Raw genomic sequence first — 131108 nt, 5'->3', positions numbered from 1 at the left:
TTGACTTGTTTGACCACCAAACACACACAACCACACACACGCAGATCTTTTCCTTCCTATAACTGGGTGGCCCTGCTTCCAAATGCTGCATCTCAGTTTAGTGCGGGCAGGTAGTGTAGGAGGCTTGTTTGCTTTTGGGCTGCGCTGCGGTCTGGAGGCATTTTCAAAGAGCTTTCAATGAAGTGAGCCTTTCTTCTGTGTGGTGAGGTTACATCTTCACCTTGATGTCTTTTTTTTTTCTTCTTCCCACCAGCGCTGCCCCACATGACAGCACACCTACTTCGCTAAAAATCAGACTCCAGCACAGGGCTCCCTGATCCCTCCGTCATTCTATTGAATAATTTGCCGCCTCCTGACAAAAAAGAAACCGCAGTGATTCATTCCACCCACAGTACTTACAAGTGGATGACTTACTCATGACATTTTTTTCCTCCCTAGAACATTACAGTAGCCATCATAAGATCACTTTTCTCCACTTCTACAAATCAAGAAAGTTATGGACAGCTAAGCCATGCCACGTCAACTACCCTCATTTTGTCTTGTCTCTTCATGTGCTAGACAGTGCTTCTATTCATAAGTATGAAGGGGAAAAAAAAAGCAGAACTAGGGCAAATTCATCTGAATTTGGAGGTTGTCATCTCATTGTTCTATCAACACAGACATTCTGAGAATAACTGTACCTGTGATCAAAGCTTGTCAAAGCAGTAATTATCTCCTCCTCTCAGGGTTTCCAGTAGTGATTGTGCTGAAACAAACCTGTCCATATTTCATCTGCAGTCTTTACGAATTCCTTTTCTGCGGAGCCCCGATAAAGATGCTCTCCGCAACCCCCCCCCCTCCCCCCTCCTCTCCCCCAGGAGGATGACAGATAAATGAGACTGGCGTTCCTGAAGATTACTTCTGCAGAAGTTATCCTGCTCTGCCGTATCAGACCGAATACGCTTCTGTTTGTGGTGTTATACGTTTAAAAAAACTCTGCAGCAAAATAAAGAAGTCTGAATTATCATTTTTCAGTGAGGTTAATTCTTGGTCTCAGTCTGAGACCGATAGGATTTTGTTATCAGTACTAAAAAATAGAGTCCAAGTTTCTTTTCTTTATGACTTTTGATGTTCTGAGATCTCAACAGCCACATTTGTAGTCGACTCAATACAGGACTAAGTGGTACACCATCATGCCTGGCTGAGCATAAGCTGGCAAACAAGAGCCGCACTGTAATTCACGGACTCCTTCGATAAGGGCTTTGTGCGTCTCTGTTACAAGTAAAACTCAGATCAGTGACCCCATTGTCTGTCTGCGAATGTATTGGGCCTGAAAGAAATCCTGTGGTGTTACAAGCTTCTTTCAGCTGCTTTTCCAAAAACAAGGCCTTCAGCCACTGAGGCTCAATCTGTCAGGAATTTACAGGTTTGCTCAGGGAACAGTTTCCCCTTTTCCGGCCTTTGTAGCTTGCTGTAAAGTATCCCTTGTAGCTGTACAGTCACATAATGCAGCAGTGTCCACTGCTGTTGTTAAGCACATTAGTCATAATTTTGCTGCTGATAAGAACAGACATATACTGCTAAAAGATAAACTACCTAAATATTTTAAAACCAAGCAATTACTCTTTTATACAGCAGTATTATAGATACAGATGATACACTGGTACTCAGGAGTGTAAATAGGTAATACTGTGCTGAGGGGAGACTGGAACGTGTTTTGGGAATCGACTTTCTAGACTCTGACCTGGGGCAAAAACAAAACAAATGAAGTGAACAATGCTTACCTACCTCATGGGAAGTTCAATGATTCAGACTTCCTTTAAGTTTCCTGGGCAGGATGATGCAATTTATTTTCACCTTCCGTATACTGTATGAAGGGTCACTGTCTGTTTGCAGAGCCATTACTTTTTGATGTCTTTGTAATTTTGTCCTCTGCACACACACAGGTGAGTTAAACCTTTTCTGCTTCCAAGTGAATTTCTTGGCCTGCTTCCAGCTTGTTTTTAGGGATGGTGGGTCAGTCAGATCACAGTTTATGAAATATATATCTCTACAGCTATTAGATTGGCTGCATGAAATATTGCATGATCACATTCATTGTTCACATTTGAGGGGGCATAATGACATCACACCGCCATGAGGTTGACATTTGTAATTCGTAGTGGACTGTCCTGGATTGCCATGATACAGCCGTCCACCACATCAAATTGAAAAAGTTTGGTGTTGCCTCAAATGTAATCAGAATTATTATTATTTTTTACAACTTTGTGATTTAATCAAAGGACTGCAGAGCTAATGTGCTAATACCTTTCTTTGTATTTAATGCGCACCAGCTAAATGTTAGCATACTAACCTGCAAAATTGAGATGCTGAACATGGTAAACATCAAACCTCCATGCTGGCTAAATGCTAAATGTCAGCATGCTGCCACAAGCTTTTAGCTTATGACAAATGCACTCCAATAAAGCCTTGACTTTGAACTGATTGAATACACTTGAGTGTTGATAAATCTGTACGTGAGCTCAGAATATTAAAACTAAGATTAAAATGGTACTGTATCTGTGAGAAAACAGCCTTGTAAGTTTGGGTCAACATGTGTTTTTATGCATTTCCAAACAGAAAACATCACTCCACCACAGCTCTAAAATTGCGTCATTTCCACCACCAAAATTAAACACTGGAGCATGCTGGGAGAGACTGTATCCACTTTGAGGATCTGGGCCATGAGAACAGTCTGAGTCAGTGTGTGACATGGGGGAATGGATGTTTTCAGCCAGGTGGTGTGTTTGTGTTTGCAGAAGTCTTGGGGTGGTGGACCTGTCGAAACACCAAACCCTCTGTTCCATTAAAGTCTGATCTGTACTGACTACAGGCTCATACTAATTTGTATTTTAGCCTGACCTGCTGGAAGCTGCTTATTGTTAGTTCCAATAAATGTTTTAATGTGGACGAGAGATGCTGCAGGCCTGCCACACTAATTACAATCGCCATGTTTGCCAATTTATGCAATGAGAACAAAGTTCCAGCGATCTCTTTGCAGTGAACAGTGAGAGGAGAGCAGCAAGTTGCTGTTGGTTCACGTGCTGCACACACTCTTTTGCAGAGGATAAATGTGGAAAAGCCTTATTTAAACCTGGCTGCGGATGAGAGTGATTATTTCTAGATTTGTGAGATACAGCACTACGGGGAGATCTCAGTGGGGCCTACCCATAACAGATTCACTTTATCATCCAGAACACGAGAGCAATCTATAGAATGGATGGTGCTGTGATGATGATGATGCATGCAGAGCTGCTTGGAAGCAAAATGTTCTCATAATTTGTTGGTGACATTTTAGTAAAAAAAAACTGACATGATGTTAGATGTAGTCAAATGTAATTAGACAACCCAACATCACACCAAAGTGTGTAATACGCCCATTGGCCCCCGAGGGGATATCATGGTAGTTTCACGTTTTACCTTACCTAGGAATAAAAAGTAAAGAGCCTTATGTTTAGGCACCTAAAACCACATTGTTAGGTTGAATGGTAAATGGTCTGCACTTATATAACATTTCATCACCATGGTGTTCTCAAAGCGCTTTACATTTTGCCTCCCCTGTACCTACTTGTACACACATTCACACACTAATGGCAGCACAGTTGCCATTCAAGGGTCTGCCATTTGGGATCAGCTTGGGCTTCAGTGTTTTTGTTTTTTTTTTTTTTTTTTTTTTTTTTTTTTTTTTTTTTTTTTTTTTTTTTTTTTTTTTTTTTTTTTTTTTTTTTTTTTTTTTTTTTTTTTTTTTTTTTTTTTTTTTTTTTTTTTTTTTTTTTTTTTTTTTTTTTTTTTTTTTTTTTTTTTTTTTTTTTTTTTTTTTTTTTTTTTTTTTTTTTTTTTTTTTTTTTTTTTTTTTTTTTTTTTTTTTTTTTTTGTATCATTAAACCACCAAACCCGCTGTACCATCTGAGCCACAGGTTTAGGGAAATTGTGTCACAGTTGAAAAAGGGTTCAGTTTTGGTACTAAAACTACTTGGTTAGGGTGAGGAAAAAAACATTTTACTTGAGTAATATTACATAAGCCACATCAGTTACAGTTTTAACTTATTTACATTACTTAAAAACCCACTATTTCCTCCCTAGGTGGACTTCACGGTGCCTTGTACTTGATCACATTATCTCCATCACATGACCTTCTTCAACCCTGGTCATACATGCGTGTACTTTTCACATCTAGGTGAAGCAAAACGTGACACTGACACGGTATTCAGGTGTATTACACACCTTGTTGTAATACCAGACTGAACTAGAACATCTGTAAGATATTTATAGTATGACAGGAAAGACAACAGCATTGAGTTAGAAAATGATCAAAGGACATAGTCATGAGGAAAGTCCACTATAGAGGCAGAGCAGGCTAATGCTACAGTCCTTTAACTCCTCGGATTTTAAACAACTGTGTGTTCAGTGCACACGGCGTTGCCACATTCACTATATTGTGCGAAACGGCATTGTGATGAAGATGAATGAAAAGTTTTATTCTGCTCCTTGAACAATAGCTCCTGCTGCTGTTTGACATTTGGCAGAATGAGCAGCTTTTCAATATGGATTATTCATCAGCGGTTTGATCCTCCACTCAAATGTCACCACAACAATGCCTGTAACTTGGCAGCAGCGTCTGTCTTTCTGCAGCTCTGCGGGGTAAGGAATTGGCAATAATTACCACATCTAATGTGCCCTTCAGACAGGTTCATACTTCAAGCACTTTTGCTTTTTAAACCATTATTACCATTTTATTGAGAAATAAAATCTTGGCTCGTCACATCACTGCAATATTGGGTTCTATGTCTGACTTATGATGTCCTCTAAATAAGTTGTAAAGATGCCGGATGCAGGAAATGTGCAAACTGCTGTTGTATAACATGGTGCCTCATGGTCCTGTGAAAGCTTTTAATTTGCTTCACTTGCACTGAAAAAGCGGTACCATTTCCTGTTGGGGTCTGTCTTTGTGCTGTGAAGACAAAATATGACCTGATGACAGACAATGTAATTTTCTTTCTGTTAAAATGTGTATTCGTTTCTGTTGGTCACTTGATGTAGCACAATAGGCTACAAACACAACACTGACATCAACTAGTAAAATTGATTTACCGAGGCTATTCACACATTCAGCAAACACAGAGTAACATGACAATTCATTTGAACATGTGTTTTTTGCCCCATCTGAGTCCAATATTCACACATTATAACTGTTCTGAGGTCCAACTCAACATCTGGCTGTTCAGGTGCAAAATGTCCCCAGAATGTTTACTAGTTCTTAACTGTCTTTAATTAAGAACATTTATTAGGTTTATTGGTACTTTCTCATGGATATCAATCGCTCTGAAGCTTATAGCAGTGAGACTGAACCAAAATGGTAAAGTTGTTGATGCAAAACCAAAACAATGACCTTAAAGATGCTAAAAGGTTCTGTGTAGCTGAGGGTAACCGCAGAGTCAGAGGCTCATTCTTTTTTTGATTGATTTTGATTGCTTTCTAGTAATAATTTCTTACCACCATGCATTGTTGAGGCTGCAGCTGACTACTAGACTGCCTGTTGAATTTGATCATGCCACTGCATTGGCGACAGAGTCTGCCTCTTTCACTCCAATGGGTACAACCCACAGCTACGATTCTAGTTCTGTAAATTATTTATTGATGAAATGAGAAGCACCATATTGAAATATTTCTACATTATATAAAACATTCAAGAACCAAATTATCTTCAGTTTAGGGTGGTAATGACTATTTTAATTGTTGCTTTGTCTAATATTTTCCTAAATACCAGATTATTTTGACTTTAAGAATCAGAAAATAGTAAGAAATTACCCAAACAATATGCCCCAAACTTGACATCTTCAAATTGCTTGTCTAAATCAGCAGTAATTTATTTGTTTATTGAACACATGCTTTGTTAATAGAGGTTGGTGACTGTTACATAACAATTGACACTATTCAAAACAGCCTTCTAATTAAAAGCATCAGTTTGATCGCGTGGGCGGTGTATTAGAAAAAGACAGATACTGTTATAGCACCCTTAACTTCTCTCTAAATTTCCTGTTGTAATGTATGGAATGAGTAAACAGAGCACCAGGGCACGCTCTTATTGGGTCCAGCTGTGCTTGTACAGAGGTTGCTGCATTCAGCTGGCCCCAATTCCCCAAGGCATGAGAGTAAAACAAAAGAGTCTGTGTTTATCAGACAAAAGTTTCCATCACTAGAGCATGACTTGAAAGGATGCACGTGCTGTGTGCCAAGTTTGTATTTTGAGGCTTGTTATAAAAATAGAAGAGAATAACCTAAAACCTTCCGCTCAGGTCTTTTGATATTTTTACGAATCTCCAAAATTACAGCCACATACAATGGAATAAATCACCACAATTCTTGGACTGCACACAGCCAAGTGTTGCACATAAATAATGTGAGTGCTCTATTGACCAAAAATTATTCATATGGATATAGGGACGCTAGTTGACGTTGACACTGTCTGCAGGAAAATCACTCAATTTCCTGCAGACACTGAACTTCTAATATCCACTGTAATGTCAGGGTATACAGCTGACTTCTATTACCCACCCCTGGTCTGGAGTGAAAACAGCCCCAGCGCCTATCCACACCTGAAAATGGTTATAGTCAGGATCCAGGATAGCAGTCATATGTGATGAGTGGAAGAAGATCAACTCATAAAATATAGAAAATTGCCTCTGGATCTCAAGGACAAAAAAAACAACAACAAAAAAAAGAAAATACACTTTAATTTCTTTTTCCACCAGAGCTCATTCAGGGTTTCCATGAAACAAGCTTTTAGCCACTGCTGAGAATGAAGGAAAGTCTTTGCTTGGATTGGAAGGAAACTCTTGTTGAACTGCTGTTGGGTAGGAAATCAGTGATCAAAATTGCAGCACACTTGCTCTTGGGCTCAATGTTCCATAGGTCAACGTTAAAAGGGCTCTCCAACCTTTTCATGTCAAAGACCACCAGCGCGTCTCTGACCACAAAACCGCCAATGTGTCCCGAGGAACTGAATCTGGAACTTTAAATAACAATTACATAACTTTTTACAGCCTACGTCACATGAAAGCTTTTACTGGCCACTTCTCTTTTAAGGAAGAGTCTGATGAAATCCTTTGTTCTTTTTACTGTCAACACATATCATGAAAAGATTAAAACCAATTACTGATTAATCTGAATAACAATTTTTGTCTCTGATAAATCTTGTCCAAAATAATAATTAAATTTTTTTTTTATAAAATCATTGAGCCATATTGTTGCAGTGGGTGACATGTTCCTGCATTTTCATGGACCTGGACACTGTAATTTATTTCAACTTAGCCCATATACACCATTCTGCTGCTGTAAACACTCCATTACACAACAGATGTGTATTAATCCACAGCTAGAAATGGACCCCAATAAATTAACTTCAAATTTATTTGAACCCAAAAACCATGATCATTTCCGAAACCTAACCAAGTAGCTTTGGTGCCTGAACCTAATGCACCTTTGCATATTTCTGAGACACCAAAGGGCTTTTCTTGGCCAATCACAAGACGTCGACGCAGGTCAAGAGAAAAGAATAGGCAGAGGAAAACACAGGCAATTTGTGAGTCATTATTATAAACCTAGTACTTTTTGTTGTTGACCAATGTAGCTATTACACCTGTACACTGGGTTGTCAGTAAGAATACATGGGTTTGGGGCGGAGTGCCATGTAGGCAGTCAGGAAGTACTGAGACAGTAAAGAAACACATGGTTTTGGTTGTTGACAATAAGTAACATATAAGGTTATGTCAGCATTTTCCGTGTGAAAGAATTTAGAAACATGAAAGGAGTTTGACACTTTGGGAAATACAACTACAAATAATTAGCTTTCTTGATGAGAGGACGTGTCTGAATGGTAACGTAAAGCAACCACCAGCGATTAGCTTCGCTGAGCCCAAAGACTGGAAACCATCTTTGGCTCTGTTTAAAGATCCAAAATAAAGCTTTAAAGTTCACTAATAAAGACACTGTGTTTTGTTTATGCTGCACATTGAACTGTAAACAACAAGTTGAGATAAGACATTAGGAAGATTTGTTACTTTTGAACAGAGATAGGCTACGTACCCTGGTTGCATTCTTTATTACATTACATTACATTTCATTTAGCTGATGCTTTTATCCAAAGCGACTTACAATAAGTGCATTTCAACCATGAGGGTTCAAAACCCAGAACAACAGGAATCAAGAAAAGACCATTTCTTCAAGAAATCCAAACTACAAAGTGCTATCAGTACTTTATGTTAAACTAAGCTAACCAGTGACCAGCTTCTTCTTCTTCTCATCTAACTCTTGGCAAGAAAGCAAACAATTTCCCCCGGCATGCCCTCAAGAACACTTGGCAGTCCCTGGGCCACAGTTTGAGAACCACTTCCACAGGCTGCTGCAATAATCATTCCAAACCCCATGAAACGTAACACTCCAGATCGGAGAGCTTCCTCGGGGCTCCTCCACGGGTTGCGGGGACATTGTCCTTCTTGTCTGTGAACTACAAGCTCACATCTGACGTTGCTCAGACAGGTACATGGGAAGTGCTCTTTTAAGGTGGCGAGCTCCCTTCCTTCCTGGTCATGAGAGGACGAACAGTGAAGGGGCTCTGTGTGAGGAGGAGGGATCCAGTTGCAGGCAGCTGAATCGTTGCTCTGTTGGGTCTCCCCTGGACACTGTCATAGCGTGTTTGTTGAAGGCGGGTCAACGAGGACTTTCTTTGGCAGAGGAATTTCACAGCGCACGACAGCGCGCACACACACACACACACACACACACACACACACACACACACACACACACACACACACACACACACACACACACACACACACACACACACACACACTGGGACCCAGATCCCTGCTTCTCTGGTGAGAACGGAAGTGAATGTTGGTGAAGCAGGAGGTGAAGAAAGACTGTCACACAAAGCTGGTCTTTAAATTTATTTGACTTGATTAAATGAAGCGGTTGTTTGTTTTAAATATGTCCCATCATATTTGCTGTAGTTTGATGGAACCTGACACAGACAGAGTGGTTGTGAAGTATAAACAGAAGGAGTGTTTACACTGCAAATTTTAAACTGTCTAATAGATTAGACTGTAACAGTTCAGAAATATATTTCAGAAAGCACAAGTTTGTTGGAGGTGATTACACAAAGGTTCTTTATTGTTACTGGGCCTTACCTACACTCATTTTAAGGAAGACAAATTCTAGAAATATCACGATTATGCGCTGTGTTTTTTTTTGTTTTTTTGGTTCCAACAATTTGTTGGTTCAGTTTCAGGTTTTTGTGACATGACATGCAGTTTTCACTTGAGTCTGACTGATGAAATGATTCATTGATAAGGATATCACAGACTGTGTAGTGTTGGTGCACATGACTGCAGATAACTAACAAGAAATCACAGGATTTGAATGTCAAAGACATAGCGGTAATGTGAGTGTTACCAACACCATTTGTCCACAAGAGAGCGCTAACCAATTTGACAAAACAATCTTAACTCAAGGTCCAATTACTTGAATTCATATTTAAAAAAATTAACTGAACAACGTATTGTTTAAATTGAGTATCAATATCAGCAAACAGCACAGAAAATATTCAGTATCAGTAGGACTGTGTATCATGGTATTATAAAATGTTGATAGGAGCTTTTTCAAAGTTAAAATTAATTATACTGTATTGTTTTGGGGTCACAGTGTACTCTAATTTTATGAACGACCAGATTTAGAGTTAATTTAAAGTAGGCTACATTATGTTACCACATCACAGAACTATTCGCAGTAGACCATGCTGTTTTGCAAACATTTGATGAAATAATAAAAACACATCGGCCTCAAAGACAATGACCTATGGTACTTTGATTTTTTAATTTTATACACTTTATTAATCCCCGAGGGGAAATTTCTTCACTACAGCAGGGGGGCTCTCAGGGGGGAGATGCTGCAGCAGGCTGCCACTAGCGCAGCGCCAGGTAACCTGACCTGAGGTGCATGTTTTTGGATGGGAGGAAGCCGGAGAACCCGGAGAGAACCCACGCAAGCACAGGGAGAACATGCAAACTCCGCACAGAAAGGCCCAGGACCGGATTCGAACCCGGAACCTTTTTTTTGCTGTGAGGTGACAGTGCTAACCACTGCACCACCGTGCCCCCTTTATTACTTGCTTAAACATTACTCAATTGTCCATTTTTGCTGAGCTAAGCAGTGCTGCATCAGCACATCCTGCTGGTATGTGGTTATATCATCTATTGATTGGCCTGATATGTTCCTTGAATTGACCACAAAGTGATCTTTACAGTAAACATTAACAATTTTTTTTAAAGAATGTGAAACAGATTATGCATAAAGCTGAATCAGTTCAAATCAATTCTGTCATATTTTAGGAAATAATGAAACATTTACAAACTAACAAACAAGAACGTTTTACAGGTTTGTTTTAGGTGTCTGGTCTAAAATTGCTGCAGGAGGTTGAAGGAAGGATGGGATGGGGGGGGGGGGTAACTAATCAGCTGCCCCTGAAATCTTGGCTGCGGCCCTGCAAATGCTCCTAATGGAACAAGCTGCTGATCTTTTCTAACAATCACATGAAACCTACAGAATTTCTTTCACTGTCTGACCAGCAACACGCTCAGCATAATCATGTTTCACATACAATCTGAGAGGGTCCTTTCTGAAAAGACACACCTTCCGTACAGCTGAAGGAGCGCCGCACCGCCGCAGCTCCGAACTCGTTCCCCTGGATGTCAGCTGAGGGCGACAGAGGGAGGTGTGTCCCCCTCTTTCCTGGTTCTCAAGATTTCCCTCAGTCCACAATAAACTTTCATTTTGGAAAGTCGACACATACACACACACACACACACAACCGCGCGGGAGTCATCCTGTCCTGCAACGGTCTCTTTGGAAAAAAAAAGAAAAGAAAGCTGGACAACGTTTCATTTGATATTTATTGTTTTTTTTAGTTTTCTTTTTTTAGAAAACGCGCAAACGGAAGACGGAAAAAATATAGGAAGCGCACAGGTGGAGCTCTCCGGAGCGTCCTTTAAAAAAAACAAAAAAAACAACACAATTGGTGGTCATCTTCTGGAAGGAGACTACAGAGAGAAGAAGTGACAAGACAATGACAGAAAGCAGTATTTACACCGCTGGTTAAGATCGCATTGTTTGATTGTTTTTTTTGCTTGTTTCTTCTTTTTGCTGTTTTGCGCGTTCACTTCCTCGCGCGAACAATCAAGGAACACCTGGGATGGAAACAAGTTGCTCTGATCCTCTGGACTGTAGTAAAAACTCCCAAGGAAGAATGAAGTAACCGCTATGGAGCCGGACAATGCCCCGTACTCCAAACTCAAAAGCACTGGAGTCGGGGGGTAAGTCGATCGATTTTTTTTTTTTTTTAAATCCTAAAACAAGAGCTTTTTCTTTCACGGTTTCTGTGAGTTATTACTCCTTAATGTGCGCGCGAGCGTAGCCTGCGTCTGAATTAGTGTCTATTTGACAAAACATTGTTTAGTCGCTGGTAGCATCGATACAAGTAGTACTATTTTTCCACTTGTTAAAGGGTTTGTTGACGTTTCCACAGAAATAACAACAAAGTTGGAAGTTGTGTTTGAAAAAGCGAGCAGATAATGGAACAGGTGGTGTAGTACTTTTTAATAGGTTGCAGATTAAGCGTATGGAAAGCGTTTCCTCTGCTCTTCACACAGTTCGGTGAAAGCTGGTCTGCTGTGCTGTTCATGAAGTTGTGTCTGTGTAGCTTGTATCATAATGAGCTGCCAAACTATCTGGGACTGGTTTGAGGGAGATGTATGAGAGGAGGAGGCAGTCCTCCCCTCCTCCTCCTCCTTTTCTGACCTCCCTGCTCTGCATCTTCAATCAGCTGGTTGGTCCATGTTCCAATGGGAGGACATCTAAAAGTCACGATGTTGCATCATAAAATCCTTCTGGACTCTTGAGAGACTTGGTCACAAACTGCACTCCCATATTTTTGGTTTCAGTTTAATGTGACAGCAGTGTGACCGAAAGCAAAGGGAGGAAGACTTTTTTGTTGTTGTTGTTGAAAACCTTCAACCAACACTCGGTGTGCCAGTGGTTGACCAGTGCTTCTCTGTGGCTCTGTGGAAAACCACAAATGCAAAAGATTTCCTGCAACTGCTCTCATTACGCCACTTGTCACTGAGCGTGCGCCACTTAAAACAGCACTGCAGTTTCATGTACTGCATTTAACTAAACCATTAGCTGTGATGTGTGAAAACCCAGCATTATCCTGGCGATAGTTTGGATTCACACTCATCTGAGGCAATTTAACACCTTTAGGTCCATATCAGCTCCATGTGTGAGTAATCAACAGCCCCTTTTATCAATTTCTAAAGATATAAATGTCACGAAAAAGTGGGCAATTTGCTGCCTGACGTGGGATAATAAATGCCAGTTTTCATGTGAAAACAGCCTTGATCTAATTCCAGTTGAAGGATTAGATGGTCTTTTGTGTGTCGAGAAAACCTTTTAGATCAATGAAACTCACAAACACAGAAAAGTGCATAGCGAGGCTTTTTGTATCAGATAAAAGTTCAGATGTCAGAGATAAAATGCAGCACATGAAATTAGTTTTTTTTTTTTTTTTTTTTTTTTCAAACTGTCTACGATATATATATATATGTCACTTGGAATCGTAGGTTTTAAGTTAATGCAGTGTTTTTTTTAAGTTTGGCAGCCTTGTGGGAGCGCTCACCGATCCCTCCTGAGCAGGAGCTTATCTGGTCAGGCAGCAAGATAAGACAAAGCTTGTCTTGAAACAGATGTTAGACTCTCTGAACGATCAGCAGCAGCAGGTCTGATTACTGTGATGGATATACAGGAGTTTGAAAATGTCAATTTCATCATTACATCGTGTAACTTTCACTTGTGATATGTTCTGCAACTTATAATGAGATGTTGCTATATTTACTCACTTGATTTATGGGTTGATTAAAAAAAAAATCAGTCCCACTTACTTGTCACAGCTTTAGAAATGCAAACGTTATCTTTCTTTTCTTTGTTTCAAACCAGGATGTTTCTGATCAGATTACGAAAATTAGGGCCCTGGTTACCTTGGATAAGAATATATCACTGCTTTTGGCATTTTCTTGAGCGCAAACAATTAAACATACCCCAACAAAGTTTTCCAAAGTTTGTGGAAGATTTAGGTGCACACATTTGGTGGGTGGTTTGGGGCAAAATGTTGTATTTCATAGTAAAAATATGCAATTTCAAAAACTGGAAAAGCTTGAACAGATTATAAATTAACAACAGCCAAAAAAGCTTCGAGAAAAAAAAACTTGCTGAAGAAGTCCACTGGGCAACAACTACAACATAAGATCTGGGATCTTAGATATTTAGTTAATTATGATGCTTTCCACAATAATTTTGCATTAATTTGGCTTAAGCGATGCTGGAAACTGCTTGTGTGCTGCACCTAAACCTTATAATGGTATGGATAACCTTGTGTGAGAGATTCAGGAATTGTACATTATAAAGATTACGTGCACCTTGACTATCTGCCAAATTCTCTTTTCCCACCTTTTTGTCTTTCTTTTTAGGAGAGTTCTGATTGTTTGGACTATACTTTGCTGGACCTGCTCACTAAGGCTTGCACAAGCACAAGGTAAGCAACTTAAAGGACAGAGAGGGGTTTGAATGTCCATTTTCTTTTTCATGCAAACACATTGTTTAGCAGGTATCACAAAGTGCATCACAAAAAGTGCAGGAAAGTGGAAGTTGAAATTGATGTCTTGGAGGTTACAGTCACAGTCTCAGGTGTCTCTATCATAGTGAGACTATTTAAATACAGAAGGTAAGGTTAGGATTATGTGAACCTAGAATGGATGAAGAAAGTTGAAGTATCCTGTCCCTATTATGCACATACTAGTCCAAGTTATCTCATGTTTATGTATGAGCAAGGCGATCAGCATCCAGCCTGGTCTGCTGGACATTTTTCAGCAGTGCAGTTTGATTTATTAAGTCCAAAACTTTGATTCAGTATGTTTACTATTCCTTGGAAAAAATACCAAGCTGTGATTGCAGACGGGCTGTTCTTTTCCCCCCATTTCCCCTCAAAGTGATTGTTGTGTGCTGAACACTGGATAAGTAGGAAAGTGCAGGTGTCCTTTCAGATTACAGCTTCACATTCATTGCATAGTTCTTGAGAATAAGACGAGAATCTGGAGGAAGTCGAGCATCACATTCAGTTTTCACTGTGTCCCATACTGTCAGAACAAACAAAAACAGCACTACTCTCATTGAACACATATTTTTCAGACATTTATTTTGTTTAAATACATCTTTATTTCATTGGAAATGACCTGCTGCACCTTTCAAAGGATGGAGCAGTTCAGTTCTTGTGTCTCTAAGCCTCTACAAGCCTCATAACTGTCTCTGGTGTCTTAATAAAGGTGTTACATGACCTGTCAGCCGCTCTTCTTAAAGCCTTCCTTGCTCATTTTCTTACTCTGACTCACACTCAGCTGTTACAGCTGATGTCTGTTGCAGTCAGCTCTTTAGATGCAACATACAGCCCCTTATGAGCATGTTGCCTGATTTAGCTGTCAATCAAAATCTGCCAGATGTTCAGTTCAATCAGAACACTTCTCAGTTTCATGCCTTTTGATAAAGTAAGCCGCTTTGCTCTGATAACATTTCCTGGCAATTTCTTTGTGATTGTGCCTTCATCAGATGATATTCTCTTCCTGTGATTACTACTGCGTGTCTGGAGACGCAGATTTTTATATGTGAGGATGTGTTAATTTACAGACTCTCAGATCCTAACAACACTTCAAATTTGTGTTTTGCTTTGACAGGTTTCACTATAGGAGTAGTTTTGCTCGCACATAAACCTGCAGACTGTTCTGGATCATTTGTAAAATATAACTGTTTTGTCAACTCTTAAGTAGAGTGGAAGCCATGCATATAGAGAGTGACTGTGCAATCACAGGCTGCTGTATCGTTTGCTTGCATAATGTTGGTTTCACTCCAGTGTATTAAGAACCCCGCAGGTTTGTTGTACTTCTGCCTTTTCTTTGCATTCATCAGAATTCTGATTCTACATTTTGATATCAGACAGCAGAAGAAATCTTGACTGTGAGTGTGCACAAGCCTAAGTTAAGTCTTGTTGCACATTTCCCACAGCTACACACACATAAATAGCCTCCTCATTTCCTCAGAAGGGTTCCTGATCGAGGTCCACCACAGTACAGTATCCCCTCGAGTAGAGTCTGTCACTTTAGATGTAATACCAACCATCGTCCAGATGACGGCTCATCTGTCAATGCCAGAAATTGAACTGGCCCCTCTGGGGTTACGGGCTGAGCCCCCACTTCTACCTCCACCTTGAAGCCATTTAGGCAAGAAGCAAACCATTTGAATAATACTGATGGTTAGTAATTCCTAACAAAAGACATGCATTCTGGGAATACACTTGTTAATATTAGAAGCTGTGATGTAAGATGGTGTAATACAAATTGAACTGAGACAACTGTTCCAGACCTCTGGTAATATCTGCTGGCCAGTAGAGGCCTTAATGTGCTGAGTTGGAGCCAACAATTTACTCCCTGTTTCCTAAAAACAGCTTTTTTCTTGAGACATCCTCATCTTTCTGTAAACACAGTAGTTCATCTGGTCTTATCTAGTCTTTAAACTATCCATTTGTCTCTACCTGTCTCTAAGATTTTTAGTGTGGAGCAGCTGCAGGAAGCAGCTGAGTCCTCATTGACAGCAAACTAATAGAGGAGATGTGTTGGCTCGAGCTGATGCCTGCTTTCTGAGAAAGGTTTTGTTGTCTGATATACTTGTTTTTTAGCAGTGCTTGTCTCCAGGATTGGTTAGACCCAGTTCCTTGTTATTTTTTTCCAGCTCATCAGGAGGTCACAAAAAGCCTCAGGCAGCTCTTCTACCCGCTTAGATTTAACGCCCTGAAAGTACATCGCACAATGAAAGAACAATTTTGCTTTCCTCATACCGTATTAACAATTCATATCAGTGCTGTATTAGAAATTTGACTGAAGACGGTCTTTGTTCTTGTTGCACTTTCTGTTTGATGTTCCTTTTCCATGTGTGAGTTTTTCAGTCGGGCTAACCTCCCGCTGCCTGCACACACTGAGCAGGGCTTCCCTTCTCCTCATAACAGGACTTGTCTACACTTGCTTCTCTTCCTGCTGAGCCAGAACTTATCATCCAGTAGTTTATTTCAGTCTTGCTCACATTTGTTTTGCATTAGTCTGGAAAAGGATGAATATTTAAAATGTATATGTAAGCTTTCAGTCTTCACTCTGCACGTATCGAGAGGATTAACGCAGCGTGTTTAGGATGTGCTGATTGGTTTGAGATGATAAATTCTTCTTTATTTTCCAACCTGGCTAATCTAAACAACAAAAAACATTTGTTTGACATTACTGATAACTTGCACCACTGCCTAACAATAGATAATAGTATGACAGTGGGAACATTTCCAGTCTGTTTTGATGCTGGAACCAAAAACTGAATTAAACTTTCTAACAGAACTGAGTATTGTTCTTCTGGAGGTAAAATCCAGGTTGAAATAACTTTGGAGCTTGTTTCAGTGGTTCTTGGTTTTTGGGGTTGAGACCCACAAGTTTAGATTTCAGGGTCATCAAATACAATTTTAGGACTTGAGGTTAAGATGCTTTTGTCTTTTTTACTTCTTGTGAAATAGGACAAAAATAATGTCAGCTCAGCAAAACAACATGCTTTTTGTTATTCTTTTTCTAATGTAATAAGTGGTCACCTATGGAAATAGGAATCTCTGTGACAGAAGTTAAAAAGGCTGAGAGACAGTTTTGATTCAAGAATGTGCTTTTATTGTAAAGAATTCTCTTGAAATAAAGTCTTGCTATACTTAAATGTGGATTTAATTAAACTCTGACACTAAAGTGTGGATGCAATTAGGAGCAATATACAGTGCACACAGCACCATCATGTGTGAATGTTACCCACATTTTCCTCCAATGAGATGCGAGTAGCAGTTAAAAGCTGCAGAAAATGCTGCAGTATGTTTTCATGAGCTCTGTCAGAGAGATCATCTTTAATCAGCAGACATTACTAGATAAAGTGAGAGTCTCTGCCGCCACAGTAATACACCTCTTAAAACCTCACCGCTGTCCTTTCCAGGGACTTGTTTGGCTGTGTTTCCTGAGATTGTTCTAATTAAGACTGATGTAATGACTTCATCATTTGCTGCAATCCCCACAAGAAAATGTTGATGCGTGACCCTACATTGGAAATGTTATGCAGTCTTATTAAATTGCAGTCTTATTAAATTGCGTTTTGCTGCAGGTTTTCCATCTGTCTAACATTTTGAACTCCCAGCATTGCTTCACACATCTGAAATTATCACTTATGTTGCTGCACATATTTTGATGTAGATCAGTGCACTTGTGTGGCCTTTCTTACACAAATTGATATTATATCTTCCTCTAAATTGCTTAATTGCACAAATAAATTGAGTTGCATCACACTTTTTCAGTTTTGATGTTATATCTCATAATAGTTATTTTTATTCCCTTTTGTAAATTCCTTTTTTTATTCTTCACTTAACAAAAAACATTAAAAAAAAATTATGCTGGGTTAAGACAAGTTCTCTTCTGTTATATAAGCTTAGAAATGGTGAAATCCTAAAAGAAAATAGATGCATTAAGTGTCTCTCTCTCCTGTTTCTTTGAAGATGTGGATGTTCTGCAGCAGCTCGGACTCTACGGGCGAAGGGCAGGCGGGTTGTCAATGTCAGGCGCTCGATCCGCGCATAATGGCATCATCCCCTTCAAGTCTGGCGTTATCCTCACCCCGAGGGCTCGTATCCAGGTGCCGCTGCGCACTGTTATACCTGCTGCCTACAACACCAGCGATCTCTCCCTGATCCTCAGCCTGTCTGTTCATCGCATCAACAGCGCTTTCTTCTTCTCAATTCTGTCTAAGAAGAGGAAAGTGCAGCTCGGAGTGCAGTTTGTACCGGGGAAGGTCGTCGTACACGTGGGGCAGAGGAGCTCTGTGAGTTTAGACTATGATGTCTATGATGGCCAGTGGCATAGTCTGGCTTTGGATATTCGAGGCCATCAAGTTTTCTTACACACGTCTTGTGGTGAGAAAAGCGTACATGCAGATTTGCATGCCAAAAAGGAGGAAGTCCTGGATCCAGAAGGCTCTTTCCTGCTTGGCAAAATGAACCACAACTCGGTGCCATTTGAAGGTGCCATCTGTCAGTTTGACATTTATCCCTCTGCCGAGGCAGCTCATAACTATTGTGATTACATTAAGAAACACTGCAGAGAAGCCGACACGTATCGGCCCGTGTTTCCACCCCTGCTACCTCTATTTTCCACAGACCCAAACATTACTGTCACTCACATTACTCCACTGTCACTGACGGAGATATCCAGAAAGGCTCAAACACCTACTTTGGCCTTGACAGGGGGAAAAACCAGGACTACAATCCTTGTTGCAACTGACCGCTCGGTGATGCTGAACAAAACCTCTTTGTATCAGGCTGTGAGCAGTCCACAACCTGGTGCTGTGACCGTCTCTCCACCGGTTCATCCGAGGTTGGAAAGCCCGTCTAAAATTCCAACTCAAACTGTTACTCCGTCCCTTCGGCTCGGTAATACTCCACCAAACCAAAAACCAAATTCACAGGCCAGGGTGAGCACAAAGTTGTGGGATACTTACTCTCCAGAACCTTCTGGGAAAAGTATGCATTTACCTGTTTCAACCGGACCATCAGAGATGGAGCCAAACCTCCAGACCACCGCTGCCTCCACACTGGGGGCTCCTTCAAACGCCTACTCTCCCTATAAAAAGCAGCTAACCACAGTAGCTCTAAAGAAACCTGAGCCAAAAGTGACCAGTGTGCAGGATGTCAGACCCACCTCGCTCATTCCAGTCACTCCAGCTGCAACAGATGGCTTCCAAACATTCGACCTGGAGCCGACCCAGTTCTCACTGCTCGCTGGACCACCTGGACAAAAAGGAGAACCAGGACCGCCGGTGAGTGTGGCTCCACACAAACACAACCTGTACCTGAAATCCATGAATGAGTACACGCATCTTTGCATGTGTTCAAAGAAGTGTTTGTTATATGATTGGTTTACAGTATGGTGTTGTGGTTGTGTTGTTTACAGTATTTCATGGATGAAATGACATTTCAGTTGTTATAGATACAGTCTTTAACTGTGGTCTCTATACTGTTCTGCTTCTCTGAAATCTTCTCTGATTTGACGGTAGAAGTGTATTTTTTGTTAATAATTAGGATTGTTCTTAATTTCTACAATCCCTTTCAATAGCTCATTTCCTGACATGCATGACATATTTGCACACAGTGTTGACGCTTTTCAACCCACACCACATAGGTGCTGGTTGTTGTGTAATTTTCATCTTGGCAGCAGTGGTGGAAGTCCTCAGGTTCATAGCTGGCCAGTCACTATTTGTCTTAGTGGAGATGCTGGCTATGAGGTGTAAGATTCCTCAGAGGGAGTGTGACTGCTCAGAGAATAGATACTTTTAAAGTTGGGTCAAAGGTAAAAAGGGATAAAGCACTTGTACACAATCAACCATGAGAGTAAACATCTAAACGCCCCTGCAATAAGAATGCAGTGCTTCATCCTCCTTTATTGAGCGCCACAGATTGTCCTCGAGGACATGTTGGCATCATGCACAGGGATTGGAAATGCAAAATATGACTTTTCTGTCTTTCCTTTCTTTACAGTTTCATAGAGAAAGGGGCAAATTCAAATTCATAATTCATTAAAACATTGAGCTTGTGACATCAGGATGTTGATGGTAGTTTGTGTGCTGCTTACTAAAATTCTTCGATGTTAAAATGCTGTTTACATGAATGAAGAGACATGTGAACAATCTTGGACATAAACGATTTCGCCTCTGCATTCTTAAACCAGTGTTGACTGTGGACTGTATAGATTCATATTGACCACGTGCTCCTGTCAGACTGCTCCTTTTGTGAACACAAACGGGTTACCCACTTTTTCCATTGTTAAAAGGACTTGTGTGTCTTGTGTAAGGTCATGTTTGACCAGAAACAGTGTTTGAAGTGAAGCTTTCCTGCTCTGGCAGTGAGGGGAAACCACAGCTGTGAGCCCTTGAGGCCGCTGAGAGAGAAGTAACCAATGACTGCGGAGGCGTGTGGAAGGAAGGTGTCCTTACGGAGGGTTTACATCGTTGGGTTTCTTGCTAATGTTTTAGCCTGAACAGATTGTGTGCTGGTTATATGATCTACATTTGATGTAACATTTTGTCTACTGAGTGATTTCCCAGTATTTCATATATATAGTTCCCCCCCCCCCCCCCCGGGGGATTAAGGTTGATGTTAGTGGGCTGTTTTCGAAGGTTTCACTTGCTCACAAAAGAAGGATTGTTTTTAGGAGTAAAGTTGACAAACTATACTTCAAATTTGAAAGACAAAGTGTTAGCTCTATGATGGACAACATAAGTCTACATTCTGATGAAGTGATGCTAGTTATTGAGGTATGGTCGTCAGTGGAGGATTAGAGGCTCTGAGTCTGAGCTTTTGGTACATTAGAATGCTTCTGATATATTCACATGTATCAGAGGAATATCTTAATTATGGTGAAGAATAAATACCACAAGGAATGCCAATATTATAGTAAGACTTTGTGATTTATTCGGACAAACTCCTTCCTCATGTTACCTTAACTTAAGATGATTTCAATACTGGGGTCTACAGGTTTTAATTTGGCTAAAATAGTACCAGCATTGATCCACTACTCTGATTAGAAAATGGGACATTGTTTTGCACTAATGTAAATATTTACTTTTCTCTGTTGAGAGTGATGTTCTGAAATGTGCAGCAGTGTTTGTTACCTTGAAAGTTGTTCACTGGGATTTGACCTCATTGTTATACTCAGAAATAATTTGATTTTCTATCTTGTTTACTGCTGACCAAGAAAAACAAGTTTTACAAGATGAAGTAGAAAAATTCTTCTTTCTGAATTGAATATTTTTAAGTCAAGTTAAGGGTTGAACTTAAGTCATGTATCATTTTTATTTGTATAAGACATGAGCTTGTGCTGAGCTGAGCTCTGACTCCTGCTCAGACTACTTACCATGTGTGGACAGCCGGATGGTTAAAGTCTAAAGACTAAAAGTTGCAGAAAGCCTTTTGGCTTTTCAAAGTGTATGCTGACTGAAAGAGTATAATTATAGCTCGTGGCCCCGTCCGAGCCAGACAGAAGTGCTCTATACATCTGACATTATTGCAGTAGCCCAATCTCAGCTGGATTGCCTCGAGCTGTTTTTTAGGCCCATTTTCCTTTTCCTCTTGGAATTTATTGAGCTGTGGAAAAATAAGTAACAACCTGCACATTGCAAGCAAACTCGGGTTCCTCAGATTGACCCCTCATTAAATCTGACCTTTCAGAGCTTTGCTAATCCATGGATGAAATTGTTTTAAAGCCAGCTGATGCTTATAATTAATATGATTGGCTGTGGCTGGATCCAGTGCCGACCTCCCTGCCAGTACAATGAGTCAGATTTACAGTCTTTGCACTGTGGTGATTTCTGGGCTGAAATAATATTGGCTGCAGAGGGAGAGGGCTGCATTAGCTTCTAACAAGGCATCCTCATGCCTGCCAACATCCCACTGATTGAGAGTTTAGCAACTTTCAGCTAACTTTACCCAATGTGTTGTCAGGAAACAGAAAGCTGTTTTTACTGATTTGAATATCCAGCTTCAATGACTTTTATGGGATTTTTCTTAAATGTTTTTTTTTTTTTATTTCTTTCGTATTTAAGACGGTTCACAACTCCCTTAAAATGACACGACAATAGTCACCCTTATTCTCTCTTTCATATTTATAGGTCTGCTTCTCTCTGCCCCTGACATCTTTTATCTTTTCATTTCAGGGCCTTCAAGGACCCCCAGGATTGCCAGGAAAGCCAGGCAAGCGGGGCCCACGGGTAAGCATGGCCCACTGACATCGTTCCCCATTTACCTCCCCACACGTCCTCTTTTCATCCATTTCTCTTTGCCACTTCTCCTACAGTATCTTCCATGTTTATTACACTCTAATCTCTACGATGCCTTTATTAAAGGGCGATAACACCATCAGCTGTACACTGATGTCGCAGACCTTTGAGTGTTTTGATCAAGCATTCTGTGACATCTTAGGATCACAGAGCATTATTCAGCCAGGCGTTAGATTGCTTTGGCTCTGGGTTTGTTCAAGCTGTGCTGCTCTGCTGCCAAGGTCCATTTGTAAATCTGGAGAGCAAACAGCCATAATCTACGAATCTGTGGGTTGCCAATATGAAATTAATTGAACACATAAGGAAGGCGTTAGATGGACATGGAGGAAAAATAAGGTTATTGCGAGTGTATACAGTAGATATATGTTTTCAGAACAAGTACTTTATATCCCAAACATAAACTGTGCTTGTACTTGAATTGGGCCCAAGTCCTATGGTAACGTCAGTGAATACTTCCAGTGTATAGGATTTCTAATGTGAGTCCTTTGGTGCATGTCTCTCATGTCGGGGCTCAATGGAGGTCTACAACTGATGGGACCAAACATAGGAGGTGCAGATGTTGTTTTAAGGTCCTTGTTTTCAGAAGAAACATAAGAAGAGAGAAAACACTGGGACAGGATTGGTCCCAAGAGATGGTTTAGTATTCTGATTTCTTTCTGAGACACTGTCACTGATGGTTGTGTATGTATGTAGTAAACTATTTGTTCACCTCCCATGTATGATGATGAATGAAGCAGAAGCTCAACCTGACATTTCAGCGGTGAGACACCAGTTTTGGTTTCTCTTTCGCAGAGCTACAGCTGAGTTTGGAGCACTTGTGCGACTGAGAGCTTGTGTGTGAGCTACCTGCTGCAGCCCGTGAGACTGCGCCCTGCAGTTGGGCCTCATGGGTGGGTTGTGGGAACCCAATCTCTTTAAACAAGGAATAAAGAGGGCTTTGTCCCCATCTTATTAAAGGCATTTAAAACCCTGTCTGGAGCTCAGTGGCTCTATCCAGTTGTACACCAACCTCTATAGAGTTCATTCATCATCAAGCTCTTGAGACCCGACTGCAGGCCACAGCGACTCAGAGTGCAGTTCAGGTTTTTTACTGACTGTTTTCATTAACTGTCAGACTTTTCCTGGATAGTTCACATGATTAGAAGGAAATACCTTGCAGCTACACACATGATCTGCAGAGAGCTCACAAGTGGACTCTGGTATAGCAAAGCCTGAACAAACATTTGGATTAGAAGTGACAGTCACTTGATTTTATATTTGTGGTGACATAGTTGTATATTTTTGCCGCAATTTGTGTCCACTTGTCAAAAAAGTCATGTTGAAACTATGTTGGACAATAAACTGGTATTGCATCCTGTAACTCTGATATACCAACAGTCATTCTCACAACATTGTCGCAATATTGAGGTATTTGATCAAAAATATTATGATATTTGATTTTGTATTGCCCAGCCCATGGTGAAACTTGAAGTAGTTTCATATATAAAACAATATTTATTAGAACACTGACTGACTTAAAGTGGGAACAAGTCCAAGTGTGACTTGCATGTGGTTGAATTCACACTCTGGAATACAGAATTCAGTTATAGCTGCATGTTTGATTTTAAAACAGCCCCACAAGATGTAGTAATCTTTGGAGTTTAAATTCAAAAGGCTAATCTTACTGATTTTTGACACAATTTTCTAGATTTACTGTAAAGAAAGGTACAAATAAAGGAAATGCCGTTTATTTTTCAAGACAGTATATAGGAACCCGGTTACCTTTATGAAGTTAAAAGGCCTCAAGAAGTTGAGGATATGTGTGATGAATCGATTCTCTTCAGCATTTCTTGATGTTCGGTGGGCAATTTCAATCTTAAGCAACTCGTTCATTTCACCTTCTCCTTTCGTGTCAGATGAAATGTTGCAGGGAGACACTAAATGAAACAAACAGCTATTGCTGAAAATTAAACATTGATTTGTCAACATGTAGATATTGTTACTCATCAGAAAAAACTGTATAGCAGCTGACACGACACAGCACTTTGTGTTTACCTCTCTGACAGCGAGGTGTCACGTCTGGCTGTCTCACCGCTGCTAGCGCCGAGCAGCATCTCTCACACGAGAGCCTCCATGTTCCTCGACGTGGCCGTAAGCCCGGCGGAGTGCTGGAGTTCACACGGCCCTGGGGGGAGGGGGGGGCTTGAGAGCAGATCAAAGACGGCTTTGTGCAGAGAAATGGACCTGCCAGTGTGCTGTCACTATGTGATGCTTGGTTTCTGTGAATTTCAAAAACATTTACATAATTGCTTAAAGAACGCTTGACACTATATGATGTGAAAGAAGGACACGATGGAGACTCAACCAATGGAAGCTCTGTTTTACCACTGATTGATTGTTGCAGAAAACCCAACTGATTTATGTAGGTCGTGAAATTTAGATTATTCTGAAATGAACCACATGTGTAGGCATGAATAAACAGTCTCTTAGAGGCTAAATTAAATTTCTCTGTCATTATTAGTTACACAGATGTGTGCCACTACTGCTTGTACTGCAGCTAATAGGGAACACATTGAGAGTTGAAGTTAAGCAGGGAGCTCACAAAACAGACCAGCAACAGTCAGAAATAAATTGACCCTGAGCATCAACAGCAAAACTGAGCATATGCTGCTCAATCTTCCATCTATTACTCGACTATTAACTCCATTGTACTATAACCAATACATTTGCTACTCTTAGAATTTGCTGCATCTACCTACCACACATCATCACTGGTGTAAAGGAGGTGATGTATTTTATCTTCCCAGCTCCAGCAACAGTAGTTTATGAAATAAAAGAGCATTACCCTTCAAATACATAAATGTGACTTATGGACAGAAACCCCAAAGAAAAAGGACTTTGTACTAAATCAATAAGAAAATGAAATCAGCTAATCATTTAAGCCATTTATCAAAAACAAATCTGATAGATCTTATAGAAGCAATTAGCACTTAGTTAGCACCAAAGTTCTTGGCTCTTAGTAAAATACGAGTCCTTTAAAATGCATTATATTGCAGCAGACCTTGTGTTTCCATGCGTGCTGTCCAGAGAAGGTGTCAGCAGGTCTGCTCCAGGTTAATGGCCTATAAAAACAGTAGCACTCCACGCGTCACTCCTGTAAAAGTTATTGGCCCACATCGTAAAAACCTGGTCACAGCTCTCGCACACAGGTGTCCTTCATCTGCAGGCCTTTGTGTGTGTGTGTGTGTGTGTGTGTGTGTGTGTGTGTGTGTGTGTGTGTGTGTGTGTGTGTGTGTGTGTGTGTGTGTGTGTGTGTGTGTGTGTGTGTGTGTGTGTGTGTGTGTGTGTGTGTGTGTTTCAGTATCTGCTTAACGTTCATCTGCTTGTTTGTGTTTATCTGCTGGTGGTCTGTACTTGTCAGGCAAAGAGGATCTTCATTCTTCCTCTCACCAACGTGAAGATAGATGGGCGCAGTGACTCATTCTTCCCATTATTCTTGTCCCTGCTGGGATATCACCCACCCACCTTGTCATCAGCACCGTGCCTCCTTACCTTATGTACTGCACAAATGCAATTTGTAATACTCTGTCCCGACCTCCTTATTCCTCCATTTCTCCTCCTCCCTTTGCTTCCTATCTGGAGATAATGGCTTCCATACGTTTTAATATCGAGTGAGTGAAAGGGGGAACGGTCTGAATAGAGAAGGAGGAGGAAATCTGTAGATGAGCTTCTGTTAAGTGTCTCCATATGTCCAGCAGCGAGCGCCTTCAAGGAGAGAGTTCTGGCCAGTTTGAGGAGAGTGGAACTGCCTGTGCTGTTGGACTCCTTTCCACTGTGTGATAATACCGCACAGATAAATAACAGAGACCGGCTGGATCACACAACTGTACACTTACACCTCTTGGCCCCCGTCTATTTTACTTAGAGTAATCCTATCCCCCACTTTCACCGCCAGCTCGGGGGAAAAAGGTCTCTCTTTACAACCCGTGGAAAGTCTGAAGTCAAAAGAACGGGTCGAAGATACAGTAGCTTCCTGTTCAGGCCATCTGAACATGTTTCAGTGCTTTCAATTTTGCTGGAGAAGATTTTCCGTGCTCAGCATTTCATCCCCACGCCACATAGGTGTGCAATTGAACTGAAGACTCTTGACTTGGATGCCTCAGGAAGTTGTGGCTTTAATTTTCCAAACAATTCTTCTCTGCAGACTGCTTGAATTTATGTTCCCTTCCACCCGAAAAAAATTGATTTTGTCTCACCCTGCTCCATGTGCGTCTACCCACCTGGTCCGGCTCACAGGAGATGGTCCATTTTCATAAAATATTTGGCACAGATAGCTCAATGAATCACACTGAAGTGCGTTATATTTCACAGATACCTACAGTTTGTAGCACAAAGCGATTGAGGAAGATGATGTGATGGACGAGTGTCCTTCACTTTGTGGCACCCCAGAAAGCAGTAAAAAAGTCTTAAGGATGAAGAAAATCACATCCATATGTCATAACTTGGACAGGCAGATACACGAGGCCGACAGGAGGCACAGTACGTCTCACAGAGCACCTATACACAAACACAGGGGGACCTCGAGGCGCTGCTGACCTGTCCCATAACAGAGGGTGAAATGATTGAGGCGTGCATACATCTGTGAATACTTCACATACAGCACTAACTCCCCCTTTCTTCTGCTCAGATGAAGGTCTGCTTGATGACACACACGATCACCTTTACTCTGTATCTTCCTTAATTATGTCTGTCTCTGTTTTCAGGGTCCTCCTGGCCCACATGGAAATCCTGGTCGTCCTGGAACGCCTGGAGGGAAGGTACGGCAGGATTCAATAATGTTATCTCGAATGGCATTGATCTGTTTTTAGGGAGGAGCATACTTGTAGTATGCAATGCTTTAAAAAGATCTGTAATCTTTTCTTGATTTTGTAAATCAAAGAGTTCATTGAACAATTTGGTTTCAGATCTCAAAACTAAAATTCAAACAGTCCTGGAATCTATCATCCCTTTCAAATTGAATGATTAACATGAGCAGTCGTCACTATGTAATAATAATTTAGATTTTATGGCTAAGGCTGGCAGTGTGTTATATCAAATCAAATAAATAAAAAAAGTATTGTCTGTGCAGCTAACGACTGATACATCTCATTTCTCTGTACAAGAGACCGCCATTGTTTTCCAAAAACTAATAAAAACACTTGACTGAGGCACACTGTTTCATTGGGTGTCATGTTCCTTCCTTGAGCCCTTTTTAGTTTATTTGAAGTTGATCCAACTGGCACTCTCACCGACTGTTACCTTACTTACTCAATAACACACCAAATGTGTATTAGTCTCTGGCTGAAAATAGTCCCTAAAACATTTACAATCTACCTCTGTTGGAGTTTGCTTGCTAAAAACGACAATGCATAGCTGTTTGGTAATTGACCTATGAATATGAATAAACTATGCACTTGTGAAATAGAAACCAATACACTTGAGACGCTCCAAAGTATTATTTATTTCAAAGAATGGGACAATCAGAAAGATCCTGGATAATTCCAGGCTTATCCTTCAAAGTTTGCGAATATTGTTTTTCATTAAATTTCTATAACCGACCAGATGGGTCTTTACTTTCAGTTAATGTCAGCTGACAATCACAAAAATGGATCTCTTCAGGTGTACAATACTGTGCAAAAGATGTCGGCACGAAGCCAAAAATATTTCCATATAAAGTTATTATTATCAATTAGCTTAAAAAAAAGTACAAATAAAAAATCATCTATATTTGAAGCGACCTTGTTTTGCCTTTTAAACTCGCCCCAATTCATGACTGTGTTTGTTGTGAAGCTGCACAATGAACTTGGCGCTGATCAAATACCTCTTTGATGGTATTCCTTGATGTATTAGAATGAAAACATCTGAAGTGATTAAAACATATGAAAAGGTCTTGATCAATTCGAAGGATTTGATGACATTGTAATTGTGTTTTAGATAAATGTCTAAGGTGAAGCAAAAGTGCTCCGATTCCCGGTGAAGCAGTAGATATGGGAGGTTTTTAATTTGAACCCTTCGGGGACGCAAACAGTTTGTTCAGATGATGTAAATAAAATGTACGTGATGCATGCAAACATCATATTCCCTCATGCTAAACAATCTCTATTTAAAAAAAGCGAGTATTACTTGTGTTTTTTTTTCTTAATCATTCAGTGTTTGTTTGTGACTTCACCTTTTTTTTGGCATGTCTGAGGTCACATCATCTTGGCTTCTCCCCACCTCTTAGAAAGCCATTTGTTTCCCTTCATGAGACAACAGCAGGTTTAAGTTGTTCTGTCTCACTAATTTGCATGTGCTTGACATCATTCAGTGCTCCAGCTGATTTGAGTTGTCAACAAAGAGGGTTGCTTAGCTCCATAATTTGTCAATCTGATATCACAAAGGGGGTCTCCATGTTTGACTTTGTTGGAATAAAACAGAAAATTGCTCGTATTTTATGCCTGTAACGAATCCATTTCAAAGCATTGAATTTCCGCATTTTCCACACTGTCTCCAAACATTAAAAAAACATAATTGATACCATGCTTTGGCCCGCTTTAGCCAGGGAAAAACCATAACTCTTATTCTCTACATGTGTGTTAGCTGGAGCCTCGGTGAAAACCTGGGCCGGCTTAGTTTGACCCATTTGCACACAAACCTCAAACAGCAGACTGTCTGTCTGACAGTTCTCCGCTTTCACAAAAATGAAGCAATCGGCTGAAAACAGACTGTGTTTATCTGCATGTAGAGAGGACAATATTAGACGAGATGATGTTCAGTCAGCTACTGCTGTAAGTAGCATACAATACGACTTCAAATGAAATGAATGAATGCATTAAGTTTCCCATTAATCAGTGGAAGGTAGAAGTGCTTATTAAGACTTGACGTTTCAGAAGAAATTACCCAATTTATCTTAAGAGCCGTAGATTAGCTAGTTGTGGTGAAAAGCTTAAGACAGTAAAAAGACACCGTGTTCGCAAATGTACTGCTTGTTGCTTTTGGCTGGAGGAGCCCTCCTGGCACTGTAAAGAAATCAGTCTGGAGAAAGTTCCCACAAAAGCTTGCTCAATGCCAAGTTGTAGCTGTCACGAACATGCAGGTTTAAATGCGCTGTAGATGGCGAGTTTTGTGTTACTTGCACCAAAAGCCGAGTCAAATAAAATGCATTCTTTTGATGTGTTTCCATCGATGCTGAACTGCTAATGTGCTGTTGCTATTCACAGTGAGAGGTTTGGAAAAACTGACCCCCAAAACTCCTTTAGAAGCTCTTGTACAGGCTTTAGCTGCAGGATTGCATTGAAGTGCTTCACAATACAGGATGATTTGTAACCTCAGCCAAACTTCAATTTATCAAAGAAATGTGTCAGAGTTGATAACAGCTGTTGTTTTTATTCATATACTGGTGTCTTTATACGATAAGCACTGACACCGGAAATGATCTATTACTCTTTGGATCTCTTGCATTATAATTGCGCAGACTACCGGGCCTGTCTTTTACAAGTTAGATTGGACAGTGAATGCTGACCCAGAGTTTACAGACGCGACTCCCACTGCCCAAAAAGGGAGAAGAATGTACACGGTCACTCCCCATCACGTCTCGCTGGCTTGGTGTAAACCGAGTCACAGGAGAGCATAAATGGACTGCACGGTTGTGTAAATACAACCACTCGACTCACCAATAAAAACGATGAACTCATTAATCTCTGATAATGTAAATGTACCATAAACTGCGAGCTCCTCTGCCTCGTGAAATGGGAATGCTGCAGGAAACGCTGCTGTAGACTCCAACGTGTGTTGTGCGTGCTGGAGGGAAAGTTTCTCTTATAGCCTAAAGAAGAATATGCTTTTTATTTTTATGTTCCAGGGACAAAAAGGAGATCCCGGACTGTCCCCTGGTCAAGCCCCGAAAGGACTGAAAGTATGCATAATATATCATCTTTCCTTCCATAAAACTTGATTACTAACAGACACACTCACGTAAATATGTTGGTACTTTGAATGTGACCTAATTTGTCATTTCAGGGAGAGCGTGGTGTCGTGGGACCTCCTGGACTGCCTGGACAAGATGGACGAAAGGTAAGAAAAAAAAAAAAGCTCACAAACGGAAACTGTTTGTTTGTTAGTGTGTAAATCAACTAGGAAGTAGCAGACGCACTCTGTCCTATATGTGTGACGGCTCACGTTGTGAGAGTGGCGTCTGCTCTTTTTCCATCCTCGCACCGTTTTCAGACACATAATGAACGAGTGACTGGAGCGGTGGAGTTCAGGTTATTGAGGATCAGTAATTCTAATGTACGCTCGACCCTATTAACGGCCTTTGAAGGCCGAATCTGTCAAATCGCACTGTTTAGAGCGCCGAGCCAAACATGAATGTTTACGCTCTTGTTTGGAAAGCAGCCTAACACAATGCAGGCGTCAGGGAGCACACCTGTGTTCTGGCTCCCCTGTGAGTGGGAATAGTAAAGGTTTGAATATCAGGGCTGTTCAATCATCCGAATCACAGGCCTCGATTGCATTGAAGGCATTTATGGGAAAACAAAAGTTACTGGGTGAGAAGGTTTACGTGCTTTCCTCAAACGTTATGTTCTTCCCTGGTTGGAGAGCAGTTCTTGTTAAAAGTAGAACAGGTTCTGAATGTGGGTTACTTCTGAGATCTGGTCCTCCTCATGATCTACGCTATTTGACTTTCTGTGCATGCTTGTGTGCCGGGTTATCCTGACAGAGAGTGATGGTTAGCAGCAGACGGTTTTCTCCCTGGCCTGGTGCATTTCAGCCTTGGCCTTTTCCCAAGCCCCTCGCAGTAATACGCAGTAATTACACATCTCAAGTGGCCCAGAGCCTGTTGAGATTTCCTTCTATGCATAGTGTGAAAATCAGATCGTAAACTGTCACTGACTCACTTGGTTTTACATGTAGTTTGTTTAAACTGAAGAGTTTTTCATGACTGCAGTACTTTTTAATCAATATGTTTATCCTTTATTCATGTGCAGAATGAACTATTATGAAACAAAACAACAAAAGACCAAAAGCAGGAATGTTGCAGGCTATCTCCCTGACTTCTTTTCCATGTCTGCTGCTCTCAGTAAGCCCATTAATTCCTACTGAATATGCAAATCTTTAAACGTAATCTTTTCTTTTTTTTTTTAAAGCACAGTTATTTCCTTCTAACAGCTCGGCACAATATTTGTTACCCAAACAAGAGTAAAAGCTACATTTGTTTGTATATATTTTAGTTTATGTATTATTTTGCAGATGAATACACATTTGGTGCATTAGTGAAAATGTACTGCAGCATTATGATGACGGATTAAGACTTGTACGACGATCAGTTTATTGTTGGATTTAGTATTTTTCATGGGATTTGTTGAGAATAAAGAAAACTCACCAGCCTCGCCATTTAATCCTGGTTTGAGACTCTCTACTGTGCCACTGTTGATTAGTGTGGCAGGTTGTGTCTGCCACAATTTCACAGTGTTTTCATTCCTAAGATCGGACCTAGCCGATAGAAGATTGCTTGCTGTCTGAAGCAGTGGCCGTTTCCACCAAACAGCAGGCCTCACAAACTCTTCACCATTCTTACTAACAGTTATGTCCTCCTCTACCTCATCATCGGGGAGGGTGTCAGTGTGCATTTCATTTCCATTTACAACAGATTCCCTTTTTTAGCTGGGGAATAAACCTTGGAAACAATTTTTAAAACATTGTCAGACACAAAAACTCTCCTGAAACCCGAATGTACGAAATTCAAAAAGGCTTATGAGATTTTCATACAGGCGGACCCACCCTACTTGCATAGTGGCTGGCAATCTCTGTGATATAAATGAGGAATTAATATGGTGTTCAGATAGTTTGAAATGTTTGCAGGGCGGCTTATGGAAGAAGTTTCTTTTAAATTACACTTGACAGTTTGTGATCACACTCCTGCTTTTGGGGGCTGCTGTCAGGAAGTTAGAAAGAAGCAAAAACTGTGCTTCAGTACAGTAAAAGTTCACAGTAAGGTCAGGATGAGGATGCTGCAGTCATGCTAATTAGAAGATGATTCATGTACAATGTGAGACAACCTTTGTAAGCAACTTTATTTCTCACTGAGACGCGTGTACACACTCGCACACACCCATGTCCTCATTTGGGACAGTTTGAGTGCATAATGCCTTGGCAGGAGCTCCAGCAGTTAGTTATGTAATCAGACTGCGCTTACTGTGGAAAAACCATCTGGCCTATTCAAGGTTCCTTATTTTAGTGTGAGGAGGACTCCAACTTAAAAAATCAAGACAACTTCTCGTCTCATGACTCATGGAACAAGGACTCGTGGGAAAAATTGGATCATTTTCCTGCTGATTTATGGTAATTGTGGATCTTTACAGAGGTGAAGCGGTTGTAATGGATCCCTTTTTCTTGTTCTTCTGATCAGCCCAGGTGGGATTGTGTTTCCCTCTGTTGCGAGTCTGTGTTCATATTAACAGACTCGTGTCTGCGCAAGTAACTGCTGACAGCCATACAAAGTATTAAAATGCAGTTTGTGTCCAGTTAATAAAAAACAGGGCAATCAGCATGGCTCTGCTGAAAGCCACCAGACATCTCATTATTTGCAGCTGTTCTTGACTCTCTCTAGATTAAATTTTTTTTTAATCATATTCTGGCACTGGAGGCCAAAACTCTTTCTAGCACACTTGTAATGAAATTACACTGAAATTCCATCACCTGCAACGGATGAAGCGAGAGGCTCGTTCTCTTGTCAGTCTAACCAGCCAGTAAAACTATGACCTGCCGCAGCTTGATGGACCCTTTTCGCTGAGTTTTCTGCCCGGTCGCTGGCTTCCTGCCAAAAAAAAGCCTTTCCTCACTGTGGGAAATGTGTAAAGATGTAATGGGAAGGTTGCTTGGGAGTCAGTCAGCGGTCTGCACTGTAAAGTTAGAAGGGAGTCGTGTGTGTGTGTGTGTGTGTGTGTGTGTGTGTGTGTGTGTGTGTGTGTGTGTGTGTGTGTGTGTGTGTGTGTGTGTGTGTGTGTGTGTGTGTGTGTGTGTGTGTGTGTGTGTGTCATACTGAAACACTGTGGGGAGTATCGGTAATTCTGGACCAGTGGGCCTTCCACACAGCCAGCTCTGATCATGGCACACTGGAATAACACTCAACTTTTTATTAGGTGTGCAGTCCTCCAGATTTTCCCTTCCTACTCTTTAACTTCATACAATAACACTCTGGTTCCTTTATTTGCTGAGTCTGATTTGTCCATGAAAGAAGTGTGAGGCTTGCCAGGGAAGTTTTTGTGTTATAATGAAAATAAAAATCTGTGGAAAGAACAATGTATTTTAATTTTAAGTACAGTGTGCATCTTTAAGCAGGGGAGACACCACTGCTGCTCCACTCTGCCTGTTGGCTGCAGGGTTGATCTGGTGTTAGTTACACTAATTAAAACTGATGGGGAACTAATGGAGAATGTGATCCTTTGCCATCTTTGTGTCAAACAATGGATTTACAGAACTGTTGAAGTTGCCCACATTTTTTTTTTTTTTTTTTTTGGTCCATATCCGGTACACATGAAGATACACAAGCACACACACTTCTTTTTCCTATTTTTGGCTTGACTTCAACATCGACACCGGTCCTATGAACACAAATAACTGTCAGAGTGAGTGATCAAGTTACACCATATTTTCCTGTATTTATTTTAAATCAAGAGCCATCGTTTCACCTGACATGCCGTCTGACATTTCGTACACAATCTAGTCATGTACTAGGATCTGATGAAGTCTTGTTACTGTACTCAGCTCGACAGGCTGTGCTGGAGCACCCAGATACATTCTATTGTCCTTTCGTGGCAGCAATTCTGTGCCTCCCCCAGGAGAAAAATCTACTACAAAAAAATACTAACAACTATTTCCAACTTGCAGCAAAATGTTGCCTGTGTGCAGATAAATAGACAAATAATCAGGAAGTTGACGGAGCCAGAATATAGCTGAGTCGGAGAGATTTACTGTGGCCAGTGGACGGCATCTGGCTTCAATCTGTGACCAAATGCTGCAGGAGATGAGACAGAAAATGAATCTTAACAAATAGTTGCCTTTCAGTGTGTTTCTTTCTTTCTTATTGGACTCAGGATCCAGCTCTGACTATTAGTAAAAGATTAGCTTATGAATGTTTTTCATCTCTGAGGTTTATCTGCCTGTTAATGGGTCTGTTTTTGCATTATGATGACATCACAGACTTCAGTCTCAGTTCATTTAGTTGTGATATATTGTCTGAAATGCTCCACTTACATGTTGTTAAAGTACTTTCTCTTTTGAGATGATGCACCGGACTGATATTGGCCTTTTTATCAATACGCATTGTGAGCACGCCAGTAAGATCCAGGCCTGTCAGTCTCACTCTGCTTCAGCCCCTGACTCCTGCCTGACCGACCAGTGGGCCCATCAATATTAACTCACATTGTGAAGCTAAACCATTTTCAAACCCACAAAACTTCATTTTCACTTCTAATCAAGAGTCCAAAGTTTCCAAAACCCCCAAACATGCCGGGCTCCATTACAGTAAAACGTGTGTTAAATGATTCACAAGACATTGTCTACACAATATTCCCACCTTGAAATCATAGTGTAGGTTTGAATATTTTATGGATTGGAAACACCAGACAGCTTCAGTGGTCTTTTGAAAAACACATATACACAACTGCATGGTGTTTTATATTGTAACACAGTTTGTAATATTTTATTTTCAAACTTTGAAATAAAAGGGAAATATTAGAGGAGGAACAGTTTTTTTTTTATTTTATTTTTTTATTGACTTTCTTACAAAAAGTTAAATTGATACCACTCTCTACTGTATTTCCATTAAATATGAACCTACAATCCAAGAGGTGGTTATCATAGTTTAGCATAACAGTTTGCAGACTTTGTGAGAAGGGAAGCTCCTGCTGTAGTTTCTTATTTAACGGACAGACTTCACAGTAACAATATGCAATAATTAAAATGTCAAACTCTTCCTTTGAGGGGAATTTAAAGTGAACATTTTAGATGTAAGGAGAGGCTTTGGCATCCCTTTTTCCACCTGAAAATAAAACTGAATATCAGCACAAAGAAGAGGCCAATCACGGTATTAAAATTAGTCCAATCCTGTTACAATTTCTAATATTGTGTTCGATTTTCCTTTATGACTGTCTGTTAGTCTTGCATAAACTCAGTGACGTTGCTTCTCATCAGTTCTACCAAATGTGTTTTGAATCCTCATGTACAGTGGCTGCAGGTTTGAGTCTGCTTTGTCTGGATCTCTTGATAGTGACTTGTTTACAATGATACTATTTTTTTCCAGCCCTCTGCCTGTAGTTTACTCGTTCTGCTGTTGACAGTCCAAGACAGCTGGTAGCTAATGACTTCACACTTGAGAGGGTAGACTTGTTCTTCCTTAGAGATCACTTCACATGACTCTATCTGCACTACTGTGGGCCTTGATTGTGAAAAGATTAATACATTTTGTAAGCAGCTGGCATGTTCATTTGAGATCACAAGGCATGAAGGTGACCGTTAATTACCCTTTTGGGTTTCACGTGCTGCTGCCTAATTGGATTACTGGTTTAATTAGTGCAAGATGCTTCTGAATTATATTGTCAGAGTGCAGTGGTGGAAGAGATCAGACAAACACAAAACCAAGCAGCTGTGCTGCAGCAATAAATAAAAATGGCATTGTTCTTGCGTAGAAATCGGAAAGACGCGCTTTATTCAGAGTTAACCAGCCAGCCCTGCTGATAAGTGTTTTATTAGTTTCACAGCTATTAAGTTTGCTTTTGCTGTGGAGTCTTTTAAAGCCTTCCAAGTTTTTATTAAGTTATTTTATTGAATTTTTTTTTTTATAAAGAAACAAAATCAAGTCCTCTCAGACAGAAGCAGTTGGAAAATCCTTCAGCATAATTTCAGCCCCCTGTAGTGTCGACTAATATGAACACAAGGTGATAAATTCTTGAGCAACAAAAATGTAATTGAATTTGACCAATGACCATTAATATTTTCTATCCAAGAGCAGCATAATCTTTCTCCAAAGTGCATCCTTTATCACTGTACTTCCCTGTTGTTCTGTGATGAGAATGGATATAAGATATGCAACAGTGTTTTCACTTAGACTTGTCGTTGGAGATGCAAAAATCTGAACTCCTTGTTTGTCTATCAACAGGGACAGAAAGGACATCCTGGTCCTGCTGGTCTCCCAGGTGAACCTGTGAGTACTTTTTGTTTTACCACAAGCATGGCTACAGTGTGATGTACAATACTGAGAAAAGTTTGAGGCACTTATGACATTGTGATCAGAGGAAAAGACAGGAGATACTGAGACAGCCTAAATCCACAGAAGAACTCTGGCAAGCCCTGAAGAACAACAACCTCCCTGCCAAATATCTTGAAAACTGTGTATCCAGAGAACTGGAGCTGGTTTCACCAAATATTGATTTCATGTGTTTGTTTTTTTTTGTTTTTTTTTTTTAGTGTTTACTGCATTTTGTATGAAATTTAGTTGATAACTTAAAAAACATTGATTCATTCATTTCTTTGAGCTCACTCACTTTACTGTTTGTGCTGATAACATTTACACAATGCTGTATATCAAACATTTCCTCTACTGTGTGATATGAAATATAATCTTTTCTCCGTGTCTTTTGAAGTGTTACCATGCTAATTGAATCCAATGCATTCTGTTTGTCTGTCTGATGGCTGCACTGTTTTAGCTGTATGTCAGTGTATGTTTACTTGTCAAATGGAAGAGCTAAATGTCTACACACAGTTCCTGTAAGCTTCCAGCACGTCTTTCCATTTATAGTTACAAAACACCAGAGAGGAAGGGAGTGACGGAGAGAAAACATTATCAAAGAGACTTTGGGCTGTTAAAAAGTAGCAGCGGTGGTGTCTCGACTCTTAGGGAGTAGAGACACTAGTCGTTCTTCTTCATCTTGGCGGGAAACAATAAGACATATTTGGCAGAGGTACAAGTGGGTTAAATAGTTTGGAACACCCCTAGGTCATTCCTCTTCCTCCTCCTCTCCCTCCTTCCTGAGTTCAAATCCCGTCTAATATCTCTTAGAAGAATGTGCCGTGTCACGGTGAAGGGGGAAAAAAAAAGAAGCTTCTAGTAATCTCTAAAGAGAATGCACTAAAATGTTCAACATGCAGATGTGTTTAAACTGTGATGTTTTTGGCAAATAGTATTTATGTGAGACCTTTTGCTTTAGTTAGTGCAGTTTATTTGGTTCTTTTCTGGTCTATTAAAGATACCAGGTGACATCTTTTGCTAAGAACATATTATTTCAAAATTAGTGCAGACACTCCTGATTAACTGTTAATATGAAGGAATTGAGGAGTTCTTACAAACATATTCACTTTTTTTTTTTTATTTTATTTTATTTTTTTTTTACTAAAAGGCATTGTGGGTATCAGGCTAGCGGTCTATCTCTGCTTTTGCTGGCGCTTGCCATGTGTTTGACATTTTACTGTCCCCAACTGTAGTTCAGTGGAATCGCATAGCTTTCATAAACTTTGCATTTAAAACCTTAACTGCTGTTAGTAGAAATGTGTATAGCAGCACTTGTGTGCATTTCCCTTGTTGGGCTTATTTTGCAATCATAACCTTTTGTTGTACAATATTTCTCACTTCTACTCCGTGCCCTGTTTATTAGCTGCAGCAGTACAGTCTAGTGCAATCCAATACAACTGCTCAGCTTTAAGGTTCCCTTTTATGATATCTGTAATTTTATGCTGACACTGCCATTAACTTTTAATGAGTCCGTAAAGGGATTTTAATGGACTGCATTATATTATTCTGCATGTGGGATACTGTTTCAGGAATATTGTAGGTCAATGGACAACCTCATTTAACGGTCATCTCATTAAGCCCGGTGTCACGCCAAAGCATGTAGTACTCCCATTAGTCCACTAAAGGATACTGTGTCAGTGCCTCGTGTACGCACATGCACGTACAATGTGGGTCAACGAAGGAGGTCATGTGACTAAGGTCATTTTGACATTTGTATTTCAAAAGTGGTGGTTGGATGATTAAAACCCAGGACTTTCACCCAGTAGATCGCGGTTTGAGTTTGAAGAAGTGATGTGAAGTAGTTTTTGTGCTAAAACTAGCACTACGTGGTTTTTGTGACTAAACCTAAGCGACCTTACTTTTCACATCTAGGCGAGCCAGTATGTGACACTGACTCAATATACTATACTTGGATACAGTACTGAGTTAATTGACATTCGCCAAGAACAGAACAATAACAGCCCCATAACGATAGATAGCAGCACTGCATTAGAATGTACAGGCTGTGTACCTAATAAATGGGCCCCCAACACTGTATATTGCCATCATACCTATTGCTTCTATTACTACTACAACTAATGCAGCTGCTACTATGACTACTGTTTTTCTGATTCATGATCATTTGTAATGATCTATTATTACTTTGGTCTTGCTTAACATATTAATTATCTGGCTTTCCCAGGAAACTGAAAGAACAGAGACATAACTGTTGCCAATGTGCAATGAACATGGTTGGCTTCAAGTATACTGCATGAACAGCCTGTAATTTCTTGCATGCTTTCACTAACTAATCCTGCTTTACTCTTCCCATACATGTAGAATTAAACATTCCTCTCGGAGGGATGCATTTGGTTTGGTTTTAACCACAAGGAGGGAATGACTCATGCAGTAAACTGTGCATTGATGAGGATAAATATACGAAGGCAAAACTGTTCTCCCAGTAGTCTTAACAGCATGTGGCTCAACCGCATTATTACAGCACTTACTGTTGGATTAATTGAATAGTTTGAGTGGCGATGTCTGCAGTGGCGCCTCTTTCGTAAGGTTCCACTGACTCAACCGAACAAAAGGTCTTTATTGAAAAGATTGAAATTCTTCTGTAGAAGTAATTGACAGTTGCTGCATAAAAACACTACTCGCTCTCGGTTTTGATTACTGTCTTCCTATTACTGTAATCAGGGAGGCTACAACAGAAACCATGTGTGAATATAAGAAGAGGATTTTTTTTCCCTGAAGAATATTGCGTCCTTCCTCCATCTTTCAGTCCTCTCTTCTCCCCTTTTTCCCACCTTTAGTCTCCAGCCCTCCTTTCCTGTTGATTTCTGTGCTGTCTTTGTCTCCACAGGGTGAACGGGGAGATGATGGAAGCCCGGGGGCCAAAGGCTATCCTGGCAGGCAGGTGCAGTAAATCTAGTGTTGCGGTGCTGATTGAGCAGGGACACACACACACACACACACACACACACACACACACACACACACACACACACACACACACACACACACACACACACACACACACACACACACACACACACACACACACACACACACACACAATAGATAAAGCAATAAATAGGAGCTGAGACATCATCGCTATTGTGAACCGAGCTTTTTTTTAAATGTTGGGGGGATTTGGGCCATTTTTAATAAATCAAATTTCCTCTAGTAATTTGTATTTACTGACACAATGATGGCTATTATAGAAACTATAGTGGACTACTGAATTCATCTGTGTTCTGAAGCCAGGAAATAATTCAGTTTAAAGATATTGGATGCTGGTAAACAAACAAAGAAATCTCAGCCACTGGCATCAGCCTAAAAAAAACAACTTAATTTGCTAAATCCAAATAAAAAGTTAGTAGCGGCTGAATGAAGGGGAAAAAGCCCCATAAAAAGGGTTGAATGTCACCTCTGGTGGAATTTCAATGATGGATGCCCCTCGTATAGCGAGGAAATACAATGTCAAAAGGTTTCCATAGTAAACACTACCCCGAAGAAAGAAAAGGTAATAAAAGTGTGACTAATGCCGCTGCTCCCCGGGTCCAAATAAGCTTCCTCTGTCCTTCCACACTGTGAGGGTGATTCTTTTCCCCTAGAACAAGTGTTTAACTTAAGAAGTCAAAGCTGGGGAGTTTTGGGGTTTCTCTGCATTTAAAATTGGTTTTCTCTTAGCTTAACTCTACAAACAGCTGGATGATTGTTTGTTCACCTTCGATCCCCGGATGTTTAAGATAACGCAGAGTTCAGGCTCAGGTCTCTGTGTTCGCCTCTGTGCTTTAGTGCACTTAGTATGTCAGAAGTGTGATCCCTATAGACACTTAGTGGTGTGTGATGGATTAGGTTTTAGCACCCCCTACCATCTGTAGGCTGTGAATCACCAGGGTTGTATGTTTGTGTCAGGATGCTGCACTTTTGCTGCGGGGAATTCTCCCGAGCTGCGAGATGATCTTTATGGTTGCGAGGAGAGATTTTCTGCGCTGGTGAATTTAGCTATCAGCGTCTTTGAGAAATGTATGTGAATGCTGTTGAAGTATTAACACCGCAAATGTCAGCTACGATGGTAATTGGAAATTTGAAAAAGGACACCAAAATCTGCATCTAAAGTTGGTGGTTATTATCAAATGGTAAGAATTTTTAACCTGGTTAGAAATCAAAGGTTTTGATTTACCAAAATAGTACTCGCACAGCAACAGAAATGAAGTTCTCCTGCTGTTTGTAACCACACAAATATGTGTTGTCATCTATTACATTTAGGGTTTACCTGGGCCTGTAGGAAAAATGGGGCCAAAAGGAGTCAGGGTAAGTAGATTTATTCATTTTAGTACATGCAGAATGTTTAACCTAGTAGGTTTCATCTGGTTTTGCAATGTTGCTTTGGAATTAAACACTGTATATCTCACCTTCTGGCCGAATACTTCCTCTATTTTGTGAATTTCATATTCTGGTCATGCACCCTCAGCTTCCACAAACGGCCACAGGGGAGCAGAGGATGTTTCCTCTCTGTATAATAACGCGGCTGAACTTTCACTTTCTTAAATGAGCTGTGAAATGCCTGCTAAATGAATTACCTAACCAGTGTGGGGACATAAAAAGGCCAGCGTCATAAACGCCACTCGTCTGTCCTTCTTAACTCCAAGATCATAATGACAGATGGTTTTGTTTGTATATTTAAACTATTGCTGGGGCATTGCTGTTCTTGTTATTGCTAGCCAAATATCATAAAACTTCATTGCCCTGCTGCGGTGTGTAACCACAATGTATTCAGATGTAAGCGTCTCATTGAATATGTCCTTTTCCACTGGGAGCAGGTTTGGCCCACAGACCTTCAGAGATCCCTGATGTGAGGGTATGTGCCCTTGGACTACATCGTGGAAGCCAGCACCATGCAGTCCATGGGCATATACACTTGCCTCAAGGCTTGGCTCTTCAAGACTCCATCCGCTGTAACAAACACCTTTCAGTACAGTAACAGATCAAACCATCACTGCTGAAGTCTTTATAGAGATTTTTAAACGTGTTAGTGTTGTTGTTATCTAACAGTTCTACACAGTGTCCATCATCTTTGTCTCATCGTGGCTTACTTATCCACCCTTTGGTTTTCCATTTATCTCTGCCTTATTTGTTCCTCCGCTCCATCTTGTATTCATCTCTCCAGGGTCACATTGGCGTCCCTGGGCTTTTTGGCTTTCCTGGTCCTGATGGCGAGAGAGTGAGTATTAGTGGCGACGAGAGCAAATGCCTACCAGGTTGCATTATGACTGTCCACGTTCCAAAATGATGAAATAGGAAGAGATTTCCTTCTTGAAATAATGAGACACCCGGGGCACACTTCACCAAATCACTTTTCTAAGCCTAAAGTAGCACAAGGTCCCATGGATCAAATCCCACAGCATAATACATCTCCTGTCCTGAATCATGGAGAGGTGCAGTAGAAGATTTATATTTCCATGAACCTCCAGAACAGATTGAAACAATGGGACTAAATATCTTAGGAACCTATTACCAAGCATTCTGAAATGTTCTTTTTTTAAAAAAAAAATATTTTTAGCCCCACGAACCAAATGGCATTGTGGGTCCTCCAGTGTGTTTGTCAGTCTGGTAATTTGATCCAACATTTCTGCTCAGGATCCATTTATTAGCTGCTTCTTTATTCTGATTATAATGCATTGTTGGTCATCAAATTTTCCCACTTGTCATGCAATTGTAAACGCTCAAATTTCCATTTTTTTTCTGAGATCTTCTCACTGAAGATATTGATGTGACACTATCAAAAGCGCCATCAGAGCTGTTGAATGGATCATTTGAAATGTTTTGGTCAATTTTTGATGCCAAGCTGAAAAATTAACTTTGAAACTCTGTTTATATTTTTTCTCCACTGGTGGTAGAGATCTAAGAAATTAAGTTTTTCTGTTTTCACTCTATCAAATCCTTTTATTTTTTTGGTGTTAAAGAAGCATCCAAATTTCACGTGAACTATGATCAATAGTATTATCGTCTAATAATTTCTGTGTTTGAAAGTAATACACGTTTATCTCTCTTTACGCTCCTTGTCCATTTCTCTCTCTCTGTGTCTCCACTGTTTTCTTTCCTGTTTCCAGGGAATTCCTGGCGTTCATGGGAAGAAGGGCAAGATGGGTAGGCCGGTAAAGTTTTCTCTCAACATACTTCTCAGACAACATTGTGAATTGAGCCAAACGGTGTTTGTGATTTATTGGATCTTACTGGAGTGCAGAACTACTTTAAAGAACATTAAATGACCATTATGCTGACAGAAACCTGAGTCCAGTCAAACTCTTCCTGGTCTTATGTGAAAAAGAAATAAAGTCTCTGGCACAGCGGTGCTGGGGATAACTGCAGGGACTGTTACTTTCTAAGGGGAAGCATATGGTCACAGTAGTATTACTGAATGTTTTATAAATGTAAATATTCATTTGATTGCAGATTATATATATATTCTGACTCAATTTCCTTTTTAACATCTGAAATTCATGATATTAAAGAGAGGGAATTGACAAATGTGGTCGTTATCTATAAATTTCCGATCTCCATTTAATACATTTTCTGTGGTTGAAGTTGATTAGGAAACTCTGTCTGTTGAACAGTGTGCTTATTACTGTGCTTGTTTTGCTTCAAACGGATATGATGTGATGTGTCAGTTGTGGGTTTGGCCCTCTGGATCCTCTACCCACAGACCAGGGACGTCTATCGTCATTGGCGCCTGCGAGTACATTCCCCATCCTTTCATGGCTTACATGGAAAGTTGTAATACAGCACATAACCACTTGTATAAATCCTAAATTTTCCCAGGCCCAGTCTGGTTGTACATGATTTTTTAATATTACTATGCAGAAATGGCCAGTGACAAACACTGCGGTTAAAAAGTATGTTTGTAATACCCGTGTCATGAGTAAGCCCTTTCTCTCCCTCTGTGGTGAAAAGTGAGGTCAGTGACTTTGTGTTAGAAGTTTATTTTAATGTCCTGACTCAGCAGTAAAGCAGCACAGCACAGCAGAGACAGACGAGAGAAAGAGTTGGCGTGTTTGATTCAGTAGGAATACGTGTGATTTACATGTTTTCAAGTCTAAAACAACTTAAAACAACATCTAATCACTCTCCTTTTCCTGTAACAGTTGTATAGTGAACTTTATATTTTGTTCAGAACAGTGTGGCAGCACTTCCACTGGACAGATCCCATAATAAAAAGGGTCTCGGCAGCCTCAGTGAAAGTTTTTGTCAATATCAGAACAAAGACTTGCATGTGTTTCTGATCAACCTCAGTTCAGTTATTGACATTTTTGGAAAGAAGCAAGTTTTTCCACATTTCCTCTGGGCTTCATGTTGCACCAATTACTTCTTATTACTTTATCCACGTTTGAGAAGCAGTTTGCCGCACAAACAGTCTTATCTCTGCCATCTCTTGTGCTCTTCATACTTAATTTTTTTCCCTCGCTGTCTGCAGACAGAGAATGCGAGACATCTCTGCGCTCCTCTGCCATTTATCATTTGCCCAGCCATAGCACTCGCCCTCTATAGGCGAGAGCTGAGCCGTGATGTGCGGTGGGTTACTTGTTGACTTTGGCATGTTGACAAGCACACGATGAGCGTGTGGCCTCGCGGCTTCAACACGCCTCTTGTTCTATCCTATAATGGAATTACGAGCACCAAGCAGAAAAAAGGGCACAGTCAGCAGTTCCTGGGCCAAGCAGCTTTATTCAGCCATTTAGGCAAGTCCTCGGGGTTTGGTTCGCGGGCTGCTGAGCACTCCCTGCCAGCGCGTGCACACGCAGACACTCGTCGTTTGGAAACACTCAGCCGTGGAATTTCCTGACGGTCTCCCAGGAATGAAAGTGCTGCGAGCGCATTTGATGGGATTTACTTGGCTTTACTCTGCAAACTTCTGTTTTGGGAAACACTTAGTTGATCCCCTGTGTTTGGTGTAATAATTTCACTGAAAGAAATCATGCAATTTCTAACATCCAGCATGAAAATGGGCATTTTGACCATGTGGACATGATAAAACCAGTCTCTTCCTCCCTCAGGTTATATGACCATACTGTTTGTGTGTGTGCTCAGGGGTTTCCTGGTGACTTTGGAGAGAGGGGACCTCCTGGCCCTGATGGAAACCCAGTAAGTGAAAGGATGTAGATTTCTGCACACATTAATCAGTATTGTCACAATGGAAGTCCTCCTGTATGTCCCTAAAGTCTAAACTACACCTGACGGAGATTTCACCAGATCACACTCATAAAAATGAAGCATCATGTGCTTTACATAAAATTATTATACCATTTGCAGACGACTAATTAAACAAGAAGAAAAATGCTACTGTATAACTTGAAGTTGTTTAATGTACATCCAGACACACTTGTGCCCTATTTCTGAAAAATGCAGAGTAACAGATTCAGAGCTTGCTTGCATATTGTTTCATGGCAGGAACATTTGATTCTTACAGAAGAGTGATTTTGAGCCAAATCCTCTCAGTCATTCAGTAACTCACTCAGCCATCATAATCCATACTGATATGAGGGCAGCATCAGCAGTTTCCCACAGCGCTCCTCTTTCTTTAGTTTGACCCTCACCGCTCGTGATTGGCAGGGCCAGTGTGAGATTGAGATTGGCTGACCTCCAAGAGTCTCGTCCAGGCTTCATTTCCTCTCCCTCCAGAGGGAAGCGGGGATGTTCCATTTGGCTGAATTCGTCTCCTTTCATTCAGAAGGAGAGGAGGCAACAGGAAGGCCACACTGGGCTGTGTGTCATCCGTCTCTCCATTGGATGCGTAGCTTGGAGAGGATGTAGGCATGGCATGTGGCTGTGGGCTAGATCATTTGGACAACAAGCTGCTCTGTGTGTCAAGTGCCAAGTCTCTCACTCTCTGTTCTAAACTTAGTGGAGAAAAACTCAACTCAGGCTATCAGTGGAGGAAACACTCCTCTACAAACAAAATAAAGAAACATATTGCATCTTTTATAGTGATCCTACAGCTCTATGCCCCCACCTGACTGTGCTCATGCTGTGTCTTTTCTTTGTCTCTTGTTCTTTCTTCTCGCCCTCCCCTCAGGGGGAACTGGGGGCTCCTGGTCCATGTGGAGTCACCGGCCTCATTGTGAGTGTTCTTCTATACTTCCGACCGATTTTATTCATTTATGTTTTGTGGTTTCTGCACTTTAGTTCCTTTGTCTCTTTTCATCTCTTCTTTATTATGGATAGTAGCTTGAAACCACTGTTTTGTAAAGTTCTGAATGAACAAATTTGATTCATTACTATGGTATTCTTCCACATCTTTTGTTTTATGAACACCGACCATGGATTTAAAACATTTTGCTGCTGACCAAAATGCACCCAAAAGACTGTCAAGTGCACACAGTGCCAAAAGATGGCATCATTGTCAATAATTCAACTATTTTGTTTGGTTAGCTGCCTTTGATTCAATGAAAAGATGTTCAACGTCTTAAAGTAAGGTGTAAGGAATTATTTTCACTCTACTAAAAATCTGGAAATTTCCTGCCCAAGTGTAATAGTAGCACTTGTCAAACACATGTATCAGTATGTGTTTTGTTTATGGTGTTGTTTGCAGGGAGACATGGGCCCCGTTGGCATCATGGGCTTACCAGGACCACCAGGACTCAAGGTAAATGATGTGTGGTTTTCAATATAATGAATACTGAATGCCAACAAGAAGTGATTAAACTCATGTTTATATGTGATTGGTGTTGACAGTAATTACAGTGTACAGTGTATATAAACTGTAGTAAACAGGGAAACACCAGAACTGCTCGTTAATCTTGTTTAATCATTTATCATGGTTTTTTTGTTTTTTTTTAAGGGTGTACCTGGAAATCCAGGGGAACCAGGACTGAAAGGTGATAAGGTGATCTGCATATGTCTTTCTCAAACTATAACCTCCTATATACAAGAATGCCAGCGGTGACAAACCACAGAATTGCTAAAAATGTAACGCAAAGCTATAATGAGTACGCGTGTTACTCAGCACTCCTGGTGCAAGAGTTGTTGATTGTTTATTTGTTTTGTTAACATTCAGGTCATTTTGTTTTGTGTCTGTGTTTTCTCAGGGGGACGATGGCTTACCAGGAGAGCAGGGGGAGAGTGGATATCAAGGGGACAAGGTAGGTGTCTGAGCTCAGGTGATACAGTGGATCATCCATAAATAATGAGATCGGTTCGATTTTTGGCTTCCTGTATCTGCATCAATCTGCATCCATGTCTGATTTAGCAAGACATTAAACTCCAGATTACCTCTGATTAAACGAGCTTCTTATGTATCATCTCAGCCACCATCGGTTTGTGTGCGTGGCTTAATGAGACCTGTTGGACGGTGCTTTGCACTGCACTCTATTTGTGCTGTTTAAGTAAAGTCCATTTACTATTTCCATGTAGCACATTTTAGGCATTAAAAGTAAGGTGCCCTCCTAGATGGTGTTACATTAATGATCATCTAAAAAAGCTAAAGTACCAAAAGCCTTTGCACAGTACTGTATGTGGTTTAACTTGTTTGTCTTGTTGATGCTTTTGCTTTATGTTACAGGGTATCCGTGGCTCACCTGGGTCGCCAGGTCCTCGTGGAAACTGTGGACCTCAGGTATTTTCTTTTCCCCCATTCAAACACTGAGTACCAGCAGTGAAAGAGTTGAAACAATAACATAATCATAATCATCGTCATCATCATCTGTTGATTTATATGTAAATATCCATTGTTGATTACACATGTAGAGTTTCTGTCGTGAAAATGCCATACGCCATAATTGATTCTATATTAAGTTAGAATCTATCTGAAGCACTACGATACAGTTCCCACAATCAATGCAGAGTTTTGATGTCATTAATTAAAATGCACATCTAATCTTTGACGAGTGATAGTGCAGTTCATGTCTACACTGCACAGTATAACTTCATATAGAAATGGTGCAGGTTGTTTTGGTTGCTTGTGCGGTTTGTAGTGAAGGAAGTTTCTCCTTTTTCAGCCTCAGATAAGAATTTTGTTCTGAAAGCGTAGTGGTGGGTTCAAGAGGTCCAGTGAGTCTTCAGATGCACTCAAAATAGAAATGCAACTGCGCTTGAAGAAAAAATGGGTGTAAAGTTTCAAACAGATACAAAAGCAACAGAAGAGTTTTGTGGAAGAGTTTTGGTTTAATCAGGCACAAACAACCTCTCGAAGAGCAGGACACAGGCAAATCTCCAGTGCGAATACTCTCCGACTTAAAACTAATCCATCTTTCACAGTTGGCACTCGTGATTGAAAGTGTCCTTAATATCATCAGTGCTCTCTGATCTGATTTGAGATTTTCGCACGGAAAAAACCCAGTTGCCTGCTTGCTTAATCTGCTGTGTGATTTCTGCACCTTGCAGCAATGATAGCAGCTGTTCTCATTCCTCCTATTAGGATATCACCTGAGCTCCAGTTGTTTTGGGGGATTTGATGCAGAGCTTTGTGAAAATTGTATTTCCATTAATGTGTATTGAATGATATGCATTTTTTTACAGGTGCTACGAAGCCAATTTCTTTCTTTTTAAGGTTATATTGGAGTGTTTTTGTGCAAGCTACATGATGTACAAACTATTTTGTGATATTTCCTAGGGCAAACCTGGTGAAAAGGGTCCTGATGGTTCACCTGGTCCTCCTGGCCTAGAGGTAGGACTTGGTTATATTTACAAGCATAATACATTTTGGCTAACTCTTTCATACCTCTGTACAATGCTGTGTGCTCAAAGTAAGCTACTCTGAAGAAAGTTCATTTCCTGTTATTTTCACAGGGCTTTCCAGGTGACATTGGCCCACCAGGAATAAATGGCCTTGAAGGACCGAAGGTTAGTGGAGTGACATTAACTCAGTTCTCCTCAGAGAAATAAAGTAAGACTTCACCCTCAGTGTTTCATCGACAGGGGAAGCAAGGGACAAGAGGTTTGCCAGGTCCAAGAGGAACACCTGGACTTCAGGTGGGGTTCACTCAATATGTTTTGAAAATGAGTTATAGATACAAGAACTGTTTCTCCTCTTTACCTTTGGAGATGGTTTTTTTTGTCTTGTTAGGGGGATGAGGGACCAGTTGGGCCAGTTGGACCAGCCGGACTCGAGGTGAGTGCTGATTGGATGAGCCCTGCAACTTGAGACGAGTTAGAAAACACAATAAACCATTAACTTTGAGGATCCACACAAAACCACAATAATCGCTACGCACACATGGCGCATGTGTCTCTGCCTAAACTTAGCTTTGGAGGAATAATTCAGAGCAGTGATGGATAGTAAGTCTTTTGGCTGACGGATCTCTCTATTGTTCTGAGGCTGTTTTGAAAGACTTCCTATTGGACGCTGTGTACTCATATTACCAGACTGGTCCAGCAAATTGCTATGTTCTTTTCTGTCTTAAACACACACGCAATCACAAACAAAAGCAAATGTTACCCTAAAATGGAGAGTTGTTTATCAAATTTAATTGTATGTGATCATTGATTCATTTGATTTATGAGATAGATGAACATTTTCATTAAAACAAAAAACAAAAATCACAATTCAATACAGTAGTACATATTCAAAAGGTCAAACTTGCAGTTCAAGCTATTTAATTAAGTTTCAAATATCTTCATCATATGTAGTTTTATATTGTTTTATCAGTGTAATAGAACATAGTTGAAAAAGAGGGCATGCAAGCCAAACTTAGGACTTAATAAGAGACAAATAGGATGGCTTTGAGCTGTTTTGCAGTATAAATAAAAGTCCACAGCGACTATGTCCAAAAAGGTGTTTGTTTGGAGTCGTCCAAGGCCAAACAATAGAAAAGCCTTTTGGAATGAAAGTCTCTATTTTTGCAGTGGTTGTCTTCAGTCTCTCCCAGAAGTGTAACCCACAAGTGATTACTGAAAACAAACACAAATGACCCAAAGACTTTAGTGAGCAATAAGACGCCTTTGATGCTGGAAACAGCTTTGTTTCCTGGATCATTAGGTTTCTTAAAGTGATGTTGTTATTTTGGCATCAGTTGTTGGTGTGTTTTGTGCTGCGGCCTCTTAAGGGACAGACTGCACCTTTCACAGGAGCTGTATTGTTTGCCGTGTGGAGCTTCAGTATACTTCTCTCTGTCATTTTTGCTTTCTGTTCAGGGCAGGCCTGGGAGGCAGGGGTTCCCTGGACTGACAGGCCCAGATGGACTCAAGGTCAGACCTAAGTCTCACATTCACCACCGAACCGCTGTCATCCTTAACTGAACATTCTTTCGCTGGTTCTCTTTTATGATAATGTATCATCTGAATATGTGTAAATGAGATGTTAATTCTTTGTTACCACGGGGGAACTGGCCTCTAAGCACATTTCAACTGAATTGAACTAAAAACGAAAGGCATGAATAAGTTTGTGATATGCTAATTGGCTGCTTTGCTGTAGGGTGAGACCGGGATAACTGGCGAGGTCGGAAAGCTTGGCGAGAGGGTAAAGCCTTTTCTCCCTCTTTCTGCTGATTTCTGTTTGATGCTCAATGTGTGTCTGTTTTGTCGGAGCCCCAGAGCTGAGCGGCCTATTATGAGAAATAGAAGTTCAAAGATCTAAGAGAGTAAGAGACAATTAAGATGGCATGTTTGCTCTCCTGCAGGGGCTGCCTGGTTTCATTGGGCCTGTTGGGGAGATGGGTATCGCTGGAGAAAAGGTAAGCATGGTCTCATTTTGTCATACTTTGCTTGTATCACAACTTGTTCCATTTAAATCTGTTAAAATGTTGAAGTGGCTCATGAAAGGTGCCGAAAGGGTTTTGCCATTAGTCAATGAACAGAAAATACACTGACCACTGTTTAAAATCAATAGATTGTGCTTTTCTCTATATTATGTAATTGCAAACTAAATATATTTGAGTTTTGGACTGTTGTTAACACTAAACCAGTCATCACTTTAGGCTCTGTAAAATTGTAAATGGCTATTGGATGGGATTTTTTTTTTCTTTTTCTTTTGTATCATTAGACATACTAATTGAATTAACTAATGAAGATCATTTGTCGCATCCCGGCCTGTGCTTCACTAAATGTGGCTTGTGGTTCCTCAGGGGGATCGAGGGAAGACGGGCGTTCCCGGGCCTCCAGGTGAACCGGGGCCGATGGTAAGGAGTAAGTCTGGACCCCATCTCTCGTACCTGGGGGGCGTTCAATTCTGCATATGTAAGGGATGGGGTGTGATATGTTTGGAGAGACAGATTCAAACTATTAGGCAAATGATTAGGGCTTTTAGATTTTTCTGAGAACTACTTCAAGATAAATCATGTCGATATCATTTGAGTAATGTTGTATCCATCAGGGTCACACCGGAATACCTGGAGAGACGGGGCTACCTGGACCGGAAGGGATCCCAGTAAGTTTACTATCATCATTATCGGAGTTTTATGAGTCACAGACTACAACAGCCTGGTCTGTCGTCTACGTGACTGAACCTTGTCTGATATGTAATACCGGCTTTGCTAACAAGGTTTCAGTGCCGTCTCTGATTTTAAAGTCCTGCTTTTGTTACACTTCTGATCAACTCCAACTACAACAATGCCGTGTTGCTTTTGTCTAACTTCTGTAAAGGCACTTATATGCAGCCTTTGATAATTAACATCATACAAAAACACTAAAGAGTTGAGTCCTGGTAAAATGAATAATGTCTTATGTCTGTTCTAATAGTGTTGTCTGTGTTTCAGTCTTTAACTTCCCACTGCTCATAAGATAAGAATGAGACCTGCTGTCCCTTGCATCTTCTTTTACACAGTTTGGTACAGACAAACTCCAAGAATGTTCTTTTCACACACATGCAGGGGCCTCCTGGTTCACGGGGATCTACTGGCATCAGAGGACCTAAAGGCAGGAGGGTTCGTAACTACAATCTGTGTTAAAAGATTACATAACCATTAGAATACACTTATCAAATTTTATGTAATTGTGTTTACAACCAGTTCATGAAAGTGACATCTTGGCTTTTCAGGGATCAGTGTGGTCCAGACAGAAAAATCTCAACAGCTGACAAATTAATTACTGACATTTTGTGCAGATATTCACGGCCCCAAGAAAGTTTTGATCTGTCCAATGCTTTGCTGCCCAACTGACATTATATCTTCGTCATGCTGTATGTCTGTTGAAATGCTGGCTGTCAGCTTCCAGCCTCACAGCCTGTAGACTGTTGTAAGTTTTGTTTTATCTTTACTCGTAACCAATAAAAGACATCATGCATTTTACATTTACTGCAGCAGCAACAGTTTATTTGAAATGAATGGAAGAAAAACTGTGTAACATTACAAAAACTGACACTGAACAGACTGCAGCACAAAAACACATTACCAAGAAATGCTGCGTAACTTAACCTCAGTAACCCTCCATAAAACCTCAAAGTAAAACACAAAGTACTTTATATCTCTAAAGAGATGCTACAAGTTGCAGCTGCTTGTGCGAACATCTTGCTGCATACAGTGAAACGAGTTACTGTACATGAAAACTTGCTATCATTGCTGTGTCTGCTACGAGGTCATGATAGATCCAGTGTTCATCGGTTTTTCCTTAGATGAGTTTTCTACTTTAGGAAAATAGCCTTTGGTTGTAGAGCTGGATCACTGGGGTGTATTTGATTTAACATGAATAGGTGGTATAATTAAGGCATTTCACTCTTTATATTGGTTTTACATGGCTTCCCTAGTATCACACACATAACTATAATAGCTGAATATCACGACTTTGGAAAATGGAATTAAGACTCGCACCATTAAACACCAGTCTTATTGTTGACATTATCTTGTGCCTGATTATCTGACTTAAATAGGGGCCGTGAATATCTGCAAAATATCTTCAGACATGAGTTTTATTTTTCACAAGTATCAGCTTCCCTTTTACATGCTGCTGTTATTATCCATTATCGCAATAGGCTAAGTAATCTACAGTACTAAAGAAAAACAAGTCTCATCATGTTTTTAGATTTTTAGCAGGGACTCATGGGGGCTCTTGAGACATTCCTGCCAATGTGAGCTTTATGTTTTACACCTACTCCTATATTTTTTGTTTGCTCCCTGATCTTGTTAAGTTGTACATTTTTACTTCCAGAGTCTTACATGAGCATCATGTTACTGTGTCATCCAATTAAGTTTAAAAGCTGCTCTTTTGCCCTCATCCCACCAGACACTTGTAAATTCAAGCAATTCCTCATCTTCAAATGATGCATCATTTCTGCATGCAAGCAAGTCATTACCATCACTTTAATTTTCTTTCCACTGCACTGTTCAGATAAAATCCATACAATTGGTGCACTTCAAAAGAAAGCCAGAGAACGTGGGTGAGCCTCCAGCTAATGCGCCTGTTCTGAGTTAAATGGATCTGAAAATCCGTCTGATTTTGGAGGGGTGGATGGATGGGTGCTAAATGTTCTCACCATAAAACATTCAATCTCAATCATATGGACATATATATATATATAATATATAGACAAAAGAAAACATGTATTGATAAAATTTCAAAATGTTCCATGTCTCCTACAATAAGATGTTGTTTTTTTTTTTTTTTAAAACAGGTGACCATATCTTCAAACAGGAGTGATCACTCCTTCAATATCACAAAAAGTCTGGCTTGATTTAAGAAAATGTATTGTGCAAACACCCTCTCATGTGCACATTTTTCTTAGTATTAGACAAAACAGGGCATTTAAAACAACTGGAATAACTTTTTAATTGGATTTATTAATCTCCATTTTATTTTGATGTCTCTATTTAACAACAGAAGCTATTGAAAAATGAACAGATTGTGAATATGACTCTAAAAGGTCAGCTTTAGTTATGTAATGATTCAAAATGACTTTCGGGTGATCAGCACACTTAATACTATGAATTTATAGTCTTACTTCAAGTTCAAGACACATTGTCATCCATCATACAAAGCTGCAATGAGTACAATACATTCCCTCATTACTAAACACGGTCCCCCACCAACAGTCTTGAACAGATTCATTCCAATTACCAAGCAAAAATGGAGATTTCAAGGCCTCATGTATTTATATTCTAGTCTGACTCCGTATAGATCTTTTTACATAAGACACTAGCATGAACAACCAGGAAAAGACACGGTCCACCCTTCAGTATCTTCTGACGATGAATAGTTTGGTTCAGTTTTAAAGGCAAGGATGAATCAGCTCCAGGATTTGTGACCTTTTCCCAAAGCTCTTTTACAATAACCCCAGTGTGCAGGCGGTACCACTGCGTGTGATCGTGGAAAAACAGGGACAAAGTCTACACAGTGTGGATTGGGCACACTACAGAGCAAGTTTGCAGATGCCAAGTATTTGCTAAATAACCACAATCTTTGATGATGTCTCCAGTGTGGTTTAAACCATCGTACACAATAAAACCAGAAGCACTGCCTCCCAGGCTTTATTAAATAGAGATGACAGAAATGCAGATACATCATTGATTCATTATGTTAAACAGCATGCCCCTTAGGTCTGTTAAGGGCTTTTCAACCTATAAAGATATTCATCAGGAACATATTTATTTTTCTTTGTGTAGGGTCCAACAGGTCCTGATGGCCCGGTAGGGGAGAAAGGGTCAACAGGAGTGAAGGTGAGCACATGGTCAGAAAGTCGAAGGTGACAATGGTTAACAAAACATATTCAGAGCCTCATGTTGAGTTCAGGATGTGGCTAACTGGTGATAATTATTCTTCAACTGCCTTAGGGCAGTATTTGGCCTTAAGTCTCCTAATTTCACTCATCAAATATGTCCAATGGAAAACAGCTAAAAAAAACTTGGACCAAGGATCCGTTGAAAAAAAAACAGTCGTGAGAGTTTTTACAAAACTTCTCCAAACCGTAATTATTATCTGTTTTCACCATCTAAAGGATCTTTAGAGGACTACCCTGTTAACTGCAAATTTATCAACAGAATGTTAAATCAAAGAGCCTTGAGACATCGATAGTTCTTGTTGTGCTTGGCAGTCAGAAACATTTCAACTCTGGGGAATTCAGAAAGTTCAGTTAACTGTTATTTTGTCTCTTTGCAGGGCCTCGATGGTCCACCAGGAAAATCGGGCCTATTTGGGGAGATGGTACAGACGTTTCTGGACTTTAATCACTTTGTCTTTCAAAGTTATCAAATGTAGCAAAATTTGTGTCTTAGATAAATATGGACTGATGTTGATACTGTAAAGGTTGTGTGCTGATGTAACGTACAGTCTATGATGATGAAGGATGCACCTCTTCATTCATTTCTCCATCTGCATTTTGGCCGTGGCACTACTCCATTCGTGTTTTGTTGTTGTTGTTGTTGTTGTTGTTTTGTTGTTGTTGTTGTTTTTAATTACATTTTCCCAACTTACAATTACTTGTTGTTGGTCAGGTTATCGTTTGGTAAATCTTCAGCTTGCTTCTGCAGATATTTAATCATTGCTAAAAATGGGCAAATAATCAATTATTTTTGCCCATTTTTAATAATCAAATGGAAAATACTTTTTTCAGTTGAGGAAGAGTCATTTGAATCATTTTATAAAGTAAAAGTAGTAACACAACAATGGAATAATTGTCAATTAGAATGGAAAGCCCTGTATTTGACTCACTGAAGTAAAAGTGCATATTATCGGCAAAATGTACTGAAAGTATCAAAAGTACTCTGATGTGGTAAGTGTAATCTGAGTACCTATGGGATATGGAAAAGCAAATCTAAAGATATCCTCTTACAATTCTGACTGTCATTTTCCAGTTTTTTAGAATCGACAAAGACATTTTAAGGTAATAAGAACAGTCATTGCATTCAGCCCTGTGTTTATATAAGCCTCCCTGTGTCCTATAACCTGGAAATGATTTCTTTTTTATTATATAAAACGTAAACGAGGACACAAGAACACACAAGAAAGTGAACTGAGACTAAGCCCACTATCCCACCATAACGCTGACACAACGAAACAACAGCATTCGAATCGAATGGTCTCTTTCCACCTCAGAATTCATTTTTCCATTTGTGTGGTTGTGCTGCAGGGACGGCTCGGTGCTCCAGGTGAAGCTGGGCCGAAGGGATTTCCAGTAAGTGATTGGGGCTAACAGAGTTCTCTTTTAGGTCAGTCTTGGTTTTGGGGTGGACACATTTTGGGGGAACACATAGTGGATAAGTCAGGCTTTTGTGGTGCACTGTTGCTCTTGTAGAAGCATTTCAACATGTGAATGACTACCAGTATTGTGTGTGTGTTCGTGTGTGCGTGTTTTACAAAAAACGATTCTTTTCAGGGTGTTCAAGGGCCCTCGGGACCTCCAGGAGCCAAAGGAACTGCAGGAGAGCCAGTGAGTTTATTATTTACCTACATGGATGTTGAGTATTTTGGTCCCGGTGTGAGAATAAACCTCAGCGACTGTCACAACAGCCACTGTAAAGTTATTTTTGTCTCTGGTGTTTACTCCATGTGGTTCAGTTATATAAGGTTTTGGCAGTTGCAGAAGTTCTCAGAGGATATAGTTACAAACCTCGGTGTTTCATTGTCTACAATGACCCGTGGCTCTCCAGTACCGACTGTGTACCCTCCTTGTCCTTGCATATATTGACTGAATTTCCTTTTTAATACCTTTTACTCCGTTCTTCCTAGAAAGCCATATCCTGTTCAAAAAGCTCTGGACAGCCTAATCCTCTTTCTCTCGTTCTGCCCAAGTCTCACAGACACAAGCAGAGAAGTAGTGAGTCGGAGACAATTTGATTTACACCATCTCCCTTCTGTAGAGACAGCTTTATTGTAGCCTGAATGTGTCTCCATAACAGCAGGCCAGTTTTCATCACTTTCAGAAGCTTTGGCTTAGTGTTTTGAAGGTTCTTAGCCCTCCAGATTAACTTATCTCCACAAATCCACACTTTCTGCCCCCTTCTTATTTCTCCTCACATTTCTCTCCTTTACTGTCACTTTCAACGGTGTTGGAAGATTAGAAAGTGCTCTTAACCTTTTTATTGATGCCTCTTTGCTTTGTTGCTGCAGGGACCAGCAGGGCCACCAGGAACGATAGGGCTGCTGGGGGAGATGGGGCCGAGGGTGAGTTGATCACACAGCCTGTGTGAGAACTCCCACCGACTTTTACATTAGCACAAAATAATAAAGACTGTCACTGTTCCTGACAGGGGCCGCCGGGGAAGACTGGAGAGAGAGGACTGCCTGGTGAACCTGGAGAGAAGGTGGAGAGGACGATATGTTGTTCAAATTACACCGTAAACCTTATTTTTAATGGAATTATGACATCACAACGGCTTTCCCCGCAGTTAATGGTTGTGGCCACATGGGGAGCACATCCTAATCTGTGTAATCATACCGTACAATATCTGTATCTCAAATGGTGATTCAGTTTGGACATGCAAACATCTGTTCTGTGCTTCATACATTTACGTGGTGAGCTATTGTCCACTCCAATCGGAAAACTGGAGTAACTGGAGTTGGAGTGATCTACCAAGATTGTAAAGAAGAGACTTACAAGTGGAATTTTATTGTTGAAGGCTCACGGTTTAGAAAGCAGGACGTGTGACTAACAATGTATAAACTACTTGCATGTAGCTGTGGTGCAAATAGCGGTTGTACTGGAAACAATACAGCCAATCAGAAATGACTAAGTTATATAATTGGTTGAAACTGTCGCAAGACACTGATAAAAGGTTATGGTGCACTTTAGAAAATGTAATTAGCCTACTTTGCTTGCAAAAATAGTTTTTCTTTACTCAAAATGTCTATTTGCACTTATCTTATCCCCGTTGACTAAACGACCGTGTTCCTTTGCCTGACAGGGTTTTGTTGGTCGACCTGGTAGCATCGGGGAGCAGGGTTTGATCGGCCAGAGAGTGAGTATCTGATGTTTTTCTAAATTATTTAAAGTGCTCTGAATTTATTCTGACAAACCATCAGAAATATTCAAAAGTGGACACATCACTTGCATCACAGTAACCCAAGCGCTAAATTAGTTTCCAACATCCACTTAAATGTAGCTTTGCCAGTGTTGTGGCCTGCTGCACATCTGTTTTAGCTTCCTCTCATGCTGTCACAAAAGCAACCCATTGTGTTTGATTTGTCCATCAGGGTGAAGCAGGCATTGATGGGGAGGCTGGACCAAGTGGACCTGATGGAGCCAAGGCAAGTATCAAAATAAAAGTCATACCAGGACCTAAAATTTAAGATATGCATTATTACAATTTTAAAAAGATGCTGTTTTTAATTGTAGAGTCATGCAGCCCACATTAAACGAACAAAAAAAAACTTCTATTAAGACTTTGGCCAGTTGTCACATAGTTGTCACTAAAGTATTATTTGTGAGATATTGGCCTTTGTGCAGTTGAAGCTGCTTTGTGTTGACATTTAGTGAAAACAGATAGATGGGCTATTTTAAGAGCTTTATTGTCTAGCAAATATTGTGGCAGGAAAAAGAAAAGAAAAAGAAAGAAAGCACGGAATCCTGCCGATTCAGCAGAGCCAAACTGCTGGAAGTATGGCTGACAGACCCACAAGCAGCTTTTGGCTTCAAGAGGGAGGTAACATTTGAGCAGAGAGAACAGTGAGGATTAGAGTGAACCTGAGAGTCTGCTCTGCTTTGTGCTGTACAGGACATTTTCTGTTATTCTAGAGAGTAAACTTCTTTGAGAGGTTTCTGGCCACGGTGCAGCTCCTGGAGGGAAAACTCGTGAGGCAGTTGCAGCTCTCTTAGGGGAATGAAAACGGGGCATCTTTGTGGTTTATTGTTGCATTAATTTGTAAAACACAAACTGGAATTTGAACAAATCATTAAAAAAAAAAAAAAAAAGTCATTAACTCTCCCAAAATATGTGAGTAATTATGGTAACTTGGCATATTATGGACCCGGATATCACATCTGTTATCAGTGTTTGAATAATTTGCGCTTTGGTCTCAGACATGGTGAAATGAACTCTCCATGTGACATAAAATTCTATAAGAACTAAATGAGCTCAAGCTGTCTCAGCATATGTTCTTCTGCCTGCCTTCTTGCTCCGTTATTTAAATTGAACACCTAAATCTTGTTTCGAGAATATTAAGTGTTATCATAGAGCCAAAGGCTTTTGCATATTTATACAATCGGCTCCTCCTGAGAAAACCCATATTTGTTTTTAAATCATTTGCTTTTACATTATATTACATTACATTACATTTAATTTAGCTGACGCTTTTATCCAAAGCGACTTACAATAAGTGCATTTCAACCATGAGGGTACAAAACCCAGAACAACAAGAATCAAGAAAATGCAATTGCTTCAAGAAAGCCAAACTATGTATGTATAACAAAGCCAATTATACATACAATTATACATAACACATCATGAATAAAATGTAGTTATTATTTATATCTTTACATACAGTCTGTGGTCGTAGACAATTGAGTGAATCATGATTCCTTATTTGTAGATTAGATTGGGTCAGGTTTTGTACATCCCAGCTTGGTGAAGCTTGTGAAAACGTTATCCGTATACATGTTATTCTTACATATAAGGTTTTCTCCCAGGTAAAAACAAATAGGGTTTTTATTTGTGACATTTCAGTCAGATGATCAGGGGAAGGCTGGGGGAGGCGGGTGGAATATTTGTGAAACAGGAAAACATCATTTGGTAAAAAAACGAATGGACTGAGGCAAACAAATAAATTGAGATAACACATCATTTTAGAGCTTCTTTGGAGACATCTATCATCACTAAATATGGCCTTCTACAGTACAGAGTCTAAAATGATATTTTAATGTGCTACTGATGAGTCCTCTGTTCTCTCGGTGTAGGTTTAATGTTCCTCTTTTCCTGCGTTGTTTCTCTTGACTCAGTTCTCAGTTCAATCCTGCCTTCTATACAGACGTCGTTTTGGCAGCTTGTAGTTGTTTGGGTTGAATTTCTGATTGATTTTACACAGACAGCTCTGTTTAAGCTGTTTCTTAAAGTTCCTCTAAGGCAGCCGGACCTGTTGGCTTTCTTTACATGCAATACAATTGCAACAAAACTGCAGTCCTGGCAATTATTTATGATAATGTTACATGTAATGTACAGCTGAGCTTTGGCCTACTTTCTCATGACGTGATGCTCTGAGAACATTTATACATCAACAGCATTGTGACAATGAAACAAATCCAATTTCACAGCCTGTTGCATCTAACTAATGAATTAGTCATTCTTTTGTGTCGCTGTGGCTGAACTACTGTAACTCTTTGTTTACATGCCTGAGCTGTCACAATGGAAACTGCTGCTTTCTCAGAATACTGCTCGACTTTGATGTACAGCCAGCTATGCAGTTTGTATCTTCTCTGTCTGGGCTTCTTTTGTTGGCCTGTGAATGCTGGATATATTATTTACAATATGAGCTGGAACCCTCCTCAGCATCAAACTCAGACTGGTAGATATGAACCCCAAACACTGCAGACACACCTCTGTGTTCATCGGGTACAACTGTAGCCACTGTCTCATTGAGAAAATTCACAATGATGAGTGAACAAGCATTTGTTGTTGAGGTCCCTCCAGGCTCTGCAGTAACCGTTCTCCAATCATTTCTTCACTTCATATTATAAGTGGCATATAAAATACTTTAGGCACAGACAGACCTTTCAATTAAATATTCAATTTAGTGAAAGGAATTTGTAATGTCATATTCATTTATGACTTATAAAAGATGAAAGTTTTTATTGGACATAAAAACTGATTTTTTTTTCCAGTCTGTATATTTCATTCAAACATATTCAAGCTCCAACAGACCAGAATCCAGTGACTCTTGTCAAAATGTATTTTTATCAAAATAATCCAGTTTATTCTAACTCATCTGTATGATCACCTTTTTCATGACTCTTCCCAGGGTGAAAAGGGGGACGCTGGTCCAGAAGGTGCTAAAGGAGACCGAGGTGAAATCGGCCTGAAAGGACAGGAAGGACCAGTTGGGCCTCCCGGACTGATGGGCGTGAGGGTGAGTGCCTCGGCCACACTCTCCAAATTTCACTCAGCTCCAGTAAAAAAGACAGCTCGTTTTTTTCCACTGACAACTCTGTTTGATTTTCGTTTACCAGGGTCAGGAGGGTAAACCTGGCAAAATTGGGGAAAGTGGAAAGCCAGGAGAAAAGGTTTGTCAGTTTACTTTGCTTGGAGCTAAAAACACCTTTCTGTGAATTTACTCTCTTGTAGCGGGAGCTGGATGTAGCAGTGAACAAACAGCGAGGTCAGCACCCTCCAGTAGCATGACATCGGAGGTGCTTGTCAAATAGAGTTTCAGCATTGAATGTTTAAATTGTCAAACTAGCTGCACAACTGGTCAGGGCTGTTTGTACACAGTGCATACCTGCTCATTGATGGGCTTTCTCCAGGGGCACAAGGGTCACCAGGGTCATCTGGGTGAGACCGGGTCAATCGGTGAGCAGGGAGAGCCGGGGTTTGTTGGACCGAAGGGAACGAGAGGAACCATCGGGCCGGTGGTAAGATCTCCACAGATGGACTGGGGGACTTAATTAGTTGTTAGTTGGTGTTTATGTGCTAAATACATATTTTTCCCAGGGTGCTCCGGGGAGAATGGGCCAACAGGGTGATGCAGGCATATCGGGTTATGAGGTAAGCACTTTATCAATTCAATCAAAACGAGCCTATTTGTGCTGTCAATTAAAAACATTGAAAAGTAGAAGTTTTCAGTCTCTAAAATAAAGCCTTTTGAACTTTTTCTAATGAACTTCTTTTTTGTAAAGCCATGTGGAGCCTTCTTTCTCTGCTTCTACTTAATATCCTGTGCAGAAATATATTGTATATATTTTCAAAGTTTCTTTGTACAACTCCTTGTATTGTTTTGTTAACTACAAAAACGTCAAATCACTTCTCTCCACATCAGCCGTTCTCCGTCTTCTGGAGTCTCCAGTCAATGACTTATCTTTTGATTTTACATAATTATTTTCAGTATAAAGGAACAAATCAGGCTCAAATATGGTTTCTTATCATGGTTAGGGGCATTAAGTGAAACGTTATACAATTTGAATATAGTGTTTAGCTTTGCGTGAAGCTGACTACTACTGGGAAGAAAGCAACCAATCTCGCAAAGCCGAATAAAAAGCCTTTTGTTTGTAGTTTATTTTTTTATGTTTTGTATACATAAGAGATGAAAATGACAATAATGCTGGTCTGCACTCTACACCTGTGTATGCACAGAACACATTTAGGTTCAAATTGCGGGTAAAAAATCGATCCTTGTAGATTTAAGGCGACAGTATAATCAGATTCTTGATACATAGGTATAACCACAACCAGACTGATGAATTGTAAAATTGGATTCTCTGTAGCAAAAGAAGATGAAGTGCTGATCGATGACACCGTTACATTCTCACCTTACAGAAGTGGCTTTGTACACTCTGAACATTTGTCACAGTAAAGTGGAGGGAAGGCTGGAAGGCAGCAGGCCTAAAATGAGATTCATTCCCAGTATGTTTCTTGTCACAGGGTCACATGGGACCACAGGGCCCACTGGGACCTCCGGGGCCAAAAGGTGAAAAGGTACATTCTCCACTCTTATTTGCTGTCTCTTGTAGTCATCTGTGTGTAATGAGCTGTGAGGGCCTGTAATGGTTACCTAACAATGTAAAAGTGTCATGTAGCACACTGTCTTTGACTGCATGGTCACTTTTTCTTTTTTGATGCATTGGGACTTCAGCTGTGTCCCTAATTAGCGGTCCTTTGTCTGTCTTGTTGTCCTTGTAATATCCTCAAAGTTATCCCTGATTTGATCAATGATATGAACGAGGACACGCCCAATTAACTCAGCGCCATCAAATGTATGTAATTAGCCGGGCACCTGGACTCCTCTGGTTATGATTTTGGAGATATTAGCCACATAATTTGTTTATTTGACAGGAGCAGCACCTTATATAACACACTGCACCACAGTTCACTGAGGGTTTAATTTACATGTTTGTTTTCAGTCCCTGGGCAGAAGCCATCTGGATGTGGATATTTGTGGATTTTCTCTTTTCGCCAGATTCCTCGAAATAATAGCTGTGCCTGCCCTCTAATTAAATCAATATCATGCTATCACACGGGTCATTGCAAAATTTGTGATTGTCAATTGAGAGAACGAGGCACTCGAACAGATAAACACAGATCTAAAGCACAGTGATGCTTAAACCACTAATGCTACACTAGGTTGCCTTTCACCCATGCAGTTATCAGTTTTGCTTGGCCCCTGGCCATCACTAATTATTCCTCTACTTTTAGATTCCAGTGTCGGCGCTTCATTTATTTATTTCATTTCACACATGCGCAGCACATAACTATTAAAATTATACACGCATCCACGGCTATTGTTTGATGAGTCCCGTAAAGACCCTGGAACAAACACTGGCTCCATTTATGTGAAAATGAATCATTGTGGGTAATAGCGCATGTAATGATTTGCCATTCATATAAAGAGAGCAGCCTGTGTGTTTCAAATAAAACAGCCATTGCTTTTACAAAGACCATTGGATTTGAGGGGAACTTTACTGATTGTGGTTCTTTGTTTCTGAATCGCTTGTTTAGGGTGAACAGGGAGACGACAGTAAGGTCGAAGGTCCTGCAGGTCCCCAAGGTGACAGAGTGAGTTTTCTACATGGACTGATTTTTCATGTGCTGTTTGTTAATGCCGTTCTGGGTTGTCTAGTTTCATTATTATTTGCTCCCATGTGAACCCAGGGTCGTCCTGGAGACAGAGGAGAGAGAGGAGAGCCAGGTGACCCTGGATACACTGTAAGTGAAATTTTAAAAAACAAAACATTTTCCAGTTTTCACATTAGCTGTAGTGTAAAATGGGTTAAAGCAATGTTGAAATGCAGAAATGACATATTTCAGGGTCAGATAGGTATGGATGGTGGGAGAGGTGAAAGCGGTTCCCCGGGGCTTCCTGTAAGTATCCCAGTTCTGTCCGTTTCAATGTAAAACCCAGATTGTCCAAACAAAAATCCTTCAAATCAAACAGTAATCATTGTTGCAGGGACATCTAGGACCAAAGGGACAACCAGGACTGAAAGGATCCAAAGGTGATCAAGTAAGGACAGAAATAAATAGTTGCCATGATTGTGTGTGAATGAGAAACTGCATTTTTTTCATACAATAAATTTGGACTTTATTTTGGGTCACATCAGAACTGCTGAACTCTTTATGTTCTAGGGTCTGAGAGGAAAATCAGGGGCCACAGGTGCATCTGCGACCAAAGGACCTCCAGTAAGTTGGATGCATTCCTTGCCTTACTGTACAATCACTGTACATTTAACGATTTAATACCCAAAGCTCTGACATGACGTTTTTGATGGTCGTCTCCGAAGGGTCCAGAGGGTCCTCCCGGGCCTCATGGGGTTGTGGGCAGGGAAGGGCTTGAGGGTCCACCTGGACTGGATAACCTGCCTGGGAAAGATGGAAGTAAAGGAATCAAGGTAAAGACTCTCAGTGGTGAATATTTCAATGAGTGAGAAGAAAAATGACTCATCAATAGTTTTGTGTGTTCAGGGGGAGCAGGGAGAAGATGGAGAAGTGGGCTCACCTGGAAAACATGGGCTGCAGGGTAGAAGTGGTGTGACAGGACTTCCTGGAAGTCAAGGCTCCTTTGGTCCGAAGGTGAGGATGATGTTTTTTTTTTCTTCATTTAAATTTCTTGTACTAGCTTTAATTTAATTCACAAGGAACTTAATGTTAAATTATAGCACAAGACTCTTTATAAATCACAAAGTCTGCAAATTTATTGCCAATATCATGAGTAATTGCCAACAAGCTTTAATCTGCTGGAACTGCCTCCCTTGGCACCGTAATGCTGCCTTTACGGTTGGAGCCTTTTCTGATTTCAAAGGCCAAACTCTGCAAAAAGTATTTAAACCATCTCACAGGACCTCCTATCCAGTGCAATAATTCTGTGAAGTTACTGATGCAAAATATTAATGAGTTGGCACAGTCTCTATTCGCACAGCCTCGCCAATATTATATAAAATGCACGACTGTGACAAACACAAAGAGGCTTCAGTTATTAGATCTGTGGTATACGGCGGTTACCACCTCAGTACCTGTGCTTTGCCACTAAGCTGCGTTCTGATTTGGTCATATATTGGTGCTCCACACAAACATGTATTGGTTTGTTATGAGGCAAACTGTAGTTTGGTCCTGCTGCATCTAAATCTAAATTGATTTGAAGGGGCAGCAAACTGATGGAAAGGAAAAAGCGACAGCCCAGTGCCTCTTGAGCTTCAGGTTAAATTCTTGGCAGTGATGCTTCCTGCTGGGTCAGCAGCCACAGTCGATTCAATTAGCAGAGTCCATCAGTGGGAGCCAGGGAAAGATCATGAACTAGTCACTTACCGCCCCAGTGATTTCTGTTGGTTTCCCCAGGTGCAACAGTTGCGGGCGGGTTGAGGAGGATGTTCATGTGTGTGTGTGTGTGTGTGTGTGTGTGTGTGTGTGTGTGTGTCCTACAGGGTGAGAGGGGTCTTCCAGGCCAAACGGGTCCAGCGGGGAAGAGGGGCTCTGTTGGCGGGATGGGATTGCCAGGAAAACAAGGAGATCAGGGAGTTAAAGGCCAAACAGTGAGCACGGATTTTTCTAGTAACGCAAATTCCTTCAGATGAGCTAAAGTGTTTTGGAAGATGAAGATGACTGTACTTTCCCTTCTCTTCTCTCTGTTTATTAGGGCTATACAGGCGAACAAGGATTTCCAGGGGTGTTGGGTCTGTTTGGACCAAAGGTAAGCTCATATGCAATCTCCTTTCACAACCAGGTCAATCAGGTCTGAACAAAGTCTTTAACCGTGATGCTAGGCTTATGATGTGGCTCTGAGACACGACTATTTCTTCAAAATGATTGTCTAGGTTTAACTCATCTTTTGCTTGAAGTACTTTCGTAAAGTTTTAAAAGTCTAAATTTGTCCGGAGGTACATAACTTTATATCGTCTTTGGGAATATTAAGCATGAAAGCTGGTAGGCATTACTGTAACATGCCGCAGGATGACATCTGTTACACCATAAGTCTGTTTTACTTGCAGCACTGCTGCAATATAGATCATCACCAGTTGAAGAACCGGAGCAGGCTTTATTAGAGTCTGACTCCTTCATTTAAAACCCTCAGACTGATGTTGGATATTTTCCTGCAGCAGGAGGTGAACAGGAGTGTGAAGCACATGAGCTTCGTGTTCGTGTTCAGTGGACTTTAACATCGTTGTTTTAACTCAGAAGCATTGGGTACGGATAGTTATAGTGAAGTTATCAGATTAAATAAAGGCTCTGCAACAAACAGTTTAACTAGCTCAAGCTCTGGATTGAAACTGTACTTGTAATGTCAACAGAATTGACCTTATTCGAGATAATAGGAGACATTAAACGGGTTATAGTTGTTTCTTATAACTTCAACTTCCTCACAACTACCATAACTAATCAAGCTTGAGCTGTTTAGTGTTTTTATTATTAGGCAAAGATTTTTGGATGAACACTATTTTTACAGGTAAATTAGGGTAGATGAAAACTGGCAGCCCGTGTGCCTTTAACCAGCGGTGGAGGAAGTATTCAGGACCTTTACTTAAGTAAAGGAATGAATGCCACACTGTGAAAACACTCGTATGTTCATATTGTTTCTGTTCTAGAAGAACATTGAATCTATAAAAAGTCAACAAGCTCAGAAAAACACTTGTTTTCAGCTTTATGAATCGCAGATCCCACAGTGTTTTTTAAATGGTTTATTTGGCTTTAAAAGTAGATTTTTCTAAACCCATGAACATTTAATCCTTTAGTTTATTGTATAAAATAAGATGTGCTTTTTCCTGGACAGAAATGGTATTAAATACTGTAATCTTACAGCTGTCAGACAAATGTAGTGGAGTAAAAAGTCCAATATTAGATGTAGTGGAATAGATATGGAGTTATATGGAAATACTCATGTAGGGTACTACAGTATATTGAGTTTTTTACTTGAGTAAATGTACTTTGTTACGTTCTACTACTGCTGTTAACGAGGTAGTTTGTTTAGATCAACATCTGATAAAAATGCGCCCACAACTGTCTGAAAGGACGTCTCTGAACTTGGTTGTAACTTCCTATACGTGAGGATTTTCTGCATTATTCTGTGTTGTATGGACGTTTACTTTTGTGCCAGACTGTTAGTCTAAAAAAAAAAAAATCAAGACTGAGAAACTGTTCCTTACATTTCTCACAATTCTTTGGACCTTTTACACACTAGAGAATTACTCGTGATAATAACAAACAGGAAATTGATAATGGTAGTGGTGGTTACAGCCCTGAGTCCTGAGTAAAGGTATTTATTTGGCTCCGAGAGAAAAGATAAGCCCTTGAAGATAAAGCCGCTTTCTATGAAGCCTGAAGATATTTCATATCACATATTCATTATGAGTAGGCTGTCACACTCATAAGGTGACACAATTTGACACATTTTTCAAAGCCATTGGAGATGAGAGTGATGATGGGTGCAGACTGCTGTTCAGGAAAAATAGACAAGGGGATTGGAGAAGTTACAGATGAAATCAATAATAAGATAAAGAAATGACAAATGTGTTAATCTGAAGAGGCAAAAAAAAAAAAAAAAGTGGAGTTTTTTTTCTCCAAGCAATTTGATGTGATTATTATTTCCTGTCGGTATGAAATGACTAGTTCAGTAAGGTAGTAATGTGTAGTATGGGACTTTTTTTTTATCACCTAATGGACTGCAGTTTAAAGACATTTTAGGTTTCCACTCGCTAACAGCAGAGAAATTAATCCGTGTAACAAATCCTACTTCTCGCCAATAAAGCTCAATAAAATTCATTGGTCACTTAATGCTGGTTTAACCTTTAACCCACTGCGTCTTATCCACTATTTAACAAAAACAACAACAAAACAATTGTTTGTGTGTTTCCAGGGACCCCTGGGAGACGTGGGCCTGGCAGGGATACAGGGACCCAAAGGACCACGTGGTTTGATGGTAAGATGAAGATTAATGGCCGTTCGGTAACTCGGTGCAGCAGTTCAGCCGATGCCGGCGCACCGAAGGCTCACAAACGGCACACCTCGCATGAAAAATAAGTAGTGCTTCATCAGATGCTCCATCATATGCGTCCTCAGTCACTAGCATGTATTTACTTTCCAGGGTATGGAGGGAGCTCTGGGCCCCGTTGGCATCATTGGCCCCAGCGGTCATCCTGTATGTACCTCATATCTCATCCCATCTGCCACGCTTTATGTGACTTCTCTGTGCTTTTGGGCAGTGATGGAGTGATCCTCTGTCTCCTCTCTCTCCATCAGGGGCCCCAGGGTGACAAAGGAAGTCGGGGGGAGACGGTGCGTGGCGCTGTTTTGATGAATCCTTCTCTGTCCGTACTGTGAGCACAGAATAGGATACTTAGTATGGAGGCAGCACACCACTCAGCCTCCTTTGCCCTCAGCAGTTTTCATTTCCTATTGTCTTCCACTGTTTGTTGTTACACTCGCAGTGACACTTAGCTGCTGTGGAAATCCCGTCAGGGTGATAAATGTTGGCTGCTTGCTCATCTCAAGCTTTTGAAGAGGTTTGTTGAGCGCTCACGCACGAGCATAATTCATAACTTCAATCTGCAAACGCCAACATTCATGTATGAGTTTGCTGTGTGAAAATAGGATTTGCTGTGTGCAAACAAGATTTCAGAGTGTAGGCTTGCAAAGAAGCAAGAGGGCAATTCAATAGCAATTCAAAACATAGTAGATAAAGACCGTCTGTTGGATCGAGATGGCATTGTACTGCACCTGATCAAATATTATGTGGTCTGCTCTCTTACTCATTTACAACTGTGGACTTGTCTACTTATGAATATTGATTTCATTTTCTTACATCTCCAACAGGGGTTGCAAGGACCAAGAGTGAGTAATTATTCACTTCTGTGGCTTGATCATTATTCTTCCTTGCACAGGATGAGAAGAAATGAATGAACTATATCATCTTTTATAAAAGCAGAGTTATACATAATTTGAAGCCAAATGTGGTGATGGAATTTTTTTCAGGGATCTCCGGGTCCTCGAGGACCACCTGGACCACCAGTGAGTTATTCTTTTATATATTTCACACGATGTAAAAAGACCATTTTCATTTTATGCCAGTCGGTCCGGTGGAGAAAAATACCGGAGAAAATTATACCTCGTGAACGATGTCTCTCATGTTCCTGCAATGTGCGGCTGAATTAGTTGTTTCTCAGACAAGGATGGTGAGAACATGAACAGGGAGAACATGATGCAGCAAACTGACTGATTAAAGTCTAATAGCGGAAACAGACTGACGTTTTAACTCTACTGTCTCTTAATAAGAGACAAAATGTTCTAATGCTGAAGAACTCCATTTGTTTCCAAATCAAATGTTTGCACTAGAAAAAGTTTCATCAGTCAAAAGCATCTTATTGATGAAGAAACTTGTCAAACACAACAATATAGTCCGAATAAGCTGATCTGCACTGAACACAGGTAACATTATAAAACCAGCCTGGTTTCTTGGCTGAGGTGTGTGAGGTTGTTTGCTTTTTTTTGCAACGCAGATCCCAACCTTACTTTCAAAAAAATGCTATGACAAACATATTGGACACAGCTTCTTGTCTGCTGTAAAATCATTTAAAGAAAAAAACAAACTCTTTTGAGCCTTTACACCCGAGTTAAACTGCAAGCAAACAATGTTATTTAGAGGAACATGTAACTAGTCGGGGCTGCTTGTTTCCACTGTGATTGAATGAAATAGCTTTTAGCCAGCAGCTCTTCTTTTCTGCATTTGACATGTTTTATTTCCTGTGCATTCGTTATTGTGTCTGTACTTATTGGATGCGAATGGAACACCACCACCACCAGCACCACCAAAGGTGGCGATTCGGGTTTACAGAACTGCTTCATGAACACAAAAACAACGTGTGGTTTGCAAAAGCGCAAAAATAAAAAATGTAATAATGCAGTTTCTTTTGGTTTTCAGGGTCTTCCCAGTTCTGCTCTTTCACTTGTAAGTATGTTTCTCCTGATTTGTTAGTTTGGGCTCTTTGGGAATGACGATATAATTCAAAGAAAGAGTAAATGATCTTGGTTGTTTGACCTTCATGCCATGCTGTCTTTTTCTGGCAGAGAAATGAAGCTCTTGGCGCTGCGTTTCAAGTCATCATTGATTCCCACGCTGCACTGCGGCACGAGGTCAGTTTGAAAGGAAACTATGCTGAATGCAAGGAATCGTTCAAGAAAACAGATTCTCTATTAACTTGAAGACGTTGCTTCCTACTTAAGTTAATTCGGTCATTGCCGTAGAGTAAAATACAGAAGTGACAACATCCTTTTATAAAAGCAACAGTAAGTACGAGTTACCAAATGTTTTGGCCAAAAGTTAAAGGACATGAATTAAAAACCTGCAGTGCAGAACTTCTGTCTCTTCTGCCACTCGACACAGTTGATGTGATTACATCAGCTAGCCGACTCAGTCACTGCTATTGTGGCTGTGAAACGGTGGATACACTGTTTTAAGCATCACAACTGCTGTGAAATGACTCATTTCACCATCACAATTTATTCCATTTGATCCGGAAACATTTGGAAAGTCTAAAAAAAGAGCAATTTCACAATTTTCATCCACATTTAACTTAGCATCAGACGAAACCAGAGGTTAGCCAGCTCGGTCTGGTGCACGTGCTCAGCTCACTGAGCATGCCCGGTGTAGTTTCATCTGTCTCATCAGACACCAGATGGAAAAACTCAGTATATTGTGGAATCCAAAGATGAACTGCAGGTGAGAGGCTTCATCAACATTCTGTGAACTCATCTGGCAGAATGTAACGGACGTTCATTCGTGTGGAAAAGTTCTGAAATGTACATTGAATAGAAATGACTTTTTATAACCTCGTGCCACCTTCTATGTTCGCCCCAGAATCAGCAGAGCATGGAGCTACCCATGTTGGACCAGGGCACCGAGATCTTTAAGACCCTGCAGCATCTCGGCACGCTCATCCAGAGTCTGAAGAACCCGCTGGGAACCCGCCACAATCCCGCCCGCATCTGCCGAGACCTCCACAACTGTGAGCAGAGGATGTACGATGGTGAGGAGGCGGTCCGTCAGTTCTGTCCACATATTCTCTCTGCTTTTGCAAATTGTAACCCGTCCCTGCTCTGTCGCTCCTCTTTACAGGCACTTACTGGATCGATCCAAACCTCGGCTGCGCTGCCGACACGATCGAGGTGACGTGCGACTTCACCGGTGGAGGTCAGACTTGCCTGAAACCTATCACAGTGTCCAAGGTTAGGATCTTTATTCTTTATCCATTTAGCTCTGCTACATAAAACACAGCAGATGAATGTCAAATCTCGGATTGCCTCGGTCTTTGTGAAAGATGTTCTCCTCGTGCTGTCTTGGAAAGGATTTCTCAAAAATGAGAGAGGCTTAAGAGTTTAAGATGGGCCGTGTGTCACTCGTGATAAATAAAGGAGCACAGCTGTTCATCTCTGGCTTCATACAGTAAACTCGAGCACTATTGGATGGATTATTCTATCAGCGAATCTTAACGCGTCCCATTTGGTCTTCGAATTTCGGCCAAGTCTCCATCAAACGCTCGGTCGGCAAGTTAAACATCTGGACTCTTCAGCTGCCCTTCATCCCTTTGCATTGGAGCTCTAATACCACCATAAGATATTGCAACAAAACATCACGTCACACACAGTTACACAAATATGGGCCGACACGTTTCCTGCGTGAAGCCAAAATAAAATGCCGGGGATAGACAAGTCGTACTTAAGAAACAATCTGTGATCCAGATGTAACTCTGGGATTCAGAGCAGAGCTGAAATGATGAAGTCTGTCAAACGCTTCCGTTATTGGTAATGTTGACATCAGGAGGGTAAAAAAAAAAACAACCTCTCACTAAAACAGACCAAATTTATCAGAGAAACACATTCTTCATTTTGGTGAAGATAATGGATTATATCAAAATTAGTGGTGATAATAATCACATATTGGACCTGAAGAGAACGAAGCCCAATAAGATGCTCTAATAGAAGACAGTGTGGTCTTCTTCAGTGTCACAGTCACATCATCCAGATCCAAACTTTAGATAATCTACGTGACGACGTTACTATAAACGGGTACATTTTAAGAGCCTGACAGAAATCCACCTGCTTTACAGTTGGAGATCGGAGTGGGTCGCATCCAGATGAACTTCATCCACCTTCTGAGCACCGAGGCCGTGCAGCACATCACCATCCACTGCCTCAACACGCCGGTGTGGGCAGCAGGACCCTCCCTGCAGCCTTCATCCGGGGCTGTGCGCTTCAAGACCTGGACGGGGGACAGGATAGAGGCAGGGGACCTCCTGGAGCCGCTCACACCCAGGGACGACTGCTGGGTACGCTCTGTCTCTGTTGGCGCATGCAAGTCCCTCCACCGTGTCCAACACGTTTACATCCTTAAAAGGAGGAGTTCAACAGTTTGGAAAATACACTTATTTTGTTGTCTTGTTGAGAGTTTGAGATGATCAGCTTCTCATGTCTGTTCAGTATGAAGCCGGAGGAAGTTAGCTTAGCTTGATATAAAGACTAAAAACGTGGAAATAACCAGCCTGACTGTCCGATGTTGTAAAAATGTACCTACTAAAACTACAAACTATCTGGTTTATAGCCCCAATAAATGTTTTTACTCCCATCCGGTAGTTCCCATCCAAGATTTCTTGGCAAAATGCAGAGACTTTGTGGCATTTCATTTAAACAACTCCAAACTTTAAACAACTCCCAGTAAAAACACAATTTATGATATTAATTAGTAGTTTTTACAGAAATGTCAGTAGACACATTTTTTTAAGTTGGAATAAACCAGGTTACCTGTTTTTTTTAATTCAAGTCTTTATGCTTAGCAAAGATCATGCGAAGATTATTGTCCTCTTGCCGGAGCTCCACACTTGAAGTTTCCTTCACTCGGCCTAATAGAGCGGAGGTGAATGGACTTCAGTTTGAGGCACTCGGTATGAAAATGTCAAACAGCATTAGACCTTTCTATAAACGGTGTCCCCGTTACACTGGGTGACCCACAGACCTCCTTGTCAAAGGTCTTTCTTAAGTAGAAAGTAGTTCCAATAATAATTTCCCAGTCTGTGGATTATCCAGAATAACTGGTCCTTTGTTCATAGAAAGACGACTTATTGTCTTTTTTGTTGTTGTTGCATTTACCTCCATTGTATTGGTGTGAAGGCATAAATCTGAAAACCAGCACCAAACTAACGACAATAAGAGGGACTGACCCTGATGTTGTCGTCTTCCACATCATCAAGGGACATAATGCGATCTTAACTTTCAGATCAAAGACGGCCGATGGCATCAGACGCACTTCATCTTCCAGAGCCAGGACCCGAACTTACTCCCCATCGTGGACGTGTACGACCTGCCGAGCCCGGAGCCCGGCGCCCGCTACCACCTGGAGGTCGGACCCGTGTGCTTCCTATAAGGAATACTCCTCCATTTTCTCTCGACAAAATATGCTCGGACTGCAGAAACCTGAGGCGGCGCCAGATAAAGACGGCCTCCTGGAATTGCAGAGATTAGACTTCCGGCACTTATCAGCCTTCGGGAAGCAACAATAAGCTCCTTTTTCAGAGACTTGTTGTGCGATACGAGACCGGGACGCCCCTTCGGGAAGGAAGTAATATGAACGTCTCATTTCTGTCATCTCGGACCATGTTGCATCATATTTTCTTCACGGCCTGATGCTCAACTTCACAAACAAAAAGCTGAAATGTCGTTCGAGAGATCTGTACACAAGTGTGGAAGAGTTCCATCTCCGATAACTCCTCTTTTAAAGTTGAAAGTATTATTTATACATGTATGTGTACTGTATAATGTGATATAAAGTGCGACAATTATTGTTTCACAACCTTTAGGGACATCCGGCGTCAGATCACTCATTCAGGTATTCGGTGTGCCTCAGACACGCAGACGTTCTGAGACTCGTCGTTTCTATGGACACCGTCACACAAACAGCTGCTGTGTGCTACTTTCCACGTTCAGGGGGAGCAGTCGTTTCCACGGTGTGTCCAGATGCTACCTCGTCCTGCACCTCTCATCTCACAGCAGACACCCGGCGCGGTGACACCCGGTGCTCCAACAGTCGTACCAGAAATTCTCAGTCCGTGCTTTAAAAGGGAAGACTGTCGGACGTACGCAGGCCAGATGTCTTAACTGATATGTTCCAGGTATTATTTGATCACTTTCGCTTCTCTTTGTACGAGTCGGGACACTACAAGTTAAGGTTGTTTTTGTCAAATGTAAATGTACAATTATGCAGCCTTTATTAGCAGTCGGATTCTATTTCAATATTATTGAAAATTCGGATTACTTTCCAGTTCAACACCAGGACATCTTCAGCTCATCTGGAGCTTTAAAGATTGTGAGTAAAATATGCAACATTAATGGTCGGAATCTATAAACTCGGGAGGATTTCTTACACAACACAACAGTCCCGCTGCATGAGCTCAGTGTTTGGTCTGTAGGGACATTTAACGCAGCACAAATTGAGTCGTAACGACTCGACAGGTCATTCGGTAGAAGTCTGAAACCTTCTTTTCCGTCAAAGAAAACTTTGTAAAGTGAGTAAATAAAATGCGTTTAAACTGCCTACTTGTGGCTCCGCACTTCAGCTTCCTTCTGTTATCACACCTGTAAAGTCACTAACTGTAATGTAAACATGGAGACAAATGGTGTCTGAAGGGACGCCCGTCTTTCTCTTCAGTTTTATTGGCGCCGAGATCTTTTTTTCCACCCGACTGCGGCCTCGTGTGACACAAACGCACGGGGCGGGCGGAGTTTAAACTGTCCCGTACCGGACTGCTGCAGGCGAACACACACGGTCTCATCGTGGACACATGGCGTGCCGACCGCCGTCGACGGGCAGGTTGACTCCGGTGATGAAGCTGGCAGCGTCGGACGCCAGGAAGGCGATGCTGTGGGCCACTTCCTCCACCTCGCCGGGGCGTCCCAGGGCGTGGGTCTGCTTACACTTCACAAGAAACTGGGGGTGGAAAGCCAGAACGAGGATGGAGAGTTCATACCGGGGCGGAGAAACGAGAAGATTTACGAGTAAGTATTCAGCTGCCTTGTTGGGTCAACATCAGCACCCGAGTTTCACCTTTGGAGGTTGTTTTTTTTTTTTGCACCGTTGATACGTGTACGTGAAACATTCGCTGCAGCCAACGTGAACTGTGGCGCCGCGGCGCTTTGGTTCCGATAACGCGCCCACGAGTTTCTCGCCTGCAACGACGCCGTCTCCACGCTCTGGGTTTACCTCCCTGCGGCTTCTTTCTGTTCCCCCAAAATTTTGAACTGCGCTCCGTTCCAAGTTTCAGCTCCGCGGTGAAACCGCAAACGCGCGCATGCCGGCGGTCACAAAACCGCGGGCGCTGATCGAGTTACTGGAAATGCTTCCTCATTAAGGTCTTCGCTTCGCGCCCCCCCCTCCCGCTCCGTGCTGACACTTCTGTCAAGATCCCTCTTTGGGTATGTTTACATTTATTTCCCAGCCAGTAAAACAAATCACTAAGTTTGGAGTTACTGGATGACGAAGTGGGACCAAGATGCCAACGGCTTCCTGTTCGTAACGTTAACACGTAGAGAACGCGCAGCGGCATCGCGGTGCGTTACCTGAGCGTACTGCTCCTCATCCAGTCCTGCTCGCTTGTGGACATCAGTGAGGATCACACCGGGACTGAAGAGGCGCAGACAGGAGTGTCAATCACAGCTCGTCTGAAATGCTCAAGATTTCACAGAAGTTTTATACAAACAAAAGGCGTCGAAACCCGAAGAAGGACGAAACGGTGCGACGGTAGCGTGTTTATTTTACGTACCAGACCGAGTTCACTCTGACCTGCTTCGACGCCAGCTCTGAAATAAAAGGCAGCTCGATCATACGTGTGCCCTCGTGAGCTCGTGCACGCGTAAAGGACAAAATATCTGGACTCACCGAGCGCTGTGCAGCGTGTGAACTGGTCGATGGCAGACTTGGACATGCAGTAGGCCAACACACCCGGAAACTACACGCAGAAACGACACTTCTCAAAACAACTGCTTCGCGGTATTCGATCCAACGAAGCCGCCACGCGTGGTCGGCGCTGTTGAAATCTGGAGTCGAGACGTTGAACACTCACCGATCTCTGTCCGTTGACGCTGGATACGTTGACGATGGAGCCTTTGGTCTTGACCAGGTGAGGCACGCAGAGCTGAGTCAGGTGGTAAACAGACCTGCAACGGGAAACATCAAGCGCTGACTCGGTGTCGGTCGGAAGACCTCCGACATCCGCGGCAGCGTGACGTCGGCAGCGTCCGCCCGCACTCATCCGGACACATTTCCATGACCGACGGACCTGCGGCTTCAACCTGCACATACTCTCTCCTGCTTGAGTGTTCACAGCACAGATTTAATGCGGTTGCGTAAAGTGCCGGCAGCAGTCTGGAATTTGATTCATATGTGAATTATAAAAATTCCACTTCAAAAGGTCCATAAAAACAAATCCACGTGTATTAAGAGTTAGTGACCCACGAGGTCACACTCCTACATTCGTACATATGGTTCTACACTATTTTAATCATACAGTCTAAAAACGGTCACATCTGCGTACAAATCTGTTTAGGATTTTCTATATTTCTGTATACATATAAACTAAAAGTTCTAAAAGACGATAAATAGAACTAATGACACAGAAATGTTATTACGTGGTCAATTAACGACTGAGGAAAATGATCCAACATTACACATCTGTGAGGGAATGTATGTGAGCCTTTGTTTTCAGTAGCAGCTGGGACCTCCTTGTTGCAGCAACTGAAAACTGAAAATAAACATTTCCAGTAACTGTCAATCAGTCCTGAACCTCAGCTGACACCTGAGATAAAGATTAGTTTCATTACATTCTCTTTATCCATTTCAAGGATCCGTGTGCAAATCTGATTCCAGGTCATATTTATGCAGAAATCGGTTCTTTGACTAAATGTAGATTTGAACATTTTGTCAAAAAGTAAAATGTATCCTTAAACAAAAGGCGCACGTTTGACTTCCTTCGTGTTCCTCTTGACAAATATTTCATCCCAACATTTCTTTAACCAGCCAGCTCCCGAAACGTAACTGTGCGTGACCTGCGGTATCCGAGCTACAGATCCGTCTCCGTCTCCGTCTCCGTCTCCGATCTGTGAAGTCCCACCTGACGTTGATGTTCATGACCTTGTCATACTGAGCCAGGTCTGTCGTCTCGATGTTGCCCATCGCCAGGATGCCGGCGCTGTTGACCAGGACGTCCAGCCGGCCGAAGCGAGCGACGGTCCGCTCCACCGTCGTCTTCACCGTCTCCTCATCGGTCAGGTCTCCGGGGACGAGCAGGGGCTGCGGGGAGACACCGCAGCCGCGGGGTTTCAGCCAGTCAAAGCTTCAACACCTAGTTTTACACGGACCGTGTCACGTATGAACGCTGAACAGGAAATCGCCGCTTTTCTGAATGATGGAGCAAAAGAAAGTAGAGCTGCAACTTTCGCGATTAATCGATGAATTGTTTGAAAAAGAGGAATCTACAAATATTTACATTCAAGAAGCTGAAATCTGATAAATTGCACGGTTCACGTTCCTTCTTGTGAGTGCAGCAACATATGAAGCAGACTTAACTTCACGTGTCAAGTTCACCCCCAACAAATCCAACGGGAGGCTCTGAAGCCGACAGGTGCTCAAACCAAACTCCATTCAAAAAAAAACAAATAAAAGTATGATATGCTAATATCTCTGCATATCATAAAGAACTGCAGTTAACAACCTGTTGGCACAGTGTCCACGTATCCGAACACCGGTTCGGCCCTGAATGCAACACGGCCTCGGTGTGCAGCTCGTGGCGGACAGGTGTTTGTTGGATTGTGGTGTTTGTTGGATTGTGGTGTTTGTTGGTGTGTGGTGTTTGTTGGTGTGTGGTGTTTGTTGGATTGTGGTGTTTGTTGGTGTGTGGTGTTTGTTGGATTGTGGTGTTTGTTGGATTGTGGTGTTTGTTGGATTGTGGTGTTTGTTGGTGTGTGGTGTTTGTTGGATTGTGGTGTTTGTTGGATTGTGGTGTTTGTTGGTGTGTGGTGTTTGTTGGATTGTGGTGTTTGTTGGATTGTGGTGTTTGTTGGTGTGTGGTGTTTGTTGGATTGTGGTGTTTGTTGGATTGTGGTGTTTGTTGGATTGTGGTGTTTGTTGGTGTGTGGTGTTTGTTGGATTGTGGTGTTTGTTGGTGTGTGGTGTTTGTTGGTGTGTGGTGTTTGTTGGTGTGTGGTGTTTGTTGGTGTGTGGTGTTTGTTGGATTGTGGTGTTTATTGGTGTGTGGTGTTTGTTGGATTGTGGTGTTTGTTGGTGTGTGGTGTTTGTTGGTGTGTGGTGTTTGTTGGATTGTGGTGTTTGTTGGTGTGTGGTGTTTGTTGGTGTGTGGTGTTTGTTGGATTGTGGTGTTTGTTGGATTGTGGTGTTTGTTGGATTGTGGTGTTTGTTGGATTGTGGTGTTTGTTGGTGTGTGGTGTTTGTTGGATTGTGGTGTTTGTTGGTGTGTGGTGTTTATTGGTGTGTGGTGTTTGTTGGATTGTGGTGTTTGTTGGTGTGTGGTGTTTGTTGGATTGTGGTGTTTGTTGGATTGTGGTGTTTGTTGGATTGTGGTGTTTGTTGGCATGTGGTGTTTGTTGGATTGTGGTGTTTGTTGGCGTGTGGTGTTTGTTGGATTGTGGTGTTTGTTGGTGTGTGGTGTTTATTGGTGTGTGGTGTTTGTTGGATTGTGGTGTTTGTTGGATTGTGGTGTTTGTTGGCATGTGGTGTTTGTTGGATTGTGGTGTTTGTTGGTGTGTGGTGTTTGTTGGATTGTGGTGTTTGTTGGTGTGTGGTGTTTGTTGGTGTGTGGTGTTTGTTGGTGTGTGGTGTTTGTTGGATTGTGGTGTTTGTTGGTGTGTGGTGTTTGTTGGTGTGTGGTGTTTGTTGGATTGTGGTGTTTGTTGGATTGTGGTGTTTGTTGGATTGTGGTGTTTGTTGGTGTGTGGTGTTTGTTGGTGGTTGTTGTGGATTGTGGTGTTTGTTGGATTGTGGTGTTTGTTGGTGTGTGGTGTTTGTTGGTGGTTGTTGTGGATTGTGGTGTTTGTTGGTGTGTGGTGTTTGTTGGATTGTGGTGTTTGTTGGATTGTGGTGTTTGTTGGATTGTGGTGTTTGTTGGATTGTGGTGTTTGTTGGTGTGTGGTGTTTGTTGGTGTGTGGTGTTTGTTGGTGTGTGGTGTTTGTTGGTGTGTGGTGTTTGTTGGATTGTGGTGTTTGTTGGATTGTGGTGTTTGTTGGATTGTGGTGTTTGTTGGATTGTGGTGTTTGTTGGTGTGTGGTGTTTGTTGGATTTTGGTGTTTGTTGGATTGTGGTGTTTGTTGGATTGTGGTGTTTGTTGGTGTGTGGTGTTTGTTGGTGTGTGGTGTTTGTTGGTGGTTGTTGTGGATTGTGGTGTTTGTTGGATTGTGGTGTTTGTTGGTGTGTGTTTGTTGGTGGTTGTTGTGGATTGTGGTGTTTGTTGGTGTGTGGTGTTTGTTGGTGTGTGGTGTTTGTTGGTGTGTGGTGTTTGTTGGATTGTGGTGTTTGTTGGATTGTGGTGTTTGTTGGATTGTGGTGTTTGTTGGATTGTGGTGTTTGTTGGATTGTGGTGTTTGTTGGATTGTGGTGTTTGTTGGTGTGTGGTGTTTGTTGGTGTGTGGTGTTTGTTGGATTGTGGTGTTTGTTGGATTGTGGTGTTTGTTGGTGTGTGGTGTTTGTTGGATTTTGGTGTTTGTTGGATTGTGGTGTTTGTTGGATTGTGGTGTTTGTTGGTGTGTGGTGTTTGTTGGTGTGTGGTGTTTGTTGGATTGTGGTGTTTGTTGGATTGTGGTGTTTGTTGGATTGTGGTGTTTGTTGGATTGTGGTGTTTGTTGGTGTGTGGTGTTTGTTGGATTTTGGTGTTTGTTGGATTGTGGTGTTTGTTGGATTGTGGTGTTTGTTGGATTGTGGTGTTTGTTGGTGTGTGGTGTTTGTTGGTGGTTGTTGTGGATTGTGGTGTTTGTTGGATTGTGGTGTTTGTTGGTGTGTGGTGTTTGTTGGTGGTTGTTGTGGATTGTGGTGTTTGTTGGTGTGTGGTGTTTGTTGGTGTGTGGTGTTTGTTGGATTGTGGTGTTTGTTGGATTGTGGTGTTTGTTGGTGTGTGGTGTTTGTTGGTGTGTGGTGTTTGTTGGATTGTGGTGTTTGTTGGATTGTGGTGTTTGTTGGTGTGTGGTGTTTGTTGGATTTTGGTGTTTGTTGGATTGTGGTGTTTGTTGGATTGTGGTGTTTGTTGGTGTGTGGTGTTTGTTGGTGGTTGTTGTGGATTGTGGTGTTTGTTGGATTGTGGTGTTTGTTGGATTGTGGTGTTTGTTGGTGTGTGGTGTTTGTTGGTGTGTGGTGTTTGTTTGTTGGTGTTTGTTTGTTTGTTTGTTACCTCAGCTGCTCCACAGTCGGTGCACTGTTTGGCTATTTTGTTCAGGTTGTCCACGTCGCGGCCGTTCAGAGCCAGCAGGACTCCGAGTTTCGCGAACAGGACGCTCGTACCGGCGCCGATCCCCGAGCTGGCCCCCGTTATCAGGCACACCTTCCCCTTCAGGGAGGACACCTCGAACACGGACGGACAAACACACCGGGTCACTCAAGACGTCCGCGCGGAGCAGCGACGCGCTGCGACGAGCAGCAACTTAGTTCATGCTGCACAAGACTTCATTTCATAATTATGTGAGAAGGAAAAAAAAAACCACACACACAAAAACAACACGTGAACTTACTTTAAAGGCGTCGTCAGAGGCCATAGTGTGCGCGCGACTCGAGTGCACCGCGGGTGAACTTCCTGCAGCCGGAGACGAGCTTCGTCCACTTCTGATGACGTACGAGGGCCCGCACTCATTTGTAGTTTCACACTTGACCACAGATCCTTTCCTCTCATTACAAACCAAACCAGACCTCCGGGCTGCTTTCTGACCGACAGGCATTACACAACACGCATCTTTTGAAATGATGCTAATCACTGAATATATTAATAATAACAAAAAAAGAAGTTTATTTAGTACAAAAATGGGCAATTATTGACATAATAAAGGCTGCAACAACATCAGGCATGTTCTCTTTTTTGACTGCATTGTGAATACATGGAAAAGACTTTATACACCGTTACAAAGTTTTGATCACGTCAAGACAGATTTAAAAAGGGACACCAGCCAAATCTTCAACTTCACTATTATACATAGTAGAGTCCTGTCCATTGTTGATGTCTCAGGTTTATTTCAACCATTCCCCGCCAGATTGTCCAGATTAATTTGAATTTTGGTGGAGCAACACACTGTACCAGTTAAAGGCCGACCTGCATATTTAAAGTGGAAGTCGACTATCCGGCAAAAGGGTTCGCGTGAAGCGTCACGTCTTTTATGCGGCTTTCAGTTATTGGTCTGAAGGTCTTTTCATTCACGGGCAGCTTCTCCAGTTCATCCAGAGTTTCCAAGCCATCGATGATCCTACATGTCAGAGACAGAGAGACAGAGAGAGACAGAGAGACAGAGAGAGAGAGAGAGACAGAGAGAGAGAGAGAGAGAGATACGAGGCGGTCACTTCGGATCTAAATTAGAAAAGGTGTACGAGTTGCTACGGAGGCCCTGAGGGGTCACCGCGAGGTTTTTTTTTAGGTCGATATCTTGCATTACTTTTCTTCTCCCAGTCCTTCTGAGCCAGATGTCTGTTTCCGCTCCGCTGCTCCCGGCGTGGATTAACTCATTGAATTTCACATCGAACTGGGCGTTAAGAATGCCGATACGCCGCTGCTCCTCCACGGGCATCGTCATGTAATTAGTGAAGGTAAACCTAAAAGAATTCTTGGATCAGCAGGTCTCTCCGGGACGAAGCAGCGCGGTAACGTGCAGAACGCTGTCCGCGTCATTCGGGACCAGTTACCGTACGTCAGCAGCTCCCTCGCTGAGACGCGCTGCCACTCCCGTTACGACTGCAGCCTCGGGATGGATGCGTTTGGTTGTTGCCATTTTAGTTTTGAATGGTTGCACCACACACGATCGTAGAGCAGACTCAACCGGAGAGACCCGCGGCGCGGTAACCGCAGCAGCCGTCACAGCGGGCGGAGCAGCTGCAGCTCGACGCTGTCGGCCTTTTGAGGCGAGCGGGCGCTGAACGCCTCGTGTAAAGAGTCGCTTCGTCTCTGGTGTCCGCAGACCGTTTCCTCCGACTGTTACAGCTGAACTGGACCGACACACCAGCTGCTCACGTGGAGATCAGCAGAGTGCAAACAGACATCCGTCTCAGAGCGCAGGAGAAAGACAAGTATCGCCAAAGAGTCCTCAAAAAGAATCCATAGATTCTTGTCAATTATATATGAAGCAAGATATATATATATATATATATATATATAAAAATATATATATATAAAAATCATGATTCCCTTCTAACACAATCATACACTTGTTTACTGGCGTGTGTAAGCTGCGTACTTTCCAAACACAGTGTACTTCATGTCCAGGTGAGGCTGTTTGGCATACGTGAAGAAGAACTGGGAGCCGTTGGTGTTGGGGCCGTTGTTCGCCATGGAAACCACTCCTCTCACATTATGCTGAAATCAACAAAAAAAAACAGCACGACGGTGACAGCGGCCAGAACTTCAAAATGATTCGCATCAAAACAAATGGACCGGTAGGATTTACTCACTTTCAAGTGCTCACTGAATTCGTCGTCGAAGTTGCGTCCCCATATACTTGTTCCTCCTTTTCCTGTTCCTGTAGTCACAATACGAAGACGTAGAGAACAGGAGGTGAACGCGGGAGCTTTGACAAACTGATCTCATGCAGCAGCAGCAGCCTGGTTACCTGTCGGGTCTCCAGTCTGAACCATGAAGCCTTTTATATTTCGATGGAAGATGCAACCGTTGTAGAAGCCACCGGCACACAAAGCCAGAAAGTTCTGTGACGGGGAAATATATCGGTAGTTTGAGAATGACCCAATTATTACATCATCACAATTATTACATCATCACAATTATTACATCATCACAATTATTACATCATCACCCGACCACATTTATTCTGCGTAATCGTTTCCGTTGATCAGCTGGATAAAATTTAACAAAAGTGTCACATTTCCATCATTATTTCCACGAGGTTTGAGCTTTGACTTTTTGAATGACGTCATCTTCCATCTTTGTATTTCTCAAAAATTGCGGATTCATTTTCAGGGTTTTTAATGCGGTTTTTTTTTTTTTTTTTGGTGGTAAAACTGCAGGAATTAGCAAAAAATTGCAAGTCAAACAATTTTTTTTAAAATTTGATTCCAACTATTACCTAATTAAGAGTCACATATAATCCCATCCTGATAATAAGCGTGCTGCACCTCAGACATATTTGTTTTGTTCTAATCTTTTCTGTATTATTTTTTTTAAATTAGAGAACAATGGGGCTCAAACTTACAACAAATGTATGCAAGTGATGTAGATTTACAAAAACTAATGTCTGTGCATGTAGGACATTGAACAGCAAACACAAACAAACAAACAAACAGCAGCTCTAATTCGCCTCCTTTCAAAGTGGATGTTTGTGTCGTAAACTCACCTCGCATGCTTTCGGTGTTCGCTCACAGAACAACTCGATTTTAATGTCTCCGAGGTCTGTGTGAAAGGTGACAGCCTGGGAAGTTACAGGGGAAAGAAAACACCATTAAAGAGCTCAAACCTTCAGGAGCACTGATCCTCGCTTCGCCTGTTGGAGCGGACGAGCACATTTTACCGTAATACGAGTAGTTAGGTAACTAGATCTGAGCAGGGCGAGTCCCGTTGGACCACGACATGTATTAACAATGTCTTGTTTTTGTTTGTTTTCTATTATATTTAAATACAACCTGCTGGAAAAATCGACAATCAAATATACCATTTCAAACGTTGCGTCTGTGACCAAGTGTGTCGGACAAAGATGTCCGTCAGGGGACGGTTACCCGGCGTTCAATGGTTCCGCGAGGAATTCAAACACACGTAACACAGCGACATGAAACTGATGCTGTGTGTGTGTGTGTGTGTGTGTGTGTGTGTGTGTGTGTGTGTGTGTGTGTGTGTGTGTGTGTGTGTGTGTGTGTGTGTGTGTGTGTGTGTGTGTGTGTGTGTGTGTGTGTGTGTGTGTGTGTGTGTGTGTATCTGATGATGGAAAGCATCTTTTTTTTTTAGGTCGTTGTAAAGATTTGAACGTTTGGTTCTCACTCAGTGATGTGAAAAGCCGTCTTTACAGTGTACCGGGGATGTTGCTGAGAAGTGGACAGATACCAAAGAGCTTCTTGGCTCCTAAACCTCAATCACTGCCTCAAAGCCCTCTCTGCTAATACGGCCGGATTAGTTTTGGATTTGTGTTTGGTTTAGTAATCTCAGTTCAGTAATTTATTGATGAATAATCCACCAAAAACAGAGTGAAGCCTTAAAACTAGATCTAACAAGATGGTGCCTCAACTTCAGGTGGGACATGAGTCCTCTGTCATGTCAGGAGGATTTCAGTTTAAGAAGTAAATTGTCTCAATTAAAGACAATTCAGAGATCATCCGGTTTGGTGTTTTGCATGTTCCCTGTGCAGGTGTTGATCTGTGAAACGCACAATAACGTCCATATGAGCAGTGATGGAAAGGAGCCAAACTATTTCCTCATCTATGGTGGTAATTGTACTTTATTTGAATATTTCCATTAGATGCTACTTTACACTTCCATTCGGCTACATTTCTGAGGTAAATATTGAACTTTTTACTCCACTACATTTATTTGACAGCTTTAGTCGCTCTTAAAATGAAGATTTGACACAATGGAGAATATGACAAGCTTTTAAAATATAGCTTAACACATTGTCAAAGATGAAACCAGTTGTTCCCAACCTTTTCATCTTTTGATGTCTCCGTCTGACAGCTTCGCCAGTGATTTTTTTTTTTCTCCCACACTGCTTCATTTCAGTGAATCTTCAAATGATCCACATATCTGTCCAGAAACTAAAAATAAGATTTGTGGATCAGAATTTAGTTTCTTTCGTCTTTCCTCTCCCAGTAATCATCCGACAACCCCTCACATGTATTTGTCCCCGGACATAAAGTAGTTCAAACTAGCTTCACCTTCAGTAGCTCCACCAGTAACACACTGATGCTTTCATAATCGAATGATGTATAATAAATCAGAGGGAACAAACCAGGACTGACTTCAACACTTTAACCCCATGTTGCTGCTAATATTTCTATGCTTTTAACTTCAATATCATTTTTCATGCAGGACTATTTTCCTGTAATGGAGCTTTTTTTTTTTTTTACGTTGTTGTTTTGATACTTTCACTTCCATCACCTCAAATAAGTTCCTGAAACCTGAATCAGCATTTCGATCGCCACAGCGACCGATCTTTCCTACGGCACCCGGACAGATGACAGAAGGAGGCGGCAGAGGTGGTCGACCAAGTTTATTTGATTTTTCACATGGTGCACAAGAGATGAGGAGACACGTTCAAACCGAACACCCACTCACTGCTGCATGCTTCACGTCAGCGCTGTTGCATTCATGATTCTCCTTTTCATGAGAAAAACATTTGGCAAAAAAAAAAAAAAAAAACACTGCACGAAACCAAATGTGTCACTTAGTGTAAGTGTGTGTGCGGTGGGGGAGGGAGGGGGAGGGAGGAGGGGGTTGTACCCAAAGTAATGATTTCAAGAGGACAACAAAACAACAACATGGAAATAAAGGGTGCGAGAGTCCCATCATGCAAACATACACAGTCACACACTTCACGTGTGTTCCTCACAATGAAGACACAATTCTGACGCGACACAGCTCGATGGACACCTGGGTCAGTGACAAAAAACACAGACTCAAGGTTAAACCAAGCGGCTTCTCTTTAAAAACACATGTTGTTTTAAACCAGCAGTCAATATTAAATAAACCAAACGAGAAAAGAATGTATAGAAAAACATAAAAATGTTATCACAACTGTTTAAATTAATCAAAACACCAGATGTCATAAAAAAAAAAAAAAAAATAGGCAATCAACTCAAAAAAAACAAGTGAGTACTAGCTGGTTTCCTGAGAAGTTCAGTTATAATAATACTAATAGCTGTCAAACTGGGAACGATAACATGAGTCCAATAATTAAAAAAGGAGGGGAAAAAAAACAAACATGAACAATGAGAGAAGACCTAATCTATGATACCACTTTACTAGCAACCTACACTATGCATGTTTTAAGTACTGATCGCAATATTATACACGAGGTTCTCTGATGTCACTCTTAATTAGAGCAGCTGATTGTCTTTATCGGAGGCGTATTGCTGATGTGTTCTGGGCTTCATTTCAAACGCTCCACTTAAAAGTAAAAGACCAAACTCGATTGGATTTTCTAGTTCTAACAAAGAAAACCTTACAATCCCATTTTAATCTCACGGCTGGCAGTCATTCAATGAAACCTCCCCATTCTGGAAAAAAAAAACAAAAACAAAAAAAACATACAGAACATGTGTTGTAGACAGGAAGTTGTATTTCATTATCTGCAGTTGTAACTTGCTTTGTGGGGGGAGGTGCTGTGGTGCAAAAGCATTCTCTAAAACCAAAGAAAAAAAAAAATCTCCTCTCATTTAGTTCAACTTCTCATCATGCCCGTGACAAAAGGAATGCCGATGCACATGAAGAACTACTGACCTTTAGATAGCTTAGATAAAGGCGATATTGCACATTATAGCATAGTCAAACGTGTCACCGTGTAGATGCACATAGCTTAAACTACTTCTGTAATTTTCAACCAAGTTAAAATAGTGTTTATTGCTACTTTCCAAGTTGTCTTACACGTATGTTTATTAGAACATAAACTGATCTATTTTCTTCTGGGGGTAAACACAGGAGCCCCGGTTGTGTGCTGTGCAGTGTCAGAGCTGTACATTGATCTGGAATTCAACATTTTTACCATCATTTTTCTTCCTGTGGCAAAACACAGAAAAAGTCACTCTCAAGGAAAAAAAAGAAAAAAAGAAGCTTTTTCCTCTTCAGATGAAAAATTAAGAATGATGAAAAAAAAACAAAAAAAACAACAACCTACAATTAGGAGACACAACTTTTGATGAGCTAAGAAACTTCTGACTGACTAGATGCTGTTAAACCTGCTTGCTTCGAGGCAGAAACTCAATGTTTAAGTATCTCATTGATACAATTTAGTAAACCAAAATTCAAAGTATTTTTGGGCTTTTGATATATTGTTTAAAATCATTTCCAGCATTTCATCTTTTTTTTTTTTCCCCTGGAAGGGAAAGTTTCTGCAAGTGTTGCGTTGGCTCCTACAACACAGACACACACCAAAAAAAACACAACCAAAAAAACAACAACAACAACAACACTTTCATTCCCAAAATGAGTTGAACCCAACTTCTAGAAGACTGCTGGAATTGTGTTGGATAAATGACATCATTCCCTCCCGTCTGACCTTCATACTGTGTAGCAGTTGTCCACACTGCAATGCAACACTTGTTCGGAGAGTAAAACCTGCCCTCAAGTAGCTCTGCGTAAAAAAAAGAAAGTTAGCTCAGTCAGTGTCACAAGGTGAGCTGACAACACAAACGATGCTCTCGTCCATCGCTTTAACACTGAATATCTTGAATATTAATGGTCACGTGTGAAACGTCCACAGGAAGTGATGTAATAAAACGGGGGGGAAAAAAAAGAAAAGAAAGAAAACAAACGGCAGAGCTGTCCTGATGCTGCTGTTTGTCGTTCGGGGCCGAGCGCGTCTGGTGCAGCTCGAAGGACATTGAACTGCATCAAAAGATGTTCAGGGGGTACAATATTCATGTTTATCTCTACGGGTGCTACGACAAAAAGAAAAATCCATAACTGAAAGGAGAAAAATCAAAGTTAAGGCAACAAATCTGACAGACATGGCTTTTCTCAAAACAATGAAACTCCAAAATCTCTCCTCCTACAGACAAATTCATTGACTTTTTTTTTTTTTCATTAAATGGAATGCAGCTTATTTTTGTGTTTTTGTGGTTTGTTTACATAAGCAAAAAAATACAAAAAATTACAAACTCGTGCAGTCGAAAATGTAGCAATTCAAACTTTTGACATCAAAGATGGCTGCTGTCTCACACGGAGGTGAGGAGTGCTCAGCGTTCGGAGTCCTGCCGTTCAGCAGGATGAGAGTTACGGAGTAAACATCTTAAAACGAGCTTCTAATGACGAGATGACGTGAACACGAGGCCGAGTGCTCAGAAAACACATCTGTTGACGTGGCATGCCCGTGACTGTGGACGACACCGCTCAGCTGTCGGGGCAAACAACCGGACCGGTTGGTCGCTTTCATGTCCACCACTTTGACCCGGCGAACCCCTCTGGTGAGTGGGAAGTGTCCACCTTTGTTTCAGACTTATTGCCGACACTCGGAGGATCCGTTTTAACGTCAGCAGCGTGTGCACGAACTGAATCAGAATCCGTATGATGCAAACATGACTCACCCCCCCCCCCCACCCCACCCCACCCCATTTGTTCATTTTTGTGCAATCCATTGCAAAGAAATGATAGAACAATGCAGTGTGACCATGAAATAGATTTTGCTCATTTCCCACTGAGAAGTATACTAGCAGTAAGGGCTGGGTATCCTCATGAGATGCTTCACTAATGTAATTGTAACGCTGCTCCAGTGAGTAGCATTCAGTAGAACAATCGCTTTTCCTAAAGTGCTCAGTCAAACGCACGTTTCCCTAAAAGAAGCCTCCCGGCCGTCCTCTCTGCTGAACTACGCCGAGAGCGACTGAGACACCGGCCGGCTGATTTTAGTGACCGATATCGGCCGATCACAGATGTATCATACTGGCATGTATTTTGGCCAATATGCACTGGTGTGATTATTTTGGTTGTTTTTTTAACCTTTAAAAGATGTAAATTAGAAACTGTTCTATTTGTGTGTGTTTTTTTTTTTTTTTTGTATAGTTCCCAGTGAAGTTTAGTTTCAGTGCACTGATGTCAGTGTGGACAACAAATTGTAAAATATCCTCTTGTGTTAAAAGTGTTTAATAACCACATCTGAGGGATAACTGCATAAAATGCATGTTAATATATACTGTATTTATAGTATATATATATATTGAGAATATTGGCCGATATCGGAATATTTGTGTCCACTATCCTCAGTATTTGCCCCAAAATCCAGTATTAGTCAGGCTTTAAAAACAAACTCAGCACAATCTCTAGTTTAACATCACACGTTGTTCTGCTGATTAAAAAACAAATCCATTAACCTCTACAGCACCTTCAGACACAAAGATCTCAGACTCGACCACCTTCCTTGACATCACTCATCAGTAGTTATTCCTGATTTGTGATTTCATGTCACACTTTCAACATTTTGAAATCAATGTCAAAGCCAGCCCATATGAAGGTATTTGAAGGGGGAACAACGGCCGTTGCTGGACTACAGATTGAGCCATTTAACAGCAGCTTCAATGGCGAAATGTACTGGACTGCTAACTTGACTTAACAGTGCGCTCGTGATTGGTAATGTAATTCCATAATACTGCGTAGAAAACGAGATCTGATGACCCGATCAGATGAACAGTCAAATATTGCAAGAAAACTTTTGTTTCAATTTTCTAAACAAAATACAAAAATAGTTGACTTCTAACCTTCCCGATTCCAGAATGAATTCCTTTGTATGTTAGGAGTCGAGAGTTTGATAAAAGCTCAAAACAGCGAACGATATAATATGAAGGTTACTCGTTGATTATTATCCGTACACAGAAATAAAGCGGGCGGGTCGGAGGGATCTGGATTAAACAACAACCTGACGTTCTCAGTATTGAACTTGAGTCTACGTCTGTTTTTAGTGAAGTTGGCCCACAGTTTTGCATACTTTGACTTCTAGACCATAAATGAGAAACATAAAATGTAAACACATGATTCGGATCACAATGGCACTGCTACATAATTGCTAAAAAGCATCACTACTGGGTTATAATGTAAAGGCCTGAGAAGTTGTTTGTAAAGGAATACAAAAAAAAAAAAATCAAAAGGACTAAGAGAACAACCAGAAGCTGCCAGAATCAGTGTTTTGGTTCTGCCAAAGTGGCGCCGCTTCTCGATACCCAACCTTACTGGCAGTACACCGCAGCAGGACGGCGACCTGCTTCAGGAAGCCTCCGGGACGCCGTGGACGCTCCTCCTGTGTCCGGACCCGCTCGGTCAGTGTCTGCTCTTACTTCACGCACACAGACCTGTTCAAGCTTGTTCTTTGTCAGCCTTCCACAGCTGCTCCTTCACCTCCGTGGGCAGCGTGTTGAACAAGTCCTCCTCCACGACGAGACCGGTTCTCTTCAGCTGTCGGCACTCTCCCAGCTCCACGGGAAGACCTTCCAGACGGTTTCCTCTGAGCTCCAGCTGCGTGAGTGCGGTCAGCTCTCCGAACCGAGACGGCAGAGACTGCAGACAATTGTTCCCCAAGTTCAAAGTGCGGAGCTTCTTGCACTGGAAAAGCTCATTGGGCAGGCTCTCGATCTGCATTTTGAGGTACGGCGGGTGATGTGACGGGGAGAAAATGGAGAGGTGAGTTTGTAATTCAAGCATTTTCAGCAAAGGATAAAGGGTAACATCCAACGTACAATCAAACGAAATAATAGCGCAAAAGTACTCACCCTGTTGGCTGTTACTGCCAAGTACTGAAGATTCTGGAGGAAGCCGATGTCTGTTGGGATGTAGGTCAGGTTGTTATGGCTGAGGTCCAAGAAGCGCAGCTTGCGGCAATAAAACAGCTGGCTGGGGATCTTCTCGATCTTGTTTCTGTTCAGGTACAACTTCTCCAGGTTGGTCAGGGTGCCGATCTGAATAGGAATGTAGGCAATCTGGTTGTACCAGAGCTTAAGGCAGACCAGCCGGTGAAGGTGCTGAAAGCTGATGATCTCCTCGATGGTCTTCAGGTTGTTGTCCTTCAGGTCGATCTCCTGCAAGTTGTGCAAACTGAAGATGGAGTGCGGTATGCGCTCCAGATCACAGCGAATGAGCTCGAGTTCCGTCAGGTTCACCATCTTCTTCAGGCTATTCAGCACCATCAGCTTGGTGCCTTCGTTATTTACGGAAAGCTTCTGGAGGTGCATGCCCACATCGGTCACCACTTGAGGTAGCTTGGTGAGATTGCTCTTCAGACGAAGAACTTTGAGCCTCTTGAGCTCCCGGAGCCCATCGATGACAATGTAACGGTTGTTCTCAGCGCTGAGGTTCCCCGTCAGATGGAGCTCGCTGAGGTTCTTCAAACTGTAAATCCATAAGGGAATTTCCTTGATGTCAGTGAACTTGATGTGCAGAGACTTCAAGTTCTCACGCAGAAAAGCCAAAGCCGGAGCCTCGATTTTGGCCGGGGTGTGATAGAGCCACATCTCTCGCAGGTTGACCAGCTGGGCGATGATCGGGGGAATGGTGACATCCGGGATTAACTCCAGTTTGAGAACCTCCAACTCCATCAGATCAAACACTGTGTCTGGAATGCCGCTCAGCATGAAAAGGTGCAACTCCAGCTTCTCCTGAGAGTTCTTGGTGATCCTCTGCCGGAGCTTGTCCAGTGTCCACTCGTTGTTGAGGTTGAGCTGCCTCAGCTTATTTTCGCTCACCTCTGAGAGGAACACGGCGAAGCGTTTGGAGTACAGAGGGTCATACTGATCTATCATGTGCAACATGAACGCAAAGTCATTCTTCACATCAGGTATGTCACTGTAGCTGCTCTCCTCCCGAATAGACTCGAAGGAGTACTTCTTCAGAGAGCGCCGGAGCATCCAGCAGAGCGTGTACATGCAGATCAAACCATACACCACCACTAAACTAATGTAGAAACAGGCTAAGATTTTAAAAAGCGTCGCCAGTGGGTGAGCACAACGGTACACGCTGTAACCCGTCAGGCTCTCTATATTTACAGAACAGTCAACACTGAATTTAATATCGTGTACGTAATACCCTGTGTAGCAGATTATCAAAATAAACTTGATGACTTTGATAATAGTCTGACGGATGTACAGTCTGTACACAATGTCTCCTTCTTCCACGTGTATACGAAACTTCTTCACTTTTTCAAACAGAGCTTTCGCCTGTTCTCCCTCCTTCTTGTCCAAAACTCCTGTTTCTGTTCGATCTACGATGCCCTGCTCAAAGCGGGTCTTTGTCCTTTGGAGCATTGGGACACTTGCTTCGACGTCCTCGCTGATCACGGACTCCTTGTGGTCCATTGAACCGTTCATTTTCATTGGCTTTGGGTCGCTTTCTTCAACCACCGTCTCTGAAAGCGCCCTGGTTGTCCACGGGGAGTCGAAGCATTTCAGCAAGATAGATACAAAGTGCTCTAGTTTGGAGCTAGTCCGAGGAAACTTAAACCAAAAGTTGCTGCAAGCGAGGAAAATGAGGGTGTGGAGTAATACTAGGTAGGGGAAATACTTGGCAAACCAGTGCAATCTGTTTTCATAGCACACGGCGTCAACGTAGTTGTACTGGTGGCGGTCCAGATCGTACTGGATCCCTTTGGGCTCCAGAAACAACGACGTGGGATTAGTTGAACTGAAGTTCTTCTTGCAGGTCTCGTTGACCACCCACTTGCAGGGCAGGCAGATCATCTTGTCCTGGGTGACCTGCAGCGTCCCTCCGAACACAGAAATCATGAGCATAACAATGGAGATGTAGTCGGTGAACACATCCCACCATGGTTTCAGGATGCGATACGCAGGCTGCGTGTCCACAAAGTACCGCAGCTCAGTGATAGGGATCATGGTTTATCTGTGGGGGGGAAAGCAGAGTTAAAAGATGTAATCGGAATGTGTGCAGTGGTTTATTGAATTAAATAGCCAATAAAAAAAAAACTGACCAGACATGGCTTTCTACAAAGTGAAGAACAAAAAGCTCCTTCACACACAATACCTGAACCACCACACAATACCTGAACCACCACACAATACCTGAACCACCACACAATACCTGAACCACCACACAATACCTGAACCACCAACAGATCGATAGTACAAAGCAGACTAACAAGGTCACACATCACAACAGTCCTGATGGTTCATTTGAAGGCTGACGGCAGTAACGAAACAGAGATTGTGACCAATCATTTATTGTTTGTCTTCACTGAGCGGGCTACCATGTTATTGATTTAACTATTGTTAAATAAGCTCAATTAATCTCAAAAGGAGTGTCATACTGACCATTGCATTTCAAATGTTATGGCCAAATGGAAAAACCAGCCACCGATATAATATTAAGTCAGTTCGTCTGCTTTTTAATTAGCTCACCATCAAGATTTAGGTGAAGAATTAATGGACTGGCCCCGTTAAAAAAAAAAAAAAGACAGATAACATCCAGGCGAAGAGACAGCTGTCTTGAATATGTATGCAGGCTATAAAGATAACAAATGAGCAAATTAAGATCACAATAATTTCACACTGGCTTAATCTTGAAAAGGCCTTCGCGTCTGATTGTCATCAGCAGCCTAATTAGCAAGGAGAGATGAATTCCATCTTTCCCTTTTGATGCTGATTAGAACACTTCATCTTAAAACTTGGACTTTTCTAATATACTGATACTTTAGGAAAATTGTAAGGCTGTGAAACAGCGACAAAGGCACAATAACACAGATCAGTCATATGTATTTGGACGTGTTAGTAGTTGCACTTACACCGATCAAGACTACTGAATAGATGCATCACTGCTGGAGAGGGCTGGTTTGCTGATACAGTGATTCGTAGGTGGAGACAATATGTTGACCATCAAATAGGGATCCGTCCCTTTCACACGTACGTTGGGTGGACAAGGCTGCAAATCCAAGACTGCTTTAAAGCAAAAAGGCGTAAGTGCAATGGTGCGCAGTTTGTCAGGTATCCAATTCGTTGAATTAATCCAAACTACACTTTTCCTATTATGTGGTATGACGATAGGTATTAACATTGTAAACCAGACTTGCATTCACCATAATGAAGGTGTTCATCCACTGCTCGCTGGATATAAATATTTCCACGCGATCTCAATCTACGCCCGACATGCAGACAGCAGGATGCAGTAACGTTGTTCCTCCGAGCTGATGGCGCGACACGCAGCCTGATGCGACGTAACTTGAATGAAACAATAGATAAAAATCCTCTTGATGAAATAAAAAAAAAAACAGTTTTACTTACAAATCCACAGTGTGAAACACACCAGTTACTCCATACATTAAAAAGGTCAAGCGCGATCCACGACTCCTCGGCTTCACCTCGGCTGCACACCGGAGCCAGAGAAAGCCCTCCAAATTCACCTCTCGCCTCGTGCGAGTGCGCCACACCCAGCGAGTGAGCTGGAGAAGTCGCCCTTCTGAAGATGAGGTTCCGTTTTGGCTTGTTTAACCCAAACAACACGAGCTCCAGAGGAGCCACGTTGCTCCCCTGCTCTCTATTCTTAGCCATTTCCGTTAATAATACCCAGAGTATTGTCTGCGGGGGCCTTGAGAAGCACCTCCCTCGACCTTCAGGAGGAGATCCTGTTTACCTTGTGGAAGCTGCTGTCTCCAACCAGTGTCTCTCTGGAATACTTTACCGTCACCTTTTACACCCCCACCCCCCAAAACACACACACACACACACACACACACACACACACACACACACACACACACACACACACACACACACACACACACACACACACACACACACACAACAAGAATCAAGAGTTGGCATTCGTCGCAGCTTGTACTTTGTGAGGAAACTGTAAAGACGAGGAGCAGAGACGCCTTGTCTGACCTTTGGACAAATAAGCATATTTACACTGGCTCCAGTTCAGAGACACGTCCACACACCAAGAGACTCTTCCACAGTGTGAAGGGACAGATGATGGGGACATGATGATGGAGACAAGATGATGGGGACAAGATGATGGAGACAGATGATGGGGACAGGATGATGGAGACAGATGATGGGGACAAGATGATGGAGACAGATGATGGGGACAGATGATGGGGACAGATGATGGGGACAGATGATGGAGACAAGATGATGGAGACAGATGATGGAGACAGATGATGGGGACATGATGATGGAGACAGATGATGGGGACAAGATGATGGAGACAGATGATGGGGACAAGATGATGGAGACAGATTATGGGGACAGATGATGGAGACAAGATGATGGGGACAGATGATGGAGACAAGATGATGGAGACAAGATGATGGGGACAAGATGATGGAGACAGATGATGGGGACAGATGATGGAGACATGATGATGGAGACAGATGATGGGGACAAGATGATGGAGACAGATGATGGAGACAGATGATGGGGACAAGATGATGGAGACAAGATGATGGAGACAGATGATGGGGACAAGATGATGGAGACAGATGATGGGGACAAGATGATGGAGACATGATGATGGAGACAGATGATGGGGACAAGATGATGGAAACATGATGATGGAGACAGATGATGGAGACAAGATGATGGAGACATGATGATGGAGACAGATGATGGGGACAGATGATGGAGACAGATGATGGGGACAAGATGATGGGGACAGATGCTGGGGACAAGATGATGGAGACAGATAATGGGGACAGATGATGGAGACAGATGATGGAGACAGATGATGGGGACAGATGATGGAGACAGATGATGGGGACAAGATGATGGAGACAGATGATGGGGACAGATGATGGAGACAAGATGATGGAGACATGATGATGGAGACAGATGATGGGGACAGATGATGGAGACAGATGATGGAGACAGATGATGGGGACAGATGATGGGGACAGATGATGGAGACATGATGATGGAGACATGATGATGGAGACAGATGATGGGGACAAGATGATGGAGACAGATGATGGGGACAGATGATGGAGACAGATGATGGGGACAAGATGATGGAGACATGATGATGGAGACAGATGATGGAGACAGATGATGGGGACAGATGATGGAGACAGATGATGGGGACAGATGATGGGGACATGATGATGGAGACAGATGATGGGGACATGATGATGGAGACAGATGATGGGGACCGATGATGGAGACAGATGATGGGGACATGATGATGGAGACCGATGATGGAGACAGATGATGGGGACATGATGATGGAGACAGATGATGGGGACATGATGATGGAGCTCAGTCTCACCGGGTTGGAGGTGTTATCTGTGCTCCGGTGCCCGATGATGTCCCTGGTGGACCAGCCACTCTCTGTGGATCCAGACCTCTCCGTGGACCATCGTCCCTCTCGGCGTCATGTCGTTGAATAAAGATCTGAAACAAAGAGACATTCAGGGATGTGAATGTGGTTTCTGTCCTTTAAAGACGTCTAAGAAAAAAAAAGTTTGAACATCGCTTCAACATAAACACGTCGCGGGTCGAGGCTCGTGTTATTAAAGGCGTTTGACAAGTCGAAGTCTTTGTTGTTGTTTATTAAACTTAGACGAAGTCTTTGTTGTTGTTGTTTATCAAACTGACTCGCACCGTTAGCACGTCTTTGTCATGCGGCTAGGTTAGCCGAGCGAGCTTCTTCACACAAAGTTAAAGCAGGGCGGGTTTTCCTTCTGTGTCATTGAACAACGCGACAGACCCAGTACGGATGAAGGACGACCCTCCGACCACACAACCAGACCGGTGTTGTTGTTGTTGTTGTTGTTGTTGTTGTTGAACATGTCGCTAAACTAACCTCCGCTGCTACTAGCTACTGAGCTAACCGGTTCTTTCTGTCATCGGAAGTTTTACGTCCCGGGAAACGTTTCACTGAAACAACGACGGTGGTTCGCTTTGTTAACAAGCGTTCAAATGGACAGGGTGCTCACACTTACTTCGTATGGTGTACCGCGTTCAAAACTAACGTCACTTAAATGTGAATCGTCGCTCGTAAATTGGGTTTGCGGCTGCTAGCTGTTGTGTTTTCCAGCCGCTCTGTCGACACGCCGCCAGGCCGACAGGGGGCGCTGCGGCGCCGCGGCGGGCAGGCGCTCTTCTTCCTTTTGCTTTTCCGGAAAAAGGGGGCGATGTTCATGTTTGGACCAGCAGCCTGTTAGTTCTTCAACAACAGCAGGCAGAAATGTTTTCAGTGAGCAGTTTACGGACCGTCTTCCGGGCTGCTCCGCAGCCACGCTGGCTGGTGACGAACCGCCTGTCTGGGTCTGCAGCTGTTTCATGTTCTGCTCACTGTGTGTCCACCAGCGTCCTCAAGAAGGACACATGGGACAGCAACTTCAACTTCAGAGCATTGGGAAAGGAAAGAGAGCTGCTTATCTCCACTAAACAAGTCTGTTCACGCAGGGATTTATGTACAAGTCAAGTAAAACTGAGCTGCTGGAAGTGTCAGCAGGCTCTTGACCAAACACCTTCATTCTTCTGCATGTCATGCAAAGTAGTCCAACCCCCTGGAGAGGGCATATCCTTCTTCCAGATCATGGATTGGTGAGTATCGTGCATCCCTAATTTTTTTTTTTAATTATCTATATAAACATTGTTTAATTTCAATTTAAATCAGTCTGTGAGTAGAACTTTTCACGTTACCACTGTGTTGCCTTTTTTTTTTTCAGTGACTACACTTTCACACTGGACACACAAAAGCTGCAGAAAAGATATTTGCAGCTCCAGCGGTCTCTTCATCCCGACAACTTCAGCCAGAACTCTGTGGTAGGCAGGGGGATGTACGGGGAATGGAGATCAGCTGAGTGAGACGAGTCAGAGGATGCTTTTCTATCCATTAGTCGCACCGTGGCACAGGAAACTAGGTCTGACCCTTTGACTGTGCATTTTTGTTTTGTTAGTATGATTCATTGTGATTTGACCATGAGAATAACTCAGGGAAAACTAAGAGAGATGTGCTTGCTAACAAACATTGACAACTTTAGGCTCTCGTAGGATGGCCTCCCTTATATTAAGTCAAGCAAACAATGTCAAGGCAGGACAAGCAATTCAAGGAGTCAAAAGTATGACAAAAGAGAAGATGACACAGCACTTTGTTGAAGAAATAAATGAAGAAAGACCAGAACAAACTTTGGAAATTAAAACATTAAAACAAACAAAAACTAGAAATATTGTTGAAATGAATAAGTGGACTTGTATCAGGGGAGGCACAGGTGTATCTAATGACATTAATCATCATGGCTCACTTCCATTAAGTATCCCAAAAGGCAATTTCCTGTAAGCCATGCAGCATGCATAATAACAATACTCTGGAACTGTTTACCTAAGCCTTTATTAATGTAGTTAATTACATCTGTGCTTTCCCTGAAATGACATGTCAAAATGTCTTCTGGGGAAAAGGTCTATTACAAAATCCTGTACACTAAAATCTAAAATAAAGAAAAGACACTGGGCTAAATTACCTCCATTCAAATATTAAAGAATAAAGTGTAATTAAAAACATAAATTGCAAGTTTGGAAAACAAACGTGATGTTTTCAGTATGTGAAAGTCATTATAAGTTCAGTAGAGGTCAAGTAAGCTAAAGTCAAAAGATAGTTCAGTTGTCCTACATGTTTCAAGGCCTCTCATTCTTCATATATTTCATCACTTTTAGAGATGATCTGTGGCATTAACAGCTGATTCACTTGACAAGTTCTAAGGAAGAAATAATGGCTCACCTTTCTGTGTGCCGTTAAAGCTGAAATGCAAACTTTGACTTAAAAGCATACTTGGCCAGAGGAAGAAATGTAAGTCGCACAAATATTAAACCAAAACAAATAGAGAAGGTAAATTTAGCAAACTGTGACTATTTGCACTATTGTTTAACCTGCCGAACAGTAGCCTGGTGTTGCCAGACCCTAATTGATGTGAATATATGGCTATGGCCCACCTCATAGGGAATCCTTTCCAGTCATTGTTTCCTTCTGGGTGTAGACTTCAGGTTCATGTTGAAACTATTGGAGCAGCCTTTAACGAATCAGCATTGACCACCTTGTGTACCAAACTGTGCCACCACTGCAACTACATACATTTAGAAAAAAACACTTGACTTCATCGTCATCACACTTAACCATCGACACTGGTCCCTGATTGGTCCGCCCTGCAAATGGACTGAGCAAACGTTAATGCGAACATGGTTTCCAGACTATAATCACATTAAAGACAACTGAAGCTGTGAGCAATAGTAATGGCAGAGTCAGACTAAGAGAACACAAAAATACCCATTATAATCACCCAATGACCGAGGTGACACATACATACATAGAAATAATGTCAAAAACCCAAATATATTCAATTTACTGTCATTACAATCAAATCCTCACATTATGAAAGCTGGAACCAATTGATGTTGAGCAGTTGAATTGAAAAATGACAACATGACAACAATGAATGATTGTCAGAACAGTTAGATTATGTTAAACGACTGGTCATTTCAACTCTAGTTTAATATATGGTAGATGTCTACTATGCTGAGTTAAAACTCTATATGCACATATACATTTTACATTAAATTAATGCATTCAAGCTACACTTCAGAACTTTATATATTAATAAGGGCAGGAAAAGGCAACCGTTACTTAAACTCTACTATCACAGCATCACTGAATTTACATATGTCTGTAAGACAGTCTTGGTGAGGAGTTTCATTCAGACTGTAAACAGTAGTAGGATGTCATCGGTTGCTCTGTTTCCAGAGTCTTACAGACATATGTCAATTCAGTGATGCTGTGATAGTAGAGTTTAAGTAACGGTTGCCTTTTCCTGCCCTTATTAATCTGTTTCCAGAGCAACCGATGACATCCTACTATTGTAGGACCTTTGACAAGTCAGAGGAAACGATTATATTTCAGACAAAATCAAATATCACTATATTTTTTTAACAAATATGTCCATATCGATATTGCAATTATATAGTATGATGACTATTGGCGCTGTCGTAAAATATTTACACTTTTTTTTTTTTTTTTATAGATAATCCTCAGTAATGTGGATATAATAACTAAGTTGGTAAAGGCAAATAATAGAACAGCAAGGGAACTACATCACTTTACTGTAATGCAGCCTTTAAAGTTAGGACAAAACAACACTTATATAATATCACAATATTATCCAAAATCTAAGATGATATTAGGTCTCATGTCACAATATCAATATCATACTAATATATTTCCCAACTCTAGCTTTAGTTTGGTGCCTTCAAATTTGGAGTTTAAAGGATATGGATATTGACCAGGGAGGGAGGTTACAATTAAGACCTATCGAGGTGCTTAATGGGAAATATTACATTACATATGTTTTTGGAGCTTGAACCATAAAACAGTCAAACATTTGTTAACTTAAATCTTAATCTGTTTCTTTCAGAGTTTTCTAACTTTATGGATGTGAAATACTAAATCACTGCACTTCTCTTTTATGTCTTCAATGTAACGTACACAGCAAACTAACAGGACACTGAAGAGCAAGACAGGGAAGAGGTCTGATGATAGTTTATCTACTTGTCTCTGGATGCAGCACTCACTCGCTGATGTTAAGGAAATAAATGCGGTCCTCGCTTCCTCTTGAGTTTTGAATTGTCACTTCTAATTGGAACTCAACACCAGAATTTTGAGAGGAAAAATCGTTTGAGCTATTTGGTCAATCACCTTCAGCCCTCAGCACAGATAGACTGGTTAGATGGTTATATTTTACATAAAACTTTCTACTACTACTGCAGCTTTCACAGAAAGAAATAATACTTGTCCCAGTGCATCTGAGAGGTCTAAAGTGAGGGTTTATAGGTTATTTTACAACGTGGTGAAAAGTGGTACATTTTCTCTCCTGAAGATCATGAAGAAAAATGCACTGCAGTTTAGAAGAATGATAATTTTTAATACAGGACGAAGAGGAGGTGGATTGCTTTGCACATAATTTATTCCGTACACTCAGGTGGAGAATGTTGTCATAATATGATATGAAAGCTAAACTCATATCCAGCGGAGTGTGAGAGAGGAGGCAGTCTAAATGGTTTGTTCACACACAGCCTATCCAATGTTATACTGATTCTGTTTTATTTATCACCACCTCTGGCCATTTTTTCTTAATTAGACATCTTCCAGCCTCAGGGGTCTTCATCATGTATAGGAAACTCATTACTTATACAGGGCTACAAGGTAGCCACCTACTGCATCGGTTGTTATTACAGAAACAGCTTCATACGATGGGCCCCTGGGCCTGAGCTCCACAATATTGATTTTCACAAGAGCTGACAGACCTGATAGCTGCAAAATGTACTGAGATCTGCCAACCATTTCCAAGATATTTTTGTTTTCCTCCCCCCGTCTTGTTTCCACACATCTGTCGTGTCAAACTTACACCTGCATCTCTTGAAGGGTCCCAAACTGCTAGACTACAAAAGAGGAGCTGTATGTCCTGATACCGAGGATTTGGTGTTTAAGATATTGGGATGGCAATACTGTAGCTGAGATGATTTTCACTCATCTGAGTGTGACGTGGAAGTGGATACCGTGAACGTTGGTTCTTCTAGTTGTGTAGCATGTTAGTTAAAAATCTCAGTAACACAGCTTGTTCCTTTTTTCATCATTAGAAGTAAACTAAACAGAACCCTCTTTTCTCAGCGAGAACAGGAGTATTCAGAGAGCCATTCGGCTCTTGTGAACAAAGCATACAAGACGCTGCTTAAGCCTTTGAGTCGTGGTCTTTATATGGTGAGTTTGAACCGCCTGACTTCTAGGATTTTCATAACTGTAAGCTCTGTTTGTCTGACCGCTTGTTCTTCACCATCTGACAGTCGATGGTAGTGACGTGCATTTAAAAGGGCCGTTGAGTTTGATGGACACTTATCGCATGTTTCAGCTGGAGCTGAAGGGGATGTGTCTGGAGGAGGGCACGGACTTGGGAGCTGATTCAGACTTTCTAATGGAGCTGATGGAGATCAATGAAGCCCTTGATGAAGCACAGACTCCAGAAGAAGCCAATAAGATTGGCCAAGACACAAAAGGTAAACAAATATGTCAATATTAAATTGGAAATCCAGTTGAGTGATTTGAGCTGATTGTTGATCATATTGTAACATAGGTGGACAAGTACACGTGATTTCAGATTTCTGTCCCCAAACTTGACAAAATTCTTACAATGAAACAATAAATTAAAAGAAAATCACATTTTGGCTGAAATGCTAACTGGCTGAGCAACAGGTCATTGACCCAAAGCGTGTAATACACCCGTAAGTCCACTCGAAACGATGTCAGTGTTTTTTACCTATCCTACATCTTAACAGTAAGGTGCCTTGGGTTTAGGCACCAAAAAACACAAATTACTTTACATATGTCGCATATGTTACATAAATTAAATACATTACTTTATGTAAGTAACTTACTTAAAAGAAAACCATATTGAATTTTGCTTTCTGAAATGAACACTGGTTTCCTGAGTGGTAATCATCTGTTTGTTCCAATGGCAATGCCACTTGTTGGTTTGTGAACTGACATTTTAAAGCTCTGACTTCAGTATTTTGGTCATTACCATTTTGCTATTTCAAAACCAGAAGTGACCATATTTGGACAAGCTCAGGAGAAGCAAGTGGTGGATCTGACTTGATGTGACCGGCAACCCGAGGACACGATGCCCCTCCCACCTATAGCGTAAAAACCTGACTGCACCACAGGCCTGTCAATCAAACAGACATGCCCCTAAACTGCCTTTTGACAATATCTAATCATTGATGGGGTTATTTTCAGATGGACCCTTGAAAAACTAATAAGGAGGAGTGATTTTAGCGAATAATTACTTTTGGAAAAAATTACGGAATTTGTGTTTCAGGAGAGAAGTTGAATGGAAGTCGATGGAGTCCGAGCCTTTTGGGAGCTAATCCCGAGAGGCCCTTGTTGGTATTGCACTTTAAGGCACTTCCGCATTGGCCTCCTCACATTTTAGACCTGGAAGCTATGTCCACTTTTATGCCTCCTCCCTATGTGGACTCTTTGTACTTTGTCACATGACCTTTGACTCTCATCACACATGCGTGTACTTTTCACGCCTAGGCGAGGCATGACGTGACACTGACGCGGTATCCTCTAGTGGACTAACAGGTCTATTGCAGGCTCTGGCATCGTAGCTGGGTTGAGACATGGTCAATTCTTAAAGTAATTCTTAAAATGTAAGATTTAAGGTGAACTGGAGACACCTGTGGTTACCAGAGTAACATCAAGTGCACTGTAATACTACAACCAATACTCCTTTAAGAGAAACTCAGAAGTACAACAGAAAAGAAAGTGGTGAACCCATTTACTGTACAACCAAGCAAACCGACATCGTAGATATACATTCGTAGGCAGTTTGGATCAAGGGTCTTAATGACAGACTCCAACACTAACAATGAAAACTACTATATAGAAAGGTAATTACAGAATGGAATTGCATTGAATGAGTAGTATAAAAAAATACGATACAATTACATTAAATATGTAAAGACACTTGGGATTTGTAGAATGGTCGTAATTGTCTACTAATTGGATTAAAAACTTAAGACACACTTATCTGTCTATAAAGTCTGTTCAATTTCCACGTTGTAAACTGAATTATCTCCCTGTTTCTGTGAGCTACATGGGTGCACACTTCAAACTGTTCACGCAGTGGGTACCTTTGATTCGTCTTATGTGGTTTGTTTACTTCAAATCAAGCAGTTGCTCTCAGAGACGAGTGTGCTGTTGATTTTTCTAGGAATGAGAAGCACCATATGAGCCATGTCTTGTTAACACGTGCAGAACTGGAACTTGTCTCCTCCTCACCTGCAGGGAAACTGGCAGACTTGACGGAGCAGATCGACGCTGCCCTTCGTGAAGGTATTAAATTCACACGTCGCGCTGACACATTGTCTATTCCTCCCACTCAGCCCTTTGTTTGTTTCGTAATCTGGGCTGTAGCTTCCCTTTAAGTCAACGTGTGAGTCATTGATCTAACTTCCTTTTGCACTCTTTTCTTTTCTTTTTTTTTTTCATCAGGGGAGCTTCAAGTTTCAAAAGCACTGCTCGCCCAAATGAAATACTACGCAAACATCGAGGAGAAAGTGAAGAAAAAACTTTCTGAATTCATGTAATTTTCTCCCTATTTTGTGTCTTTATATTTGATATAACTTTAGAAAGTTTCTCACTTAATTGCACAAAATATTGTATATTACCTTTGGGATTATGTAATTTTAATGTTGAATAATAAAACTTTACTTACAACATACAGGATTTAATTGATTTGGGATTTATTCTTAATCTGCAATTTTTTTGTTATTTTTTATTAACAACAATATAGATATGTGGCTGTAATTGAATGCATACGATATCTCCCTTGATTCGCACTAATATCACAAGCTTTATCATCCACTTGTGTTAATGTGTCATTAAATATGACAGAGCTCTTTTAATTGGCTCTGATTAAAACGCGCCTCTGAGTGTTTATATGATTATCCTGCTGATCAGTTCAGCATTTTGTCATGTGTTGCTCACACGCACCCACAGGACTCCCACTCAGTTCCTCAGGTTACCTTTAGGTGGAGACATTACACCTTGACAATCACCATGCAGAGGAGCATTACATGTTGTACAAACCAGATATGAGACCAGAAGGAAATCCTTAATTGAGGTAGACAACCTATTGAATAATTAATGGTGGCTTCATATGTAGTATTAATGCTATGATAATCAGGAAGACCCCACTGAATGACGATGGCTTGATGAGCCAAAGATCTGATCTCTGTAATTTATGGCTCATAATTTGATGTCCATTGACCTATGGCTGCAGCACATTGAAAGCTGCAGCAGAATACAAATCCTTCCACATTTTCATCTGCCTCATTTAATGTAAAGTTTCTTTTCAATACCATGGAGCTAAATGGTCATAATCGAATTACTTTGCAAATTGGAGCTCAAATCACATTCTGGTTTTTGATTCAAGAAACTGAGAATTGTAACTACTCTGAAATATGAGGTTTGTCACTTAATCTGATAGTACAAAGTCAATTATCGGATCACATATCATATGAAAAATGTTACTTGAGACACCCTAATGCCACACTAAACTATATTGTGGGCATTTGTCGATTTATAGTGTCACTGTTTTTCTGTGTGCACTGGAGCATTCCACTGTAACACACCCTGACTGATTGTTGATTGTTTATTAAGTCTCGAACAGCAGTGTCACATGTCTGAGGCTGTTTTTGTTGTTTTTTTTTTACCTTGGAGAAGCAGTTTTCTTAATACACATGGATAGACAGTGAATTAAACGGGGCTTCTCCCACCACAAGGAGACTAACAAGCTATATTTATTATTCATGTCGTAATCGGAAGGCATCTGAGGTGCCTTTAAATTAATGAGAAAATGTGATCGACCAACGGTGAGGCCACTGCTGTCTCCCAGAACTCTTTGAAATTGAGTTTGAAAGAGACGAACGGGGGGGAAAAAACTCACTACAGCCAAGCTGTGAAATTGACTTGGATGGGAAAGCTTGGCAAAAGAACTTGGTACATGTGACCACCGTGCTGCTTCTGGAATGAGTCAGGTCAGCATCAGGCACACAACACAATTTACAGCTGCTGTTGGAGGGTTTCCTGATTACGGTGGACTGGGTCAATTCAAATGTTCCGCAGAGGTCGCCATGGCCGAGCAAACGGAAATCTTTCTTAGTTATTTTAGTGACCGCAGTGCGTTGACATTTTTAGAAATAAGCTTCTTCAGTTTAGAGCCTTAGATAAGAAGATACTCTTGTATCTGCCCAATAAATATGAAGCTACAGTGTCCTGCAGCTGCTTATCTTGTCTTAGAATATAGCATGGGAACAGGAGACTAGCTAGTTTGCATAAAGAAAATAGCTACCTACAGCTTTGCATTGCATTTGTTGAATGTATTTTAAAAGAGAAAGTGTAAAAATACTTTTACTGGGGATATGCTCTGGATTTGTTCTTGGCCGGGGGCTGTGACAGCACCGGGACTTTTGTTGCTTTTTACCTTTATGCTATTCTACGTTAACCAGATGCTGGCTACAGCCTGTGGATATTAAAATGGCAAACTTGGTATTTAAGGAAACTAAAGACCTATTTCTCTTTAATGTGTTTTTTAGCTTCAAGTAATGTTTATATATCCTTTACGTTTTTAAGGTTTTGTCATGTTTTTATCCTGGAATTTATTCTATTTTATTAAATATAAATACTTGATTTTTAACACTATTGTTTCATTGTTGTAACTTTTGGTCCTGCACTTTTTTATTTGTATTTTTTTGTATTTTTTGTTTCTATTTTGTGAGTGTTGCTTTAATTTGAAACACTTGGTGGCATGTTTTGATGAAAGGTGCTACATTAATGAGCTGAGTTGAGTTGAGAGTATTAATAGGACCGATCTCAATCGTCTTGTTCAGCCAAGAAAGCAAATGTAGATTTCCTAAAATGTCAAACTATTCCTTTTAATACTCTGGCAGTAATAATGAGATACGCATTACCTAAGCATATCCTTTTATTGACTGCAGGGTTGATCATTTGCATTGCAGTCATGAATCCTCCCTTTATAATGTAGCTGTAGTTTTCTTCAACCCAAATGACTCATTTCATGAAGACTGGATATTGACGTGTGGTGCATGCGGAAAATCAAATTATTCTGGCCATATTTAGCACCTGTTGCAACTAATACTTGACGTCGTAATTGCAGTTTTAATCATCTTCATATGACCTTAACACAAATATCTTAACAAGTATTATGTGGTCTTGTGATGATCTCATATCCACATTAGGACTGAAACGTAGGTGGTACTCCTGACAGAAACCTATAGGGAAGAAAAAAAACAAAAACCCTCATTATAGAATCTTTGGCTTCTAATGAAGGAGAAGTCCATATGGACCTCCAGCTATGGAAACAAACAGTAGCTGGTGAAAGGTCTGACTGACGATGGTCAAAACCAGTGCCGAATGACTCACTGGAGCAGCGCGTCTTCTCCCCTCGCAGCCAATCAGCAGTCTTCATGATCATCGCCCCTCTGCTTATATAGCTTCTGTCGGAGTCAGCCCCTGAGTGTCAGTCCCGTCATCCCACAGACACTTCAGGTCTGCTGACGGTACTCCTGTCTCATCATGTAGTAATTGCATTATAATCTACCACTATTACCTTCCCACCCTTAATCTGTGTTTTTATGTTGCTTCCCTCAAGCGATATCTTTGCTTCTAAAAAAAGATTCCTAAACTACAGCATAATTTAATAATAATTTAAAACATCTTGCTCAACAAATGTGCTCCCTGAATATTTGACTCCAGTCTTTTCATTGTGCACTTTTTAAAAAAAATTTTAAGCATAATTCAGTTGGGTTTTTGGTCTGAATCCTCTCTGTAAAATGTTGAGTTTTCACCACAAGTTGTGATTCTTGAAGACATCAGAAATGCTCCATTTCATAGCTCTATTAATATCATATGATACAATGAACCTATTGGGAGATAGAAGTTGGCAGCATGATCCAAACACTCTTTTTTCCCCCCTTTGCTTTTTAAACACGGTGGTAAGCATTCATCCATCATCTTGACGACTGTCTCAGTTTTCTGCTTCTCGTTTATCTTCACCTTTAATGGGGAATCAGTTCATTAAAACTTTAGATGTGATAGCTCAAGCAGCCGAGATTGCCTTGCTTTTCCTCATTGAAAGTAATTATAAGTCAAATTGGAACACGCTTTGACAGTAACTGCCTTTGTTCTCGGCTACATGTTTGTGGGGAGAATTCCCAGAGGTGGGAGCTCTGCTGCAGCAGACTTAAAGCTTTTGATATAGGCCCTGCTGAGAGAATTTCTGAGGGAATCTCTGCTCTCCTCAGAAATATGAGGCAAGGGCCCATGCATTTAAACGCAGCTTTTTTTGTGTGTTTGTGCACACATGGCTGTATCTTCAAGTCCCTTTGACTTCTTAGAATGAGTAATCGTCCCGCAAAAAACCTGCCACAGAACCTCTTGCTTCATGCATTCCTCCAAATGATATTGGGTTTGATCTGGTACACTGCGCCAATTAAATACATTTGCTCTAGTGTCTTGTAGCTCACATCAGAATAATATACTTTTTTTTTAGGATTTCCATAAAGTGACAGTTTATTTTGTCGTTTATTTTCATATTTCAGACCTGTCAGATTTGCTTCCTGTGCCACTTGTGCAAATACTTTATGCATTTTAATCCTTCATTTAAAATGTTAATGTAAATTTATTATACTTCACCTTATTCATGCTTAATGTGTGATTACTTCCCTATGCAGCTGCCATAATTGCCCCTCGGGGATGAATAAACTTTGTTTTCTTGTTAGCTAGCTAAGCAATTTATGATCCAGCTACTTGTGCAACAGCCTTTTGTTGCCTGTAGATTTCAACATATTCTGTGGAATGACGTCGATGTTGGAAAGGTGTTGAAACAAGCTAGACTTGGTCTTTCAGCGCTTTTATGGGAAATTTATTTCAAACTGTGTTCGGTCTTGCAAACCTATATATTTTTTTTTACTATTTCTTGCACCTGGAGGTGTGGCTATGCAAAAACAGGAAAGAGGACATGCATCTACAGAGTCAAATAATCCAATAAAAACAAATGTCACCTATTTCCAATGTTTACACCGTTTCCCCCGGCTCAGAGCAGGTTAATCTGCAAAGAAAAAGCAGGGTCCACTTTTAATTAAACATCTGTGAAGCAGCAGGCTGCGGGTGGATCTGCCAGTTGACAGGGATTTTTTTGGTGCTCGGTTATCCCATTGAAACACCAGGCGATATTGCCTCAAAAAGCTCCTTTGTGGTTCTTGAGTTTGGAGAGGCTTTGAAGGCGATGAAGCAGGGCATTTAAACAAGGTGTATGTGTGTGGAAACACAGATCAGCCATTCACTTTCAGCTGAGTGGAGTGCAAACCACTCGCCTCTGGTGAGATCGCTCTCCTCACCTTATCTCGTCTGCCTGGCTGCAGATACTCCCCGCAGCCTATCTCACAGCAATCACATTGTCCTTGCTTCAGATCTGGTCTGTTTGTTTCTCATCTCATCTGAATACTGTAAACAACATTTTGTTTCTGTGCCTAATCAAATCTCCACTCTGACAAGTAACTGAAAACTTTTACCAAGCTCTAAAAACGGACTACAGTGAACCCTCGTTTTTCGCGGGGGTTACGTTCCAAATAGAAACCGTGATAGGCGAAATCCGTGAAGTAGTAACCTTTATTTTACAATTGAAATAGATAGAACTGGACATTAAATATATCTACGTTACATATAGTCGTAATGTGATTTCAATGCACGATGCAAATCCGTGAAGCAGCGAGACCGTGAAAGGTGAACCGCGTTATAGCGAGGGTTCACTGTATAGGTAATCCCTGTACTCCTTCATTCATCATCTTGTCTCTGTACGAGTAGTAATCCAGATCAACACCAAGTACAAACTGTGACTCAGATGAAACAGGTGCCTTTAATGGTATATACATTTTATGGTTTATGTTAAAAGTTGTAAACACTCTAACCTTGTTGTGAAGTTGATGTGGTGAACCTGGGGCATAAAGTTGTCTCATTGCACATCCAGCAGATGTCCGGCAACATCAGCATTCATTTTAAGTCATGTCTGATATTCTAAGTTGAATATTCACTCTCCCTTTTGCCCCGCTTTGGTCTCCACTCCCTCCTGACAAAAAAAAAACCCAACCTACTCTTTAGCTATGAAAATAGTTACCCAAATAGGTCATCAGCTCGTTGCAACCTTTTTTGTCTGGTGTTTTGCGCTGAGAGGATAGAGTATAGAGGGTTTTGAGAATTTTTGACCAGCTGCTTAGTTTGACTGAGAATGACAATGCTGAGAGTGCTGAGCAAGCCGATACCAAACCAAAATGTGTAATACACCCTTCGGTCCACGAGATGATACCGTGTCAATCTCACGTTTTGGCTCGCTTAGGCGTGAAAACTAAGGCTGCTTAGGTTTGGGATACAAAAAACAAATGGTTAGGTTTAGTAAAATATCATAATATGGGTCAAAATAAGTAATTTTATGTAAGTGTTAATTCTACAAGTGTCCCCATAACATAGGCAAATCGTTAATTCATTTGTTATCAAAATATTGATTATAGCCAATTTAATAACCCCAAAACACACACAAAGTAAACTGAGAGTTTATCGGCTGGAAGTCATGTGCAAGGAAGATTTGGAGATGATTTTGCATTAAAAACACAACTGTTCTCCGTATCTGGATAAATGCACTGGGTCACATGGTTTTCATGTGAGAACACATCACAGATTTCTCAGTCACATACTATACAAGTGAAGCGGAAACATTTGTTGCTCACGTTCCAGAGATTGTAAGCAGTATTGGGGATGCTCTGTAAGCCTCCTTTGTTGGTGTGTATTCTAATGTTCAATCTTCAAGTAAAGAGATATCACACTGAGCCTCAGTTGTGCTGCAGGTGAGTTAGACAAGATTCATTTCTAAGGGGACGGTAGACAAGATGATTGCATTGAGGAGCAGGCACAAACCAACACTGTGCTTTGAAAACAAAATTCTGTCACTGAGTGTTATTATTATGCAGGAATCCAGCCAAATCCCTGCACCTGCCTTGACTCAATATTGTGCGCACGCCTCACCGTATTCTCCTGCTTTTTCATATAAGGTAGGTGAATTTGCAGTCACCACCGCACGCTAATTTGTAAGGTCTTGCTTTTTAAGCAAACAAAAGAAGCAACAGTCCCCTTCCTGCTTGCGCTGCTAATATATCTCACATAATGATGACTCTCTCTACTCCATGCATTCTACCAAGTTCAACAACAATCTAACCTTTTTCTACTGCAGCTGTTTCTATGACAACGCGAGCCCCTGCCTCAACTTTAAAGCATGATAAACACAAAAGCCAGATAATGGATTTGATTGATCTCGTTTCTCTCCAAGGGACTGATATCAAACTGATAGGGGTGTTTAGGCTAACAGGTAAAGATCAAAAGGTGATAATGTTTTCTCTCCTTAGAAATTTGCTACATGTTTCTGATCTGTGTGTTAAGATTATCACTGGACTCAATGTGAATTACAACGCTGATGTTTTGCAGGGAGGTCACATCCAACTATATACTAACATCCAAAGAAATTTCTTCTTAAGGCAAAAATGCAGACGTGCCACGAAAACATAACTACTTCATTGCCTGCAGCGGGTATTAAATGTGAATTATATGCAGGGTTCTTACGGGTCAGGGAATTTTAGGGCATATCAGGGAATTTTAAAAACTCTTTTCTAGACAGGGAAAGTCAGGGGATATTAGGGAATTTTGTTTGCATGTTTAAATTTTAGTTGCCCTTTATCAAATTGTGATATTTCCTATGTATGTAGCTATAACATTAGTTAGCTAGTTTTTATCAATGTGTATGTTTGGTACCATTAGTGGCCTCTGACAGAAATTGAAAGTAGCTTATTAGGTTGCCAGCAAATTACCGTTATGGTTAGATACATTATTTGCCGCTGCAACCAGTATTTAGACATGTATTTAATTTATTTCAATATCGGTGCAACTGGAGGGGCGTGTGGCAGCCTGTTTTGAACATACATTTGGCTGTTTCTTGTCTGCTCAGCACAACGGCAGCCTGTTTTCTGTTTATTACTGTATATGTAATGGAATTTTAGCTTTTTAGTCAGTGAAAATCAGGAAAACGTCAGGGAATTTGACATGATGCTCCATATGAAGCTCTGATCACAAAGAAGAAAACCGTGGCTTTTTTTTCTCCCTTGCGTTCCTTATTGCATTTGACAGGACGGTGACCACATAACTCAATCCTGTTGCCAGCTCAAATTGAGACCTCTGAGAAAGTGCTGTGCCATTGACCCTTGGGCTGCACTGCCTCTTCAGCTAAAAAAAAAACATGAATAGGTCGCCCACCTCACCGCCGCCTCAGATCACAGAGCAGTGAGGACTGCTGCTGTGATCCCGACTATGAAAAAAATGAGCAACATGTGATGATGCATGGTACGACGATGATGCACCATCCACTGTTTGAGTCTCTTGCCAATCAACAGAGTGGTGTGAAATTAATCACTCTCGGGGCTGTCAGTTGGCGTCAGCCAGGAGACATTTATCTTTGAACCCATGTCAGTAATTTGGCAATAACAGTTCCTTTGATTAATTCACTGCCTGAATCTCTGCCAGGAGAGCAGGAGTTCAGAGACAGTGACAGATTGATGATGCCTGTATCCTGTAATTCTGTGGCCCTCAAACTTTACAATGATTAGACTTGTGTAAAAAAGACAATACAGATAAATGGTATTCTCCTAAACTACTGCTGTGATGATATACAGTATATGAATCATTGTTTGAGTACAGACCTGTCGTCTAAGGTGAGTTGTCAGCGCAGCAGCGAGGATGTTTGTTGTATTTGCTGTCTTGTCAGGAAGTTGCAGCTGATTTTTGGGCTAGTTATGGAACAGTGCTGCAGATTGTTTGCCAGCGCCGGCTCACCGTGTCCCCAGATCAGCTTTAGTCATGCTGCTTAAGCAAAACTGTTGACACATCTCAAGCTAACAAAGTTCATTTGAGCGAGCACCAAAAAAAAAAAAAAAAAAAAGTTGAGCCAGGAACAGAAGACACAATACTTTGTCAAACCCGTAACCGAAAAGGCTCATTCAGCAGGTGTCGTTCCACATATTGCCAGCTCCCAAACTTGATGTTGACTTCAAAGCCTCTCGAGGGGTTTGCCTGAGAGGTAAACAACACTCACAGGATATCTTTTTTTTTTTCATTTGACAGCGTGGAACGCAATCCCAGGTTTTCTGGGTGTTGTCTTTTGCACAGATTTCTGCACAACACCTTTTTTTAAAAAGCTAAATGGAAATTAATGACTGTTATCTTCCACACTATTGAATCTATTAGTGAGAAACATTGGAATCTTAATTTGGGCATCACTGGGATTATTATTTTAATTCAGCCATATGTCAGGATGAAAAATTGCCATCATTAAAATTTAATTGCGATTCTGAAGTAACATTTTTGTTTTTGGCCACAAGTTGACATTATTCAGAAAAAAACAGAAAATAAAAAAAAAATATATAGATAAAAGCACACATTGATAATAAAAAACAAACTCTTTTTAGACCACTTGCCAAAATTAATAATGTAATAAACTCAGTGTTTGCAAACTGTCTAATATAATTGGTCTCAAGGAGCAATGTACCAGGGTTGTTTTGGACCTGGACGGATGCATCCTGTTTAATGGAAGTCATGTTTCAAAGAATGTGGAAAATAAAGCTGGTCTTGGGTTAACAAATATTGCACCCAGCTAACTTCTTTGTCAGATATGGACGGCTTGTGTTTCCACTGGGTCCTATATGAAATCACCGCTGTATTTTTTTTTTGACAGAGTAGGCCATGGGAAATATTGTTTTTGTTTTTTCCCAGCAGATGGTCTCAGCTGGCTTATCAGAGTTTCCCACCTTTGTATGGATCTTTCCTCATCTCTCTTTCCTTCAGCCACAACATCTCAATAACACGTGTGCTTATTTCTTTTGTCTTTCTTGTTCATTCGCTGCCTGACTGTTTGGACAAAATGTCATCTTCTACCTATCCGTCAATTACATGAACTCATACTGTGGGAATTGACTAGTGTGACACCATCTGTTTTCTCTGCCTGACAAATACTCGCCAGTTGATGGGGGAAGCATTTTGAAGTCTTGAAGCCGTGTAGTGTGCGTGGGTGTTACATTTCACTCTATATTACATTCAGCTGTGGGTTTCCGACTGTAGCCATGGAAACCCACTAGCACTGTGACCCCTCCCTTGGTAATACCCTATTAAAGTGAAATTTTGTAATTTAATGTAATGGAATAGCAGTAATTGGATTAGTATACTTTCATAGCCATTATGCTTATCTTCACAGCTCTCCCTGAAATCTCTTAAATGTTCCTCTCACTGATGTACTCTCTGACACTGGTTAGTCCCCTGGCAGTGCAAATGTAAGTGCTCCAGCAAGCATATCATTCACGTATCCTTGCATAGATATGCAATAACCATGAAAACCACAGATGGTGAGCTGTTATACATTACTGTTCTGAACAGAGAACACTTTATAAAAAGGGAATTACAAAAACGGTTTTATTTTCAGACTGGTGACCTTTTTTTGGGGGAAAATACAAAAAGGACTGGGAATATCTGCTCAGCTGATAACTGCTCCTCCATCTTTGGCATGTCCCCTCAGCTGATTCCAGCTGCCTGCTGGAGGAATTAAGGAGATTTGGAAAGCCTAGGCAGATGTAACAGCTGAGTTGACATTAACTTGCGTGGGACAACGTAGTGCTCAGATAGAGAGAAATGCTCTGCACTGCTAACTGGGGGGGCTTAAGGATGTTGCCTGCTTCATTATGTCCCGGACAAGCTTTCCTGACTTGCTAGCCAAAGTGTATTTTCTGCCCACTGCCCACGCATATTTCAAAGCATGGAGATAGAGGGCTGGTTTGTCCAGGTGGGAAAAACCTGCCAGACCTGCACAATTTCAATACCTGGGTTGACCGCCGGAAAACTAGCTGCCAACTTAGCTGCATCCAATAGGGATGGAAATAAGTTGAAGCTTTAGTAAAGCTTCTCCTGTATTATCTAACTGAGATTGAAGCTACAAAGTCAACACTGTGGCGTTTAATCAACTGTTGAATACTTGTAGGCAGGTCTCAGGGCTTTGCTTTATGTTACACTGACATGTTGTCTGTCAGGATGAAGAGTTGCTGTCTGACTGGACAGGCTGTATCCAGCAGAAAGAGACCCTCTGTAAAATATGGAGAGCAGATCGCATGATACGGAAACAAATGAGCTAATGTTAAAAATACCAGGTCTATTATCCTGTATAAAATGAATACAAACGCCTTTCTTAAGTTATTCATTCTACCTGCAAGCTGTCCAGTTCTGCAGCATAAAAACATATTATGAAAATGCAAAATTAAGTCCTCTCTTAGCTGTTTCTCTTCTTCCTTTCCTTTACAGATCTGCTTATTTTCTGTATTTTGTGACTCTGTAAGAGCAAGTTTTAATGTAGCAAGTTTGCCAATATATCTGAACAGAAAGATTAAATATTCATCAAGGTTAAGGAGCTGCATATCTGAATGTGAGAATGCAAGATAATTCAATTTGCTCCCGTTTATGAACCCAGTGTGTTTACTCTTTGTTCTTTCAGCTATTCTGGAATTGTGAATACAATTATTCAAACTCTCACCGCGTCTCTATCAACATTTCCTTATTAACTTCATCCCAGTGGAATTTTATATGTATGGGAAGCATATTAGACATTTTTCAAGGCTCGGCAGGAACCTCAATTTCAATTCACAATTACACGTGTTCACTTAAACCACATAATTGCCCTTAGTTCGATTTTACATTCTGTAGCAACACGCATAATAGAGTGCAACAGGCGCCACTGAGACCCATACATCTCAAATGGCCTGGCTAGTGACTGGAGAACACATTTGTAAGACTCCCATTCATGTGGAATCACAAAAGGTTTGGTGCTAAATCCACTGGCACTGTTGGATTTCAACATGTTTTCAGTACACACACAAATTATTGAGCTCTCTGAAACAGGCCAGCATCCGTAACAAACTATTTCCATCTCGCGTTACTGATGCAGTTGCATGTTGATCAATTTTGATTGGCCTCTTTCTGTGTTCCATACATGAATTTCATCAGACCCCAGCAGCTGCTTAAAATGCATCTATTAGATAACTTAAATCCCCCTCTGGAGATGAGCAGCAGGAATTACAGCATAACTGACGAATCTCTGCAACACAGCCCACCCTAAACCCATCTCAAACTGTAGGAACTGTCAACTGAAATAGATAAACAATTAAATCACTGTTTCCAACTCAGCTTGTTATGAAACGAAAGCGTGAATTACAGCCCTCATTCCAGTAGAGGATACCGTGTCAGTGTCACTATTTATTTCGGTGTTGCTAGCTAGACTCACTCCTTCTTATGGGCAGTCCATCTGAACATAATCCTGTCATTAAATTACAAAATAGCCCTGGAAAGTCTTTTTTTGGGGCCGTGTCTGTTTGATTGGCAGGCCTGTGGTGCACTCAGGTTACAGCTATCGGTGGGCGGGACGTAGCATCGTCCCGCTTTCCAATCAGATCGAGTCAGATCTACCACTCACTCCCCCCCAGCTCATCTAAATATGGTCACTTCTGGCTCAAAAGTAAAGCAAAATGATGACGGACAATATGTCGAGGCTTTATAATAGGCCGTTCACAAACCAATGGGTCACTGTTGGTGGCCGCTTGTATCAAAGAAACCCAGAACTTTCACTCAGGACCAGGATCCAAGTCCGTGGGAGAGTGATGTGGATATTTTTTAAGTAACATAGGTAAGTTCTTTACATAGTTTCAAATTTCTAACAACCCAGCACATAGTGCTAATACTGACTTATTTTAAGATCCATAATCTTTTCCTAACCAAACCAAGTCGTTTTTTCCTAAAACGTGACACTGACATGGGTATCCCATAGTGGACAAGGGGCAGTACAAAACATAGTTATTGGCACCTTAAAGGGAGTCTTTAATTAGTCTGTCTTTATGTCGCAACCTTCAAGTATTTTCTACTTATCCAAACCTTATCTCAACATCACCTTAGATGAATGAAACTTGTTATTTATTGTTTTGTGTTTTAGTTTTACCTACCTCACTACTTCCAGCACATAAATAGGAATACAACTGAAGTGCTGTTTAAAAGGATTGCATAGATTTGGTGATTGATTACAATTGCCTTCTAAAATTCTCATCTGTCCCTGAAATTATTCTTCAATTCCTGTTATGCACAAATCACACAAACAAATCTGCAAAGGCTAATTGAGAGATCAGATGCAACATTTCAACATGAGACCTCGTACTCTGAGATGAAGAAAAAAATCAGAGACTGCCGTCGTTGCATAATCATCGCCGTCGAGATCCCTGTAGACGCAAATGTTTCAGCACACAAACAAAACACCTGTTTTCCCTTCACAATTCTCTCTCACACCTCTTGCATTCCTTAACGCTGTTTTATTTCTCATATTCACAATCATGCTTGTCTGCCTATCAGCATCGGTCATTACTGCTGTATTTGCGCTGGGGTTTGCTGGCTGTGTCGCTGACCTCAACGTCATCCTTTGGCAGATTCATCTTCCAGCAGGTCATGTTTCTGCCTTCCCTTTCTGCTCCAGCCATACAGTGTTAACGATGCATCAGCCCAGGCAACGCTGTCCCGTTTCTTTCGGCTGTATTGCGATGATTCACATGAGTGAGCCATTAGGAAATGGATGTTTTCATGACCCTGTGAGGAGGAGGACGAGTGGGTTGAAAGTGCAGGCTTTCTGAGAGCAGGCGCACTAATAATCCATACAGCCTCTCTATGAGTGTGAGACAGAGAAGATACACAAATGATTTGAGAGATCCATCTTTTTAATTGTCATCTGGCTCCGATGTGTGACTATGTCTATTGTGACATATAAAATGGAATCGATTCAATATAAATAATACAACAAGAGCTGTTAGGAGCATATTGAGGCTGCACTTATGGATCAACCCTCTGACAAGGATTTAGTTCCCATCACTTGTTTGGACACCCCTGTTAAGCATTCAGCCTGTTAAGAGCTCGATGAAAACATGAGAAACACTTAGTCCTTGTGAGGAGGGATCTCTTGTTTACAAAACGCCTGGGCTTTTAAGGATGCTGTGTGTTTTTTGTGTTTTTTTTTTTTTAACTCAGAAAAGCTTTGGGGGAAAAAAAAAAAAAGGTCCAAGCAGCTAAGAGCAGCTCTCTGTGATTTTCTCCATTTAAATGCTTGAAAGGGCATCTTTAGCTCAATGCGTCTTAATTCATTACAACCTCTCTTTATGTTTGACTTCACTAGCATTTTCTCCTTCTTTCTCCCGCGGCCTGATGGCATCGACTGGCTGGGCGGGCGGCCGCAAACACAGCCAACGAATTCACAGCCAGGACCACAACGCTGGGCAGGTATCCCTCCCACTGAGAGCTGAGGTTTGCAGTGAAGCTGACCCATCACACACTCGAGAAGAGGCAGCGGGGCCAAAGAGTTTATCAAAGTCCACATGGGAGATGCCTGCGGGGGAAATTACCCCTACCCAACTCCTCCTCTGCGCTTTATCTACGTGCTACCTATCTCCTCTTTCCTCGCACTGTCCTGCACTGTGAAGGCGTGGCGGGGGCCCCTTCAGGGACCCATTTGCCTTCTATAAAGCCCATTGCTATGGAAATTGAGTGTAATTTCAGGGGCCATTAACGGTGAGTGTGCAGGCGTGCATATCGAGCGTTACTATCATCACACTGGAGCAGAAGATCACCCAGGGCAAAATCTCATATTCGTTGCTTCTTTGGCAGTCTTCGCCCCCAACAACATGACATGCATCACCTGACGCTAGCAGAATAAGGAACGGACAGACTAGGGAGTGGGGAGCTGGGGGAAGGGAGATGAGAGGTGGATGGACTGAGAGGAGAGGAAAAATCGAGGAGGAGGCAGCAGCTCTGAGTGTGTCTGTGTGTCACGGAGTGGAAGAGAGGGAGTGTTTGGAAAGGAAAGGAGATTGGAATATTCTATGAGAGAGATGGAAGCAGCAGAAGAAGAAGGGAAGGGGCCAGTGGAAGGGAATCCAAGGAGAGAAAAGTCTGAATCAATATTTATACTGTGAGGCGAGACAATTCTGAAGCAGTAATTAAATTGGTGTGTCATATTTCATTCCATTACTCGGGCGAACTTGCATGCAAATTATCCAAAAGGATTCCTTTTCAAGTGGATTTCATTTATTTTATGACAGTGAATAGAATCGAGGTGGGCAGAGAAAAAATAAAATACTACTTCAGTATTCATGAGCTTATTGTTAGAAACTTGGGGACCATTCAGCTGCAATTCAGATGTGGGGCTATATATGGGAGGAGGTGACAGTCCGCTCCCCTGTTAAACCGTCATGCACTAAAACGAGGGACAGGGGTGGGGAAGCAAATCAATCTTATTTGAATAATGATTAGTGAAATGAGGCAACACTGTCGCTGATTGGAAACATGGTCTGATTCCCAACATCGCATCCCCTCCTCCCCTCCTCCCCTCCCCAGAGTCGAGAAGAATGAATAAAACATATCAAAGTAAATGTTGCACTGGAACACTGCCTGTGCAGATATTTTGGGTCAAACGCAGCCTCCTTCAAACATTCAGCAGCTACACATCCCCTGTCATTTTCACACATCTGATAGTTTACAATTTGAGCAATTGCTCTATTATTGTATTAGTTAGCTTACCTGGGATATTGGATGGATGACTCTAGAAGGTGACCGCCCTTTTGTAAACCCGGCCACCAGTGTTTACAGTAAGTATTAGTTTCAGGTGCCTACCTCCCTATTACAGTGCTCTGCACTTCTGACAAATGGAATTTGGGGTGAACAACAAAACACATCTGTGCCCAGTGTAGCCAATTAAAAGTTTCACTTCCACCTCTTTGCCTCTCAGTATCGGCTGTTTTCAGTTTCAACTGTACTCTGCAAGGAGAAGAATCAAAAGATAGAGTAGGGCATCCGAAGCACAGCATCAGTGATTTTTTTAACGAAGTAAAATTGCCTCTCCGTGCCCTTTTTCTATTCTTGCCCATTGTATTTGGCCTCCTGTGAGGGAACAATGACCCTGACCTGGGACTGCAGGCAGAGGCACTAAATGGCAAGGGGGATGGAAAGCCACTGGATTGGTGCCATGTTCAGAGCACAGGTTGTGCCTGTGGCATCTGAAGTGCTGCCAATAGGAAACACTGCATTAACGTCTAGAACGGTGGAACGAACAACATCTGCCCATGTTGTGTATTCCTGTGCCAGCGCCCATAGGGAAACAAGATTGTCATATATGATGTGTGCTTCTAAAGATTCCTGGAATTTATGTGTTGGTATGTGCTCCTCACACAGTGTGCAATAGGTTAATTTAGGGTGCACAGTTTTACCAGTCGCAGAAAATAACAATCCAAACAGCAGGGGTGGATTTGTTTGGATCTTTTAGGCAAAAAAAATATACTATAATGTGAACCTGCATGACACATATATTTTTTCATCTGTAAAGCAAAAATAGAGAATTAGCCAAATGGTGTGTTTAAAGTTCACATAAAATTGTCAATAATGCATATTAGCATCACTTTAATTTGATAAAGTCAACAACATACTAATGCTATTTTTAATGGTTGTTTGTGATTACTTATCTAAAGTGTTATCATACAATTTAGTTTTTGGGAAATAAAGGGTTTATGTCTACTGGGCTTTTAGTTTGAAATGGAGACAGGAAACGTGGAGTTTGTAAAACTGTGATGCAATAACTTTAACAGGACAAACGGTAGTGGATCAAAACGAGGCTTCGAGTTAACGTCGTGAATCAGTCAATACACCGAGTTAACGTCGTGAATCAGTCAATACACCGTAAATGTCAGCATGACAATTTTGACCCTTCCATTGTTTTTTATTGGCTCTCTTCCATAAAATACGCTGTAGAGATGATTGGATCTTCAAGCTTCAAGAGAACTGTGACCATGTTATTTCCTGCCTTAAAGAAGAAAAAAAAATGGAGGTGTGTAATTCTGGCGTGTTCTGGCAGCACTATACCGATGCATTTACTGTAAATCATATTTCATTATTGGACTGTTACTATGAATACATTTAAAATGTGAGCAACTTTTTTTTTTTTTAATATATCTGGATATAGGGAGTTTAATCGACAAAAATGCATTGTATTTGATTTGTGTGATTTGTTTTTATTCAAAATCTCAATCTGTGAAGAAACTGGTCACTAATGTTTAAATAAATGTAATAGTGTAAAATGTACAGTATTTTTTTTGAGAAAATAATCAAAAAAGTTTGAAACTCTTATACCTCATTTATCTATTTCCACATCAAAGTTAATAATAGAGTTATTTTGATCTCCAACAAAAATAAACACTTTACAGATCATAGAATGTGATTTGGACATTTTAAGCACAGCACAATATGATGGAAGATTGTCCAACATGACACTACCAGACAAAGCACTTTTAGATGAGACAGACACATTCAGACATATCTTTAGACAGGTGAGCAGAGTGAGGAAGAAAGTTATGACAACCCTTGAAGTCATTATTCACTGATGCTATTGGAACTTAACAAAAAAATACAAAAAATAGTCGAACCGTGGAACGGCACCGATGAACTGAGGGATAATCATTCCTCTGGTGTTGACAAGCTGAGAAAACGTAATGCTTGGCTTCTCGCTTTGTCAGGAGCGGCCAGCCGGAAGAGTGACACATCCACTCATTAATGTGAGGAACATATGTGAGAACACACGCGGCAGCCAGACGCGGCGGCTGGTGCGTGGTGGCCCTCGGCGAGCCCTCTGCTGTTTGCTGGTAGAGACGAGGTTGAGCAAAAAAGCTCGAGCGTTCACCGTGACACTGCAGGGTGCAACATAAAAGTCTTAATTTCCCCATAACAACCTTTAATCACATGCAGCTCAAAAGAAATCTTCATTCATTAAATTTCCGTACCAGGCTCTTTCTTTTTTGGGGTCGAGAAGGGCTGCTGCTTTGCTGAGTGGAAGGCACAGAAACAAGTGCCAATCACTTCAATTCATTCACTCATTCATTTGAGTGATTATTGCTTAATGCCGATTAATTGCATGTCTTTGAACTGTGGGAGGAAAATCATATGAACATTGCAGACTGCCAAACTCCCTCTTTCCTTCTTTGAGCACCCGTGAAAATTAAAATCCTAAAAATCATAATTTTAATATTAGCATTTTTCATGCACATGTCTGCAACCCAACTCTAGATGGCAGTGAAGACCCAGTGGGCAGCCCCCCCACCCCCTATTTGTATATGTGTGTGGAGCATGTGTGCATGTGAATGTGTGTGCGTTCAAGCATGTCTGTGTCTGCATCTGTGTGTATGGCTCCCAGATTCAATTATTCATCATTTCCAGTGCAAATATGGTTTGGCTTTTCTACGTCTCCCAGTTTTGTTTATTATTTATTATGCTGAGGCTCACAATGTTTGGGTAGAATAGAAAGCCTGGGTAGCAATAATGTCACTGCGTGGGTGTCATAATTATGTTCTGATACAAACACACGGGGAAAAGGTATTGGCTGTGTGTTGCAGTGCTGCTGCCGCGTCAGACACATTTGTTTGCCTTGTCTCGGCGCTGATAGCCAGCATCTGCAGACTCCATTATTCCACCAGTAACCGACAGACACCACTCTCAAATACTATATCTGTCTCTGACCTCGAATACATAGCTGGCAATAAGTCATGCAACACGTTTCCACAGTCCACCATGGTAACGATTCATTTTGCTCCCTCCTTTTATGTTTTTTTTTTTTTTTTTTTTCTGAGAGGGAGATTTCAAAGAATTGTGCAAAGAATTATTTATAATGACACATTGCCTTTGGATGGATTCTTTCTATTTATGTTAAATTCATGAGTCACTCAGTGTCCATGGTAAATACATTTATTGCTCGGCACGCCTTGCTATGGATCTTCACGGCATTCACAGCGATTTATGACGCAACATGAAGAATGTGTTTTCACCGTTATGAATGTGATTAGAATTTCCAGGCAATATTCATAAACATTATGAGAATATTTGCAGTGAGCTTTAAAAAACATTGCTTCAAGACAGTAGCAAGGTGACTCCAGGCAGAGTGATTTAGGAGCGATCTCACAGTAACTCAGAGCCTGTACCCAAGCAAAGGTAGTTTGTTCTTTTCCAACTCTGTCATTGGCTGATCAAGACGTCTCGGCGTGCCTCCATTCAGTCATTCATGAATGTGCACATAAATCCATTGGAAGATAATGTAGCCTTTAATAAATTGTGCCTGTGATTCTCCCACAAATGAAAATCCATCTTCATTAAATATTTAGAATGATTAAATATTTGGAATGCATGAACATGGCTTGTGCTCATGGTGAGAAGGATGCATAAACAGGGTTATTAAATAAAAGCAGGCCAACAATGATACAAATGCATCTCATCATTAACACCCACAACAACAACAGTAGGGTATCCATCAACACTAATTTGTTGGCTTGGAATGTACACACATCAAGTGAAACTGAGGCTAAAATAGCATTAATAACATGATCAAATTACCGTCTCTGCTACCTGTAGTTATTTGCTTGAAAAACAATGAGCTCTGTGACAGTCTTGCTCCTACTGCTAACACGTTTATTATCTGCAGTCATGTCAGAGCCAAGAAGCTTTGTTAGAATTTTCAGCTTCTAACTGGTCTGTTTAGAAGAAAACATAATACAATAATAAGCTCTCTTGCTATAAAAACAATTTTGGTCTGAGATTAATTTAAGTGCACCACATCTTGTTTGGGCCAACTAGTTGTGCAGTTGTAATCTAAAACACCCATTCCGCTAAGGCAGTCAAACTTTCAAAATGTTTGGCTATTCTGTCATTTATTTATTTGCCTTCTATTGTTTTGAGCTATGCCAGGGTTTTGTCTCTATTGGAATGGTTGTGTCAGCCTATCACCTTGGTCTTAATTTAGTAATTTCTGAATGGACTGTAAAGAGCTTCAGAGTAGATAAGGACCCCATAGAATGAGTCCTACCAATGTGGCCCAACCTATTCTGTGTTTCCACATAACTACATTGCTGGAAATATAACCAGTAGCTATAAATATAGACAATAGCAAATCTAGATATTGAACGTATCTGTAATATGTTAACTGACGTGCGTTTTTGTCTCCAGAATAACCAGTTCTGGTTTTATAATTTCTCCTCTCCTTCCACCATGTGATTGACATTTTTTTGGTTTTGCGTCAAATATCTCACCAACTATTGGATGTGTTTCCATCAAATTTGCCACAAATATTCAGGCAGCCCAGTGTTAGCACTGTCACCTCACAGCAAGAAGCTTCTGGGTACAAACACTGACTGGCTGAAGTCCTTCGCTGTGAGATGCATGTAGGTTTTCTCCGGTTGCTCCGGCTTCCTCCCACAATAGAAAGACGTGCAATAGGTTCTAAATTGTAAATTGTCCATAGTATGAATGCGAGCTTGAATGGCTGTCTGCCTCTCAGAGTTGGCCCCTGTGATTGAATGGCGACCTGTCCAGGGTGTGCTCCACCTCTCGCCCATTGTCAGCAGGGATAGGCTCCATCTAAAACCCCCACACGCCTTTCAGACACAGGAACTGGGCGTGATGCATAAGAAGACTTCTTCAGAAATGGAAAATCTGCCAATCAAGCCCTCTTCAAGCCCTAGTTTGGAACAGGTACAAACATTTTTGCCCCCAAATGGTGGATGACATGTCGTATAGACAAGTTTATTTCGTGAAGACCCTGCATTGGTGGCTTTTGTGTAGAAAGAATTTGCTGATACAGTCTGACCCCCCTATCAACCAATGTATCTGCTCATTTGCATAAATTAGCACTTTTAGGACATGTGGATGTCATTTGTAGCAGCAAAGTCAGCCATGCTCCTTGTCTTAGCTTTGTATTTTGACCTCTTGTGGTAAAAGTTACAAATATAAAAAGTTGCTTTTAAAAAGTTTTTGTGCTTTTTTGAAGAACTCTTAAGGGTAACATGAAATATATATTTTTGGGATCTATCCTCGGGTCACTCAAAAAACTTGAGTAGTCCCAACAGAGTTCTTCGCAGGCCATATACAGATACGCACAGATGCATGATATCTGAGTCGACTGCTAAAACGCCTGCAGAGATAAGGTGTTAAAAGTGCTAATCTGCCAACTCAAGGCAAAGTAAAGCAGACCCTTTTTCTTTTTTTATTTCGATCCCTCTAGCAACTCTCTGTGTGCTGGCAGGCAGATACATGACCCCGCTGGAGTCGTAGGGAAGGAGAAAGGCAGAGAAGATGGCAACCAGCCAAGGAAATGTAAGTCCTGGCTGTTTTTTTGGTCATGCTTGGCGTTGCTACATGGAGGCTGGAGATAAGATGGGAGCCAGGATATTTGCTTAAAACCAAAAGAGGGAGGGATTGAGGGAGAGATAGACTGGAAAGGCAGAGTTAAAGGGAAAAAGAAGGGGGAGGAGACAGAGGAAGATAAGGGTTGAAGAAGAAACAGACAGAGGGGAAGAGGGACGAGGCTTGAGCGAGAGGAAACAGCAAAAACAAGCCGGGAGAGATAGATTTAGGGGGAAAGAGGAGATTAAGCGGAGGTACGGGACTGTTGGGATGGAGAGATGCAGAGTTAGAAAGAGGAAAAGGAAAAAGCTAGACACACAGAGCATGTTTAAACTGCCTGCTCTGTTTGAAGACAGGATTTTCGCAAGAGACATGATTCTCACATTTTAGATCTGCTGTTATATCCAATTAAATCATCACACATTGGTGCAGCACTGCCATTTCATATCATTTATCAGAATGGTTTGCATCTTTTTTTGGTCATACTTGGGGTAAATCAGATGTGATTGATGATCTTATAGCTATACTGACATAAATATTGAATTAAATTACCAATTTTTTTTAATTGCACCATATTCCCTTGGAGTTAATTATCAAACAGGAATTCTCCCAGTAAAATTGACAGACAGGTTTGACTAGTGTCTCCTGTCTACGGCAGACAAAATAAATTAGGAGAGAGTGGAGGAAAAGGTTGCATCGCTGAGTCATTCTCTCTATGGAACCGTTGGGAATTTCAGTGAAGATTAGATAGAAGATCTTACTGTGGAAGCTCCCAGCGAGGCTCTCTGGGTAGGAAGCTTTACTTTGAATCATGCTCATTAGAATATCATGGTTAAAAAATAAAAAATAATTCAAGCAATAACCAGATTTCTTTTTCTCTCCCTGGAGATCTCAGCCTTGTTCTTAAAATAACAAAATTCCACAGCAAAAGTGTTAAAGCCTGGGAGGTGGTGGGAATACAAAGAGGAGAACCACAGCATTGAGGTTTGAAATATGTCATCTTGTTGCCCTAGGAAAGTTCAGCCTTTATTAGTAAGTGAGTGCTGTCTGCCATCGACAGAAACAAGAGAAAAGAATTTGTTCCTCCCTGTTATCATTGTTAATGGAGCAGCTCTGGGCTGTACATCGATGTGACAATGCAGATTACAGTTTCAGCACTCCGGTTTTGAAGCTGTGGAGGAAAGTTTTTCCAAAACCCTGCATGAACTTTGCAGGGAAGGGAATTTTCAAAATAAGTCTTATTTCCATTTAAGAAGGCTTTTGCATGGGAGTAAAAATTTTTTTTTTTTTATTATATGTTATATGGGTGTGCAAAGTAATAGTGCTGATGGTTGATAAGGCATGCAGACAGTGAGAAAACCCTTGATAGTATTGTGAAATTAATTTGACACTCATCAGTGTACTCAGACTATAGTAATGGTGTGACATCCTTTGCTGCCACTGAGACGTGTGTTCCAGTGTTGACAGGAAATGTAATTTTCTCCCATTTTTCTTTTGTGGGGTTCCAGTACGTGCAGAAGATATATGTGTACTGTACATGTTCAGTGTTTTTTCTCCTCCCAGCATGATGGATTTAACATGACCTATGTGTAATGGAGTGCTTTCACAGGTGAATAGAGGCACTTTGGGGGCATGGTCTTTTTAATGTACTACCTGTCTTCTGCAGCTTGATCTACCCACGTTTTTTTTTCTTCCTTTCTTTATCCTTTATTTGTATACTTGTTCGGTACAACTTTGCAGATGGGATCATTCTGTATTTCACTGTTGGGAGCAGTCCAAGATAATACAAATCGAAATAATCAGTTAAGGCAATCAAGTCCAGTTATTAAAATCGACCGTAGTCTGTTGCAGCAGATTTTAATCTGGTCTGTCAACAACAAATTACCTTACTATCTCCGTCTTGAGTGTTCAGATTAAATGGCTAAAGCCTTCTGCGGCTGCAGCAACAACTTCTTTCCTTCACATGGCATAAAGGGAAAACATGCTATATTTGAAGCCTCCCTTACAAGTCTCGTCATCTCAGCCCTTCCCTCCATCTCTCCATCTGTCTATCCTTCCTCCATCATCGTTATTGCTTTAATTTGTGTAAGTGCTGGAGAAATTGTGCATCCAGTGTCATTATCATATCTAACATGACATGAATGATATCAGTGTCACACACCTATGATTAAAAGAATCCTAATCTCCAATAAATACAGAATGTTACATGTAATTCAATTTAACAATGTAATATATCATTTAATTGATCATTGAATACAATTACATACACATAATGACTATTATCAACACTGCAAGCAAAGCCATAGTCTAATTAAGCTGTTAACATAATCCTCCACACTGACAGCTCCCTATAATAACCCTGTGTATGTGAGTGAAGTGCGTATCTTGAGAGACAGCTGCAGGAATCGGAGCGAGTTTTTTCAAATGAAAAAAGGACAAAAATGGGTTCTGATTCTGCTGCTATCAAATTTTACCCTTAAAATAATTACAGTAGTGACGCTGCAGAAGCACAAAAAAATGTTCAATTCCTGTTGCTTTCCAGCAGAGCTGCTCTGACATGGTGTCTACATTCCTTCCTCCTGTTGAAATGCCAGCTGCACCTCACTTGTCAAAAGCTGCATCAGAGTCATGTTCTGCGACATCTGTAAGATGTCAAATTAAACCATGTGACTCCAACATCTGCCCTTAACACCCATCTTGGGCATGAACACCTGTACAGTATAATGCAATTCAGCACAGCAGCAATAAACACCACTTCACTCTGTGAAGCTTGTGGTGTTTTCGTAGAGACTCTTTGAGAGGTGTTTGCTTCATTTGACTTAAGTTAAATACATTATGTAAGTTAAAATGAGTCAACGCTAACTTTTGTTTTCATATGGGAAACCGACAGTGGTCTCCAGTGAGTGTCCTGTGTGCGATCCATCCAGCCAAATAGGTTCATTTTAACCTATCAGCTCACGTCGACACCCTGCCACCGCTGCTACTACCTACTGTGTCCACCAAAGTTTTTTTTTCTCCTGAGTACAGCGTATGTTTAAAGTTGTTTTTAATGAAAGCCATCAATGTGACGAGGTGCCGAGTCTTTATTTTGCGCTGAGCGTTGAACGTTCAGCGTTTTTTTCCAGTGACCAAGAGCTCACCAAGAGTTGCAGATTTAAACTCACTGAACACCCCTCACCCTCCACTTCCAAGCATGTAAGAGAATCTACAAAAACATGATAGGCCCTCTCTGGAGTCAGTGTTTGGTTCGTCCGTTCTGGGCTACTTAAGTGAGGTGGGTGTGCACCATGGCGGGCATGGAGGACGTGCTCCCTATTCTGAGGTAATGAAAAACAACAATTATTAGTTTCATGAGATTAGACACCAATATAATCTCCCACACACTGAACCTTCAATACCACTTAACCTGACTCAACATTGTATGTAGAAGAAAACATAGAGTGCTCATTCTGTCAGATCAAGACAGAAGTAAACCTGTGAAGAGAAATACAATCAGAAGAGAAATAATACGCCAAAAAGACACATACACAAAGCAGCCTGTTCCAGAGTTATGTCAGGAAAACTATATTGAGAGGATTTTTGTTACTTAAGAAATGGGACCTTTAATCTGCTTGAAAAGACAACTTACACACCATTGTTTTAGGGAAGGACGGTGTGGTTATTTTGTTTATATATGTACAGAACAGAAAATAAAACCACTATTTTCTTAGTGTATTCTCCACTCTTACACCAGTAATTATTCTTTGTGAAAGGAGTCACTCCATCAGAATTACTCCCGAATTTAGCAAACCTCCAGACTTTTTAGTGTCTTTTAGCTCTTTGGCATGTCCTGATGTTACCTCCCTGTTCACCCCACCTTCCTTGTCACTGCCTCCATCCTGCTTTTTGGATGTCCCTTGCAGGAACTCTCAGCACCTGGTCTGCACTGCATGAGCAGGGGGGCAGGGGGCCCGGAGGTCTTGAGTCTGGGGGGCCTGTCACTGCAGACCACCCTGGCAGAGTGGAGAGAGGGAGCGCAGTGAGCGAGCCGCATTCAGCTGCTTCCAGGATCATTGACTCTCTGACTGCTGGCGTGGAGTGAGCAGCCTGGTGTGGGAGTAGATCTCCCCTGTGTCTGGAGGTCTCTCTGTCTCTGCTTTTCTTCCTCTCACTCGTCTGAACTGCGTAATGAGCACTGTCGGCCAGAGAGACAGTCAATGCAATTGTGTGACTGCATGTGTCTCTGTGAGCGATTGCTGATTGCTTGAATATAAATTGGATGTGCTCATTCACCTAAATCAAGGCCACATGCTTGGGCCCACAGTAAAGTGCTCTGAGTGCAATGAAGCGTTGTGCTGTATCTGTCACTCAGCTCAGGAAATAAAGCCGGCCACTTTCTCTGCACTACATGAAATACTCAGGGTAACCTTCAAAGAGTCTGTTGTTATAAACTGACTTCATCACTGACCTGATTCTCAAAACAAAAAAAAAATATTTTCATGCGCGCTGTATTTTTTTCATCAATAGAAAACTGGTGGGTTTTATTTCTCCACATTTGGCCTCATTTCCTTTATTTCATGTATAATTTATGAGGTATTTGGACTGCTTCCTGTTTGCTTTTATATGTTTAGAGTAGAACTCTCAGTGGTAAGTCCCCGTAAGGGTGGCAATATTATGTTTCTCTTACTGTCAACAATTGCTGCAGGGGAGGAGGGTTTGGTGATGATTATATACAAGAAAAAAAAGAAAAAAAAAATTGAAATTTTTCCCCCTCCCAAATATTTGCAATATCATCAGATCCAGTCTCCAAAATTTAAACAAAAATAATCTTGGACCCTCAATATTTAGTGTTACATTAACGCTATAAAACACTGCATGGTCACTGAAGTCCCTCTGCTTCATGTTGTTCATGTTAAGAAGCGACAGTGAAACAGTGGTGTTTCACACTGTTCGTGGCCAACTTGAATCAGTTTTTGTTGTAAAAAAAGTAATATGAGTGTGTTTTTCTTGGTCAAAAACCCCAAATATATTAATAATCTCTGTTTTTTGTGATACAACAATTTGGGATAAGAGGCAAAGTTGACAAACATTTGCATCAAGACCGCTCATAAACTGACTGGTTAAAACACGGCAAAGTAAAAATAACTTCAGGCCCACTTAAGGGCTCATGAGTAACTACTTGTATCATTTGTCTTCCCACTGATCCCTTCTTCATCATGAAAGTGGCTCCTGCAGTCTAAGCCTGTTAGCTTCAGCAGAAGGGTGTGTTTGTTCTAAGACCTGCACAGCATGACTGGGTGGTGATTGGTAGTTGCTCTGTGTGCAGTTGTGCAAATGTATCATGGTTGCTTACACTTGCCACTGTATTACATGTGGGCATATGTGTATTTGGGTGTAGTATTGCCACTTAAAAACTCTTGTGGTTTCCTTTAAGAGAATGATGCACCGTGCGTTCTTCATGTGACAAATGGAAATAATAATGATCTGTTATAACTTTAAAAGAGTCAATTCATGCTCATAAATAAGGTTAAAATCCTGTAAAATGGTTAAAAAGATCATATGTCATGTCAAAATATGTTCAAAAAGGGTTTAAAATGGTAAGAACTCATAGTGTGCTAAAATAGGTTAAACTACTGAGAAACATTTAACATTTACAGTTTAAATGGTCCATGTGGGTGGTAAGCCATGGTGAGAACGTTTTGCAGATTCTTTAAGGGCTTTATTCATTGTTGTTTATATTTATATTTATTATATTATATTAATGCATGTGTAGCCAGAGGAGTTTAGAAATGGGCCAAGACTTGTGCAACTGTAGTTTTATATCCTCATTATGTTTGATCTATGAATGATGAGATGCAGGCTATTTTGTTAGATATAATGTAGGTTGGCCAAACAATCTACATGTGGCAACATGAGTGTTTCTATATTTCTAGAATCGTTCATTTCTGAAGACACATGCGAGACACGAAGTAAGATGGGCATAGGATTTATTTTACAACAAAAAAACAGCGGCAGCAAACAGAAAAAAACAGACTGACATATCAAGTTGATGAACGTAGACTAAATACTAAAGAACTTACAAAAAATTAACCATGCAGAAAAATTCAAAAGAAGTAACGGGGCAGGATACAGGAGCAGACATACAGGGATAGGGATTGCAAAGAACTTGCACAAAACGCACACTGAACGACTGGTGTGATTGCAAAGTGACCACGGCTGGGGCCGATGAGGGAACTGAAAGCAGGGGAGGTGGGTGTGGCAGGCAGCAGGGGGGTGAGACAAAGACAGACAGAGGACCACAGGTGAGCAACATTAAACTGAAATAACAAACAGATCAGAACCATATTAAACCATGACACTTATCAATTCTCTGGCAGTCCATCTGAAAACAATCCCAATATTAATTAGATCTCAAAAAGTGGTGTTTTTGGGGGTGTGTCTGTTTGATTGATAGGCCTGTGGATCAAGTCAGAGCTAAAGCTTGCTCCTCCCCAGCTCATCCCAATATGATCACTTCTGGCTCCGAAATAGAAAGATGGTGACGGCCGAACTTGAGGCTTCAGAAAGGCAGTTCACAAACCAGTTGGTGACCTCACTGTTGGTTGCTGCTTGTTGTACTGCATTAGTACAGTTGTAAAGTGTGTTTGAACACTTAGAGGAGGCTACGTAAACACTACTTTAGAATTTGACTTTTCCCTGTGAATGTTTTTTTTTTGTTTATTTTTTTGTTTATCTACAGTAAGCTAGGGTGCATGACATGTTTCCAAATCATGACATTGTTGATTCCAAGGTGACTCGCCCAAATCTCTTATTGGGTAAACTCGAAAACCCCAAATATTAAATTTACAGTAACATATCACCAACAAAGAAACAAAATCTTCCATTTGAGGCCCTTGAACCAGTGAATGTTTTGCATTGTAAGTTAGATAAGAAGGAGACTTTTGTTCATCAAACAACCCACATCTGTGATTCTTGTGTAG

General features: G+C 41.2%; 5 protein-coding genes across 8 annotated transcripts; 2 read left to right on the top strand and 3 right to left on the bottom strand.

Annotated features, from left to right (window-relative positions):
* The first annotated feature begins 10985 nt into the window (after positions 1 to 10985).
* col27a1b (collagen, type XXVII, alpha 1b) lies at positions 10986 to 73464 on the top strand. Of its 2 annotated transcripts, XM_069706471.1 has the most exons (61): positions 10986 to 11390; positions 13599 to 13663; positions 17735 to 19050; positions 21943 to 21996; positions 26808 to 26861; positions 29924 to 29977; positions 30082 to 30135; positions 36221 to 36265; positions 39195 to 39248; positions 40607 to 40651; positions 41508 to 41561; positions 42451 to 42495; positions 44426 to 44479; positions 45411 to 45455; positions 45927 to 45980; positions 46176 to 46220; positions 46423 to 46476; positions 46896 to 46949; positions 47946 to 47999; positions 48122 to 48175; positions 48251 to 48304; positions 48399 to 48443; positions 49466 to 49519; positions 49746 to 49790; positions 49951 to 50004; positions 50395 to 50448; positions 50643 to 50696; positions 51139 to 51192; positions 53863 to 53916; positions 54356 to 54400; positions 55326 to 55370; positions 55572 to 55625; positions 56306 to 56359; positions 56446 to 56499; positions 57100 to 57153; positions 57389 to 57442; positions 60146 to 60253; positions 60354 to 60407; positions 60648 to 60755; positions 60835 to 60888; positions 61762 to 61815; positions 62836 to 62892; positions 62989 to 63042; positions 63145 to 63198; positions 63287 to 63340; positions 63463 to 63516; positions 63618 to 63725; positions 63799 to 63906; positions 64755 to 64862; positions 64967 to 65020; positions 67181 to 67243; positions 67409 to 67462; positions 67564 to 67599; positions 68137 to 68154; positions 68296 to 68331; positions 69242 to 69268; positions 69388 to 69453; positions 70178 to 70346; positions 70436 to 70545; positions 71427 to 71645; positions 72590 to 73464. In XM_069706471.1, the coding sequence occupies exons 1-61, from the start codon at positions 11338 to 11340 to the stop codon at positions 72734 to 72736; spliced, it is 5109 nt and encodes a 1702-aa protein (XP_069562572.1). In that variant the 5' UTR covers positions 10986 to 11337; the 3' UTR covers positions 72737 to 73464. The 2 variants fall into 2 exon arrangements, with proteins under 2 accessions (XP_069562572.1, XP_069562573.1); XM_069706472.1 differs by lacking the exons at positions 10986 to 11390; positions 13599 to 13663; positions 17735 to 19050; ... (4 more) ...; positions 36221 to 36265; positions 39195 to 39248 and having other exon boundaries at positions 42451 to 42487.
* A 524-nt stretch (positions 73465 to 73988) lies between these two features.
* On the bottom strand, positions 73989 to 80173 carry LOC138625521 (3-oxoacyl-[acyl-carrier-protein] reductase FabG). The gene is made up of 8 exons (XM_069706499.1): positions 80096 to 80173; positions 79759 to 79929; positions 76476 to 76654; positions 75429 to 75522; positions 75245 to 75314; positions 75129 to 75165; positions 74926 to 74989; positions 73989 to 74296 (listed from the first exon to the last, which is right to left on the bottom strand). Exons 1-8 carry the CDS (start codon positions 80117 to 80119, stop codon positions 74138 to 74140), a joined length of 798 nt encoding a protein of 265 aa, XP_069562600.1. The 5' UTR covers positions 80120 to 80173; the 3' UTR covers positions 73989 to 74137.
* Positions 80174 to 80343: 170 nt separating this feature from the next.
* ppil3 (peptidylprolyl isomerase (cyclophilin)-like 3) lies at positions 80344 to 83260 on the bottom strand. The gene is made up of 6 exons (XM_069706501.1): positions 83225 to 83260; positions 82910 to 82984; positions 82172 to 82265; positions 82014 to 82081; positions 81800 to 81918; positions 80344 to 80818 (listed from the first exon to the last, which is right to left on the bottom strand). The coding sequence occupies exons 1-6, from the start codon at positions 83225 to 83227 to the stop codon at positions 80692 to 80694; spliced, it is 486 nt and encodes a 161-aa protein (XP_069562602.1). The 5' UTR covers positions 83228 to 83260; the 3' UTR covers positions 80344 to 80691.
* A 4568-nt stretch (positions 83261 to 87828) lies between these two features.
* LOC138625518 (volume-regulated anion channel subunit LRRC8A) lies at positions 87829 to 96244 on the bottom strand. 2 transcript variants are annotated; one of them, XM_069706496.1, is made up of 4 exons: positions 96146 to 96244; positions 95470 to 95594; positions 89973 to 92091; positions 87829 to 89835 (listed from the first exon to the last, which is right to left on the bottom strand). In XM_069706496.1, the coding sequence occupies exons 3-4, from the start codon at positions 92082 to 92084 to the stop codon at positions 89560 to 89562; spliced, it is 2388 nt and encodes a 795-aa protein (XP_069562597.1). In that variant the 5' UTR covers positions 92085 to 92091; positions 95470 to 95594; positions 96146 to 96244; the 3' UTR covers positions 87829 to 89559. The 2 variants fall into 2 exon arrangements, with proteins under 2 accessions (XP_069562597.1, XP_069562598.1); XM_069706497.1 differs by lacking the exon at positions 96146 to 96244 and adding an exon at positions 95805 to 95864.
* Positions 96245 to 96366: 122 nt separating this feature from the next.
* Positions 96367 to 104664, top strand: hscb (HscB mitochondrial iron-sulfur cluster cochaperone). Of its 2 annotated transcripts, none has more exons than XR_011311239.1 (6): positions 96367 to 96752; positions 96878 to 96974; positions 100864 to 100953; positions 101102 to 101246; positions 102968 to 103089; positions 103249 to 103300. XR_011311239.1 is itself a non-coding variant. In XM_069706470.1 (6 exons), exons 1-6 carry the CDS (start codon positions 96391 to 96393, stop codon positions 103341 to 103343), a joined length of 837 nt encoding a protein of 278 aa, XP_069562571.1. In that variant the 5' UTR covers positions 96367 to 96390; the 3' UTR covers positions 103344 to 104664. The 2 variants fall into 2 exon arrangements, 1 of the variants encoding a protein (XP_069562571.1); XM_069706470.1 differs by having other exon boundaries at positions 103042 to 103089; positions 103249 to 104664.
* Positions 104665 to 131108: the final 26444 nt, after the last annotated feature.

This window comes from Brachyistius frenatus, unplaced genomic scaffold (genome assembly GCF_029030835.1).
Source record: "Brachyistius frenatus isolate BFR_SWC_R1_liver_20210118 unplaced genomic scaffold, ASM2903083v1 Contig_63, whole genome shotgun sequence".
Lineage (NCBI taxonomy): Eukaryota > Metazoa > Chordata > Actinopteri > Embiotocidae > Brachyistius > Brachyistius frenatus.
This window is presented reverse-complemented; position numbering and strand designations above follow the sequence as displayed.

Coding starts and splice junctions, on each gene's coding strand:
- hscb (XM_069706470.1), top strand. CDS start 96,391: ATGTTTTCAGTGAGCAGTTTACGGACCGTCTTCCGGGCTGCTCCGCAG. Junction 96,753..96,877: donor TTCTTCCAGATCATGGATTG/GTGAGTATCGTG, acceptor TTTTTTTTTCAG/TGACTACACTTTCACACTGG. Junction 103,090..103,248: donor CGACGCTGCCCTTCGTGAAG/GTATTAAATTCA, acceptor TTTTTTCATCAG/GGGAGCTTCAAGTTTCAAAA.
- ppil3 (XM_069706501.1), bottom strand. Junction 82,266..82,909: donor GAACACCGAAAGCATGCGAG/GTGAGTTTACGA, acceptor TCCCCGTCACAG/AACTTTCTGGCTTTGTGTGC. Junction 80,819..81,799: donor AAGTACACTGTGTTTGGAAA/GTACGCAGCTTA, acceptor TCTGACATGTAG/GATCATCGATGGCTTGGAAA.
- LOC138625521 (XM_069706499.1), bottom strand. CDS start 80,119: ATGGCCTCTGACGACGCCTTTAAA. Junction 75,315..75,428: donor GCGTCAACGGACAGAGATCG/GTGAGTGTTCAA, acceptor TTCTGCGTGTAG/TTTCCGGGTGTGTTGGCCTA. Junction 74,990..75,128: donor GTCAGAGTGAACTCGGTCTG/GTACGTAAAATA, acceptor GCGCCTCTTCAG/TCCCGGTGTGATCCTCACTG.
- col27a1b (XM_069706471.1), top strand. CDS start 11,338: ATGGAGCCGGACAATGCCCCGTACTCCAAACTCAAAAGCACTGGAGTC. Junction 26,862..29,923: donor CTGGAACGCCTGGAGGGAAG/GTACGGCAGGAT, acceptor TTTATGTTCCAG/GGACAAAAAGGAGATCCCGG. Junction 48,305..48,398: donor GAGGAACACCTGGACTTCAG/GTGGGGTTCACT, acceptor TTGTCTTGTTAG/GGGGATGAGGGACCAGTTGG.
- LOC138625518 (XM_069706496.1), bottom strand. CDS start 92,084: ATGATCCCTATCACTGAGCTGCGGTACTTTGTGGACACGCAGCCTGCG. Junction 89,836..89,972: donor TGGCAGTAACAGCCAACAGG/GTGAGTACTTTT, acceptor CTCAAAATGCAG/ATCGAGAGCCTGCCCAATGA.